The sequence below is a fragment of the Oncorhynchus clarkii genome, chromosome 22, assembly GCF_045791955.1.
Source record: "Oncorhynchus clarkii lewisi isolate Uvic-CL-2024 chromosome 22, UVic_Ocla_1.0, whole genome shotgun sequence".
Classification (NCBI taxonomy): domain Eukaryota; kingdom Metazoa; phylum Chordata; class Actinopteri; order Salmoniformes; family Salmonidae; genus Oncorhynchus; species Oncorhynchus clarkii.
In genome coordinates this window covers 15,337,913-15,482,091 of record NC_092168.1, presented here as the reverse complement: position 1 = coordinate 15,482,091, position 144,179 = coordinate 15,337,913, and the positions used below count along the sequence as shown (strand labels likewise).

General features: G+C 43.4%; 5 protein-coding genes across 9 annotated transcripts in view; 4 read left to right on the top strand and 1 right to left on the bottom strand.

Annotated features, from left to right (window-relative positions):
* Positions 1 to 33,295: 33,295 nt before the first annotated feature.
* LOC139380635 (general transcription factor IIE, polypeptide 1, alpha) lies at positions 33,296 to 78,014 on the bottom strand. The gene is made up of 5 exons (XM_071123525.1): positions 77,897 to 78,014; positions 76,801 to 77,448; positions 38,121 to 38,322; positions 37,361 to 37,608; positions 33,296 to 34,402 (listed from the first exon to the last, which is right to left on the bottom strand). Exons 2-5 carry the CDS (start codon positions 77,246 to 77,248, stop codon positions 33,936 to 33,938), a joined length of 1,365 nt encoding a protein of 454 aa, XP_070979626.1. The 5' UTR covers positions 77,249 to 77,448; positions 77,897 to 78,014; the 3' UTR covers positions 33,296 to 33,935.
* A 123-nt stretch (positions 78,015 to 78,137) lies between these two features.
* On the top strand, positions 78,138 to 84,485 carry LOC139380465 (RAB, member of RAS oncogene family-like 3). 2 transcript variants are annotated; one of them, XM_071123151.1, is made up of 9 exons: positions 78,138 to 78,244; positions 78,588 to 78,679; positions 78,885 to 79,014; positions 79,110 to 79,224; positions 79,381 to 79,531; positions 79,767 to 79,838; positions 81,334 to 81,372; positions 81,488 to 83,341; positions 84,281 to 84,485. In XM_071123151.1, the coding sequence occupies exons 1-8, from the start codon at positions 78,199 to 78,201 to the stop codon at positions 81,542 to 81,544; spliced, it is 702 nt and encodes a 233-aa protein (XP_070979252.1). In that variant the 5' UTR covers positions 78,138 to 78,198; the 3' UTR covers positions 81,545 to 83,341; positions 84,281 to 84,485. The 2 variants fall into 2 exon arrangements, with proteins under 2 accessions (XP_070979252.1, XP_070979253.1); XM_071123152.1 differs by lacking the exon at positions 84,281 to 84,485 and having other exon boundaries at positions 78,159 to 78,244; positions 78,588 to 78,673; positions 81,488 to 83,014.
* Positions 84,486 to 111,700: 27,215 nt separating this feature from the next.
* LOC139380245 (N-chimaerin-like) lies at positions 111,701 to 121,094 on the top strand. Its single transcript, XM_071122782.1, has 7 exons — positions 111,701 to 112,396; positions 114,387 to 114,471; positions 117,974 to 118,147; positions 118,776 to 118,853; positions 119,677 to 119,814; positions 120,358 to 120,463; positions 120,621 to 121,094. Exons 1-7 carry the CDS (start codon positions 112,142 to 112,144, stop codon positions 120,790 to 120,792), a joined length of 1,008 nt encoding a protein of 335 aa, XP_070978883.1. The 5' UTR covers positions 111,701 to 112,141; the 3' UTR covers positions 120,793 to 121,094.
* A 4,818-nt stretch (positions 121,095 to 125,912) lies between these two features.
* LOC139380464 (acetylcholine receptor subunit alpha-like) lies at positions 125,913 to 141,135 on the top strand. Its single transcript, XM_071123150.1, has 9 exons — positions 125,913 to 126,241; positions 127,075 to 127,217; positions 131,310 to 131,354; positions 131,677 to 131,786; positions 132,191 to 132,386; positions 132,594 to 132,831; positions 134,888 to 135,111; positions 137,875 to 138,114; positions 138,211 to 141,135. Exons 1-9 carry the CDS (start codon positions 126,196 to 126,198, stop codon positions 138,340 to 138,342), a joined length of 1,374 nt encoding a protein of 457 aa, XP_070979251.1. The 5' UTR covers positions 125,913 to 126,195; the 3' UTR covers positions 138,343 to 141,135.
* Positions 141,136 to 142,137: 1,002 nt separating this feature from the next.
* The window catches only part of LOC139380462 (G protein-coupled receptor 155a), a 20,140-nt gene continuing 18,098 nt past the window's right edge, over positions 142,138 to 144,179 (top strand). For 2 of the 4 annotated variants that reach the window (XM_071123146.1, XM_071123144.1), the window contains exon 1: positions 142,138 to 142,228. The gene's annotated coding sequence lies outside the window, so the exon portion shown is untranslated. The remainder of the gene's footprint in view (positions 142,229 to 144,179) is intronic. The other 2 variants (XM_071123147.1, XM_071123145.1) reach the window with 2 other exon arrangements.

The window sequence follows — 144,179 nt, the reverse complement described above, 5'->3', positions numbered from 1 at the left end:
TGATTGTTCCTGTCTTTGTGTTTGTAGCACCAGATAGGACTGTTTTGGTTTTTTCACGTTTCTTGTTTTGTAGATTGTTGTACTTTCATCTTTATTAAAGATGCACAAAACTAACCACGCTGCATTTTGGTCCGCCTCTCTTTCCCCAGAAGAAAACCGTTACACAGTGATTAATATTAACATATTTCATCGTCTGAATGTCACTCCCTAAAAACACACCACTATGGAACAATCCTTGCATAGCTTCTCAGAATTCACAGATATATTGGCTCACATAGAAATCTAAAGGAATTGAAACCGTAAATGGCTTTGTAATAGGAAATACAGTTATTTCCATGACTGAATTTAAAAGCAATTTTGGACTGACCATTGTAGACATTTTCAAATATATGCAACTTAAATTTTTAATATATCGAAATATCAATCTGAAATATTTTGGACATCAGAGCAATGTTGAGGGAATTCTATTTGAGACAGTAAAGGATACTCATATGATAGGCAAAATGCACAAAACCTTACAGAAAACCTATCCAACAAACAATCTCTTAGAAAAAAATATAAACTATTCGAACCAAGACTTAACTGATATTGGCACAAGATGGAAGGAGTGTTGGAATGTTTCACAGGGCGGGATTAGACCCAGAGCCCTGAGCTTAATGATGACCTTGGAGGGTACTATGGTGTTGAATGCTGAGCTATAGTCAATGAACAGCACTCTTACATAGGTGTTCCTCTTGTACAGATGGGTGGAGCAGTGCAATGCGATTACATCCTCTGTGAATCTATTGGGGCGGCATGGAAATTGAAATGGGTCTAGGGTGTCAGGTAAGGTGGAGGTGATATGATCCTTGACTAGTCTCTCAAAGCACTTCATGCTGACAGAATTGAGTGCTACGGGGTGGTAGTCATTAAGTTAAGTTACCTTTGTAACAATGGTAGATATCTTGAAGCATGTGGGAACAGCAGACTGGGATAGGGAGAGATTGAATATGTCCATAAACACACCAGCCAGCTGGTCTGCGCAATGCCCTGAGCACGCGGCTAGGGATGCCGTCTGAGCCAGCAGCCTTGCGAGGGTTAACACGTTTAAATGTTTTACTCACGTCAGCCACGGAGAACGAGAGCAGCCCGTGTCTGTGGCACTGTGTTATCCTCAAAGCGTGCGAAGAAGGTGTTTAGCTTGTCTGGGAGCAAGACATCGGTGTCGGCGACATGGCAGGTTTTCCCTTTGTAATCTGTGATTGTCTGGAGTCCCTGCTACATACACAGTAGAACAACATCCCCTATACACTTCCTGATGAACTCGTGTCATTGTATGCGTCACTGTTATTCGCAGAGGCAACGCAGAACAATGGCCTCTAATCAACAGTGGCATTTATTTTCAATTAACTCTGCAACTCTTACAACTATTGACTTCTTTTCACAACTGCCAAACAAAGACATAGTAAAATATATAAAAGTGAATTAAAAAATATGTATAAAAGGGCATTTCATGCTGAAACCCTCATATTAAACACAAATGGTATTCACTGCATTGCTTTATATTTATGATAGTGTTTTACAACTTTGTTGTTACATTTTTTATGTTATATATTTGAAATGTCATAAGGCTGAAGTAATCTGAAGTACCCAAAAGGGCCACTAGACGTCTTGTGATAAATTACATACAATTATTGTAGTTTACTGGTAAACTTTGACGGTTCCCAGTAATTTACCCTCCCGTTGCAACCGTATCTGTGCCTAAGGGGGGAATTCAGACAATCATCTATTTCCATTCTTGTGCAAAAAGCAGCTAAAAAGCATATTCTCAAATCACTAGAGGTCGACGCTACAGACTTCCTAAGAACATGAGCCAAACCATAGATCCCGTGATCGATGAATAGAGAGAGCTGTCCTCATGGCTCAAGTCACTAACAGCTTCTGGTACCAATGCCAGTCAGGGAATTCCTCTCTAAACCGAGGATTTACAGGCGCAAAAGAGGAGAGAAAGAGAGAGAAAAGAGAAGAGGCCAAAGGGCAATGAGTGTAAAGATTCTGTGGGAGTCGTTGGTGAGAGATCAGAAAATACATTACCTTTGACCTAGCGGCCCTTGACCTTGACTGTGAAGACGAGAGGTGTTACTCCAAGAGCGCACGCACACACACACACCCCACACACACTCCGTGTGTTCTTCAATCGGTCATTACATCCATGGCCAACCTATAAAATCAAATAGCTCGTTGTGAGGTTTCCTGTTTTGTGACTCCATCTCAACTCATTTCCCATGTGTTTCCCTCAGACACAAGGGAAGAGTCAAGCCTATAAATCTACCGGACATGAGGCTTCTCACTGCTCAGCAGGGGTGTAGAAATGCTTTAAAGTTAAAACTTAAGTATTTTTGGGGGGTATCTATACTTTATTGGACTATTTTTTTTTTTACCACTTTTACGTCACCCAAAAGTACTCGTTATGTTTGGAATTCTTAACAGGACAGGAAATTCACACACATCCCTCGTCATCTCTACTGACTCTGATCTGGCGGACAAGGAGACGAGGAAGATGGTGTGTGTGTGTGTGTGTGTGTGTGTGTGTGTGTGTGTGTGTGTGTGTGTGTGTGTGTGTGTGTGAGAGAGAGAGAGAGAGTTAGAACAGTGTCTTACCTTACATTAGCCAGTAGAATAGAGTTGACAGTGAGGTGATGGGAGTCAGTAGACAGACCAGCAGTACAGATATATTTATACACTCATTAGAGCCTCTTCACTGGTCTGAGAACAGACACTGTATAACACCCTGCCCACTGCAATACCTCCACAGCTAACATCTGTCAAAGTCTCCACTTAGTATAATATAAGACTAGTAGGGGGTGAAAAATACCTTCTCAGTCTAGATAGATATTGTATTACAGTAATATCTGGACACGTAGAGATGTTTTCCAGAAAGCACAGTATGCAATAACAGTTGGGATGTTGTTGTGACAATCGATAGGCTGTATACAGTGGGGCAAAAAAGTATTTAGTCAGCCACCAATTGTGCAAGTTCTCCCACTTAAAAAGATGAGGCCTGTAATTTTCATCATAGGTGAACGTCAACTATGACAGACTATGACAGAAAAAATCCAGAAAATCACATTGTAGGATTTTTAATGAATTTATTTGCAAATTATGGTGGAAAATAAGTATTTGGTCACCTACAAACAAGCAATATTTCTGGGTCTCACAGACCTGTAACTTCTTCTTTAAGAGGCTCCTCTGTCCTCCACTCGTTACCTGTATTAATGGCACCTGTTTGAACTTGTTATCAGTATAAAAGACACCTGTCCACAACCTCAAACAGTCACACTCCAAACTCCACTATGGCCAAGACCAAAGAGCTGTCAAAGGACACCAGAAACAAAATTGTAGACCTGCACCAGGCTGGGAAGACTGAATCTGCAATAGGTAAGCAGTTTGGATTGAAGAAATCAACTGTGGGAGCAATTATTAGGAAATGGAAAATATACAAGACCACTGATAATCTCCCTCGATCTGGGGATCCATGCAAGATCTCACCCCGTGGGGCCAAAATGATCACAAGAACGGTGAGCAAAAATCCCAGAACCACACGGGGGGACCTAGTGAATGACCTGCAGAGAGCTGGGACCAAAGTAACAAAGCCTACCATCAGTAACACACTATGCCGCCAGGGACTCAAATCCTGCAGTGCCAGACGTGTCCCCCTGCTTAAGCCAGTACATGTCCAGGCTCGTCTGAAAATTGCTAGAGAGCATTTGGATGATCCAGAAGTAGATTGGGAGAATGTCATATGGTCAGATGAAACCAAAATATAACTTTTTGGTAAAAACTCAACTTGTCGTGTTTGGAGGACAAAGAATGCTGAGTTCCATCCAAAGAACACCATACCTACTGTGATGCATGGGGGTGGAAACATCATGCTTTGGGGCTGTTTTTCTGAAAAGGGACCAGGACGACTGATCCGTGTAAAGGGAAGAATGAATGGGGCCATGTATCGTGTGATTTTGAGTGAAAACCTCCTTCCATCAGCAAGGGCATTGAAAATGAAACATGGCTGGGTCTTTCAGCATGACAATGATCCCAAACACACCGCCCGGGCAACGAAGGAGTGGCTTCGTAAGAAGCATTTCAAGGTCCTGGAGTGGCCTAGCCAGTCTCCAGATCTCAACCCCATAGAAAATCTTTGGAGGGAGTTGAAAGTCTGTGTTGCCTAGCAACAGTCCCAAAACATCACTACTCTAGAGGAGATCTGCATGGAGGAATGGGCCAAAATACCAGCAACAGTGTGTGAAAACCTTGTGAAGACTTACAGAAAACGTTTGACCTCTGTCATTGCCAACAATGGGTATATAACAAAGTATTGAGATAAACTTTTGTTATTGACCAAATACTTATTTTCCACCATAATTTGCAAATAAATTCATTAAAAATCCTACAATGTGATTTTCTGGATTATTTTTCTCATTTTGTCTGTCATAGTTGAAGTGTACCTATGATGAAAATTACAGGCCTCTCTCATCTTTTTAAGTGGGAGAACTTGCACAATTGGTGGCTGACTAAATACTTCCCCCCCCCCCTGTAGGTTCTTTCTGTATTATGTAAAACATGTCTACTGATATTTGAAGGATGATCATTACACCCAACATGAGACTGTAAAACCAGCTGAGACGTAATGTCTTTGCTCACTACAATGCATCAAATGAAATCCCACCCAATGTTCAGAGACTAGGCTACAACAGGGAAAAGCCAAGTTTGACAACCCGCTGTTAAGCAATGTCTTGAATCATCACAGTCACCGGCTATTCACACTGAGGTCGGACCGACTGGGTTCGATCCCAGGTATCCAGCATGCCACAAGCCTGTATAAGCCCGCTGAGCTAAGGCCTAGTCATCAGCTACGGGAGCCAATGCAAGTTAGAGGTCTCAGTCAAGGTGACTCGTCAAGTTAGCATGGTTTGTCGAACCACCTCTGCTTCTCTCCCTCCCTGCACTTCAACGGCGGTCAGGATTCATGAGCCAAGGTGCTTGGCTACAGTAAGAGAGGACGTAGTCACTGTCACAACGGAATTGGTCTCGCTTTCTCACCCAACGTCTGCCAGGCACAGCAGTGACTCACCGCTCAGGATAATGATACGTGGCGCCACAGCGCAGTTCCACACTGCGACGCTCCAGTGGAAAAGTGCTCGCTCCTCCTGACTCCCCACTACGTGTGGAAAAAGTGCAATTAAGTTGCTGTGGTTTGTTTTTGGAGGAGAATGGCCTGGACTGCCCTCTGATGCCTGTAAAAGTCAACACCACAGAGGAAATAGGTTCATATCCCTGTGGATGGAGGAAGCAGTGGTGTATTAGGACAATTGAATATGTGAGGAGACTTCAAGCGTGAAAAGACAGACAGAGAAGGAACGAGTGGAACACCTTACAGCTTTCCGTGCCATCAGCAGGATGCGCTTGGTGAGTCTGACCTCATCGTTTGATCCCACCTCTCCCTCGGTCACACACATTGTCAGCTCCATGTTTAGCATCTTTAATCACCTCTGCTTGTGCATGTTTAATTAACAGCACACCCCTACTGGGTTGATCACCATTGACCGGGACCATTCTTCTCATCTCTTCAGTCACTTTGGGCCATTTGGCACCGTCGAGATTTGATAAAGATGCACACGAGCCTGAGTTAGAGGCAGGTTACAACCACAAAGGAAAGAGTTTTAATCAGTTTCAGATTCAGATTGGGGCCGCGAGACCCGCACTAATTGAGTATCAGTGGCGGGAGTGCGTGGTTGGTGACAATGGGGGCCGTGGGAGAGGGAGGTGGGCACATCCGTTGGGGATAGCAAATTTACATATAAATGGGCTGGTAAATACGCTCCTGCACATACAGCGCTGTACGTTATTGGCTGAAAGTCGAGTACGATGAATATCTTCCTTCGATCAGAAGAATCGCAAGAGCAGGTTCTCTCATTTTGTGAACGAAAAACAACCAATCATGGGGGATAGTTTAGATGCTACGTTTTCAATTACCAAGGTCCATGCACAACACAGGGTTAGTCATTACCCCTGAGCAGCAATTCTGTTCTAAGGGGTCTTCTGGATGAGAGGAGGGCGGCTTCGGGTCGTCTGAGAGGGAAATCAATCAGAGTGGGTATTATGTCATTTCCTCCAGAACAACCCCTCGAAACAACGTGTCAATACCACTAGAGCAAGAGGATCATATGCGTTCACAATACATCCCCAGCGCAACCTCTTATAGGGGTTTTCACCGTGAATTAACTGAGGAACGGCCTATTTGAATATAAATTGAAAGATGGGCTATTAAAAAGAAATGTTATTTTATATTACTTGGGTGAAAAGGTGGTTGCATTCGGTATTAATATATTCCTGGAGAATGAAGGCTAATTGGATTAGTATTGTTTTAATGGTCTAAAGGAGATTTGGTCATACGAGGTTTCTGATATCACCCGCTATCTCATTCACTTCCAGATCACAGAGGTAAAGCTCATACATGCCATAAACCCCCACACATAGGGGCTAAAAGTAGAGTGCAGAGCGCACCTACTGTCCAATAAAGAGGCAGATTTACGCTCTCTCGTTGATCCACTGAGGTTTATTGGCAGTAGCCTAGTCTCTCTCTCTCTCTCTCTCTATCTGGTCTCTCTCTCTGGTCTCTCTCTCTGGTCTCTCTCTCTCTCTGGTCTCTCTCTGGTCTCTCTCTCTCTGGTCTCTCTCTCTCTCTCTCTGGTCTCTCTCTCTGGTCTCTCTGTGTGTGTGTGTGTGTGTGTGTGAGGTGAGCAGCTGGAACCAGTTCCAGCTCGACATAAGTGAAAGATTTTATTGAGTTGCAATTGGCTGACACAGATAACAAGCTTGCACAGTTCTTCTCAACCACACATTAAACTAACTGAGAACGGGTCCAATAGGACACAACCTGTTAAGATATTGTAATTGCACATTCCCGAGAAACATGGAAATTGTGTCCGCCACGACCAAGATCAGAGACAAAAGTCTGAATTTTGAACCCAGACCCTCTCTGGTCAAAGGTTGTATCTTGGAATTTCGGTTATTTTGGACCTGCGAAGCCCTCTACATTGCAGCCACCATATGTTCATCAACGAAAACATGTTATCATAACCATATTATGTTGTATTGATTATTAATTGTATTTATTACCCATCTTATGCAGGTACTGTTGTGAGATGACAAGTTCAGATTGTGTTACTGTTCTGACGCGACTCATTTGGTACGCAGCCGGGAGAGAGAGAGAGCAGTGACACATTGGTTATGACAAGATTCTGTTGTAAATGCAGCATTAGCGCAGCAAGGGGCTAAGTTTTGATTGGTTCTCTGAACATTTTGTTTTCTTTCCAGGGGGGTTGAGACCTCACGTTGTTTGTATTGGAAGTGGGCGGCGCTCAGGGGCTGTGTGTCGTTGTCCACGTGGGTGTTTAAGTGAGAAAGACAAAGAGCAGAACCAAATCAGTAAAAAAAGCCCCCTTCATTATCAACGCCTCGTGCCGAGAACATCTAAAGAGCCTTTCCAGATTGGGAAATCGGGAGGACGTCGAGTTAGGTGTTAGCCAGACTATCATCCTCCACCCTCAGTTTAAAAACAACACTGTATTGCACGCCTGAATCACATCGTTCTGTTATGTAACCCACATCAGGCTCTGGATGTAACACCTCATGCAATTTGTTCTTCTTCCTCCTTCCAAACATGTGATTTTAGAATTAGCTGACAACGGCAATCAGCATGACAGTAAATAGTGAAATCGGGCCACGCGGCCCCGAATCTCTCCATTCCTCCCTCCTTCTCTCGCTCCCTTGACTCTTTCTCTCCTGTGAAGAACATCCCTGTTTGTTCTCCTAATCCTGCAGGGCTCCATTGTCTGCTAAGCCCGGTGTGAAACAGGATAAGGCTGATAGACAGACAGCATCAGTCCCACAGAGGAGAGGAATAGGAGACACAGCTCTGAGTATTCAGGCCTAAGACTTAACGCTATAGTACTGAGCGCACCTCTGCACTGAATCCTGTGTGTGTGCTGCACTGAAATGTGCACCGGCGTAAGTGAGTGAGTGAGTGCGTGCGCTCTGGACAAGGTCCTAGATCTTCAACTCTGTTCCTGTTTAGTAATGGAGACAGGATGAGAGGGGAGGCAGTGTGTGTGTGTGTTTGCACTATTGTGCCTGTGTGTCATGATCAGTAGCTGTCCTGTCATCCAAACCCCTCAACACCCCTAAGGAGACGTGACCCATGATTGAGCGGACAAAGGCACACGGCTTTGCCCTGTTGGCCCTGTTGCTGATAGCCTGTCCATTCAGCTTAATACAGGTCAGTCTGTCCATTCATGGGAATAAAAGTCTGCTCCTCTCCTCTGAGCTGAGACCCTTAGCTCTGTTCTCCTCTGCTGCTTGGCCATCACATCACACCAGCCAGTTTGACAACAGCCAGATGTTCACCTTGGTCTATATCATATCACACGCCGCACCGCTGGTTGCTCAGCATCAAGGTTACAGCATTATATGAGCGATGGCCTTGTTAGGATCACGACTAAAAATGGACTGACCGAATCTGGGCAGGGGTGAAGCCATGGGTGGACCTGGGAGTGCATAGGCCAACCCACTGGGGAGCCAAGCCCAGCAAATCAGAATGAGTTTTTCCCCACAAAAGGGCTTTATGACAGACAGAAATACTCTTTAGTTTCATCAACTGTCCGGGTGGCCGGTCTCAAATGATCCCGCAGGTGAAGAAGCCGGATGTGGATGTCCTGGGCTAGCGTGGTTACACGTGGTCTGCGGTTGTAAAGCCGGTTGGACGTACTGCCAAATTCTCTAAAATGACGTTGAAATTAAATTCTTTGGTGCACATTTCTGCAGTTAGTCAGCATGCAAATTGCACACACCCTCATAACTTGAGACATCTGTGGCATTGTGTTGTGTGACAAAACTGCTAATTTTAGAGTGGCCTTTTATTGTCCCCAGCAGAAAGTGCACCTGTGTAATGACCATGCTGTTTAATCAACTTGCTGATATGCCACCCCTGTCAGGTAGATGGATTATCTTGGCAAGGGAGAAACGCTCACTAACAGGAATGTAAACAAATGTGTGCACAAATTTGAAAGAAATAAGCTTTTTGTGCATATGGACAATTTCTGCCATCTTTTATTTTCCATGAAACATGGGGCCAACAATTTACATTTATATTTTTGTTCAGTATAATTCCAGTCTGAATGGCCATTGATTTCTACTGTGGCAGACTCAAAGTGACGGGCTTCAGTGCACTCAGAGCAGACTGGTGCTTTGTTTCTTTTGCTCAAGCTATTCTCATCACATAAGAGCCAGTGGAAAATTTAAAATCTTTTTTTTGTTGTTTTTAAAGAGCACAATGTGTGACTAGTTTCAGGAAACATGCGAGCCATTTGAATGTAACGTTTTTTTAAATGTTTTTTTTGTTTCAGAAATGCCTTCTGGAAAATGTGAACTTTCATGTGCCTTAATAACAAACTTGCATGCCATCTGTAAATACGAATAAAATTATTAAATGACGAGCCTAGTTGGTTTAGCCACAGAAAAAGTCAGCAACCTTCCCGCTAGCCATGAACGTCTGAGATAATGAGTGGGCTGGACATGCCGAGAGATGGTTTCGGATTGGTCTGCCATGTAGCACGCTTCTGTCTATTTGAGCTGGTCAGTATGTGTAGGGAATCCTGTCTAACATGGCTTTAAAATATTTATTAACCACGTAGTAGAACTACATAAGTGTTACTCTCCACTTTCTGGAGGACCGAGTTTTGAAATCAGTGGAATTAGATTCTGATAGCTAAGAAGATGGAGAAACCATCGGTCTCCGGATTACATCTTCAAACTAAGTAAGGGCAACCATGGCATCCATGACAGGGAGAAGCAACCATTCCATGTATATGGGTAAGATAGTCTAGTTAACTACATTTTCACATTTTACACATTTCTAATGTTGACAGAAAGTCATTTTCATTTCAAGTTAAAGTGTACTGTTAGTTAGCTAGCTAACATTAGCTGGCTGGCTTGCTAGCTAGCATTATGTGTATGATCTGTGTAGTAATATTATTTGTATCTCAGAGCCATTTGCTTAGCTAATTATAGCCTAATGTTAGCTAGCTAACATTGAACCTGATTGGTTAGCTACCTGCAGTTTCATGTAGTAATGTCATGAGTTGGAATTATTGTTCATTGTTTACCTAGCTAACTAGCTATGTGTCTTAACAACATATTCCAGTATGCAAGAAACCATTTCAATAGAATGTCACTATAACACTGCTGATAGACGTAGCTAGTAAATTGCCAAATTTATGAACGCTCAACACCCGTTGAAACTGGGTCGGTGTCAGTAAACGTTGGCAAAAAAAGTGTAAATTGTTGCCAGTAGCACGGTTGCAGTCACCAACGGTAACATAAAAACAGCCAAACCAGCTCTGGCAGGGCCAGTAAAATGGTCAGTGAACTGTTCTCTCATTTGTGTCTGGAAGTAGCTAGTAAGCTAGCCAATGTTAGCCAGTTAACTTGTGTGCTTGACTTCTGTTGTTAGGACAGAACACTAAAGGACAGGACGCTAAAGTTTAAGAGATGGTGTCAATTATGCTGAATGGGTGTAGGTACCAAAACATTCAAAGGCCATTTTCTCAAAAATGAGGATACAAGTTGATCAACTTTCAAAGCAGAATTACTTTCCATTTGTCCCTGTAGTGTATGATATACAATTGTCTAGCTATGAGTCTCTACTTTTATCCAATGTAAAAAACACAATTTCAAATTTTGCTACATTAGACCGAGTCAAGCCGGTCGGTCACATTTTTTTGAAGTCACTTGTGATGCTTGACAGACACATCTTTTCTTTTCTGTTGGTCTCTGATTCATATCCTTTCACGCACCTGGGGCGGCAGGTAGCCTAGAAGTTAGAGCGTTGGGCCAAAAACCCGAAAGGTTGCTAGATCAAATCCCCGAGCTGCCAAAGTAAAAATCTCTTGTTCTTCCCCTGAACAAGGCAGTTAACCCACTGTTCCTAGGCCATCATTGAAAATAAGAATTTGTTCTGAACTGACTTGTGTAGTTAAAATAAAAAATCCCCATATACAATTGTGTACAAAACATGACAGATTATCCAGGTGAAAGCTATGATCCCTTACTGATGTTACTTGTTCAATCAGTGTAGGAAAGAGAAGGCTAAAGAAGGATTTTTGAGACATGGATTGTGTATGTGTGCCATCCAGAAGGTGGATGGGCAAGACAAAAGATTGAAGTGCCTTTGAACAGGGTATGGTAGTAGGTGCCAAATGCACGGGTTTGAGTGTGTCAAGAACTGCAACGCTGCTGGGTTTTTCACACAACAGTTTCCCGTGTGTATCAAGAATGGTCCACCACCCAAAGGACATGTCCTACCCCATCAGAACCCAACATATATTGTTTTACTCCAGTGTTTATTAAACATCATTGGAAATAAACACATAGGCTTCAAACATGGCTAAAACTATAATTTTGATATCACGGATGGTCAGTCCTTGAATCCATAGCGCTGTCTATGAATTTGAGAGTGGTTACCCACTGTGCACATAGTTCATTTCAACACTGATTCAAACAGATTTTGTCCAGTGGGTACATTTCCAGCCCCATCCCTCAGCTTTTTTATCAAAACAGTGGCGGAGTCAGCTTTGTTATTGTGTGAACTGCATATAGCCCCTATAAGACCAATGTACTGTAGCAGTCCCTGTTCTCTATATTTACATTTTGTCGTGTTTGACATAATCATCTGTCTGTATTACATCAACCCTCGTTCTTTCCTTCATGCTTTTTATTCACTAAAAGATGGGATACTCCCACTCCTGTTTATCTTCCCTCTGCCTAGAGGTATACTGTATGTCTCATGGTATGACTGATTTTCATGGAGAAAAATATATTTAGCAATCAAAATACATCGGTTTAACCCTTCTGGCTGAGTTACCATCCTGGTCTCATAGACCAGATGTAACATAGTAAACTAAAATCCAGGACACTCAAATGAGTATGACATGTAACATTTGGTACATAAGACAGAACGTTACATTAAGGCAAAATGGAAAGGAGGGTGTAATGTAATCTCCCACAGGTTGTGTTCGAATCTCATCACGGACAACTTTTGCATTTTAGAAAACATGCATCTACTTACTACTTTTTAGCTACTTTGAAACTACTTAGCATGTTAGCTAACCCTTGCCCTAACATTAACACTTTAAGCTAACTCCTAACCTTAACCAAAACCCATTGCCTAGCAAACATTAGTGTTAGCCACCTAGCCAACGTTAGTGTTAGCCACCTAGCCAACGTTAGTGTTAGCCACTTAGCTAACGTTAGTGTTAGCCACTTAGCTAACGTTAGTGTTAGCCACCTAGCTAACATTAGCCACAACAAATTGCACATTCATAACATATAAAGATTGTAATTCGTAACATATAATACGGATTGTAATTCATAACATATGTCACGAACCGGCTCAAAGCCAGTAACAAAAGGGAGACAACGTGGAGATAAGAGTAACAAGAGATATATTTATTAACTAAAGCAACTAAGGAAAATATACAATGGTGTGTGTAATCAGTAATCAGTAGTGTAAGTGAGTGTTTTGCATGCATGAATGTGATAATGCAGGGTTTTGAAAGGTGCTAAAGCAAACAACCAAAAACCACCAAGAAACACAACAAAAAAAAACTATCAAAGTGTCTGCATGGAGAGTCTCCATGAATGGGGAAGTGGTGTATTTATCCTGGGAAACACCTGGGCCCAAGTGTTTCCCATGTAGCTGACGACCCTCCCAACACCGCCCATCAGCATCCTAATAAGGGAACAACAAAGAGAGAATACGGCAGACAGAGTGGGAGGGTCGTCACATTCACCCCCATAAAACCGGGGACCAACAAGGACCCCGGAACAAAATACCAACCTCTGAGTTCCAAATTGACACAGCCTCTGCGCCACAAATTGATGAGGTGTTCACACTTACAATTTGCCCCAGCCAACCTCCTCCCCAAACCTCAGCAACCTTCGCACAGGAAGCAACATTTAAGAGGAAAGAAGAAAACAAGACCAGGAGGGAACAGACAAGACAGAGAGAACATGACAATACGAAACAATGGTCAGTCACGTAAACATTTAGGAACAGGGCGCACGAGAGAGCGCATCAGCAATCACGTTTTCAGTCCCCCGGATGTGCCGCACATCGAGATGGAATGATTGTAAAAATAAACACCATCGCATTATCCTCTGGTTTGGACACATCATGGACCTCAAAAAAGTGAGGGGGTCATGGTCGGTGTAGACCACAATAGGTACTACCCCCAACCCAACATACACTTCGAAGTGTTGTAGCGCCCAAATGAGTGCTAGCGCTTCCTTTTCAATAACCGAATAGTTCAACTGATAATCGTTGAACTTTAAGAAAAGAAACTAACAGGCCTCTCAACCCCAGACACATCTGCTTGCAGCAAAACTGCACCTGCCCCCACATGACTAGCATCCACCTGCAAGGTAAATTACAAATCCATGCGAGGAGCAGCCAGCACCGGAGTTGAGGTAAGCCACCTCTTTGCATCTTCAAAAGCGTGTTGACAACGAGTAGACCAAATGTAAACAGCCTTAGCTTTCAGCATATCGGTCAAGGGAGCGACCACAGTAGAGAAGTTACTACAAAAACTACGGTAATAACCAATCATGCCCAAGAAACGCATCAGTTCCTTTTTAGTAGTTGGTGATGGAAAAGCACTTTAGCCCGAACAGGACGCACTTCACCCTGCCCAACCACTTTCGAACTGCAGCCAGACGTTGGAACAAGGCTTGAATACGGGACAGATGTTCTTCCCAAGTATCTGCATATATCACTACATCGTCCAAATAAACAGCGCACCCGGTCAGACCGGTGACAACCCTGTTCATAAGTCGCTGAAAAGTCGCAGGTGCATTACGCAGACCGAAACTCATAACCGAATACGAGTACAGACCAAAGGGTGTAATAAAGGCAGAGATTTCACGGGCCCTAGTTGTCAGTGGCACCTGCCAATAGCCTTTTAACAGGTCAAATTTGCTCACAAACTTAGCTGCACTGACTTGATCAACACAGTCCTCCGTCCGAGGAAATTAATCTGGCTTTGTGACACTGTTTACCTTACGGTAGTCCGTACAAAATTGGTTTGTTCCATCCGGTTTACTGACCAAGATACAGGGAGAAGCCCAACTGGAGAAAGAAGGCTCTGCTATGTTACTCTCCAGCATGTACTTGACCTCACCATCCAGACAACGTAGTTTCTCTGAAGAAACTATAGAACCGCTGACGAATGGGGTCAGCATCTCCAATGTCAATATCATGTTCTATTAAGTTTGTACGTGTAGGTGTATCAGAAAATAAACCTGGAAATCTCTGAAGCAGACCAACCATCTCTTTCCGCCCATCAACAGTTAGGTGAGTGAGAAGACTGTCTAAGATATCCAGTGTTTCTGAATTTTTCAATCTACCCTGCAATATACAATCGTCAGGACCAGGAACATCTTCCTCCTCATGCACAGATCTAGCACGACAAGAACCCAAGGAAACAACGGTATCAGCCAAAATAACAGGTTTAGCGTCCTCTGTAGAATCCCACTGTTCAGTCTCAGAGGAACGTGCATAATAGGGTTTACATGGCACAGCTGGTGTGCTTTCCTCCGTTCTGGAGTGGCCACTAGATAATTTTGCTCAGTGTGCTGGCGCAACACTGTATATGGACCTTGAAACTTGGCTTGAAAAGGAGAACCAACAATTGGCAGCAGAGCAAGAACCTGGTCACCCGGACTAAAGTGACGAGGCTCAGTTCGGCGATCAAATATGCCCTTCATCCTCTCCTGTGAAGATGATAACTTCTCTTTAGCCATTTCACCAGCGGCATACAGCCGTCGCCGGAAATCTCACACATACGATAACAGGGACTGAGGCGGCTCGGGACACTTCCAGTCATCCTGGAGAACAGATAAAAGTCCACGCACCCTATGTCCAAGCACAAGGTCATTTGGACTGAAACCCGCGCTCTCCTGTGAAACCTCCCTAGCGTCTAACAGTAACCAAGGCAACCCCTCCTCCCAATCCTTATCCATCTCAGTACAATAAGCTCTCAAAGACTTAAGAGTTTGATGGAAACGTTCCAGTGCTCCTTGACTGCGCATGATAGGCGCTAGACAAATAATGTTTAATATGGAGCTGTTGAAGAACCTGACTAAACAGATTAGAGGTGAAATTAGATCCTTGATCACTCTGAATGACCTTAGGGATTCCAAACAATGAGAGAAACTGAGTCAAAGCTTTTAACACAGATTTAATTGTGATAGATCGGAGAGGATAGGCAGCAGGAAACCTAGTGGTCTGACATCACAGTGAACAGGTAACTGCTACCCTTTTTAGAACGAGGCAGGGGACCCACACAGTCAATAATCAGATACTCAAAAGGTTGGCTGAGTACAGGAATAGGAAACAATGGTACCGGTTTAATAGCTTGATTAGGCTTACCAGTTAATTGACAGGTGTGACAAGTTGATAAAATCAGAAACATCCATCTTTAATCTAGGCCAAAAGAAATGTCTTAAAATGCGATTGTAGGTTTTCCTCACCCCCATATGTCCAGCAACGTCGCTGTGGGAAGTTTCCAACACCAACTCACGAAGCTTAACTGGTACAACAACCTGACTAATTGCCTCCCCCAGAAAACAACTATCATGAGACACCCACTTTCTCATCAGGACATCCTCTTGGAGAAAATAGCCATGGGCGACATCTCCCAACTGTTCTACAGGCACAATTTGGTCACGCAACTCTTCTAACGTGGGGTCATCCCATTGCGCATTAATTAGATCTGAGCGGGTTACAGATAACGGAATAACAGGGAAAACAGTGACATACTTTGTATTATTATCATTAGTCGGCGCAGTGACCAGTTCGTGTCACTGCACACGCAGAGAACACCTCTGGGAAACTCTGCACACTCATCAGGAATCCCAACAAATGACGGCTTAGTGGAAACCACTAGAGATGGAAACACGACAGGCCATACACGCTCACCAGCCAAGTTATTCCCAAGGATAACGTCGATAACCTCAAAAGGCAACGAAGGACGCACCCCCAAAACAACTTCACCCTTCACCAGCCCACAATCCAACATCAGTTTATGCAATGGAACTGACAGAGTGTTCAAACCTATTCCCCTAATTAGAACACTATTCCCCGAATCAGTCTTACCCTTTTCTGCTAACACAGATTCCAACAAATGATTCAGAGGCACCTGTGTCTCTCAGGATCTTCACTGGCACTAGGTCTTTACTTCCTAACATAGACACAAAACCTTCCGTAATGAAAGGTAAATAGTCTGGATCAATATGGACTTTCACATTCTCCTGGGCCTGAGGAAATGAGTCATGAGTGAACTGATGTGGAACAGGTGCAGCTAACGCGGTAGGCTTGGATTTAGCGTAAGCTCCCTTTGACCTGGACATTCGTTTTTCCAATGACCTGAACCTTGACAGTAGTGACACTCCCGCCCAAAGTCAGCTTTACCATGGGAAGTCAGGCTCAACCCTAGTTGAATAGAACTCTGCCAGTGAAGCCCCCACTCTTTCCGAATACGGTGCTCTGCAAAGACACTTTTGTGAGTCAACACATACTCGTCTGCCAAAACCGCAGCTTCAGCGACATTCTTTACTTTCTGTTCGTTAATATACGTGGCAATGCGATCAGGAATTGTGTCCTTAAATTGCTCTAACATTGTCAGATCACACAGCCCTTGGAAAGTCACAACTGCAGAGGCGGAACACCAGCGATTAAACTGTAAAGATAATTGTCGCGCAAACTCAGCATGAGTCTGCTTATCATCCCTTTTTAAAGGAATGAATCGTTGGCGGTAAGCCTCAGGGACCAATTCATAAATCTGTAACACAGCTGTTTTGACTTTATCATAACTGGCACTGTAGGTGACACTAAGAGCTGAATATGCTTCCTGCGCTTTACCAGTCAGCACACACTGCAACAAAGTGCGGTCAGAATCAGGCCAACTCCTAGCGTCAGCAACACGCTCAAACAACGAAATGAATGTCTCGGGATCCCTTTCATTAAACTGAGGCAATAACCGTAAGTTCCCAACAATATCAAATGTCTCTGGGGCACGACCAGAAGAGGAACTACCCCTAGGTAAATCTGGATCACCTTCCCAAAACAAACTCTCCCCTGAGATCTTTCCTTCCCTAACCAACTCTATACGTTCTTGTTGCAACTTGATTTTAGCACGCTCCATATCTTGTTTAAATGCCAATTCCTTTTCATACTTTACACGATCATTCTCTAGCTTCTCACGATCATGCTCTAGCTTCTCACGATCATTTTGCCGATCATGCTCCCTCTTCTCACGATCATGCTCCAGCTGTAACAGAATCAGTTCTTTCTGCTGTTCAAAATGAAGGCTACTAGGACTAACCGATGGAATGGCCATTGTAACGTTATGGGGAGACGACAAATTCTCAGCAGTGGCTGGCCCAGTGGTAACTTCAAGAATACCACTCCATCAGATTGGCCTTCAATATCAACCTAATAGAGTTCTTTAGACGTTTATCACTAATATCAACCTTGTAGTGTTCAGCGACCTTCAACAGCTGTTCTTTAGTACCTAAATCTAACAATTCCTCCGATGGAAAGCGAATGAATTCATCTACATAAGACGCCATAGTTACAAACAAAAAAAATCTTGCTCTTCCCCTCTGCTGAGCACACCAGACCACAACCCGAGAATTGACAATCACCCTGAGCACCACAGAAGAGAGATGAGATACGGAGCTTCCCCAAAACCTACAATAACTCAACCCTAGTCTTCGTGCGGATTTGCGGTGGGAATTTACGCTCTGTAGCCCGCTGGCAAGGAAAAACTCCCCAGCATGCTGGCAAATTCCACCAAGCCACGGATGTGCCCCCGAGACAACTGCTCAGTCCACAGACACCACACAAAAATAACAAACATTAACCATGCCCAACATATTCCAAAAAAAAAAAAATGTCGCTAAGCCTATCAGGGGAAAAGGCTATAGCTCCAGGTAGCAAGTTCCACTACCCTACCCAAATCTCCCACCGAGGTACACAGCCGATTACTCACCTCAGACTGATGTCCCAACAGAAAGTAGAACAAATGTTTCCAGGCTAGGCAGGGCCTGGAAACTAACCACTATACTCTCTCCAACGCAGCTCACAACCCAAACAAAGGCAACCAATACTGGGCCAAACAAAAAATATGCAAACCAAACAAGTACCTCCACGGTCTCCCAACAGTTCAAATATCCCGGATGAGCCCCCACTTGTCATGAACCGGCTCAAAGCCCGTAACAAAAGGGAGACAACGTGAAGATAAGGAGTAACAAAATATATATTTATTAACTAAAGCAACTAAGGAAAATATACAATGGTGTGTGTAATCAGTAATCAGTAGTGTAAGTGAGTGTTTTGCATGCATGAATGTGATAATGCAGGGTTTTGAAAGGTGCTAAAGCAAGCAACCAAAAACCACCAAGAAACACAACCAAAAAAACTATCAAAGTGTCTGCATGGAGAGTCTCCTCCATGAATGGGGAAGTGGTGTATTTATCCTGGGCCCAGGTGTTTCCCATGTAGCTGACGACCCTCCCAACTCCGCCCATCAGCATCCTAATAAGGGAACAACAAAGAGAGAATACGGCAGACAGAGTGGGAGGGTCGTCACACATATCATACAAGATGGATTATCGGCGTCCACAAATTAATACATACCATACCAACCATATCATCCAGGATTTTAATTTACTATGTTACATCTACTTTTGAGTCCAGGTTGGAGTTAGGCATACAGCATGTAATCACCATAGTCCACAATCACAAGCTAATATAATAAAACACACGGTATATCCTGCCAGAGGAATGGAGGTTTTATGAAACATGCTCACATGATGAGTAGGGTTGCAAAATTCTGGTATCTTTCCCCCAAATTCCCAAGTCATCCATAAGTGCTTTGGGAAAATTACCAGAATTTTGAAACCTAGTGATGAGTAACCCTGCCTGAGAACAGAAGAATTGCATCATTTCCCTGATCTTAGCTCAGCGGGCCAACACAGTTTTGTGGCTATATTTGGTTTGAGGCAGTTGGTTACGTCCGTCTATGTCACTTCATTCTCTAGCGCTTTATCAACTTCAGCAGCCTGCACACTAATGTGTCCTATTTTCAACCTGTATGTCAACATGCTATCAGCATATTTTAACCCCTGTTGTGCTCTGACTACTCACTTCCCAAGAAAAAGAAAACACTTTAGACATTTAAAGAGTCATTCATCATAATGCCATGAGCCACACATGGGACCCCACATAATTTAATGTTTGACCCCAGCAAACGATCCCCTCCCAGGCATGTAATCTGTTCAGCTAACAAACTGTCCAGGTAGTATCAGCTCACCCATGATGAGTAATACCCTCTTAGTATACTTATCCAACCATGCTTGATCACCTCTAGGGGAGAGCGGGGTGAGTTGAGCCATTTGTTTTACAATCAGCATCCTTCTGTCAAGGGAAATGTAGTATTCTTTCTAACAAAGACATCTACATATATCTCAGAATCTTGTCCCTGAAAATAATCAGAATTCATCTAAACATTACAATGTTGAAAACATAACTTTGTCTCTTGACACAACTTACCCCGGGTATGGGTGCTGGTGTCCTGTGACAGTGGGTGCTGGTGCTGGTAGGTCAAAGTTAAATTCATGGAACGGGGGTGTAGTATATTGTATATCTTAAATGTATGCCAACATTTACATATAGATCTCTGTTCAATATCACTTACCCTTCAACTTCATGACCAGTTGTCTGAGGCAGGGATGTTGATTCAATGTGCCAATTCATAGGCTAGTTCTCTGCATTTGAAGCTACTAAGTCCATGAGACTGGTCAGAAAGATTATTGATATGTTTAGTGAGCTCAGACTCCTCCATGTCATCAGATAGAGACACACAAGGTCCTGCTACTCCATCATAGCCTCTCTTTCTCACAGGTACAAGTCGGAAGTTTACATACATTTAGGTTGGAGTCATTCAAACTCGTTTTTCAACCATTCCACAAATTTCTTGTTAACAAACTATAGTTTTGGCAAGTCGGTTAGGACATCTACTTTGTGCATGACACAAGTCATTTTTCCAACAATTGTTAAAAGACAGATTATTTCACTTATAATTCACTGTATCACAATTCCAGTGGGTCAGAAGTTGACGTACATTAAGTTGACCGTGCCTTTAAACAGCTTGGAAAATTCCAGAAAATGATGTCATGGCTTTAGAAGCTTCTGATAAATGATGTTAATTAGCCTGAGTCAATTGGAGGTGTACCTGTGGATGTATTTCAAGGCCTACCTTCAAACTCAGTGCCTCTTTGCTTGACATCATGGGGAAATCAAAAGAAATCAGCCAAGATCTCAGAAGAAAATATTGTAGACCTCCACAAGTCTGGTTCATCCTTGGGAGCGATTTCCAAATGACTGAAGGTACCACATTCATCTGTACAAACAATAGTACGCAAGTATAAACACCATGGGACCACTCAGCCGTCATACCGCTCAGGAAGGAGATGCATTCTGTCTCCTAGAGATGAACGTACTTTGGTGCGAAAAGTGCAAATCAATCTCAGAACAACAGCAAAGGACCTTGTGAAGATGCTGGAGGAAACAGGTACAAAAGTATCTATATCCACAGTAAAACGAGCCCTATATCAACATAACCTGAAAGGCCGCTCAGCAAGGAAGAAGCCACTGCTCCAAAACCACCATAAAAAAGCCTGACTACGGTTTGCAACTGCACATGGGGACAAAGATCATACTTTTTAGAGAAATGTCCTCTGGTCTGATGACACAAAAATAGAATTGTTTGGCCATAATGACCATTGGTATGTTTGGAGTAAAAAAATAAAGTGGTGATCCTAACTGACCTAAAACAGGGAATTTTTACTAAGATTAAATGTCAGGAATTGTGAAAAACTGAGTTTAAATGTATTTGGCTAAGGTGTATGTAAACTTCCGACTTCAACTGTACATGCTCCTTTTCTATTTCATGACCTCTTCAGTGTCATTCAGTACATTTTTTCATCCCTTCTCTCACTTACTTGGCTGCTCTCTCAAGAAGTTCAAGGGGGGCTCCGTTTGTATCCACGGGGCATGATGATGTCTGGAGTTCATATGCATGGCACATTGCAAAAATACTGTGCATAAAACAGACATAATTGCATAAAACAATCTTAACACTATTTACTTTGGTCTAGATACATAATAAAACCAATAACGCTATAAATTAATTTGACTTGCTTACCACTTTTTTCCATGTGGTATCTTCCTTCACAGACCTCTTCCTAAATATTTAGTCACATGATTCATTTTGTGTATTGTTTCCTAGAAATAAGGGGTGTCTCAACTAACCTTTTGGCTCAATTTACCAAACTCTACCCTACTGGTCCTGTGTGGCTCAGTCTGTAGCGCATGGCACTTGCAATAGCAAATGTTGTGGGTTCAATTCCTGCTAGGGCCACCCACATGTAAAAAGAATGACTACATTTCTTTTCAATAGACATACCTGCAAAATGGTGTATTATACAGTATATTATAACACCTACCACTATTAACACGAGTCAACATTCAACTTCCTTGTCCTCTTTGAGCTAACCAAGTATCCACATCATAATGATATTCGAGTGGGATGAAACCACTACCCTTACCACAACATGGGCTGTCCTTTACCTCATGTCAACTGGAGGTCAGTGACAAAAGGTCATATCCAGCCGTGACCGTTCAGCCATGATGTATGATGACCGTGTCATCACACACACGCATGTCATAAATCAGGATACAGTCTATCCTCAGCGCGCATGTCAACATGCACATACGTTTCATAAATCTGATGTGACGTGATACACACGCATGTGATGGAGGTGATCAGTGACGAGGGGTAGAGAGAGAGACCCTGACTTGTCCGTTTGGTATTGCCTGTCCCCCGTCGGTCCTGGACTGACATCATTTAACTACGGTTTAACCTCGAAACTTTCAACCTCACTCTTAATCAACGTCTGCTCACCACTGGATCCCACTAGTCCCTTCAGGTTAGAATGGTGTGATAAAGGACCTCCCGAGTGGCGCAGCGGTCTAAGGCAGTGCTCGCTGTGCCACTAGAGATTCTGGGTTCGAGTCCAGGCTCTGTCGCAGCTGGCCGTGACCAGGAGACCCACGGGGCGGCGCACAACTGGCCCAGCGTCGTCCGGGTTAGGGGAACGCTTGGCCGGCAGGGATGTACTTGTTCCATCGCGCACTAACAATTCCTGTGGTGGACTGGGCGCAGTGCATGCTGACACGGTCGCCAGGTGCACAGTGTTTCCTCTGACCCATTGGTGCGGCTGGTTTCCAGGTTAAGTGGCCATTGTGTCAAGAAGCAGTGCAAGCTTGGTTGTGTTTCGGAGGATGTACGCCTCTCCAGTCTGTACAGGAGTTGCAGCGATGAGGCAAGACTGTAACTACCAATTGGATACCACAGAAAAGGGCTCAAAATAAATAAATAAATAATAATAATAAAGATTTTTTTGGGGGGGTGAGATAAGATCTAAATAGTTGAATGTCTTCTGTTTCTCAAACACACAGTTACTTCATAGTACAAGGACATTATTTATCTTGTTTGATGTTGATACAGGGTCTTGATTCATTGATCTTTTCATTGATTGTTCTGGATGGGCAGCTGGTGATTTAATTGATTGATTACATACTACACCTGTCCAATCAAATCCAATACTCCTAATTTCCACATCTAATTCATCGTAACCTTATTGGCTGTTTAGCTACTCAGACCTCAATCACTCACATTGTATATCGAACCAAACAAATGTAATCATTTATATCATTTATTTTAATGTGCTAGTTAGCGTTGAAACTGCTTTTTAACAAAGTGTTGTTTTTTTCCACCTCAGTTTTACATACTGAACCTTGACCCTACATTACTACTCCTGGTAATGATGATGAGATCTGCTAATAGCCATGTCTGCCTTCGTAGTGGGCGGATGGTGGTGTTCCTGCCAGCAGTGTTCTGTCCCTGGGGTCCCAGGGAGCAGCCATGTGGCAGAGCCCCTTAGAAGGGTCTCCAGACGGTCTCCTGTCATTTCCCACCAGTCTGACTTTGGCTCTAGTCATCCACAGATAAGCAGGGAGGAGCTGCGCAGCCCTCGCCCAGAGGAGGGGACCTGTAGAGGGGATAGGAGAAGGGAGAAGCATGGTATAGGTGAATGTGTTTATGGGTTCATGTGAATGTCAGCCCTAACTGTGTATGGATTCATTGCTATTGCTATAAAGATAAGGGTGTGCGGTTCAAATAAAATCAAAAGAAATATGTCACATGCGTCGAATACAACAGGTGTAAACCTTAATGTGAAATGCTTACTTTTACAAGCCCTTAACCAACAATGCAGTTTTAAGAAAAATAAGTGTTAAGAAAATATTTACTAAATAAACTAAAGTAAAAAAGAAAGTAACACAAAATAACGAGGCTATATACAGGGGGTACCGGTGCAGATTCAATGTGCGGGGTTACAGGTTAGCGAGTAACAGCAGCGGAAGAAACAAAAGGGGGGGTTCCGGGTATCCATTTGATTAACTGGTCAACAGTCTTATGGCTTGGGTGTAGAAGCTGTTAAGGAGCCTTTTGGACTTAGACTCCGGTGCAACGCAAGCTACAAGACTTCATGTTAGAAGTAGCTGTTTGGATGCATGGTGCATCATAAAGTATACAGGAACTTGTAGAGACTGAGATTCAGTCAAACTTCAAAACTAATTACGTGTTACTTTTTTCTAGCCACAAACCCCTAATTGACATCACCAGGACATCGATTTAGCTTAACGAGGAAGGAATGATAAAAGCTCACACCTTCAAAACAAGACTTCATCAGAGAGGACCATGCCGAGGACATGCTCAAACACTAACCTCTTATATTGTTTAGGCTGTGAAGATGAAACTGTGTTCACAGCGCAATCATACAACGATTGGTCTTTGACTATAACCAGCCAGAAACAAAATACCCTGTGGCTAATGCAACAAAGCTATATGGATGCGTTCACACAATTCCGATATTTTTACACTAATTGGTCTATTGACCAATCACATCAGATCTTTCACATCAGCTCTTTTTCAGACCTGATCTGATTGGTCAAAAGACCAATTAGGGGAAGAAAAAAAAACAATTGGGCCGCCTGTGTAAATGCAGCCATCGAGATATCTGCTATCCTAATGAGAAACACTAGGAGAATGACTGAGTCAGACACAAATTAATTGTTCGTTTTCTGATGAGGCCCTGTGCTCATTTGGCCAGGAGACAGTGGCGGGCAGGCTCCTCGTTGCGTGTCTGGCAAGGTACAAACAAACAAGACCCTACGTCAACCACACAGACTCATTGGAAATTTCAAGATTAGCTGTCAAAGTATTTTTGTTGGTGGAAGAAGTTTAAATTGTTAAGCCCAGTACAGATAAAACAAACATCACAGAGATAGAGGCTTGTAGATTATTACACCTTGACGACAATGGCGGTCAGTGCCGTTTAAAACGAGGGATAATGTTTATTTTTTATGAGCATAGTCTTATTTCTATTATAGCATATTGGATGACTATACCCATCATGAGGTTGCTACAACCTAGCCTATGAATGTAAATTTACAACGTAGGTGCACAGGTAGAGAGAATTTTGAGTAATCAAGGTGACAGACTGACACATTCAATACCGCCTTGCCTGCATCTAGCTGATCTAGGGTGTAATCACTAGTCCAACACATTTTGTGTGAGCCAGCTGTAGCTTATGCTTTCAGTACTAGATTAATTCTCTGATCCTTTGATTGGTGGGACAACATGTCAGTTCATGCTGCAAGAGCTCTGATAGGTTGGAGGACATCCACCGGAAGTTGTCATAATTACTGTGTAAGTCTATGGAAGGGGGTGAGAACCACGAGCCTCCTGGGTTTTATATTGAAGTCAATGTACCCAGAAGAAGGCTACACCATGGTTCTACCCTACAGAGTGCTGTTGAGGCTACTGTAGACCTTCATTGCAAATCAGTGTGTTTTAATCAATTATTTGGTGACGTGAATATAATATATTTAGTAGTTTTGTCTAAAAAGGATAACTTTTTAAATGTTTCACTATTTTTATTTTTCTGACATTCACTGAGGTGGATGGTCCTCCCCTTCCTCCTCTGAGGAGCCTCCACTGCTTGGCAATACCATCTCTCTCCTCCATCATTACCTATCTATCCATCCATCATCTTATCCTGGAATTGCATGGCTCTCTTTTCTCCCCTATACTTTTGTTCTTTTTCGTCTGAGAGTTGAATTCGCCATGCCTTGTAACATATCAAGGCAGGCTGTCAAAGAAGAACTCGACTGTGAGATAAATATAGCGTCTCTCTCTCTGTCAAGGTTCAAGGCAGGCAGAGGTCCTGAGACAAGTTCAGACAGACAGACACAGGGAGGGTTAGAGATCCTAGCTTCAGTTTCATTAACAGGTGTAGACAGAAGTCTGTCTGGTGATTCATGGACATAGACCGTCTAGATTTATTTCAGTCTTTCATTAGGATAGGCTTTTTAATGATGGCATTTTACATTGTTTCATGATGAAATGAGAAAGGGCTAAGCTTGACCTGATTTGAGCACTTTGTTGCATACCTTATTGGGATATGGAGAGTTAATTAACAAAGCATTTCCTTCCCTTGCGCTCTGATCCAACGGGGGACCGCTTTCAGGATGGCGTGACCTTCTGAACGTTGCAGATAAAACTGTCTTGTATAGAGCTGACCTGATTGTATCCCTCCGATAGAACGTGACCTGGAAATCCAATGCCTGGAAGAGTATCACTTGGCAGCTCATCTGTCATGTCGGAAATCTACCGACACCCCAATTCCTAGCGGGATAGGATGGATATAGTAATCAAAGGTTAACCCTCTACGAGGGCGGGTGTTAGGCCAGTAACTAAAAGATCGCTGGTTTGAATCCCCGATCTGACTAGGTGAAATCTGTCAATGCGCCCTTGAGCAAGGCACTTAACCCTAGTTGCTCTGGATAAGAGAGTCAGCCAAATGACTAAATGTAAAACCGTAGGTCACCTCTAGTCTACAGCCTTCATGTCAATACCTCTCTCCCTCGTGTTTCCACTTGAGGGGCAGCAGCTGTGAGTGACTCCAAGTCAAGTAACATATGAAGGACTGGTGAAAAAGTACAAATAAGACATTAAATTCAAGAGACACATTTGAGTCACCATGGAATTCTGAAAGAATGTCAGCCAAAATACTACTTTTGGCTCAACTTTTTCAAAACATTTTGAAAAATTCTGCAATGCTTCACTAGTAGGAGAATACCAACTTATCCTTGGTTGACTAATGAAAAAGAAAAACAGAAGGGGAAAGCAAGAACATCTACAAATACCTGTAGATGCCTGGTTTCTTCCTAGGTTCCTGCTTTACAAGGAGTTTTGCCTAGCCACTGTGCATCTGCATGTCTTGCTCTTTGATGTTTTAGGATGGGTATCTGTAAAGCACTTTGTGACAACTTCTGGTGTAAAATAAATGTGATTGATTGATTGAATGCTTTAGCCATTCACTTCTGTACAACAATTATCTGTCAACACATCCGTCTTGTATCAGTTCGAGGCTGGATCTTACTCTAAAGACCGTAAGCATTCACCCTGGTGTCCATCCCAGTGACAGACTCACCTGCTGGGGGTGTGGATACTTCTGGATTCATCATGCATCCTAATCCCCCTTCCACAGGACAGGAGGGTATGGTAGGGAGGACAGGAGGGTATGGTGGGGAGGGCATAGGCCGGTGGTCAGGTAGTCCTGACATCCAGGTACCCTACTAGAGTTTAGATGAGGTAGTAGAGTGGGTCTTCAAAACCACTAACCTCCACTGGCATATATATATATATAGAAGACATTTAAATGATAGACACATTGTGTATGAACCTGTGGCTAATATCACACATCTGCACAGTGGGTCTACTGGACTTTGTATCCTTAGGTTAAGGCTGATGTAACTTGCTCCCTGGACTAAAATGATCCCCAGTTAATCATATATGGATGTCTGTAGCATCCATATAAGCAGACAGCCTCCTCGCCATGTGTGTCAGTCCGCAGAGAGGCCATGATTCACCAGCACAACAGCAGTGTACTTCAGACAGCCAGGCAGTAACATGGACTTGCAGAGAAAGGAAGGAAGATGAGGGGGAACGGAGAGGAGGGGACAAGATGCTGCCACCGTGTCACTGTGACCGCCAGAGAAGATCCAGGCTCGACACACACGTAGACATGTGTAACACAACATACACACAGTTTACACCCTCGAAAGTACACACACACGCACACACTTTAAATACTCACAATCTATTAACTTGTACTATACACCATAAGAGGTGTGAAACAGTGCTTCTGTGGTTACATAGAGAGAAACACACACACAAACTGGGATCACACACACGTAAACACACACCCACATGCACAAACACACACTTATACATCAAACGCTTGAAAGTGAGCTATCAATACCAGTGAAAGAGTTAAGGAAGGCAGCACTGTCATCTCCACTGGAGCTCCCTTCATTTCAGCAGCTGCATCCCATCTCTCCTTCAAAACAAAGTGAGGCAGGAGATACACACACAATCTCTATGGTGTGTGTGCGTATTTTCAAGTACACTGAACAAAAATATAAACGCAACAAGTGTTGGTCCTATGTTTCATGAGCTGAAATAAAAGATCCCAGAAAATGTGCACAAATCTGTTTATATCCCTGATAGTGAACATTTCTCATTTACCAAGATAATCCATCCACCTGACAGGTGTGGCATATCAAGAAGCTGATTTAACAGCATGGTCATTACACAGGTGCGCACCTTGTGTTGGGGACAATAAAAGGCCACTAAAATGAGCAGTTTTGTCACACAACACAATGCCACAGATGTCTCAGGTTTTGAGGCAGCGTGCAATTGGCATGCTGACTGCAGGAATGTCCACCAGAGCTGTTGCCAGAGAATGTAATGTTCATTTCTCTACCATAAGCCTCCTCCAACGTTGTTTAAGACAATTTGTCTGTACGTCCAAACGGTCTCACAACAGCAGACCACATGTAACCACTCCAGCCCAGGACCTCCACATCCGGGCTTCTTCACCTGAGGGAAAACATCTCAGGTAAGCTTATCTGCATGCTCGTCGTCCAGGGTCTTGACCGGACTGCAGTTCGGCGTTATAACTGACTTCAGTGGGCAAATGGTCACTTTCAATGGCCACTTGCACGCTGGAAAAGTGTGCTCTTCACGGACGAATCCCGGAGTGCAGAGTGCCCCATGGTGGCAGTGGGGTTAAAGTATGGGCAGGCATGAGCTACGGACGACGAACACAATTGCATTTTATCGATGGCAATTTGAATTCACAGAGATAACGTGACCAGATCCTGAGGTCCATTGCCGTTCCATTCATCCACTGCCATCACCTCATGTTGTTTCAGCATGATAATGCAAGGCTCAATATCGCAAGGATCTGTACTCAATTCCTGGAAGCTGAAAATGTCTCAGTTCTTCCATAGCCTGCATACTCACCAGACATGTCACACATTGAGCATGTTTGGGATGCTCTGGATCGGCGTGTTCCAGTGTCCGCCAATATCTAGCAACTTCGCACAGCCATTGAAGAGGAGTGGGACAACATACCCCAGGCCATAATCAACAGCCTGATCAATTATATGCAAAGGAGAAGTGTTGAGCTGCATTAGGGAAATGGCGGTTACACCAGATACTGACTGGTTTTCTGATCTACGCCCCTACTTAAAAAAAAAAAATAAAAAAAAAATGTTTTTAAAGGAATCAGTGACTAACAAGATGCATATCTGTATTCCCAGTCATGTGATATTAACAGATTAGGGCCTGCTTAATTGATTTACATTTCCTGATTTCCTGATATGAACTGCACCTCAGTAAAATCTTTGACATTTTTGCTCATTGCAATTCATTTGCAGGTAATAAAAGTAACACAAACATCTTGGTCAGAGCTCTCTCACATAGGACACATAGTCAGGGGGGGAAAAAAAAATCACCCAAAATAACAGAAATTTAAAAAAGGTGCTAAGTGGTAAGATCATGAAAAGAAAACAGTACAGTCGTGATAAAAGCCAAAAAACAGCTCAGGTTGCTTCGTTTGAAAAGGTGGCCTACACTGGGATAGAAGCGAGTGCGCCCGTGTGAATCGGAGGTGAAAGGCTTCACTGTGCAAACATACGTAATCAGGGGTGACCTTTGTTGTCTCGCCAAGGAGCAGCAGCAGTCTTTACAATTGCCTTTTACAGAAAATGATCCCTGGGAGGGACAAAGTGCCTTTGTTACCCCTGAGTTAAGGAGATCCATCTCTAACCTTTGTCCACGTCAACCGAAATAGAGATCAATCTCCCCAGCGGTGTGTGTGTGTGTGTGTGTGCGTGCGTGTCCAGGGGTCCACATCCTGAGAAGGTTAATGGTTTTGAAATGAGGACAGATGTTATGTGTGGAACGTCTTGATTGGAGATAGCGTGTGTTTGTTGGGACAGGTATAGACCACATCATTGCTTCTGGTACAAAAACAAATATGGGAGGGTCACAATTGATATCGAGTGCCCCCATCGTAGCAGGTTCTCCTCCCTCTCTCTCTGTACTCGTTTTCCCAAACAGTCTCTCTCTCTGCCGAGAGGTCTTGAGGAGTCGATTGGCACAATGGCATGCTGGGGGCGGGGGAGGGGCTATGAAGGTCAAACGTTGAAATCTGACATTTGATTGGCAGTCAGGGATCGTGCCCTGTGGGAAAGTTGAGCTCTGCCGTGAAAGAGAGGCGAGGAGAAAAGAGAGAGAGATGCTGGCACTAAAAGTAGAGAAAGATGCACGATGACACTGTTGATAGGAGGATGCAGAAAAAAGTGAAGGCATATGAAAAGAGGGAAAGAGTGACACGAAGAGAGGAAGAAGACAGGATAATGGGAGGCAATGATGAAGGGACAAACAAGCAAACAGTATTATTTATAAAAAGGTAAATGAATGAGGGATCAGGGGAAAAAGGAAATAGGTGGTCCACATCTGTGTTGCTCTCCCCTCCCATTACCTGTGCCTAAGTGAGAGGCCCGCTGCATCTGCTAGTTTGGATGGAGATCTGAGAGGAGAAAACGATCTCATTCACACAGCCCCGTTCTCATTATGACCAACATCTGCCATGAGATAGATGAGCTCTCAGAGAAGGAGAGAAGGAGATGAGAAATTAGTGGGTAGAGAGTGGATAGAGGAGTGCAGCTGCTCTCACTCAAACCTCCCTCCATCTGCTTTCTCTCACCGCAAACCCTCTGTCAATCAGAGAAAAGGAAGAGAGAGGGAGGGAGGAAGAGGGAAGGGTACGATTGAGCGAGATGGAGAAGGCAACAGGAGATGAGTGAGTGGAAAGGTAACAGATCAGAATAGAAAATATGCACAGAAGTCAATTTAAGATTAAAACATGTTGATCGGATTTCAGAAATTGAATTGCTATACAGCCTGTACTCATTTCAAATGTCAGGGCTTTGTATTCCAACTACTCAATGTATTTAGTCACTGTCGAATGAGCCCGCATCTGACTGAATGTCAGACTAGATTCAGAAAGGAACCGCTAAGGTTCATTCACTCGCCTCAATAAACGCGGTACGCTACCTGCTATGCTTCCCTGCATTGTCACACATTGCATCAAAGCCAACACTGAACTTCCTCAGAACATTCAGAGAACTTCCTCATTGACTATTTCAATATGTATGCGAGGCTTCTGTTGCCATATAGCCTACTGACATGCATAAGCATGCAATAAAATAGGAACTTTGGCTGTTTCGCTATTGCATCTTGGCTCCGCACTTCAGAATTGACTAATTCACTGGCCACTAACTGACTGGAAAGCCGATCTGCAGTGCAACCAATCTCCAGCGTCCCATGGGGTTGAGACACTGCTAGGTCTTACCAGACTACAGTACTTACCAGGCTGATGAGCCATAAGAAGAAGATGGAGGGCAAAGGAGGCAGACAGACAGACTGTTCGGTACGCAGAGACAGACAGACAGGCACAGACAGGGTTGAACATGAATCTTCTTCGAGACCAGATCATCAGATAAATGATGACAGAACCTTCAAATCAATCACTATGTAATCTGCAGGTTAGCGTTATTCGTCATGAATCTTGTTCTGGAGGCAGCTCTACAGAGAGGTCACTAGCTGGCACAGCCACCAAGTCAGAAAAACTGGAGTTTAAGCCTAACCACACTGCTTAACCCATATCCTAACTGTAACCTTAAATCAAGGCCAAAAAGCTATTTGATTTTTTACAATATAGCCCCAAAGGGAAATCATTCAGCTCTGTCTCCAGGACAAGACTCACGACGATAAACGTCAACTTGCATGTAATCTCCCCCGGCATCCATCCTGAGCATCAATCATTACGAACCACACCAGAGACACTCTACACCCCCACCATAACCCCATGAGCTTCCTCCCCAGTCAACCAGGGGTGCCAACCTCAATCCCTTACCTGTTCAATAATTCCCTCTCTACTGCACCAACAGGGACCCCCAGCTCCAGACCAAGCCCCCCCACAATACACTGGGATGTGGCAGATCTGAGAAGAGACCCTGTAAAGGGGCTGGTTTGCCCCTCACCCCACCCCTCTCCACGACAGCCACACTCCCCAACCCACCCCCCTCCATGACAGATCAATGGTCTGTGTGTGGCTATGCCGTTGGTTTTAATTGAGACTTCCAAAGGGCTGCATGGAGGCCAGGTGAGTTTAATGAGCTAGGGGTCGTGTTTCATCCTGACCTTTGAGGCGGTGCACTGCGGGTGGCCATCCTCTCATCTCCCTCTTTACCCAGAGGCCTCTCTACCGTAGGTTTATGTAAAAAGTCAACAGTAAGGTATGGCACGGTTGTGCAAATATACATTCATCCTTACTCTGCTCTTCTGAAGGTCTGAGAAGGTTGGATACATACATTCCTGTAGGTAAGGTTGGATACAGTTTATCTAGATGAAACATATTTCTCTAAAGCATTTCAGGAGTTAGCATGAGCAATTAGCAGCATGACAAACAGAATGTGCCCTTTTAAATAGCTTCTTCTCCTGGCCTGCTTCAGGACCACAGATCTGATAGGACAGGTTAAAGCTACGCTGCTATACGATATGGAAGCCCCTGAGAAGCTCCGCTTGTTTTTCTACTAATTTAATTGGCCTGAAGATGCAAGGGAAGTGTGTGTGTGTGTGTGTGTGTGTGTGTGTGCCCATCTCTTCGCCAGTCCTCGGGGATAGCACTTCACCTTGTCTAAACTCCACTGTCGACATTTGAACTAATGCAAACTGGCAGGTTCTCCCTAAGCCATTTGGCCAGGTTCGACAGCCCCATAAGCAAGCTCACTTTTGAAAGCTGAAGAGAAACTACTCTGTTGATGAGGTAGCGTCAATGTCTCTACGAGGAGAAATAAGAACCAAACCTGTAATGGAATGTATCCAAGCAAGATCAAATGGACCAATAATGACAAAGAAATACTTCACTGTAATCCTCAAAAGTATCATCTGCTTTAATGTTGTACCTTTACAAATCAATGAACTTAAAACGTTACGCAAGTGGCTCTTCATTGACAGGCTTAACTAAAGATGTGGCGGAGCCTAGTGGTGGGGAGGTAGTACAACTCAAAAGGGCAAAGGTCAAAACCATAGTAAAGAAAAGCAAAGAGAAATTTAACATAGTCCATGTTCATGTTTAGCCAAAAAATGTAAATTAGACACTCTTGGCCCCTTTGCCAGCATAGAATTCAATAAGGATACCCTCTCTTTAAAAGAAAACATTGAATTACCATTGTTTTCTTCTCAATCTCTTTACACAGTATATGGTAGTTCTTCCCTAACAGGTAAATACTGCTCTGTTAAAAAATAAAACAGTGAAAAATTCATCAGAAGCAGAGAGTTGAAGGTTGGAGTGGTACTGTGTCTCACACAGCGACAGAGACACTGTCATATACGGTCACATTTTGGAGGGAAAAAGCCACATGCTCTGCAAATGTCATCCCCACGCCACCGCTAAAGGCCTCGCTATGGGGGGTGCCTCCGCGTTTGAGCAGGTCACCCCATCCCGGGGGTTACCGCGGTAACATCAAAGCCAGTATTATTCGCTCCAGAGTTGTCTCTTTCCATGTGGAGGGAGCCCCCCCCCCCCCCATCTCAATCGGATGAAAATAAAGAGGGTGTGTGGGTAGACGGAAAACGAGAGAGAGGGGCGAGGAGAAGAGAAATGAATAATAAACAGCTCGCCCTGAGAACAGTAAAGAATTCACAGAGTGTGGAGACCGAGAGCCATAAGGTTGGAGGAGCACTGGGAGAGAAGAGGAGCGGCGTGGTCTACTGTGGTCTAATGAACTGGTTGGCAACTGTGTGTGCGTGAGTGCGTGTGACTTGTTTTCCTGGACAGGTTCCCAGATCTTCAACTCTGTTCCTGTTTAGTAATGGGTACAGGAGGTAGAGACAGGATGAGAGGGGAGGCAGTGTGTGTGTCTTCACTAGGCATCATGCTGTGGTTACAGAGCAACACTAGAGGAGTGTGCTGTAACATTCAGCTTCTGTAATACTGGGAGGAAACACTGACTGGTGGAGCCGAGTCTGACTGACTTGCCAGACGAACACACCGCTAATACACCTGTCATGGCAATAGGCAGTCTGGTCTCTAGAACAGAATTGGAACTAGAGTGACATCTTGTTTTCCCTCTTCGAGGGGAGAAGACGAGAGGGTGAAGGAGACACGACAGAGAGCGAGAGAGAGAGAGAGAGAGAGAGAGGCTGTGTACGTGAGTGTCTGTGTGTTTTCAGTCAGAAGTACATCTCCTGGAAGATGTTCTGTCCCATCTCAATGTAGGCCTCTTTCTCCTGAGAGCTCATCTTCTCCACTAGCTCTGGCCTCTGGCTCACCTCCCGATAGGAGAACGACCGCCCCCCCACCATCACCATGGACTCATCGGCCCCCACCTCCTCAAACTCGTCATCATCCTCTTCCTCCTCCTCCATCTCCATGCCCGTCGGCCGCCGCTGGGCCGCTGCCACAGGCGGCGGAGCCGTGGGAGAGTCCTCGTCTGATTCGCTGGTGTCGCTCTCCGAGTCGCTGCCCCTGGCTGCCGCTATGGCTCCGCCTCCTGTCGCTACGGCTCCGCCTCCTGCCGGCCCGGCACCGCTCCTCTTCTCATGGATGAGCAGGGCGCGCATCACTTCCTCGTTCTCGTCCGATTGGCCGCCGCCGAGCCCGACCACGCCCACCTGGGCTCCTCCCGCGTCGTCTCCGGCTGCAGAGAGAACATCACAAGTCAATCAGAAACAGCTGATAATAAATCATTAGAAAAACAACAGTACATACGGCTATGCAAATACAAGTAAACTAAAAGACTAGATGTGCAAATTCATCACAGAGATTAAATGTCTTCTTTTAAAGTGACTTGGTCCAATGGTCAAGGAGGTCATTACAAAGACAAATGCCTCCAATAAAGGACTGAAAGGTCATGAATCAGACAGGTTTTTCTTAAAGGGATAAGTGCACGGTTTTATCGGTCTACTTCCCCAGAGTCCGATGAACTCATTAATACCATTTGAATGTCTCTGATTCCAGTATGGAGGAAGTTACCAGGTAGATTCGCGAGCCAATGAAAATGGTATCCATGAGATCTGACTCTGGGTAAGTAGATAAAGGGCTTCAATGCCAAAATCCTGCACTCGGCCTTTAATGAGCAGTCTAACCTCAGCCACACACACACACTGATTACTCCCATTCAGACATCAGCCTTTAGTGGGAGATGGTAAAAAAAATCTAGAACCTAATGTCTTAAGGCCTTAACAGAGGGACTTCCGTGCCAACCGAAATTGTATTCACATTTCATAATTTTGAATTAGGATATAGAATTTGTTTTTTTTATTTGCAAATTGTATCGTTGAATTCATAAATCAAAGTTGTATTCCATGATTTAATTGAATATTCAAGTTCAATATGTACATATTCAGTTTCAATACAGGGATAAGTTCAGGAAGTTCCCGTAAAAGGACGACACGCTGCTGCTTGCTTAATGAGTACCGCTTCCCCCTGATTCAGCTCATCCAGAGACTCCAACTCGGAACCTTTGCCTCGCAAACACACATGACCGCTGACACCTGAAGCATTCCAGCCCACTCCACTATTGAGAAGGGAAAAAAAGCCTTTTTCAAATTGCGCGAGGAGCAACGCTTCACGCTGATGAGTGAGTTTCAAAAAAAGAGCTTCATCTGCTTCATTCACCCCCCTTCAAAATCACTCCACAGTGACCCCGGCAGTTGAACCGGAGCAACTGTAGGTCCAGTGGAACCGCTTTAAAAGAAGTCACGCTGCCTGCTTAGCGAGTTACGCTTCCCCTGATCCAGCTCATATGGAGACTCGAACGCGTGTCTTAACACGAACCCATCGTGCTATTTAAAAAATAATGCTGCAACAACACAAGTCTTCGAAGATCCAGCAAAGTTACTCGCCTGGTTTGGTGATCCATGATTACGTGATGAGAACCTTGCCTGAGACCTGTTTAGACATTTCTTTTAAGCAGGGGCTGACTGGTTATCTGGCATTTCGAGCTAATGCCAGATGGGCTCGTCCATTTTAAACTTTGGTTTTCTTGCTCAAAATGATCAGTCTCTGGCTAATAATGGGGGCCTCTAGGAAAATAATGGGCTATTGTGGGTGCCTCAGGGGAAAGAAGGGGCCGGTGTGTTAGAAATGCCAGGGCCGGTTTTCGGTCCTAGTCCGCTCCTTGTTTTCAAGTCTCCGGCAAGGGCAGTCGTTACAAGGTTAACGTGACTGACTGGGTTAAGACTGTGTTAGCCTGTTGAGCTAAAGCCCAGGCATCGGTCCCGTGTCTTGGACGGGTCTCTTCAAGGAGGAGGTCAAAGGGGAATGAAGTGTAACACAGGTGGTTCGGTGACCAGGCTTGTTTGAGAGAAACTTGTCTGAGACCTGAAAAGCGGCATTGTCTGGTGCACAAGAGACCTAGGTTAGAGCCCCATCAGTTAAATGAACACATCTGCAGCCAAGGTTGTCCATCACATAGCCTCCTCGCACCTGGTCCTGACCCCGCGAGCTTACATGAAGGGTTCGCTACAAGCGGGAATCAGTCAGTAATTGCAAGACGACTCATCACATGGATGGATCACCAATCCACCTTTCATTAAATGGGGTGCACAGAGCTTTCCGTTTGCCACAGAGAGTGTTGTTGTTGTTGAGCGGCAAGGCCTGATTTTGAACCCAGTCAGTTAGATTCGTGCCGTGATCTCGGAGTACGAGGTCAAAGGGGGTGTGAAATGTGAACCGAGGAGGTTTCGATGAAACTTGCTGGAGACTTGCGTCAGCTTCCTGAACTCATCTCTGTGGGCTTTCTCCAAGTGGGCTAACACAGGATTGTGACATGCAGGAGACCCGGTTCGAACCCAGTCAGTCACAAGAGCAAGAGGAAACAGGGAGTGGAAAGACTATCCCTTAGAAGGGCCCTGACATGGCTATTTAGCTAAATTCTGTTTGGGGTAGTCTTGCGGTTTGAGTGACGCTCCCTTCTAACGCCGCCTGTGATCATCATAAAGTGGAACAGAAGGCACGTCCACGCTCCAGAGTCTTAGCATTCATAAGAGCTCGTAGCCAAATTGGTTCAAATGCTAGAGCCAAATTCCATGGGAAAGAAAATAAATTCAACATGCCACATTGGATTCAGAAACTGTTCTCCTCGGTCTTTCCTCTCTGGCAAAGTACCAGGATGTTGTCTCTGACATCTGAATCCAGTGGGGAAGTTGAATACGAAACATTGATCAACTTGAAATGGCAGGTTTTCTAAACTTGATAGACAATGAATGCAATAGTTACCATATTGAAACTGAATATATACATATTGAATAATACATTGTGATATTCATTCAATTTCAAATCATGAAATACAAGTTTGATTCATGAATTCAATGATCACAATTGTGCATTACAAATGCAAAAATATTAAATTCAATATCCTAATACAAATGAAAACACTGTTGGCACTGAAGTTGCTTCAATAAACGATTTGGAGAACAAGTACACAGAGGAAAGCCTAGACAGACAAAGAGAGAAAGACACAAACAGACAAGACAGAGGGAGAGGGAGAGACACAAACAGACAAGACAGAGAGAGAGAGACAGAGAGACAGAGACAGAGAGAGAGAGAAACATCAGAGTCTGTACTTGCGCCACAGCAGCACTCGGTAACTCACAGTTCTTGAGTGGGTCTGGCTCGCTGTACGTTCCTCCATGCACAGTGCTCTCCGTCAGCCACACGGGTCTCTCCCTGGGTGCCTTCCCCTCGCTGGCCTGCCGGCGCTGCTGCTGCTCCTCCTGCTCCCCCATGCTGATCTCCACGTTCTGGGTGTACAGGTCGGTGTAGGACGAGCCCTTGGTGGACCAGGCCTCGCGGTGGGGACCGCCGGCAGCTGCACCCGCTGCCGCCGCCGCACGGTCCCGGCTACAGGGCGGGACAGAGAGGAGAGAGCGCGACAACTTAGCACCGTCGCACGGGACAGTAGTTCACGGTGTGATCTGTTCATGAGAAGCCCGAGAGCCTTAAACGACATTGCATTCCACTAATAACAGACACAGGGACTTCCTCGGTGAATACGTCACAGATTGCAGGTTAAGCAGAGATGTCACAGGTCAGTTTCCAGGAGAGCCACATGTTTAAGAAGTTGGGCCAACTTTTTGCATTTTAAATACCGTTCTAATTCTAGACATTGTGACATAGCATTCTTTAAATACCGCCCATGTAATGTTAATGTGGTGATGACATGGCTGCCATAGAACGTTGTAGTGTCATGTAAAATGTATCATAAAGGCAGAAACCTCAATGTCCTCACTAAATATAACGCTCTGGTGTACAGGACTAGCCGAGCGGTGACAGGAACACATTGACAGCGGGACTCGGGAAAAAAAACGTGAACACTGATTGGATGTTGGAGGTGAAAAGGGGTGGGGGCCGACCTCTGTTTGAGGGCGGGGATCTCGGCAGGTTCGGGCTCCAGCAGGTCGTTTGATAGGTGGACGTCCTCGGTCTCACGCAGCAGCACGTATATGGGCTCGATTTGTTCGTTGAAACGGGCCACCAGGGTCCTGGCATCCTTCTTGGGCACCGCAGACTCGTCCTCCTCTACCTCCGTCTGACAGAACGTACAGCGAAACGTCCCTGAGAGAGAGAGAGGAGAGAGAGAGAGGAGAGAGAGAGATGGAGAGAAAGAGGAGAGAGAGGAGAGAAAGAGAGGAGAGAGAGGAGAGAGAGATATATAGAGAGAGGAGAGATAGGGAGGAGAGAGAGAGGAGAGATAGGGAGGAGAGAGAGAGGAGAGATAGAGGAGAGAGGAGAGAGGAGAGATAGAGAGAGATAGAGAGGAGAGAGAGAGATAGAGAGAGAAAGAGAGGAGAGAGAGTGCAGCATGAGTTCTAGGTCTCCAGGGCTGGTGCAGTTTAAGACTTGCATGAACATGGTTGATGAATAATGCATGGCGGCGGTGGTGGTGTAGCTCCAGAGAACAGATAAAACTTGAAAATGTGCATTTCTCTTGCTCTCCCCCTCCCTCTTTCTCACCCCCGCTGGCTAGCTGATTACACACACACACACACACACACACACACACCCCCCCCCCCACCCCCACCCCTACCACAGAAAAAAAACGAACTAAGGCAACCTACGGTAGCTTAGTAGGTATCGAACGCCGTTTTGGTCAGTACTCGTCATCTGATGCGTCAAATAAGAGTAATTGACCAATCTGGACTTGAATAGCACTGCACTTCACTTAATAATTGAACACGTACATAATTTTTCTACGATGTGATTACACTACCACTCGTAAATCATATATCACAGAGATTTCACTGGTATATTTACGATTAAAAACTGGATGGTTCGAGCACTGAATGCTGATTGGCTGACAGCCGTGGTACATCAGAACGTATACCACATGCAATTAGTAAAACAAAAAAAATGTTTTGTCATACGTTGGTAACCAGTTTATAACAGCAATAAGGCACCTTGGGGGTTTGTGGTATATGGCCAATATACCACGGCTAAGGGCTGTATCCAGGCACTCCGTGTTGCGTCGTGCTTAAGAACAGCCCTTAGCTGTGGTATATTGGCCATATACCACACCTCCTAAGGCCTTATTGCTTAAGTGTGACGCTGGTAAAGTTGGTTGGGTTAGACGGTTCAGACCACAGGCAGGAGCAATGCAGTGACGGAGCAGATAGGCCAGAAAAATGAACACGGATGTGGAGGTGACTGTCTGTCTCGTTCCTCTATAGTTACTCAATCCCCCTGGAGGAGACCGGCTGTGTGACGGAAACCCACCCGAGTGTGTGTCATCATACACAGACTTCTCCCCTCTGGTCCTCTGAGGGGGACAGTTACAGTATCTCATCCCACACACCATGGGAGACCCAATGTGGCCCATGGAACGCACAAACAAACACACAGATACACACATGCAGTCATTTACGCCATCAAACAAACATGGTGCCCCCTGCTAAGAGGTCCTGATTAGAGCATTGGAACATGATGGACACACACACACACACACACACACACACACACACACACACACACACACAGTACGTTCATTTTTGTCAGCTATATTACATGTCTTTTTCTCTTATATACAGAACAAAAATATAAATGCAACATGTAAAGTGTTGGTCCCATGATTCATGAGCTGAAATAAAAGATCCCAGAAATGTTCCATACACACAAAAAGCTTATTTCTCTCCAATTTGTGCACAAATTTGTTTACATCCCTGTTAGTGAGCATTTCTCCTTTGCCAAGATAATCCATCCACCTGACATAAGCAACGGACAACAAACAAAAATAGAATTTTATCGATGGCTATTTGAATGCACAGAGACACCGTGATGAGATCCTGAGGCCCATTGTCGTTCCATTCATCCGATGCCATCACCTCATGTTTCAGCATGATAATGGACAGTCCCATGTCGCAAGGATCTGTACACAGTTCCTGGAAGCTGGAAATGTCCCAGTTCTTCCATAGCCTGCGTACTCAGACATGTCACCCATTGAGCATGTTTGGGATGCTCTAGATCAGGCCTGGGCAATTCCAGTTCTCGGGGGGGGTGGGGGGGGGGTTGATTGGTGTCACACTCCCCCCCCATCCCTAGCAAACACAGCTGGGTTGATTGGTGTCACACTCCCCCCCCCCATCCCTAGCAAACACAGCTGATTTAAACTAATTGCATTCTAAACTGAAGATCATGATTAGTTGATTATTGGAGTCAGGTGTGTTAGCTGGGACTGGGGCAAAAGTGTGACACCAAATCAGGGCCCCGAGGACTGGAGTTACCCAGGCCTGCTCTAGATCGACGTGTACGACAGCGTGTTTCAGTTCCCGCCAATATAAAGCAACTTCGCACAGCCATCGTAGAGGAGCGGGAGAACATTCCACAGGCTGCAATCAACTCTATGAGGAAGGAGATGTGTCACGCTGCATGAGGCAAACGGTGGTCACACCAGATACTGACTGGCTTTCTTTTAATAAAAGGTATGTGTAGATTAGGGTCAAATGTATTTATTTAAATTGACTATTTAGTTCATGTAAATGAACTAAATCTTTGACATTTGATGGTTGCGTTGATATTTTTGTTCAGTGTATTTAATATTATTTACCTCTAACTAGCCTGGTTCAACTAGACCTACTATCGCTTCATATAGCTGACACATTGCTATTGCGGCATATTGTGACCAATGCCAGCCATGATTTACCATGTTGGCTACAAAGCCTTGGCTACAGGTTAAACAGTTTAGGTATACCGCTCTTTTCTCCCAATCACAACCCTGGGATGCGATAGATAAGTTATTCCCTTAAAAAGGGGGGGGATAATCTGAGCTTGACAACACTGCCCGAAATATTACTGTGCTTCTAATATCAAGCAATTGCTAATAGCATAAATATTTTCCCACATCGGGGAGAAAAGAAAATGCACTCGCATTTGCCGACCACGAGAGCGGCAACACAGATGAATAACAGCGCACAAACAAACAAAATTCTGATGTGAACACAACAAAATAGCCTAGCGACATGAAAGTACAAGAGAGTATACGTCATTTTCTTTTGAGGTTAGTTACAATCGAAGTGTCCTGGCTCGCTGGCTACGAATCAGTTCAAAACTGAGCCATCTGCTCCATAGGCTATTTTCAGTCCCTTCGATGGGAGCGGCACCCACATGACTACAGACCCTCAACCACCCGCCCTGTGTGTGTGTGTGTGTGTGTGTGTGTGTGTGTGTGTGTGTGTGTGTGTGTGTGTGTGTGTGTGTGTGTGTGTGTCTCTCTCTCTCTCTCAAATGAACGCCTGTCAACAGTTTGAAAGATCCACTGGCTCGTCGACAACAACTCAAAATAACAAGAAACAAAAATCACACAGTCCGTTTCTGTCTGCTTTTCCTGTTTCCAATGTGACAGACTAAAACAAGGAAAAAATTTGAATCTGACAAACGAAGATAAGAAAAATAGCTACGGGTGAAATCATAGCAATACATGTATTTTTTGTCCCTTGACAGGGGAATGTATAGACAAGCAAGAAGAGTGTGATATCTCTCTCTCTCTCTGTGCTTCTGGCCACCACAATGCACAGGAGCTAGTACCGGCTGCACCAGGTGAACAGAGAGGACCAACAGCCGATTCGCACTGTGTATGTGTGTGTGATAGAAAATGGCCTCCGGCTTTCTGATTGGTGACAAGGTGGAAAGTGAGGGCACGCTTGTCGAGAGTGACACCTCTCCACAGAGGAATAGCGACTGACATGGACTGAGGTGTCATTACCGCCGCAGGAGAGAGGGAGGTGACATGACTCAACTCTGGCTGACGAACTGAAGAACAAAATACTCCCTGCAACAAGAAAATCTATATTGAAAAGCTTAAAATAACTCCTTAGCACAAACTGCAATGAGGAAAAGTCAGATTCCACAGATGAGCCTTCAAAAGCCAGCCAGACAGTTATAGAAAATAGAGTGGTACAACACTGCCCAGTGGACCCCCAAACGTTTCACAAGTTTGTTGTAGCCCTGAACTAGCTAATTAATTTACCTAATCGAGGGCTTGATAATTCATTTAAAAAGTAGAAACATATGTACTAGTTCAAATACATGGAACCTCCCCATTAATGCCAAGGACAATGGGGGGAGCTCAGACCCAGGCAGCGAGAGCAAGCCTCAGAGGGAGCCCATGCTAGTCTGTAACAGAAGGGAGACGAGAGACCTGAGAGAAACCAGACAAAGATTGTAGCGAGTGACCATAGAGAGAGAGAGAGACCAGAGAGAGAGACCAGAGAGAGAGACCAGAGAGAGAGACCAGAGAGAGAGACCAGAGAGAGAGAGACCAGAGAGAGAGAGACCAGAGAGAGACCAGAGAGAGACCAGAGAGAGACCAGAGAGAGAGAGACCACCGTAGAGACCAGAGAGAGATCAGAGAGACCAGAGAGAGACCAAAGAGAGAGAGAGACCATAGACAGAGACCATATAGAAAGAGAGAGACTGTAGAGACCATAGAGAGAGAGCATAGAAAGACCAGAGTGAGCCCATAGAGACAGAAAACAGACATATAGAGAGAGTAGAGGTCGACCGATTAATTAGGGCTGATTTCAAGTTTATAACAATCGGTAATCTGCCATTTTGGACACCGATTATGGCCGATTACATTGCAATCCATGAGGAGACTGCGTGGCAGGCTGACCACCTGTTACGCGAGTGCAACATCAAAAGGACCTTGTGGCTGCAAGGAGCCAAGGTAAGTTGCTAGCTAGCATTACATGTATCTTATAAAAACAATAAATCTTAACATAATCACTAGTTAAACTAGTAATATCATCAACCATGTGTAGTTATCTAGCTTGTCCTGCGTTGCATATAATCAAAGCGGTGCCTGTTAATTTATCAACGAATCACAGCCTACTTCAACTTCGCCAAACGGGCGCTTAACTAACAAAAGCACATGCGTGGGAAAAAAGCCCAATCGTTGCAATAATGTACCTAACCATAAACATCAATGTCTTTCTTAAAATCAATACACAAGTACACTGCTCAAAAAAAGAAAGGGAACACTAACACATCCTAGACCTGAATGAATGAAATATTCTTATTAAATAATTTTTTCTTTACATAGTTGAATGTGCTGACAACAAAACCACACAAAAATTATCAATGGAAATCAAATGTATCAACCCATGGAGGTCTGGATTTGGAGTCACACTCAAAATTAAAGTGGAAAACCACACTACAGGCTGATCCAACTTTGATGTAATGTCCTTAAAACAAGTCAAAATGAGGCTGAGTAGTGTGTGTGGCCTCCACGTGCCTGTATGACCTCCCTACAATGCCTGGGCATGTTCCTGATGAGGTGGCGGATGGTCTCCTGAGGGATCTCCTCCCAGACTAGTCTGTGGAGTACAGTCTGTGGTAGTCCAGACTACAGTCTGTGGTGCAACGTGGCGTTGGTGGATGGAGCGAGACATGATGTCCCAGATGTACTCAATTGGATTCAGGTCTGGGGAACGGGCGGGCCAGTCCATAGCATCAATGCCTTCCTCTTGCAGGAACTGCTGACACACTCCAGCCACATGAGGTCTAGCATCGTCTTGCATTAGGAGGAACCCAGGGCCAACCGCACCAGCATATGGTCTCACAAGGGGTCTGAGGATCTCATCTCGGTACCTAATGGCAGTCAGGCTACCTCTGGCGAGCACATGGAGGGCTGTGCGCCCCCCCAAAGAAATGCCACCCGGCGTCTCCAGACTGTCACGTCTGTCACATGTACTCAGTGTGAACCTGTTTTCATCTGTGAAGAGCACAGGGTGCCAGTGGCGAATTTGCCAATCTTGGTGTTCTCTGGCAAATGCCAAACGTCCTGCACGGTGTTGGGTTGGAAGCACAACCCCCACCCGTGGACGTCGGGCCCTCATACCACCCTCATGGAGTCTGTTTCTGACCGTTTGAGCAGACACATGCACATTTGTGGCCTGCTGGAGGTCATTTTGCAGGGCTCTGGCAGTGCTCCTCCTGCTCCTCCTTGCACAAAGGCGGCGGTAGCGGTCCTGCTGCTGGGTTGTTACCCTTCTACGGCCTCCTCCACGTCTCCTGATGTACTGGCCTGTCTCCTGGTAGCGCCTCCATGTTCTGGACACTACACTGACAGACACAGCAAACCTTCTTGCCACAGCTCGCATTGATGTTCCATCCTGGATGAGCTGCACTACCTGAGCCACTTGTGTGGGTTGTAGACTGTACCACTAGAGTGAAAGCACCGCCAGCATTCAAAAATGACCACAACATCAGCCAGGAAGCATAGGATCTGAGAAGTGGTCTGTGGTCACCACCTGCAGAACCACTCCTTTATTGGGGGTGTCTTGCTAATTGCCTATAATTTCCACCGGTTGTCTATTCCATTTGCACAAATTTATTGTCAATCAGTGTTGCTTCCTAAGTGGACAGTTTAATTTCACAGAAGTGTGATTGACTTGGAGTTACACTGTGTTGTTTAAGTGTTCCCTTTATTTTTTTGAGCAGTGTATATATTTTTTAACCTCCATATATAGTTTAAAGAAATTCATGTTAGCAGGCAATAGGGAAATTGTGTCACTTCTCTTGCGTTCAGTGCAAGCAGACTAGAGTCAGGGTACATGCAGCAGTTTGAGCCGCCTGGCTCGTTGCGAACTGTTGAAAGGCCATTTATTCCTAACAATTTGCCAGAATTGCACATAATTATGACATAACATTGAAGATTGTGCAATGTAACAGCAATATTTAGACTTAGTGTTGCTACCAGTTAGATCAAATACGGAACGGTTCCGTATTACACTGAAAGAATAAACGTGTGTTTGAAATTATAGTTTCCGGATTTGACCATATTAATGACCAAAGGCTCGTATTTCTATGTGTTTATTATATTATTAAGTATAGGATTTGATATTTGATAGAGCAGTCTGACTGAGCGATGGTAGGCAGCAGCAGGCTCGTAAGCATTCATTCAAACAGCAGCTCGTAGCAATACTTGATTCACAGCGTTGTTTATGACTTCACGCCTATCAACTCCCGAGATTAGGCTGGCAATACTAAAATGCCTATAAGAACATCCAATAGTCAAAGGTATATGAAATATAAAATGGTATAGAGAGAAATAGTCCTATAATTCCTATAACTACAACCTAAAACTTCTTACCTGGGAATATTGAAGACTCATGTTAAAAGGAACCACCAGCTTTCATATGTTCTCATGTTCTGAGCAAGAAACGTAAATGTTAGCTTTATTACATGGCACATATTGCACTTTTCTATGTGGTCCCTGCACGACACGGGAGGAAGAGACAGAGATGCACTTTTTCCTTCACTATGAGGAAAAACTTCCAAATAAGATCATTTTTCAAGGAAATATCTCAATCAATTCCCAACTTTTGTGCATTTACTAACAACATAAAGCTGGGAATTATTCTGGGTGAGGGAGAAACCGCAAATATTACTGCCAGATATGTATATGATTGTCAGAGCCTGGGGGACATCCCATGACCATTCATTCCTTGAAGTATTTACATTGTATATAACTAACAAGAAATACATAGTGTAACCATCATCCATGTACATTTTTGTTGTTTATCTTTTAGCCATTTCTTTTTATTTAATTCAATGTATCGACCAAAGATTACACAATACAACAGCTGTGTTCTACCTGTATACATGATCACACACCAAATATAGTATCAGTCAAATGTTTGGACACACCTAATCATTCAAGGGTTTTTCTTTTTTACTATTTTCTACATTGTAGAATAATCGTGAAGACATCAAAACGAAGAAATAACACAAATGGAATCATGTAGTAACCAAAAAAAAAAACTGTTCAACAAATCAAAATACATTTAATATACATTTGAGATTCTTCAAAGTAGCTACCTGTTGCCTTGATGACAGCTTTAGACACTCTTGGCATTCTCTCAACCAGCTTCGCCTGGAATGCTTTTCCAACAGTCTTGAAGGAGTTCCCACATTTGCTGAGCACTTGTTGGCTGCTTTTCCTTCACTCTGCGGTCCAACACCACCACACCTCCTCCTCCATGCTTCACGGTGGGACCTACACATGCAAAAATCTTCCGTTCACCTACCCTACGTCTCACAAAGACAATGGTTGGAACCAAAAAGCTTCAATTTGGACTAATCATTTCCTAATGTCTATTGCTCGTGTTTCTTGTCCCAAGTAAGTCTCTGCCTGTAATTGGTGTCCTTTGGTAGTGGTTTCTTTGCAGCAATTCGACCATGAAGGTCTGATTCACACAGTCTCCTCTGAACAGTTGATGTTGAGATGCGTCTTACTTGAACTCTGAAGCATTTATTTGGGCTGCAATTTCTGAGGCTGGTAACTAATGAACTTATCCTCTGCAGCAGAGGTAACTCTGGGTCTTCTTTTCCTGTGGCGTTCCTCATGAGAGACAGTTTCATCATAGCGCTTGATGATTTTTGCAACTTCACTTTCAAAGTTCTTGACATTTTCCGGATTGACTGACCTTCATGTCAGACCTTCATGTCTGTAATTTCTCTTTGCTTATTTGAGCCGTTCTTGCCATAATATAGTCTTTTTTTAAATTTTATTTTTAAATAGGGCTATCATCTGTATACCACCCCTACCTTGTCTCAACACAACTGATTGGATTAAACATATTAAGAAGGAAAGAAATCCACAAATGAACTTAAGGCACACCTGTTAATTGAAATGCATTCCAGGTGACTACCTCATGAAGCTGGTTGAGAGAATACCAAGTGTGCACAAAGCTGTCATCAAGGCAAAGGGTGGCTACTTTATAAAATATATTTTTATTTGTTTAACACTTTTTTTTGGTTACTACATGATTCCATACGTGTTATTTCATAGTTTGTCTTCACTATTATTCTACAATGTAAAGATAGTAAAAATAAAAATAAAAACATGAGTAGGTGTGTCCAGACTTTTGACGGATACTATAAATACAAAAGTATGTGGACACCCATTCAAGTTAGTGGATTCAGCTATTTTCGCCACACCCGTTGCTGACAGGTATATCAAATTGAACACACAGTCATGCAATCTCCATAGACAAACATTGGCAGTAGAATGGCCTTACTGAAGAGCCCAGTGACTTCCAACGCGGCTCCGCCATAGTACGGCACCTTTCCAACAAGTCAGTTCTATACATTTCTGCCCTGCTACAGCTTCCCCGGTCAACTGTAAGTGCTGTTATTGTGAAGCGGAAACATCTAGGAGCAACAAAGGCTCAGCCACAAGCTCAGGCCACGTCTATCCTCGGTTGCAACCCTCACTACTGAGTTTCAAACTGCGCCTGGAAGCAACGTCAACACAAGAACAGTTCGTTGGGAGCTTCATGAAATGGGTTTCCATGGCCGAACAGCCGCACACAAGCCTAAGATCACCATGCGCATTGCCAAACGTCGGCTGGAGTGGTGTAAAGTTTGCCGCCATTGGACTCTGGAGCAGTTGAAACACGTTCACTGGAGTGATTAATCACCCTTCACCATCTGGCAGTCCGGGGGACAAATCTGGGTTTGGCGGATGCCAGGAAAAATGCTACCTGCCCTAATGCATAGCACACAATGTAAAGTTTGGTGGAGGAGGAATAATGTAGAGTATTATTATTATTACTACTGAAATTAACTGTATTTCATTATCCTCGTTGCATTGTACTGTATATACTGAAATGGTGGACCACTACGCTGCTTTAGCCATATCTAAAAATTGGATTTCATGCCAATATAGAAATCTTTTTTAACATTTTTTTTTTTAAGAGGGACCAGAGAGCGAGGCTGTTAATGGTAATCCCATTTCCATTACTACTATTATTATTGCCGTTGGTCCCGCCATTTTTTTGTTATAAGTATTCTTTGCCAATGTACGTAATTTAGTCTACTGAATTGAATTGAGAGACCAGTGAGTGAGGCCAGAGATTAAGTGTACGTTGCTATGTGAGTAGGACATCCCTCCAGAATACACTGCTGTGTTCCTGACAGTGAAGGCCGACTCGCCAGAAAATAACCACTCCAACACTCCATCCCCTCTCGGAAAGAAAATAGAGAAAAAAAAGGAAATCACAGTCTTTGATTTGACTAAAGACAGGCCTTTGCAATTTACACGTAATCACAGGCTAAAAACAGAGTGCTGGCTGGCGAGCCTAGACAACGTTAGCGGGCCCTTTTTCTATCTCATCAAAGCCCGTGACAATTAGCCGGGTGACAGAGACAATGAGGCTTGGGGAGGCTTTTGTCTCAAACTGAGAACAGAATGTATCTGGAAGTGGGATCCTAATTACAGTTCTGCTCACAGCTTATTTGGGTGGGGAAAAAGTTGGCATGCAGATTCCCCTTCAATGCTTATCAAATATTAATACGTTGGGCAAAAAATGATAAGGACTCCGCCGTAGAGAGTTGGGTGGTGATACGTCTTTAGTAGAGAACAAGACTCGAGGTCTGTAGTGGAGAAGGTGGTTTAAATTGGGAGGCTGGTGACTAAAAAAATGTGTTGAAGGGGAGTTGGAGCTCGGTTGACCCATGGGTTGAGTTCAAAGTTAATCATAAAGACTTGAAGGAAGTGAATTCAGTCTTACCAGGAAAAAGGAAAGTCTACAGTATTACCATTTGGTTACCTAGTTGCTAGTACTGTACAGTCGGAGTGGCTTGTTATTTCACATCTCATTAATGGAACAGTGTTCAGAATAACCTACAGTTGGACGAATTGGTGCCATTCGGGCAATTCAGAGTGTTGGTTGAAGACCCCTTTACTGTGGAATGTGTTTTTTTTAATGATCGTTCCCCCCCTCCCTATTTATTGATTGCACTTCGTATTTGATGAGTCTATTTCTGTATTCTACAGTCAGAGGTCTCATTTGTACAAAAGAGAACTGGGTCGCAATGTTAAAATAGGTTAAATTAAATAAACCGCAAATTTAGAAAATGCACTGCAGCCTACAGTCAGAGATGCCGGAAGGATTTTCTGACAGGGGGGGGGCAGTGTTATTATTACTATTTGCCCAATTTAGATAAGCAGAAACATTTGTCTATAATCAACAACATTTTGGTGGGCTATTTCTTGGTCAACTTGTCTATAATTAGATACATGCAGCTTCTCGTGCCATCACTTGTTGCCCTGGAAGACTAAATAAAACCTTTCTTACCAGAAATTGTCATAAAATCAATAGAATGAATGCTACACTGAACAAAAATATAAAACACAACATGTAAAGTGTTGGTCCCATGTTTTGTGAGCTGAAATACAAGATCCCAGCTCATTTCTTTAAAATGTTGTGCACAAATTTCTTTAAAATACTTTTAGTGAGCATTTCTCCTTTGCCAAGATAATCCATCTACCTGACAGGTGTGGCATATCAAGAAGGAGAGTAAACGGCATGATCACTACACAGGTGCACCTTGTGCTGGGGACAATAAAAGGCTACTAAAATGTGCAGTATCATCACACAACACAATGCCACAAATGTCTCAAGTTGGGGGAGCGTGCAATTGGCAGGCTGAATGCAGGAATGTCCACCAGAGCTGTTGCAGAGAAATTGTCAATTTCTCTACCATAAGCCGCCTCCAACTTTGTTTTATAGAATTTGTCAGTATGTCCTACCGGCCTCACAACAGCACGTAACCACGCCAGCCCAGGACCTCCACATACGGCTTCTTCACCTTCGGGATCGTCTGAGACCAGCCACCCGGACAGCTGATGAAACAGAGTTTGCACAACGGTCTCAGGGAAGCTCTTCTGTGTGCTCGTCGTCCACCCCAGGGTCTTAACCTGACTGCAGTTAGGTGTCGTAACTGACTTCAGCGGGAAAATGCTCACCTTTGATGGCCACTGGCAATCTGGAGAAGTGTGCTCCTCATGGATGAATCCACGTTTCCACTGTATCAGGTAGATGGCAGACAGCGTGGTGTGGGTGAGCGGTTTGCTAATGTCAACGTTGTGAACAGAGTGCCTGCTTGGTGGCGGTGGGGTTATGGTATGGGCAGGCATGAGCTACGAACGATGGCAATTAGAATGCAGAGATATCGTTACGAGATCCTGAGGCCCATCGTTGTGCCATTTATCTGCTGCCGTCACCTAACGCTTCAACATAATGCAAGGTCCATGGCACAAGGATCTGTACACAATTCCTGGAAGCTGAAAAATGTCCCAGTTCTTCAAAATGGACTGCATACCCACCAAACATGTCACCCATCGAGCATGTTTGGGGTGTTCTGGATCGACATGTACGACAGGGTGTTCCAGTTCCCACCAATACCCAGCAACTTCACACAGCGATTGAAGGGGAGTGGGAAAAATTCCACAGGCCACAATCAACAGCCTGATCAACTCTTTGCGAAGGAGATATACACCATATACTTACTGGTCTTATCAGTACATATTTTTTTTTAAGTAGGGGTCCACACCCCTACTTAAAAAAAAATATGTATCTGTGACCAACAGATGCATATCTGTATTCCCAGTCATGTGAAATCTATAGATTAGGGCTTAATTCATTTATTTAAATTGATGGATTTTCTTATATGAACTGTAACTCAGTAAAATCTTTGACATTTTTTACATGTTGTGTTTATAGTTGTGTAGTTGACGTCGGTAAAGTAATCTTTAATCTCGGCTTCTCTCACACACATAGCAAAGACGTTTAGGGACCGGGGAGATAATGTAATAACAAAAACATACCAAATAGATTTTCTGGGCAAAATTTACAAACAACATCAGCTTGACCGGTTTTAAGGGAATTAAAAGACGTGAAATCGACCCAACATGTACCTGATAAGATTTCAGTTCGGCTTGGATGCATATTTTGTGTGTTTGAAATACTATTAGCTTTTATGATGCTGATAAAGATATAGAACCTTTACAGACGGTCCCTAACCGCACATCCATTCTCCCTGTAACATGCACACTAAAAAACGTGAAGCAAGAACAGGGAGTGAATTTAATAAATAAATGAAACAAAACAAGAAACACGAGTAGCGTACAGACATGAGATAGGAACAGAAACAATGCCTGATGAAAGAACCAAAAGGGAGTTACGGTTATAGGGAAGGTAATCAGGAGGGTGATGGAGTCCAGGTGAGCCTGATGAGGCGCTGGTGCGCTTAACGACGGTGACAGGTGTGCGTAATAATGAGCAGACTGCCGACCTCGAGCGCCGGAGAGAGAGCATACGTGACACTCTCAAGATGCTGAGAGAAATAAATCACATTTCTCCACTCCTGTTCCAGTCAAAATGTAAACTTGATGAATAGTTTTACTGTAAAAGATGCTTACTTCTGCAGGAGTTAATATATGACTCCGATCTATTCTGATGGTAAATAAGTAGCCTTTCAAGAGCCTTGCCTTATGCAGGCCCAAACGGCTCAATGCAGCAGGAGCCCATCTCCTGTTTCTGTAGCACGAGGCAGCTTGTTGTACAAGTACACCCCCTCTATCACATTCCAATGGTAGCTGTGAAAGTCCAGAGCTGTGCTTTAGGGAGGGTGGAAACACTTCCATTGTCATCTGTTATTCCCTGTGATGTGGTGTTGAGTGTTGCTGGGCCAGCAGAAACAGCTAAACAGATTGGTAACAGTGAACCCCGTGCTCTCTCCCTGTCAATCTCCGCAGGCAGGCCTAGCTGTCTCTCTGGTATGGGGTACTGTTACTGCCACAGCGGCACCATTCGATATGGACGACAGGAAAACAGGTGCTCAGTGCTCTGGAGAGATGGACGGTGAAGTAGCCCTTTACACTCATACCCGTATACGGGTTGAAAATGGCAGATTTGGGCACTAAAATTGGAACATAGTGGCTGTACAGTAACATACTATACATGACGTCAGAGCTCTGGCTCTGCGCTCACAGTGCTGTGTGGGTTTTGACTGACATCCGTTCTGAACCGGAGCACAGCACACGACAAGTTGCCCCCATTACTCCCGGTAATTGGGCAACTTTTGCTCATTTTCCGTTGTCTGAGTGAGGGAAATGCTGTGAATTAAGAGGACTTTATGTATTTTGAAAGATGAGACATTGAGGATTATAATAAATACTACTTAATGTCATACAAGAGTCCAAATGTGCTCTGCACATAAAACCCGTGTCATATACAGTATCAACATGATCACTATGAACATGGTGTCATACTCTTGGGTTGTTCTGAACAGAATGAGCTTGTTTTTGTATTGTGAAGAAACTTTGCCCGCGGAACACTCACCTGAATGCACTCACGACTTATGATCAGTTTGTCTGAGACGGGTTGTGTTGCAAGCAAAGCAACTACAAGTGGGATTGCTCTAGTTCCTCAACGGCACAGCTAGGAGAGCAAAAAAAATAGTTGACTCTTCTTTGAGTCCTAAAAAAGCATTGAAATTACATAGGATGTGTGCACTTTGGAGGTGTGTCCAGTTAGTCCTCTCAATCAAACCCTTTTATTTGTCTTATGTTCTACCTTCCCCCAAAATATCATGTTACTGAATGTATCCAGAGTATTTTCAGATTTCGTTATCAACAAATGCAGCGAAAAGTACAGTAAAATGCACATAAAATCAACAGTGTAAGGTTTGGATTCAGGCTTGTGTCATGTGTAAAAGGTTAATGGTGAGGGAAACAATTGAGAGACGTAAGCAATTTGGCAACAGCACTGGTAACCCGTCATTCAGAGCAAGTGGGGCAGAGCCTCACCTAATTTAGCTATTTAAAAAAATATATATATACTTTTTTTGTTGCCTGTTTTGCATGTTATGTTGGCATTAATTTGTGTCACATATCAGTTTGCAAACAATGGGGGGAAAAAATAATCATTGAGTTAATAAAGTCACACACAAACATGGTCTCCTTTTTGCCTTCTTGAGGAAGGCAGCTCCAAAATGCAGGTGTTTCAGCCTAGCTCAGTGCTTTCTGTGGTGGTGGGGCAGCTAGCGGAAAATACGAAGTGTAGGGGTTGGTAATATTCTCTAGTTGCGCCGGGATTGGCTCAGTGTTCTGTCACTCATGGGACCACTACGTCACCGCAAAATCTACGGGTAGAGCTCGAAAATTCCCTTGGGTGCTGCCATAGTGTTACATTAGAAGTGCCTATCCAAGAAGGCTCAAGGTCATTGGCCACATATAAAATTATGTCAAATCATGTTATATCTACCATAGCTTTGATTGGACATGGCAACATTATTCTTTCGAAATCTTAGCTAGCAGTCATCATCATGAATCAAGCCGACAATCTACTTGCAAATCTTTTTCAATCGTTGTCATATGAAGAGAAATGATAGATAAAACGTATCGGTGCTCATCAGCCATTGGATAAACATTACACAACAAGTTTGAAATCACAAATTCAACAAATTAGTGGTTTGGAAGGAATCAGTGGATAACTGCAAGTGTTGCAAATAAATCCCTAGCCTGCCATTCAGTGGAGTGGGTGTGTGGTCCAAGTCTGGGTTTAAGGGTCTTTTTTCCAAGCTTAAAAGGATAAACATTCCAACACCATGGGTATTGGCCATGCTGTCAATCCAGCATGACTTCTGCCGCATTCAAAACAACTCGAAACTCTGAAATCTCAGACTTCAGTGCGTTCAAGACAACTGGGAACTCGTGTAAAAAAATAAATAAATACAAATTAAAAACTCTCCCCAACTGGGAACATACATTTTGAATGGTCATCCAATTTGGAATTCCAAGTCGGGAACTCGGGCCTCTTTCTAGAACTCTGATCTGAAGATCACTGATGTCATAATTCAACCTTGTTTTTTTTCCCCCCAGAGTTTCCTACTGTCTTGAAAGCACCTTAAATCCAAGGAATGGCAGACTTTGATGACAAAATTTGCCCACAAGGACCGCCGCACCACCTTCCTGTTCAAGTGAGCACAGCAGAACAAGGTGAGTTCAAACATGTATTGTATGCAGCTGAATAAATTATGTAATATGCCAGGGAGACATGTATGCTGTAGCTAAGAAAGTAATACTAAGTGTGTTAAGCTGTTAGTAGCCCATGTGCCTCACCCTAATAATTTGGTCCCTTTCCCCCTCATAATTTAGCCTACTGTTCGGACTTGGTAGTGCACATGTAGCCTATAGCCTGTTTTAGACTAAAGTAATTATTGAATATTGTAAGACCTTTCATTGTCTGCTTATATGCCCCCTTTATTTATCATACGGCTCTGACTTGGTGTACAGGGAGAATACTGTAAGAACGGCCCATGTTCTGAATTATGTCGCTGTACATTTCAAAAGTGCTGAACAAATAGTTATATTGACTACATCCATCCTAGCTCACTCATTGTCTTAATCAAAATTGTGGATTGCCTCATCCTCTTGTTGTCCCGTTATGCCATAGTTTGTACATCTCAATTGTCAGTAGAAACCACATTTGTTTACGCAAGTGAGCCATACCAACAATGTTTTTTTTAAAGGCAGTAAGTGAAGCTGTTATAATCTGTTTTGCTGCCAGACAAGGCTCTGCTGATAGCCAGGTCTAGCAGTGGTAAGGATTCACTCCATGGTGCTGAAAAGAAAGCTCTGCTATCGGGACAGCTTTATGTAGGCCCAGCCATTTATTCAGAAACTATAGGAGCCTCAGCTAAATTTTATGTTTGAATGCGACTTCAACAGCCAAAGAAGAAGATCTTATCTGCCTGAGACACAGCCAATCAAACCAAAGATCAGCTTATCTGCCTGGCACAAACAGCCATGATCATGATCTAGATCTTTCTTCTTCATGATAAAACACAGAGTAGCCCTAATAGCTGGAGAGTATCGTTTATCTACAAAAGGTTTGGATATTCCCTTCTCCAATCATAGACGATATGGGGCCGACGCAGAGGAAGAGTGATTCACGCGGTCCTTCAAGCTCTACAGTCTGTCTCCGGCTCTTCTCCTCAAACTGATGGAGATGACACCACTAACCTACTGTGACCAACTTCACATTTGGAAACAATGCTGGTTGAGGAACATTGTCCCTCTCTGCGCTTTCTTCCACGAGACTGATAGGAGTCTCACTGGAGCTAATCACTAGGCCTGGATGGTTTGGCAACACGAGTGGGTTAGAAGGCTCAAATGTATTTCACTCAACCTTTATTTTGACAGCGAGTCATGCTGAGACCAAGGTCTCGTTTAGTGACTCGACAGTGGGCTGAGTTGGGCATCACCGTCAACCACTCAATGGCTTTATGGTTTGTTGTGTTTAGCATCTAAAAAAGGTGCAAAGGATTCAAGACATTTAACATATTGACACTTGTAAGAAATGAAAACTTTCGGGTTGGTCTAGTTAGGCTCACTTTCACAAAGCTGACAGTCCTTCAGAGTGTGGAGTAGGCCTGGAGAGTATTGTTTAACTACACAAGTTTGGATATTCCCTTTTCCTGCATGACCAATGGTGTTCCTTCAACAAACAGCTCGGTTTTTAACAGGATTCGTACACAGGCTGACTTGTGTACTACCCCTTCACTGACTGTCGTGCGTATCCTAGCAACAGCTCCGGTTCTCTGATGTCTGTTTTGAGGCAGAGTGATATCATGGAGCCTCACCTTGACGAAGGAACAATCAAGACCGCTAAGGGAATGATGAATACATGTATTTAGCTATTATCCAACAGTAGAACAGAACTTTGGCGTAGTTCCAGACAAAGTTGTACGTAGACTATGCTGTCTGGATTCACAACGAGACATCTCCTGAAAAGCAGTGTACCAGTCATACCACACAGACATATGCACACACACCGAAGAGAGGGAGTGTGTAATGTGTAGCTCCCACTGCAGCAGCGGGAAGGCTGTGACGTCATCCATTTTGCAGCAGTGCACCCTGGACAGGTGCCAGTCCTCCAGGATAGTGTAGGAAAGAGAGAAGAGATGAATAAACATGGGACAGATGAATTAGCTGTCTCCCTCTCGCCCGTCACTGCACCTCAGTCAATGTGTCGGCACCGAGGATGACCTCAGGCCGTATGGACACAAAGGATTCAGCACGGGGTGTTGTGTAGGATTCTGCAGCATTAGGCTAAGCTTTCTGAGCCACGTTTCTCAATTAGGCTGTTAGCATGTTGTCGTTACACAAGTGGACTTTCTTGACAGCTGTGATTCGCACGGCGAGGAAATGGAGGAAAGAGTTACCCTCTTGCTGTTGACAAATGTGTGCCGTGCTTCCTGTTTTTCTAGCACTAACTATCAGAGCCCTGCCTTGTCAATGCTTTGCAACTGTGTTATATAAAGTGGTGCTGGGGACATGGCACGTTACAGTAGCTGTGTTCTGAAACAACTTAGTTATTCAGTAATCATAGATACGGGAGCAATTAGCTTAGTTCCTGCTTCACCTGGGAGGCAATTGTCATCAGCTAGGCCTAAGTGGAAATGAGGCCTTTGTGCACTTTACCAACCAACTCGGCTTCATTCAAATCGCCTAAAAGCGTACAAAAGGCAGCCAATTTCCTCAAATTAGCTCCCAATTTTCTATCCAGTGAGCGGAAAATTACAAAAACGAGAGAGCAGAGAGAATATAGGAAAGGTTTCCGAGCTTTAGGGTGTGCGTTTGCGCAGGTGCGCACGTGTCCAGAAAGTGTTCATACCCCTCGACTTACTCCACATTTTGTGTTACACCCTGAATTTTCTCACCCATCTACACAAAATACCCCATAATGACAAAGTGAAAACATGTTTTGGTACATTTTTTAAAATGAAATACAGAAATATAATTTACATAAGCATTCAGGGGACACCACCGAGTCAATACTTTGTGGAAGCACCTTTGGCAGCGATTACAGCTTTGAGTCTTTCTGGGTACGTCTCTAAGAGCTTTCCACACCTGGATTGTGCACCATTTGTCCATTATTCTTTTCAAATGTTGATCATTGCTAGACAACTATTTTCAGATCTTGACATAGATTTAAGGCAAAACTGTTACATTCACTGTCTTCTTGGTAAGCCCCAGTGTCTGGTGGAAAGCAGACTGAACCAGATTTACCTCTAGGATTTTGCCTGTGCTTTGCTCCATTCAGTTAATTTTTTATCCTGAAAAACGACCCAGTCCTGGAGAGTGGTACTGGTCTAAAAGTTCATTGCTTTGCCACATTTTTTGCAGTATTACTTTAGTTGCCGGTAGGTACACTTGATTCAAAAGTCCTGCGCACCAGGTGAGCAAAGTGTTCCCATGAGAAACTCCGCCCACCCGGCAGACCAGCAAATCTGTGACTAAATAGAGTGCACCTACTGGGCTGCCCAATCGGATAGCTAAAATCACCGTGGCTACAGAGCTTCCATGACCCTGGCCACAGTCAAGTTTAATAGGCTACTCGCCTGCTTAAGATTTAATAACTTTTAAAACCATGACCACAGAGGGACTGTTAACGAATACAGCAAAGAGCTGCTGTTTTGATGAGTGAGTTCATGTTGATATTCAGCACTGTCACTGTTTTTATTCAACACTTCTCCGTACTTCCGCTCGGGCTGCAGCTGCAATGAACGAGTAGCCAAGTATCAAAAACCCTGCGTTTCATTATTATTAGCTGCTCATCGTGTCGATTTTAATATGAAGGAATATTTCACTTTCTCTGGTCATAGGAACAACATGAATTTGTGCATGAGGCACATGCGGTGCGACTCGAGTTTTGCCATCAGGTGGAAGACTGTGTCCCCTCTCTCTGGTCAGTCTCAGCGGAGGAAAGGAAGGAGAGAGCAGGTGGAAGACGGTGTCCCCCCTCTCTGGTCAGTCTCAGCGGAAGAAAGGAAGGAGAGAGCAGAGACCGTGAGAGGCAGTTGGGAAAAATGGTTTTGAACGGTCATCCAACTTGAAATTCCAAGTCGGAAACTCGGGCATCTTTCTAGAGCTCCGACTTTGACGTCGTGATTTGACCTCGTTGAACATCAGATGCAGGTACCATCAGTCCAGTAAAATAAAAAAAGCTAATTATTTCAATTCATGCTCCACAGTGGCTCGCTCACAAGTGTTAAACCAACTGCTCTATTTTGTTATCAATGCTCGAGTTATGAAATATAACATGGTATACATATAACATGATTAACAATATTGGCAGGCCACTCATATAGCCAATATGCTGTAATAATCTATGAGGCCTACTGCCCAAACCTCATTCCTACACAACTGTTTGTGTGAGGTTAATGTAATATATATATATATATATATATATATCTGAGCAGTAGATCTCAGCTTTCTTTTTGACTGCGAAAGTGATCTTGACTCAGAAAAGGTTGGTGACCCCTGTACTATACGGCATTCTGCCCAAGCCTAATACAAACCATGCCACAATGACTCATACATTTTGTGCACTTGTATAGTGTAAATGCTTGTTGAATTATTCATTTTCTAATGACAATAGATATTGCGTTTTGAAAATGAAGGGTTATCTACATAAGCAATCAAGGTTTTCAATAGATGAGGATTTTCTTACCCTGGGATTTCTGTGACTGAAAAATCGTCTTTACGTGCTATGGAAGACTGTTTAAACAATTTGCTCAATTGTTATGGAAAAGAATAGACCCAATATGGAAAGGAGGGCGCTCTATCAGCGTTTTAACTTTGCTTAAATAAAATGAGTTTTTAGAGCGAGCTTCGAGCCCCCCCCCCCCCAACCCCCAACCCTCCAAAAAGGGTTGCACTGTGCAGTCAGCAGGATCTGTGCCTACCTCGGGGCAGGGCTCCCTGACTGTGCTGGTAGGCCTGGGCCCTGCTACAGCTATATCTCCAGCTGTCCTGTTGGAAAATGGATGCCCTAGAGAGAGCTAGGAGCAGGCAGCCAGACTTCATAGCTGATTTGTGTGCATTTGGGTTCGTGTGAAATACCCCGGAGTATTTAGACAGTCTTCAAATCTACGACAACATCCCCAGCTACCAACCAGCCAGGCAGGCTGAGTTATAACTCACGCTAAGGAGCTGTGGTGTGACTACCGCGCGTGTGGATTCGCCTTCAGTCGCTCTCTCTCTCTCTCTCTCATTCCTTTACTCCCCCTCTCCACTCTTAGTAAATAATTCTGGGGGAAATGGGGGGGGGGGGGGGGGGACGCAGTAGACGCAGTACTAAACTGCAGGTCGGATGAATTATACATGGCAGAGAGCGCTGAAAGGCAAACTGGAGCCTCACTGCACACAGTCAGGGTACCGTTATGGAAAAACCACGTGACAACATGAAACTGCACAAATGAAAACATTTGAACATGTGAAAACATGATCTCATGTGAAATACAACATGGGGATGCAACATTTCAACATGATACCACTAAACTACACACGTGAAACTGCAGATTTCACATATGAATCTGCAATTCACATGAGGTGAAAACATGTTATTCTCCTCACATGTGAAAAGGGTGTTAAGATGTGAACTGTAATACATGTGAACATATGGTTTCACATATGAACAACTGACCTCACGTGTCTCTTTCTTTCACGTGATCATTTCTGCTCATTGTTCAACATGTGAAAACAGCCAAAATGGGATTTCACATGTGAAAATGCAATTTCACATGTTTTTTTTGTAAGGGAAGTAAATAAATGGTTTGGGGGTTTTAAGGTAAGTGGTATGCTTTACAGTTAAAATAGTGTAAACATCTTTAATCAGTATGATTACATTTGACATGATCACTTAGTGATGACTTTCAATATGACCCCACTTGGGATTTGAACTCCACTGGATTCGGGAAACACTGATCTTTCTGCTGTGCCATGAAGTCTGTAGCATTCTCAGAAATCCCCTACAGATTCTGGACTGGAAAACCATGCCATCAGCACTGCTAATTTAGTTAATCTAACTATTCTCTCAGAATTGATTTCATTGACATATTTCAGCAATTTAAGGGCTTTGTGTAGTTTTCTAATGTTGGTGAGGCATATAATTCTGATTTAATGTTACTAGTGCTGTTGCTTTGACTATGTTACCGCTGCACCGGCAGTCATGTGGAATTTTACTGAGGTCATGACGCGTGTCCGTTTAGGCAAAGTCATCTCTTATTCACCCTGGAAATGCGTTGGTTCAACAACAGGTTGAAACTGAGTGGGAAAACATGGGCGTTGTGGATGTTGTTTCAAAGCCTAATACAAATGAAACGGACAGCGTTTCTAAAGGTGTTGATTGATTCTTGTGGCAAAGCAATTCCCTTTTTGTTCTGAATACAAAGTGTTATGTTTGGGGCAAATCCAATACAACACATTACTGAGTGCCACCGTCCATATTTTCAAGTATAGTGGTGGCTTCATCATGTTATGGGTATTCTTGTAATCGTTAAGGACAGTTTTTCAGAATATATTCAGCACATGCAAAATCCTAGAGGAAAACCTGGTTCCCCTTTCAGCAGGGCAACCTAAAAACACAAGGCCAAATCTACACTGGAGTTGCCTACCAAGATGTTCTAAGTGAGTGAAAATGAGTGAAAGTCTATGGCAAGACTTGAAAATGGTTGTCTAGCAATGATCAACGACCAATTTGACAGAGCTTGAAGAATTTTTAAAATATATATATATATATATATTTTTTTTTAATAAAAAATGGGCACAATCCAGGTGTGCAAATCTCTGAGACATACCCAGAAAGAGTCACACCTATTATCGCTGACAAAGTGATTTGAACATGTATCGACTCAGGTGTGAATACTTATGAAAATGAGATATTTCTGAATTTCATTTCCAATAATTAATTTTAAAATGTATTTAAATGAACTTTGTCATTGTGGGGTATTGTATGTAGATGGGTGGGGGAAAATGATTTAATCCATGTTGAATTAAGGCTGTAACAACATGTGGAATAAGTCCAGGGATGAACACTTTCTGAAGGCACTGTATTTGAGCCCAAGCTTGAAAAAGAAATGGGAAAAAATGAATTAAAATAATGATTGTGCCCTTTCACAGTACATACCCTACTGCATATTACGCACCAACTTGTCGATCACCAAACATTTTAAAAAAAAACAACAAATCCTTGCTTTCCGATTTTTTGGGGTTTAACGCTGTTGGCAGTAGGTGCACTTGATTCAGCAGGCCTAGCGCCGGGAAGGCAAATTGTTTCCATTTTGAACCATTTCATGTATCGGAAAGTAGACCGCCGCATACCAGGCAGGACCAAATAGCTACTCAAGTGCACCTATAGGCCTACCGCTGACCAATAAGATAGCTCAGATCACCGTGTCTGAACAGTTTCCTCGAGCCATAGAATGTAAAAACAAAAAAAATAAGCCTAGAGCGCACAACAAAGTTGATCAAATCAAAATCAAATCAAATGTTATGTCACATGCGCCAGATACAACAGGTGTAGGTAGACCTTACAGTGAAATGCTTACTTTACATGCCCTTAACCAACAATGCAGTCAAGAAAAATACCTAAAAATAATATAAATAAAGTAACAAATAATTCAAGAGAAGCAGTAAAATAACAATAGCGAGGCTATATACAGGGGGTACCGGTACAGGGTCAATGCGCGGGGGCACCAGTTAGTCGAGGTAATATATACATGTGGGCAGAGTTATTAAAGTGGCAGGTAGCCCAGTGGTTAGAGCGTTGGGCCAGTAACCCAAAGGTTTCTGGATTGAATCCCCGAGCTGACAAGGAACAAATCTGTCGTTCTGGCCCCGAATAAGGCAGTTAAACCCTCTGTTCCCCGGTAGGCCGTCATTGTAAATAAGAATTTGTTATTTAACCGACTTGCCTAGTTACATTTTTTTAAATGTAAAAAAAAACAAATAGATAAGAGTAGGACTCAGAAAGTGATCTTGACTCAGAAAAGGTTGGCGACATCTGGTCTAGCCTACACTCTAAAATTAATCAAATTATAGTAATCATCTTTAAAATGTGGACTGTATTATTATGCATACTGGATAGACTGGTTACCTCATGCTACTGCTCTAAACTTTTTTATCCATGAGTCTAGGAGAGAACGATATAGGTCTAGGCGATGCTGTTGGTTCATAGATTGTGCAGGGCGTCCTACAATTATAGTTAATTTGTATTTAAATAGTCTAGTAAAAGGGATTTTTTTTCTTTTCATTATTAATAGGCTGACATTACCTATAGCTACAGAATATCTCACCACTGTGTGTTTCCATCTCCTCTCTCTCCTTCATTCCTTTCTCGAGCGAGCAAAGATAGGGGTTGGCAACAGTTTAATTAAATATGTTTCTTTGTGAAAACATGTTACCATTGATGTTCCCGAACAGATTTCACTTGGTTTCCCAAATTAAGCATTGGGTAGCTGCAGAAACAGGGTTAGAGAGCCCATGGCATAGAGTTTAGGTGAAATATGACATGTCGCGCAGCAAGAGACTGCATGCTCCTCAAACAGTGGTTGATGTGTGAAGTGAAATAATCGGAGTAGCCTACCTGGCATGAGTGAAATACAACCTTAATTTGCTATTCGAGTGAATATGGATGACATGTTGTTATCCCTCTGCCCCTGTTCCTGCCCATTTGATAACGGGAAACTACACTGAACAATAATATAAAAACACAACATGTAAAGTGTTGGTCCCATATTTCATGAGCTTTTTTTTATACCAAAATCGCTGAACTTTACACACAAAAAGCTAATTTCTCTAAAATGTTGTGTACAAATTTCTTACATCCCTATTAGTGAGCATTTGTCATTTGCACAGATAATCCATCCACCTGACAGGTGTGGCATATCAAAAAGCTGATTAAAAAGCATGATCATTACACAGGTGCACCTTGTGCTGGGAAAAATAAAAGGCTACTAAAATGTGCAGTTTTGGCACACAGCACAATGCCACAGATGTCTCAAGTTGAGGTAGTGTGCGATTGGCATACTGACTGCAGGAATGTCCACCAGAGACGTTTCCAGATAATTGAATGTTAATTTCTCTACCATAAGCTGCCTCCAATGTCGTCATAGAAAATGTGGCGGTATGTCCAACCTCACAACCGCAAACAATGTGTAAGTAACCAGGCCAGCCCAGGACCTCCACATCCGCCTTCACCTGCGGGATCATCTAATAACGCCCTTTTGGGGGAGTGGGCTAATTCTGATTGGCTGGACCTGGATCCCCAGTGGGTGGCCCCATGCCCACCCATGGATGCACCCCCTGCACAATCATGTGAAATTAGGGCCTAATTAACATATTTACATTGACTGATTTTCTTATACGAACTGTAACTCAGTAAAATCTTTGACATGTTACGTTTATATTTTTGTTCAGTATAATTTGACATATTAGTAAAGACAAGATTGAATTGAGAACAGTCTGATGGGTAAAAATATCATCACATAATGAGAGAACAGCGTATGCAGCCTGAGGCAAGAAGCAGAGCGCAAGCTTTTTTACTGATAGCCTATAGTCGCATCATGCAGCCCACATATGTTTTGATTTCTAAGACATTCTAAGGTTTGTATCATTCACAACTAAAATGGACAAATAACTCAAAATCTAGCATATAGGACCCGTTTCAAAATGGTCACTTTTACACTCAACATAACCAATTATATTTTATTCAGCTAAGTTCTATTGTATTGTTCTTACTATAAAATCATATAACACAAAATAAATGGTACAGTACCTATAAGCACAGCTCGTCTGTTAAATTAACAAACCTACAGAATGGCGCACAACCAGATAACATACAGTAGACCAACTCGTAGTGTTCTTCTGAAATACATTTTCTCTATACATCATGTTTCTTTAAACCTGCCTAAAATAAATGGGATTAATTGCAGATGTTTTCCAAAGCCATCAGAGGCTTCGATGCGGCTTGTATGCGAGGAAGCCAGGAGATGCTAAACGTGTTTGTTAATTAGCTGTCAATTACTGTAAGACAGGCAGTCATTTGTATGACAATAACCGGCTGACAATATGTCATGACAGCCACAGTCCTAAATGTTACTCACGAATCACGATAATCCATTTTCTCAAGTGTATTTTTAACAAAGCTGAGATTTACTTTGAAGTCCAAAGCATAGGAATACAGATTAAATCAGTTACTGACACAGACGTGATGGCGTAGCGGGATAATCGGAATGCAATGAACCACGAGGTTGTGAGTTCAGATCCCAGGTCAGGACATGTTGAATAATAAATTAACGTGCACAATGTAGTCATGCATGTCAAAGTATTTTTCTAACATGTAAGTTGAAAACACTGACTGACGGGGACATCCTTACGACTCATTTTTGTTCGCAGGGATGCAATCTCGTGAAAATTATCCACATGTGAAACTTCATGTGAAAAATCACATTATTTAAAAATTTGATTTGACATGTAAAATGTGTTTTTTCCCCCCCGTCAGGGTAGCCTATTACACAGCGTACGTAGGGAGAAGACAGAGGGGAGTTTTTAATTTTTGGTCAGAAAAGACTGAAATGACCAGGAATATAAGCTAAAAATGAATTTAATTTAGGAAATCTGATCCCAAGTATTCCCACGAATAAAAAAAGAGATGTGATCGTGTCTCAATGTAATCAAGGTAAGAAATCATTGTTATATTCAAATACAAATGTATTTCTGGGCTTAGTTGTTATTTGCAGTGAACAAATTATTATAATTTTGTTCCAGTCCACTGACAATCCACTCCGACAAACATCGACTCGTGGCAGAATTGAGTTGCCTTCTCCTTTGCCTGGAAACACAAAGTATACATCGGGCAGAAATTAGTGTTTAAATCAGGAAAGTATCCTCTACATGCCAGAAGGTTGAATAAAATGATAATTTAACATACTTTACCGGTTGTCCATGCGGTTGGTCCTTTAGGCAGTAGGAATGTGAGACATATCCACAGGAAAGTAGAATTACATCAACTTTTCAAAGCTCTGGTAGTGCGTTCAGATTCCCATCACCTGAAGCATGCGCAGAACCATGTAAACATGCGCATGCGTCTCGCGCATATATTATCTTCTCTTTCTTTGGTTGTTTTTGTTCCCAGGCCTCAAAAGTGGTCTACTGACGTGGTTTAAGAATTGTTGTGTACATACATCCAATTTATTTTATATAAAAATATATTTTAAAAAGTTTGATTTTGAGCATGAAAACCTGAAGAAGAAAAAAAGATAAACTAAGAAACCTGGTAAAACACAATTTACCAAAAGATAACAGGTCCTTACAACTATAGAACATAGCTAACAAGAACAACCCCTTTCCCTTTCCTTTTTGGCAAAAGGTTTTATTTTTTCCCTCCAAACAATCCATGTAAATAATATTATCAAGTTAAAATGTAATTATTTGTGTATGGAGGATAGGTCATTATAGACTATAGGATACTTGCTCAGACCGCAAATTAAAAAGGTAACATTTAAATGATGGCTAGACATTATTAGCCTAGTTCTGTATGGAATGCAGGCACATTTTGGTCAGGTCACCAAAAATTGATGTCATCAACTGAAAAGGGGTTAGAGTTCGAAGTTAGTCTAGAACCCTGAGAAGAACATACTGGATTACATGCTGTGTAGAGGTCCAACTCTAGAGAAGGCCCAGACAGACAGTGGTGCATGGAGTGCAAACTGAGCGTGGAGCCAGAATATCCACATTTGATTAGCATTTACTGCCATCTAGTGGAAGAACCCATGAATGACCACATGTCCCTCAAATTAATATCGGGGACAATGGAATACACCGATCAGCAGAAGAAAAGCCTGGAAGGTTGGTGCACTATGCATGAATCGCTCCGCCATTTCCTGGTTGATAAAAATCTAATAGTTTGCCTATTTTTAGTTTGTTACAAAACAAGCATGTATAGTGTATAGAATCATTGTACCATCTAACCAAAACTATTGTATTTCAGCTGTTTGAAGCTAGTAAACAAAAATGAAAGCAAAAGATGCCTTCTTAAATTTAGTTTTTGCGAGGTATAGATTAGAGCACATAGAACAGATATACCACATAGACTTGCTTTCAATGAGAATGACAGATATTTCTATGTGAATTTGGTCAGATCGCCTAAAAAGTTACATATTGCAGCTATAACTGCCAAAATATCTCCCCCTCTCCCCAACCCCCCTCTCTGCAGGGGCAGATTTAGTGATTTGAAGGCCCCAGGCAGAGCCCAGTGTGAGAACCCCCTCCAAGCTAGCCTCATCAAAAACCAGGCATCCCTAATACGGGAAAGCCTGGAGAAGTTCATGGCAAGTTCATGCGATTACACTAACAAGTATTTTAGTTAACTGTAACAACATGTAACTGGTCGTAATTGAAGTATGTAATTACAGAGGTATAACAATTAATGCTTGTTACCATGCTGGTTACAAATGGGCATGTTTCCACTAAATTCACCAACTTAGTGTTTCGCTTCTACTCAGCTGCATACAGTTACAGCTGTCACAAAAGGTTGTGATCCCTCGTGGATATGCTGGGTGTCTATGCTAAATAGGCTCTAATTACTTACCCTCGAATGTGCACTGTTCAAACTAGGTCTCCACTCAGTGATGTTGCTAGCAATGGCCCCCAAAATAAAATAGTGTACCATTTGGGTTAACTTGGTTGAGCTGGTAAAAAAAAGAAGATCTGTAGCTCAACCTCACTGACTGGGATCTAATATGGGTGGCATACCAGATGTGGAAAAATACACTATTTCAAAGCGTAGTACATGTCATTGTTGCCAAGTACAATGTAATAACTAGTTGTTACACAGGATTTAGCTCATTAAAATTAAGTATATCTTGAGGGGTACTTACTTGTAACTAAATGTGGGCTTAAATAGTACATTACCCATCATGACAACCTGGTCCTCGTTTTAAAGCTTCCGGAAGTTTCATTTCACAATAAGGTACTGAAATGAAGTGAAACTTCCAGAAGCTTTAAAAGGTGGGCCAGGTTGTCAGGATGGGTAATGAACTATATAAAGCACACTTTAAGTACAAGTAAGTACCCCTCAAGTTACACATCATTTTAACTATCTAAATCCTGTGTAACACCTAGTGATTACATGTACTACGCATTGAAACTGTGTTTTTCCCTCATCTGGGATGACCAACGATGAGACAGCCTATAGGGAGGTGGTCAAAGACCTGACCATGTGGTACAAGGACAACAACCTCTCCCTCAATGTGATCAAGACAAAAGGAGATGATTGTGGACTACAGGAAAAGGAGGACCGAACACGACAAAGCCTATTCCCCCTCAGGAGACTGAAAAGATTTGGCATGGGTCCTCAGATCCTCAAAAGGTTTTACAGCTGTACCACCGAGAGCATCCTGGTTGCATCAACGCCTGGTACGGCAACGGCTCGGCCTCCGACCGCAAGGCACTACAGAGTAGAGGTCGACCAGAATGGCCGATTAATTAGGGCTGATTTCAAGTTTTCATAACAATCGGAAATTTGTATTTTTTTTTAACCGATTTGGCAGATTAAAAAATAATAATGTAACACCTTTATTTAATCTTTATTTAACTAGGTAAGTAATTTAAGAACACATTCTTATTTTCAATGACGGCCTAGGGGGTTAACTGCCTTGTTCAGGGGCAGAACGCTGTCAGCTCGGGGATTCAATCTTACAACCTTACGGTTAACTAGACCAACGCTCTAACCACCTGCCTCTCATTGCACTCCACGAGGAGCCTGCCTGTTACGCGACTGCAGTAAGCCAAGGTAAATTGCTAGCTAGCATTAAACTTATCTTATAAAAAACAATCAATCAATCATAACCTTTTTTTTTCTTTTTTTTGCCCTTTTTCTCCCCAATTTCATGGTATCCAATTGTTGTAGTAGCTACTATCTTGTCTGATCGCTACAACTCCCGTACGGGCTCGGGAGAGACGAAGGTTGAAAGTCATGCGTCCTCCAAAACACAACCCAACCAAGCCGCACTGCTTCTTAACACAGTGCGCATCCAACCCGGAAGCCAGCCGCACCAATGTGTCGGAGGAAACACCGTGCACCTGGCAACCTTGGTTAGCGCACACTGTACCCGGCCCGCCACAGGAGTCGCTGGTGCGCGATGAGACAAGGATATCCCTACCAGCCAAGCCCTCCCTAACCCGGACAACGCTAGGCCAATTGTGCGTCGCCCCACGGACCTTATGACAGAGCCTGGGCGCGAACCCAGAGTCCCTGATGGCACAGCTGGCGCTGCAATACAGCGCCCTTAACCACTGCACCACCCAGGAGGCCAATCAATCATAATCACTAGTTAACTACACGGTTGATGATATTAATAGTTTATCTAACGTGTCCTGCGTTGCATACAATCGATGCGGTGCATATTCGCGAAAAAGTACTGTCCTTGCTCCAATCTGTACCTAACCATAAACATCAATGCCTTTCTTAAAATCAATACACAGAAGTATATATTTTTAAACCTGCATATTTAGCTAAAAGAAATCCAGGTTAGTAGGCAATATTAACCAGGTGAAATTATGTCACTTCTCTTGCGTTCATTTCACGCAGAGTCAGGGTATATGCAACAGTTTGGGCCACCTGGCTCGTTGCTAACTAATTTGCCAGAATTTTACGTAATTATGACATAACATTGAAGGTTGTGCAATGTAACAGGAATATTTAGACTTATGGATGCCATCCGTTAGAACAGGGGTGTCAAAGTCAAATGGACGGAGGGCCAAATAAAAAAATCAGCTACAAGACGAGGGCCGGACTGTTCGAATGTTCATTGAAAAATTTTTAAATGACGCATATAGTCTAGTGAACCTAATTGAACCTACTGAAAACCTAACAAATATATTACAATATGATCAGATAAATAAAGCAATATTTTCTTATGGCTCTGTCAGTAATCTTTAATTTTCAACAGACACAAAAGACAAATTTCCTTTATATAAATATCCCCATAACATGAACATTAAATGAAAGAAACCGGTATTCAAGGCACCATCAGTAGACTATATTTTCTATTTTAGCAAAAGTGGGCTAAATTTACTTCAAAGAAAAAACAATAATAGCAATTTTCTATCATCCACTCAACTGAAATATTTTTAAAATATAATTGGATTGAAATACAAAAAAATAAAGTGCAAAAATCTATTAATCAAAAACAACACTTTGTTTAAGGAGAAGTAACATGCAGTGAAAACAAATATTAAATTTTAACTTTTAAACTTGAACTGAGTAAAAACTCTAAATATGTGATTGCACAGTAATGTTCACTTGTTTGAGGTTGAGGGTGATACTTGGTGGTGTCCCATCTTTTCCACAAGTTCATCAATGTTCGGGGTAAGGCTCTGAGCTGAAGAAATCCTCAGAATTGAGTGGAGGTGTTCAGCAGTAAGTCGACTTCTGTGTGATGTTTTGTTCAGGTTCATCAAAGAAAACAGTTGTTCACACAGGTATGTGCTGCCAAACATAGACAACGTTTGAGCAGCCTGGATGCGCAGCTGGGGCATTGTGCCGGGGAGGAAACGGGCGAACTCCGCAGCACCCACTGCCGCATATTTTGCCCTCAGTGCATCATTGCATTGGAGGTCAATCAACTCCATTTGGAGGTTTGGTGGTGAGCTTTCCACGTCAACAGCAAATGGGTTACCGAGCAGTTCCAACCTGCTTTTTTGTGCTTCAAAGTCAGCAAATCGGCGTCGAAAGTCAGCGGCAAGCATACCTATTTTATCAGCCAACTGTGTGCTCGGGAACGCACTGGTAGAGAGCTTCTCTTTCATGGTCTGGCAGCTGGGAAAGTGGCTCAAATTTTCTTTCCGCATCTGCGTCTCCCACAGAGTCAGTTTGGTTTTAAATGCCTTCACTGTACTGTACATATCAGAGATGACACGATCCCGACCCTGCAGCTGCAAGTTTATTGCATTCAGATGACTCGTAATGTCACACAGAAAAGCCATTTCACACAGAAACATTTCGTCTCGGAGTTGTGTTGTGTCTTTCCCTTTGCTGTCCAAGAACAGACAAATCTCCTCACGAAGCTCGAAACATCTTTGAAGCACCTTTCCCTGGCTTAGCCATCGCACCTCTGTGTGATAAGGCAAATCACCATGCTCCGTTTCTAACTCCGTCAGAAATGCCTTGAACTGGCGGTGATTCAAACCTTTGGCTCTGATAAAGTTAACTGTGCGCGTGATGATGCTCATTACATGCTCCATTTTCAAGGCTTTACCGCACAACGCTTCCTGGTGTATGATACAATGATAAGCTGTCAGCTCACCTGTCGCGTTTTCCTCTTGCATCTTTTCCCGTATCTTCGCCACCAGTCCGCTCCTGTGTCCACACATCGCAGGTGCTCCGTCGGTTGTCAAACCCACGAGTTTTTCCCAAGGCAGCTCCATCTCATTTACACATCTTGACACCTCTTCATACAAATCATGCCCCGTAGTTGTGCCATGCATAGGACGTAAAGCCAAAAACTCCTCTGTCACGCTTAGGTTGGAGTCCACTCCGCGGATGAAAATTGACAACTGGGCAATGTCAGAAATGTCGGTGCTCTCATCCACAGCCAAGGAATATGCAATAAAATCTTTTCCCTTTTTCACAAGCTGCTCTTTTAGATTGATGGACAACTGGTCTACTCTCTCGGCAATGGTGTTTCTGCTCAGACTCACATTTAAAAAGAGTTGCCTTTTTTCTGGGCAAACTTCGTCACAAACTTTAATCATGCAGTTTTTGATGAAATCCCCCTCCGTAAATGGCCGGGCTGATTTAGCGATCTCTTCTGCCAAAATAAAACTGGCCTTGACAGCAGCCTGGCCTTGTGATTTGGCTTTTTTGAACAGAGCCTGTCGAGATTTGAGGCCTCGTTTTAATTCCTCTGCCTTTTGTAGCCTTTGTTCCATGTCCATATTCTTGTTTTTGTCCGCGTGTTTCGTTTCATAATGTCGTCTCAGATTATACTCTTTCAGTACCGCCACACTTTCTCCACACAGAAGACACACAGGTTTTCCAGCTACCTTCGTGAACATATACTCCGACTTCCACCTTGTTTGAAACCCCCGGTTCTCAGTATCCACCTTCCGTTTTGCCATTTTTGATGGGTATCTGAAAGTTAATTTTACTGTGATGCTGACGACTGCTGTGCCAATAAATATTGAAATGAAGCAGCCTACTGCTCGGTGCGTCACCTTTGCATTGTGGGAAATGTAGTATTGGTGCGTGTAAAAGATCTGCGGGCTGCCGGCTTGCTGCGGGCCGGTTCTAATAATAAATCAAGATCATCCCAGGGGCCGTAAAAAACCTTCTTGCGGGCCGGATGTGGCCCGCGGGCCTTGACTCTGACATATGTGCGTTAGAACATACAGAACGGTTCCGTATTTCACTGAAAGAATAAACGTCTTGTTTTCGAGATGATAGTTTCAAATTTGACCATATTAATGACCTAACGCTCGTATTTCTGTGTGTTATTATGTTATAATTAAGTCTATGATTTGATAGAGCAGTCTGACTGAGCGCTGGTAGGCAGCAGCAGGTTCGTAAGCATTCATTCAAACAGCACTTTCGTGCATTTTGCCAGCAGCTTTTCCCTGTGCTTCAAGCATTGCCCTGTTTTTGACTTCAAGCCCATCAACTCCCGAGATTTGGCTGGTGTAACCGATGTGAAATTGCTAGCTAGTTAGCGGGGTGCGCGCTAATAGCGTTTCAAAAGTCACTCGCTCTGAGACTTGGAGTAGTTATTCCCCTTGCTCTGCATGGGTAACGCAGCTTCGAGCCCAGGTAGGGGCGAGGAGAGGGATGGAAGCTATACTGTTACACTGGCAATACTAAAGTGCCTATAAGAACATCCAATAGTCAGAGGTATGTGAAATACAAATGGTATAGAGAGAAATAGTCCTATAATTCCTATAAATACTACAACCTAAAACTTATTACCTGGGAATATTGAAGACTCATGTTAAAAGGAACCACCAGCTTTCATATGTTCTCATGTTCTGAGCAAGGAACTGAAACATTAGCTTTCTTACATGGCACATATTGCACTTTTACTTTCTTCTCCAACACTTTGTTTTTACATTATTTAAACCAAATTGAACGTGTTTCATTATTTATTTGAGGCTAAATTGATTTTATTGATTTATTATATTAAGTTAAAATAAGTGTTCATTCAGTATTGTTGTAATTGTCATTATTACAAATAAAATAAAAATGTTTTAAATTGGCAGATTAATCGGTATCAGCTTTTTTGGTCCTCCAATAATCGGTATCAGCGTTGAAAAATCATAATCGGTCGACCTCTACTACAGAGAATAGTGCATACGGCTCATTATATCACTGGGGCCTGGCTTCCTGCAATCCAGTACCTCTATATCAGGCATCAGAGAAAAGGCCGTAAAATTGCCAAAGACTCCAGCCACTCTGGTCATAAACTGTTATCTCTGCTACCGCACTGCAAGCAGTACCAGAGTGCCAAGTCTAGGTCCAAAAGGATTCTTAACAGCTTCTACCCCCAAGCCATAAAACTCCAAAACAGCTAATCAAATGGCTACCGGTACAATTTGCATTGTCCCCCCCCACACACACACACACACTTTGATGCTGCTGTTACTCTCTATTATCTATGCATAGTCACTTTACCTCTACCTACATCGTTCCCCAGCACATTCACTCTGTACCGGTACCCCCTGTATAGCCTCGCTACTATTATTTTTACATTTTTATATAATCTTTATTTTTCTGTATTTTCTAGATTGTAGAATAGTGAAGACATCAAAACTATGAAATTACACTTATGGAATCATGTAGTAACCAAAAAAGTGTTAAAACAAATCAAAATATATTTTACATTCTTCAAAGTAGCCACCCTTTGCCTTGATGACACTCTTGGCATTCTCTCAACCAGCTTCATAAGGAATGCTTTTCTAACAGTCTTGTAAAAATTCACACATATGCTAAGCAGTCACAACTTCTACCGAGGGTAACTCTCCCTGTTTGGGCGGCGGTCGGCGTCGCCGGGCTACTAGCCGCCACCGATCCCGTTTTCCTGTTCTGTTTGTTTTGTCGGTTTTTTTTTCACACCTGGTTTCATTTGAGTTAATTTCTGTGTGTATAATATGGTAGGTAACCTGTTGTCTGCTTAGTTTGTGCGGGACTAGTCTTCTATTGTGAGGTGCTCGGTTCGGTATTCCCGTTATTTGTTTTCACGGGTTCTGAAGTTGAATTAGTGTCGGAACGTTGTTTGTTCCTCCGTGCGTTTGCACAGGTTCTCTGTGGTCGAGGGCGTTGTACCTTTTGATTGTGCCATTCCTGTGTTGGTGGACTTTCTATTAAAAAAACACGCTTCTCAGACATTCCCTGCTCTCCTGCGCCTGACTCCTACACCTACCACTTAGGCGCACATTGTCACACAAGCACTTGTTTCCTTCACTTTGTGGTCCAACGTATCCCAAACTATCTCAATTGCATTGAGGTCGGGTGATTGTTGAGGCCAGGTCATCTGACGCAGCACTCCATCACTCCCCTTCTTGGTCAAATGGCCCTTACACAGCCTGGAGGCGTGTTGGCTCATTGTCCTGTTGAAAAAAAAGATTATCGTCCCACTAAGATGGGATGGCATATCGCTGCAGAATGCTGTGGTAGCCATGCTGGTTAAGTGTGCCTTGAATTATAAATCACAGACAGTGTCACCAGCAAAGCACCCACTCACCACCTCCTCCATGCTTCATGGTGGGAACCACACATTCGGAGATCATCCATTCACCTACTCTGTATCTCACAACGATGTGGCGGTTGGAACCAAAAATCTCAAATTTGGACTCAGACTGAAGGACAGATTTCCACCGGTCTAATGTCCATTGCTCGTGTTTCTTGGCCTAAGCAAGTCTTCTTCTTATTGGTGTCCTTTAGTAGTGGTTTCTTTGCAGCAATTCGACCACAAAGGCCTGATTCACACAGTCCCCTCTGAACAGTTGATGTTAAGATGTGTCTGTTACTTGAACTCTGAAGCATTTATTTGGGCTGCAATTTCTGGGGCTGGTAACTAACTTATTCTCTGGGTCTTCTATTCCTGTGGCGGTCCTCATGAGAACCAGTTTCAGCATAGCATTTGATGGTTTTTACGACTGCACTTGAAGAAACATTCACGGTTCCTGAAATTTTCCAGATCGACTGACCATGTCTTAAAGTAATGATAGACTATTGTTTATTTCTGCTTATTTGAGCTGCTCTTGCCATAATATGGACTTCTTTAACAAAAATAGGGCTATCGTCTGTATACCACCCTTACATTGTCCCAACACAACTGATTGGCTGAAATAAATTCCAGAAATTAACTTTTAACAAGGCACACCTACCTGTTCATTGAAATGCATTTAAGGTGAGTACCTCATGAAGCTAGTAGAGAGAATTTCAAGAGTGTGGCAAAGCTTTCATCAAGGCAAAGGGTGGCTACTTTGAAGAATCTCAAATATAAAATATATTTTGATTTTTTTAACACTTTTTTGGTTACTACATGTTATTTCACAGTTTTGATGTCTTCACTATTATTCTACAATGTAGAAAATAGTACAAATAAAGAAAAGCCCTGGTACTTTTGACTGGTACTGTGTGTAATATATATTTATATATTTTAAGAAACAACATTCTTCTGTGGGAATTTCAGTACTTCAGCATAACGTTTTCTAGGGATGCATGATAATATCGGTGAACATATCGGAATCGGACGATATTAGCTAAAAATGCCAACATCGGTATCGGCCCGATGTGAAAAACCAATGTCAAAGCAAACGTGCATACCTATATAACGTATATGACGTAATGACGCCATGTAAAAATTTGTGCTACACCTGCATCACAGCATCCCTAAACTACCCCACAATGTCTGCTGTGTGGATCGAGCAGTCAACAAGTCAAGCAGTCATTTGAAATTTCAGCGAGACAACTCAAAGGAGGAATCCATTAAAGCCAAGATAAAGGAATTCAATGCCCTTGACAATCAACTGTTCTCTGTCATGGGTGATGTTGGCTTTCGCCGACTGGTCGAGCACTGGTACACACTACCAAGTGCGCCATTTGTCAGATGTTGCCCTACTGGAGTTACACAGTAATAGCGTCACTGCTAATATCTTCATGACATAAATTCGCTGGAACGCCGTTTGGGTCTTTGCGTGTCAAAAAAGATAGTCGCACTGTCAAAGTTGTACAAAAAAGTCTGCAAACAAGCAAACACTGACAACGAACAATGTTTCCAATACCGCGTTGGTAATAAAGCATAATTTGTTCGACCGCAACTTCTGGGGTAGCTAGCTTTAGCTTGGTACCTAGCTAACAGCAATACAACCAGCCTGAAAACATTGACTAGTAGAAACTGCAGTCATTTTCATTATTCTTAGCAATGATTTAGGAGTCCTTGTGAGTAAGTATTAACTAGGTTGACAATTGTTGTTCGCCTATTGAAATTGAACTTCAGTTCATGAAAATAAATAACTAGCCAGATACTTAACCCTGTTGCCCAAAGCGAACGTTAAAAGCTGCCAGCTACCTTCATCATGCTAGTGAGGCTCGACCGAACTGGGTTGTTTTGTGAAGCTAGCCACAATAAGGATTAGGCACAATAGTGGAATTTGCGGTTTGCCTTCAAAATAAAAGTATGTCATTTACAATGATGCAAATGAATACAAACATTAGAATTATGCCATATTTTTATTTTGAAGGCCAACTTCAAAGTCCACTACTGTAGCTAGCTTCACATAGATGGGTCCAACCACCATTAATGAAATAAGAACGTCTTATAAATTAGGGTTAGTTTAGATGGATGACACCTGGTTAGCTAGCTAACTACAGCTCCTGAAACAGATTGTCATTTTGCTATGTTTTTGGGGAAGAACATTGTTTGCATCCATGAGCTAGCTAGCCTTTTTTATGACCAGCAATGTAGGTGTGCGAGACAACTTCACCAGCATCACAGCATACGTATCGATGAATCGTTGTGACATATGAAATACAAGTGATTGTGTAATCAATGTGTAATAACTACATTTAAAAAAATGTATGAACGCGTTAAATCATTATGTGACATGCAGTCATATTCAGATCCTGATTGGTCAACAAGCTTATTTGACACGTCAAATAGTGTATCTTTTTTGACACGCAAAGACCCAAACGGCTTTCCATAGAAATCCAGGTTGAGAATGAAACAACTGAAGAAATTAACAACAAAACAGCAAGTAAGTGAAATAAATAGGTTTTAATTATGTTTTACTGGTAATGGGGACATACGTAAATGCCAACAAAATATTTTTGGGGTCAGTGTGGTGTGTGTGTGTGTGTGTATGTAACCTTTATTTAACTCGGCAAGTCAGTTAAGAACAAATTCTTATTTACAATGACGGCCTTCAAACCCAGATGACGCTGGGCCAATTGTGCGCCGCCCTATGGGACTCCAAATCACGGCCAGATGTGATAGAGTCTGGATTCGAACAAGGAACTGTAGTGTCTTAGACCGCTGCGTCCATGTCTGTGTTAACTATTTAACTGTACTAGAATGCTTAAAAGGCCACAAAAATGTTAAATATCGATTATCTGTATCGTTTTTTGGGGGGGGGGCAAGAAAAACATCGGATATCGGCCAAAAACGTCATATCAGTGCATCACTAAAGTTTTCTGCAGGTTTATATTTTATGCCTAGCTCATGCAGCCCCTTGATGATGTGACGCCTGAGGCAAATGCCTCTTCTGCCTAATGGGAAGTCCGCCAGTGCCTCTCTACACGTCTCATGCTTCTGCAAAACTCTCCCTCTTTCTCTCACTTCCTCCTCTCCTCCCTCAACCCTATTATCCCGCCTACTCCCCCCCCCCCCCACCCTCTCTCTCCTCACCTGTCATGGGGTCAAACAGCTGATTGGCCTCCAGGTCAGTGAAGGTGCTGAAGCAGCAGGGGCAGCGGAACGACGCCCGGTTGGTGGAGTCCCTTTCATCCGTCTCGATGCGCCGCCGCATGTGATCCAGCTTGTACTTGACCACATTGACCAGCAGGCGGTAGTTGATGAAGTAGTAGTTGTGACGCGTGGTCTTGCCGTCGGGAGCCGTCTCCACCCGCATGCGGCACTTGACGAACTTGTCGCCCTTGAGCGTATTGAGCACCGAGCGCAGCTGCTTTCGGTCAAACTTGAGCAGCTCCAGCATGTCCTCCTCGCGGACGCAGGGGTTGCGGATAAGAACATCCAGAGCCAGGGCATGCTCCACCCCGTAGAAGCCCCGCACTACCTGCTTGGCCAGGCGCTTCAGCGAAGCAGGGACCTCTGTTAATAATTCTGGCTCTGACATCTTCTATATGGCTGTCCTATGGGGTAGCAGACTGGTAGAGAGAGTGGCTTACACAATAAGTAAAGGCTACAATAGATAGCCTGAAAAGTGTCTGTGGGTGGTTGGATAGGAGGGTGTGTAAACTTCAGGCAGAAAGGAGAGGATCTTGAGGGGGAGAAACCCCAGCAAGGGGTCAAGGGGGTCCTTCTCTGTGGTGGGATCTGCAACAAAGGAGCACTGTTTATACAATCTGGTATTGAAACTTAGACATCACCATCCATCAGTAGGATTACTATATAACTAAGGAACTCTTTGTTAAAAACATGTGTTCATCCAACGTGGACGGGGTGGCAATGTGGTTAGCTAGCTTGTAAGTCATAACAGTTACAGTCAAACATATCTAAATGAGAGATGAACCGGCTGTAATGCAGAACCTATATGGTTAGCCAAAATATTATTTAGCAAACGATACTTTTTGTTGTTAGCTAATACTCGCGAATGGAAACGGAATGAATAGAAGCTAGCTAGCAACTATGCTAACAGTAGCTAGCTCAGTTTACAGCTAGCTACATCACGGGTTAGCGTAATACAATTGATCTATGTGAGAATAAACGAGCTAGCTAGCTTAACTACAACACATGTATGAAATACAGAAAATCCGACACTCACTCAATTGCATGTGTTCTCTTGCAATAACTTGAAAGCTTGTGGATGATCTGCTTCGTACTTTTCTCTACATTTTTTCGCCGTGGAACTCTGGAAAAATGTTTTCTATTCCGATTGGCTGTACGTCATGCTGTACTTTAACAGCCAATCAACGCAACACTATTTTGATTGACGTTCACAATTTCCAATGTTGTTGTTATAAATGTGGATAGTTAGAAATGGAAACTGTTCTCCTACACCAATCAGAGAACAAGTGTTATTCTTTGGGCTGGAACTTGACTGTTTACTTCCAGGACAAAAATTAAATGGCGTCTCTTGACAGAGTGAAGGTGCTAGTTTTGGGTGATTCAGGTTGGTATCCTATTAATTTATGTCTCACTAATCGTATTGGCTTTTGTAAATGTTGTCTTTCGACATGGTTTGGTTAAATATAATGCTTATCTAAAACATGTCCCCCTTGTCCCTATCCGTGGTAACTAACGTTAGCTGGTTAAGCTAGACATATAGCTAATGTTTGCTAACTACATATAGTAGTTATTTAGAAAACCTAAGTCTAATCTTATTTTCTAATCTCTGCTGATGGCTTCCCTTGATGCACTTAAAAATATACCTAGATATGAGAAGTGAACTTAACTATGTGCTTGAAAAAAATACTGGATTTGTCTCACTAGCTATAATTATTTTGTCATGACAGGTGTTGGGAAGTCTTCACTCGTTCATCTGCTGTGTCAGAACCAAGTGTTGGGAAATCCATCATGGACTGTAGGCTGCTCCGTGGATGTACGGGTAGGAAAGGACTGCGGTAGAAAATTAGCCAACTGGCTAAAACCGGCACTTTTACTGAAATGTTGATTAATGTGCACTGTCCCCTCTAAAGAATAAACTCAAACTCAACTCTGGTTGCTTTTTCTTTGTTACTTTAGTCCATTAATTGACTCAGTCACATTGACTCAGTCACATTCTAAGGTTATTCTAAGAGTTGGTTTTACAGGTCCACGACTACAAGGAGGGCACTCCAGAGGAGAAGACCTATTACATTGAATTATGGGATGTTGGCGGCTCTGTGGGCTGTACCAGCAGTCTGAAAAGCACCAGAGCCGTTTTCTACAACTCTGTCAATGGTAAAGCTGCAGCACTGACTGGCTCTGTCAGTCACCACATGAGAAAAATGATAACCTGTATAGATCTGTAATGACACATAATTGTATCCTTACAGGTATTGTGTTAGTTCACGACCTAACGAACAAAAAATCCTCCCAGAATCTGTATCGCTGGTCCCTAGAAGCCTTGAACAAAGACTCCTCCCCAACGGGGGTAATCGTCTCAAATGGGCAAGTATCTTCTACTGCTGGAATCAAATAGCTTACCTCAATTTAATACATTTTAAATCTTGTTAAATAGAAGTTGCTATCCTGCATAGGCACTTGGAGAAAGTGTATGTACTTCCTGAAAGTCTTATCTTGAATGTCTTGCCTGAATACTTCCAGTGACTATGACAGAGAACAGTTTGCTGACAGCTCTGTGCCTTTGCTCCTGATCGGCACCAAGTTTGACCAGATCCCAGAGAACAAGAGGAATGATGTTCTCACCAGGACAGCTTTCCTGTCTGAAGACTTCAACGCGGAGGAGATCAACCTGGTAGGTGAAGCCTCACCTCAACTATCCTTCTAGGCCTCTATAGATTCTGAGCTACCCATCACTCGGTCAAAAATAACCTTATTTGCTGCAGCAATGTGCTTTTGCTAACAATAAAAGCCCAATGTATGGGCAGTAGGCACACATCATTAATATCGTAACAGCTATTGAATAGGCTACAGGTAGTGCCTTGAGGCTTGGGGTTTAGGTCATGTTTTTTCCTCGATTCTCATGACAGGATTGCACCAACCAAAGATACTTTGCTGCAGGCACGTCCAACGCTGTGAAGTTGAGCAGATTCTTTGACAAGGTGAAATGTTCAGAAGCAGATGCTTCTTCTTACATATTTTAACCCCCTTAATACAGTGCCTTCAGAAAGTATTCAGATCCCTTGACTTTTTCCACATTTTGTTACGTTACAGCCTTATTCTAAAATTGATTAAATGAATTAATCTACACAATAGACTGTAATGACAGAGTAAACAGGTTTTTATAAATTTTTGTAAATTTATAACAAAAAAAAACAAATACCTTATTTACGTAAATATTCAGACCCTTTGCTATGAGACTCAAAATTGAACTCCGGTGCATCCTGTTTCCATTGATCATCCTTGAGATGTTTCTATAACATTGGAGTCCACCTGTGGTAAATTAAATTGATTGGACATGATTTGAAAAGGCAAACACCTGTCTAAATAATAAAATCAAGCCATGAGGTTGAAGGAATTCTCCGTAGAGCTCCGAGACAGGATTGTGTCGAGGCACAGATCTGGGGAAGGGTACCAAAAATGACTGCAGCATTGAAGGTCCCTAAGAACACCGTGTCCTCCATTCTTAAATGGAAGAAGTTTGGAACCACCAAGACGCTTAGAGCTGGCTGCCTGGCCAAACTGAGCAACCGGGGGAGAAGGGCCTTGGTCAAGGAGGTGACCCAATGGTCACTCTGACAGAGCTCCAGAGTTCCTCTGTGAAGATGGGAGAACCTTCCAGAAGGACAATCAGGCCTTTATGGTAGTGGCCAGACGGAAGCCACTCGGTAAAAGGCACATGACAAAGGACTCGCAGACCATGAGAAACAAGATTCTCTGATTCCCAAATTGAACTCTTTGGCCTGAATGCCAAGCATCCCGTCTGGAGGAAACCTGGCACCATCTCTATGGTCAAGCATGGTGATGGCAGCATCATGCTGTGAGGATGTTTTTCAGATGCAGGGACTGGGAGACTAGTCCGGATCGAGGCAAAGATGAATGGTGCTAAGTACAGAGAATCCTTGATGAAAACCTGCTCCAGAGCACTCAGGACTAGGGCGAAGTTTCACCTTCCGACAGGACAACATCTCTGGAGAGACCTGAAAGTAGCTGTGCAGCGACGCTCCGCTCCCCATCCAGCCTGACAGAGCTTGAGAGGATCTGCAAAGAAAAATGGGACAAACTCCCCAAATACAGGTGTGCCAAGCTTGTAGCGTCATACCCTAGAAGACTTGAGGCATTCATATCTACCACAAAGGCGCTAAAACAAAGTACTGAGTAAATGGTATGAATAGTTATGTAAATGTGATATTTCTGTTTTTTATTTTTAATAATTTTGCAAAATATTCTGAACTTGTTTTTGCTTTGTCCATTATGGGATATTCTGTGTAGATTGAGGGGGGGGGGAAACAATTTAATTAATTTTAGAATTAGGCTGTAACCTAATAATGTGAAAAGTCAAGGGGTCTGAATACTTTCCGAAGGCACTGGATACTGTTCTTTATACAAGAGTGCATGAGCATGTACAACAAAAACATAACTTGTCTTTTATTTTAGGTTGTAGAGAAGAGATACTTCACCAGAGACCCTAGTCAAGTAAGTGATGGTCTATGTATCCATAATGAACATGAAACACTGCTCTGGTTTTTCCCATTTTGAAACCATTACTTTATCAGCTCTGAAACATAAAACCATCTCTCCTCCACTCCAGATGACAGGTTTCACAGAGAGGAAACGCTTCAACTTCAAAAGCGTTCACTACGACTGAGAGGTGGACAGCGCTGGGGCCTCTGGTTTCAACCTGATTCAGTGCAGTCTCTCACTCAACAAGTGAACCTTGTCTTGTCTTTTTTTCTTTCTTTAAAAAAAATCTCGGTTAAAGGCCCAGTGCAGTCAAAAATGTGAATGTTCTGGGTTTTATATATATATTTTTCACACTGAGGTTGAAATAATGTTGTGATAATTTCCTTTTAGTGTAAGAGCTGTTTGAAAACACTGAGTGAAATCTCAGCTTGTTGTGGTGGGATGTTTTGGCCTGGTGACATATACATTAGTTAATAAACCAATAAGAACGCTCCAAACCTCTCTGCCAATAATAGCTAGTTTTCTCCTCCCCAATCAGACCACTCCCAGACAGTCCTAGCACAATTCTTGATTTAGAAATAGCTTCTTAACCTCTGCAATAGTAAGAGCCGTATCTATTAGGCTAGAGGACAGTATTCCGCACTTGGCCCTGTCCTGTGTGTTTGTGTGTATAGTACAGGAGAAGGCAAAGTGTGGAATGCTGTTCACTGGCCTAATGGATATGGTCCTACTAGAAAAGCTACTGTTCCAGAGGTTGCCAATTTCAAACAATCACATTTGTTACCCAGAAATAATTGAGAGAAACTGCTGCAGTGGACCTATAACACTGTGGTCAAACCCACTTGGCACTTATTGCTAGAGTAGGGGTCTTAACCCCATTGTCCTGGATAAATTCTCAACCTGGCCCCATTTCCATCATGGCCACCTAATCGTCCCCCTCGTTCCTCATTGGCATATACAGTGAGCTCGATAGGTATTGGGACGGTGACACTTGTTGTTTTGGTTCTACTCCAGTACTTTGGATGTGAAAAGGATACAATGACTGAGGTTAAAATCCAGACTGTCAGCTTCAATTTGAGGGTATTTTCATCCATATTGGGTGAACCTTTTAGATATTATAGCACTTTTTCGACTGTCCCTCCATTTTAGGGAACCAAGTCATTGGGACAAATTCACTTGTGTATTAAAGTAGTAAAAAGTGTAGTATTTGGTCCCATATTCATAGCACGCAATGACGACATCAAGTGTGTGTGACTATAAATTTGTTGGATGCATTTGCTGTTTGTTTGGATTGTTTAAGATTATTTTTGTGCCTAATAGAAATGAATGGTGAATCATGTATTGTCATTTGAGTCACTTATTGTAAATAAGAATATAATATGTTTCTAAACACTTATACATTAATGTGGATGCTAACATGATTACGGATAGTCCTGGATGAATCCTGAGTAATGATGAGCGTGAAAGTCTTGGTTAGCATGTCTTGGGGTTCTGATAGTTGTGCATCTAACTTTCTCACTCATTATTCACGATTAATTCAGGATTACCCATATTATGACATAGTAAGTATGGGTTTCAATTTATTTTCCAATATTAATTGTTATAAGAAGAACATAGAATTCTGAATACAAATGTAACACGTTGACAAAATGAATCCAGGACTGAAGGTATTTTCTGGGTGTAAGCATGGGATGCTTCGTGTAGTATCTTGTATGGGTCATAACACCTAGTCTTATACCTTTTTGGCTAGGACACCATCCTTAGTGCTTGTTGATATTCTGTCTAGGAGTTTGGCCACTGGGGAAATCATAGTCTATAAGAAAACAACTGAGGGTAAGAGCACAAGGTGCGTTTGCAACCCTGCTGTAAACTATGGCCGTGTGCTATGAATCACCATTTCAAATGTGCAGGAACAGATATTAGATTACATCACCTTTTATTCATTTTGTTCAAGTCACTCGGCACCAAAAAAAAAAAAACGGTTTACATAATTCTGTCAGGTACAGTTAACTGGCTCATATTCAGTCGAGCAACAATGTACACAATCATAGGTGTCTCTGGGTAAAAGCCATGATTTTAAAGTGTAGAGAATGTGTCCTAGGAACCGATAGGCAGATGGTCAGTCCATTGATGTGCCCGCCCACTGGGCATAGACGTCAGTTCAACGTCAAGATTTGATTTACATTTGAGTCTTGCATTTTCCCCAATTACGCTTAAGGTTAGGATTTGGGGAGAGGAACTTCACCCTGGAGCGGAGGATGTATTCTATGATTTCCTGCTTCGCTAGCAACCACCCAAGACACCAATCTTAGCCGGTTGCAAAGCCTTCGTAGGCGGCTTGTTGGTGGCCTCGCATTTGCGGCTTGCAGTCTTGTCATGGCAAGCCACCTATTGAAAATGGTTGTGTGTTGATCCTTTGATGGCATGTTGCTGATTTATTTGCCTACCCCTGCTGTAGGGGTGTCATTCTTTTAGAGGGGACACAAAGTTAGGGTCAGTGATGGAAAAAGTACTCAATTGTTATACTTGAGTAAAAGTATAGATGCATTAATAGAAAATGATAAAGTGAAAGTCTCCTAGTAAAATACTACTTGAGTAAAAATATTTGGTTTTAAATATATTTAAGTATCAAAAGTAAATGTAATTGCTAAAAGATACTTAAGTATCAAAAGTATAAATCATTTCACATTCCTTATATTAAGCAAACCAGACAGAACAATTTTCTTGTTTTTTTTAAATTGATGGATAGCCAGGGGAACACTTAGGCAATACTTTACAAATGAAGCATTTGTGTTTAGTGAGTCTGCCAGATCAGATGCAGTAGGGATGTTCTCTGTTTAGTGAGTCCCCCAGATCAGATGCAGTACGGATGACCAGGGATGTTCTCTGTTTAGCGAGTCTGCCAGATCAGATGCAGTAGGGATGACCAGGGATGTTCTCTGTTTAGTGAGTATGCCAGATCAGAATCAGTAGGGATGACCAGGGATGTTCTCTTGATCAGTGCTAGAATTAGACCATTTTCCTTACGAAATGTGACGAGTACTTTTGGGTGTCAGGGAAAATGTAGGGATTAAAAGTACACTTATTTAGGAATGTAGTGGAGTATAAGTAAATGTTGTCAAAAATATAAATAGTAAAGTAATGATACCCAAAAAACTACTTAAGTAGTACTTTAAAGTATTTTTACTATGCAAACACGCACCCATTATTTTAGAGGGTGGTCTGAAGCGGTGTTGTGGAATTTTGCATTTTTTTTAACTTTTATTTATATTTGTTATTTTACCAGGTAAGTTGACTGAGAACACATTCTCATTTGCCGCAACAACCTGGGGAATAGTTACAGGGGAGAGGAGGGATTAATGAGCCAATTGTAAACTGGAGATTATTAGGTGACCGTGATGGTTTGAGGGCCAGATTGGGAATTTAGCCAGGACACCGGAGTTAACAGCCCTACGATAAGTGCCATAGGATCTTTAATGACCTCAGAGTCAGGACACCCGTTTAACGTCCCATCCGAAAGACGGCACCCTACACAGGGCAGTGTCTAATCACTGCCCTGGGGCATTGGAATATTTTTTTAGACCAGAGCCTCCTACTGGCCCTCCAACACCACTTCCAGCAGCATCTGGTCTCCCATCCAGGAACTGACCAGGACCAACCCTGCTTAGCTTCAGAAGCAAGCCAGCAGTGGTATGCAGGGTGGTAATGCTGCTGGTAAACACCTGAAGCCTTTTCCTGCAATCTAGATACATAATCGGTATTCCTAATTCTATGTCAAAATGTCTATTTTTCTGCATTGGTTATCTAAGCATACCTCTTTACCTGTTCAGTTGTAATTTTAATGAGGGTGTCATTCTGTTGTAAATCACACATCTCAATATACTGCACTAACATGCCTAGGATGTTACATCCAAATTTCATCACAGTACATGGGATCATAACACATCAATACAGGCACATATCATGGCATCATAATTAATACACAAATATGCCATATTACATGTAAACCAAGTATATTTCTGCATATCTAAACATACTTCTTGAACTGTCTGTATCCTCCTGACTGGTAGTTCGTACGTGAGTGATATTCAGTGCATTTAGTAATCGCTTGTTTTTCTAAAGTCTAGCAACCTTGCCATCAGTCATGCCAGCTAAGATAGACAAGCTACTCTAACTTGATTGATACCCTGAAATGGCTTGGTAGATGGTTAGGTTCTCAATCTCCCAACTTCCTATCTAGAGTATCTGGCTAGCTAAAGCCAACTTCATAAAATTGCTAGGTGGCTAGTATTACAGAGAAACAAAACATTTGTTTTATTTATTAATCAGGAAGGGATCAATGGACTACATAGCTTTATCAAATTCATTTACAAACATACCTTCGGCGAGTCCTGCCCATCACCGATAGCTAAAATCACATCAAACACTTTGCTGCTCTACATTCTCTCTCTCCTCCACTGACGATAATGTTTGCATGCACTAGACTAGAGTGTGTTCTTCTTTACGATTTGGGTGGCGAATCTTATCCAACTTTTAGAGATGCATACACTGCCACCTACTGTACTGGTGTGTGTGAGACCATTCACGGCCTACCAACATTAAATTCAGTGACACAAAATCTCAATTGAATCCATTATAAATGTAGGTTGCAATACAACAAAATGTGGGAAAGGTCAATGGCTGTGAGTACTTTCTGAAGGCACTGTAGCTTTATTCTCATTATGAATTATTTATATTCAGGGAAAAATATATATATTTTTTCCAAAATTTTTGCCGTATTACTTTAGTGCCTTATTGCAAACAGGATGCATGTTTTGGAATATTTGTATTCTGTACAGGCTTCCTTCTTTTCAAAAATTAGGTCATTTAGGTTAGTATTGTAGAGTAACTACAATGTTGTTGATCCTTCCTCAGTTCTATTCTATCACAGCCATTAAACTCTACAACTGTTTTAAAGTCACCATTGGCCTCATTTTGAAATCCCTGAGTGGTTTCTTTCCTCTCTAGCAACTGAGTTATGAAAGACACCTGTATCTTTTTATTGACTGGGTGTATTGATACACCATCCAAAGTGTCATTAACAAATTCACCATGCTCAAAGGAATATTTCATGTCAGCTTTTTAACTATCTACCAATAGGTGCCCTTCTTTGCAAGGCATTGGACAACCTCTGTGGTCTTTGTGGTTGAATCTGTGTTTGAAATTCCCTGCTCAACTGATGAACCTTACAGATATGTGTGGGGTACAGAGATGAGGTAGAGATTCAAAAATCGTATTAAACACTATTTTTGCACACAGGGTGAGTCCATTCAACTTATGTGAATTGTTAAACACATTTTTACTCCTGAACTTATTTAAGCTCGCCAATACAAAATGTCTTATCGACTCAAGACATTTCAGCTTTTCATTTTTAACTTATTAGTAAAAATATCTACAAATATAATTCCACTTTGACATTAGGGGGTATTGTGTGTAAATCAGTGACACACAATCAAAATGTTATGAATTTTAAATTCAGGCTGTACACAACAAAATGTGGACTTTGTAAAGGAGTGTGAATACTTTCTGAAGGCACTGTAACTTTCTCACTATTTCTCAACTTTCTCAATTCATTCAGGACTATTAGTAATCATGATAAAATCCAAGCGTTTAGAAACATGTTCTATTCCTATTAACAATGAAAGTGACTCCAAAATGACACAATACATGATTTACTATTCATTTCTATTGGGTACAAAATAATCTGAAACACAACCAAAACACACAGCAAATTCATCCAATAAGTCTGTAGAGTCACAAGCTTGAAGTAATCATTGCGTGCTAGGAATGTGGGACAAAATACTATTCGTCTTGACTACTTTATAAGTAAATTTGTCCCAATACTTTTGGTCCCTTAAAATTTGGCAATTAAGTTCAAAAGTGCTGTAATTTCTAAACGGTTTACCCGATATGGGTCACCATACCCTCAAATGAAAGCTGACAGTCTGCACCTCATATTGTATCTTGTATCTTTTCAAATTGTTTCTATCTTTTATCTTTTCAAATCCAAAGTGCTGGAGTACAGAGCCAAAACAACAAAATTGTCACTACCTCAATACTTTTGGAACAGTCAATAATAATAATAATAATTATTAGGCTATAGTTGCTATTAGGCTATAGTTGCCGCTCCTGATTGTGTTAACTCCAGGCCAGGATTAGAGTGCAGTCAGCCATGATGCAAATACGATCCAGGTCTTTCTGCAACACACACGCAGGGAGAGAGGGGATGAGGGAGAGTGGGCTTTTAGGCAAAGCTGCAATGTGATGTGTATCACTCAACATGCAAAACAGTATCAGTATAACGTACACTGAGTATACCAGACATGAGGAACACATTTCTAATATTTAGTTGAACCCCCCCCCCCCCCCCCCAAAAAAAAAAAAAAAAAAAATTGAAGGGGGTTAATATGAGAACCTCTTCCATTACAACAAACTTGACCAGCAGGTTACACCATAAAGTTTGATCCAGAGAAGTCTTTGCATAGCAACAGAGATCACGTGGCTCTGTTGCTTTGAGGTCCTGTCCATTTCTGAGAAGGTGTAGGTTTACAGAACAACAACAGGAAAAGCACACAGGTGGTTAGCGGTTTCTCACTAGCTAGGTGACAGGTGGTGTAGTGCTAGGTAACAGGTGGTGTAGTGCTAGGTAACAGGTGGTGTAGTGCTAGTTAACAGGTGGTTTAGTGCTAGGTAATAGGTGGTGTAGTGCTAGGTGACAGGTGGTGTAGTGCTAGGTGACAGGTGGTGTAGTGCTAGGTGACAGGTGGTGTAGTGCTAGGTGACAGGTGGTGTAGTGCTATGTGACAGGTGGTGTAGTGCTAGGTAACAGGTGGTGTAGTGCTAGGTAACAGGTGGTGTAGTGCTAGGTAACAGGTGGTGTAGTGCTAGTTAACAGGTGGTTTAGTGCTAGGTAATAGGTGGTGTAGTGCTAGGTGACAGGTGGTGTAGTGCTAGGTGACAGGTGGTGTAGTGCTAGGTGACAGGTGGTGTAGTGCTATGTGACAGGTGGTGTAGTGCTATGTGACAGGTGGTGTAGTGCTAGGTAACAGGTGGTGTAGTGCTAGGTAAACAGGTGGGGTAGTGCTAGGTAAACAGGTGGGGTAGTGCTAGGTGACAGGTGGTGTAGTGCTAGGTAAACAGGTGGTGTAGTGCTAGGCAGTGATGTAAAGTACATAACATACGTAAGGGGCCTCCTGGGTGGCACAGTGGTTAAGGGCGCTGTACTGCAGCACCAGCTGTGCCACCAGAGACTCTGGGTTCACGCCCAGGCTCTGTCGTAACCGGCCGCGACTGGGAGGTCTGTGGGGCGCACCAGCGACTCCTGTGGCGGGCCGGGTGCAGTGCACGCTAACCAAGGTTGCCAGGTGCACAGTGGTGCGACACATTGGTGCGACACATTGGTGCGGCTGGCTTCCGGGTTGGATGCGCACTGTGTTAAGAAGCATGGGTTGTTGGGTTGTGTATCGGAGGACGCATGACTTTCAACCTTCATCTCTCCCGAGCCCGTACGGGAGTTGTAGCGATGAGACAAGATAGTAGCTACTAAACAATTGAAAAAGGGGTACAAATAATAACGTTTTTTAAAAAAGGAAATATTGTACTTTTTTTTCATACATTTTCCCTGACACCCAAAAGTTAAATTTGGAATGCTTAGCAGTACAGGAAAATGGTCTAATTCACACACGTATCAAGAGAACATCCCTGGTCATCCCTACTGCATCTGATCTGGTGGACTCACTAAACACAAATGCTTCATTTGTAAATTACGTCTGATGGTTGGAGTGTGCCCCTGGCTATCCGTAAATACATTTAAAAAACAAGAAAATGGTGCCATCTGGTTTGCTTAATATAAGGAATTTGAAATGATTTATACTTTTACTTTCGATCCTTAAGTATGTTTTAGCAATAACATTTACCTTTGATACTTAAGTATATTTAAAACCAAATACTTTTAGACTTTTACTCAAGTAGGATTGTACTGGGTGACTTTCACTTTTACTTGAGTCTTTTATTAAGGTATCTTTACTTTTACTCAAGTATGACATTTGGGGACTTTTTCCACCGCTGCTGCTAAGTACAGGAGTGTAATACTCGGTAACAGAAGTGTAGTGCTAGGTGACAGGAGTGTAATGCTAGGTGACAGGAGTGTAATGCTAGGTAACAGGAGTGTAGTGCTAGGTGACAGGAGTGTAAGGCTAGGTAACAGGAGTGTAGTGCTAGGTGACAGGAGTGTAGTGCTAGGTGACAGGAGTGTAAGGCTAGGTAACAGGAGTGTAGTGCTAGGTGACAGGGGTGTAGTGCTAGGTGACAGGAGTGTAAGGCTAGGTAACAGGAGTGTAGTGCTAGGCGACAGGAGTGTAGTGCTAGGTGATAGGTGGGCACGTACGATATGACAGTTTCAGTGGAGCAGAAGAAGTCACACCACACACAACAATTAAACACACACATTTAGCACTAACACACAGGGTCAAACGTCCATATACATGTAGCCAACTATGGTCATGCATGCACACACCATGCGCAAACACACACACACACTGACACACACAGACCTGAGGATGAGAGCACAGGTAGTCTGTCCCAGGACATATTCAGGAGCCACTTCTCCAAACTCTCATGGCACACAGCTCACAAACTTCAGAGTAGGATTTCTTCTCTGCAAAGGATGTAACAGCAAGGATATGAAGACATTAGTAACACAACAATGCTGAGGTTGCTTACACTATTTATTTTACTTTTTATTTTATTAAACTAGGCAGGTCAGCTAAGAACAAATTCTTATTTATAATGGCAGCCTACCCCGGCCAAACCCGGACGACGCTGGGCCAATTGTGCTCCGCCCTATGGAACTCCCAATCACGGTCAGATGTGATACAGCCAGTCATAGAACCAGGGACTGTAGTGACGCCTCTTGCACTGAGATGCAGTGCCTTAGATCGCTGCGCCACTCGGGAACCCAAAATATTAGTTTAAGTCTTCCTGAACACAGACTTTCAATTCAATGATTTAGTTGGTAAGAATGCTACTAAGGCATAACGTGTAAATGCCAATCATGTAGCTAGCTAGACACATGACATTTTGGGGCTGTCTGGGGCTGACTATGATACTGTTTCCTGAGCCCACTGGTTTAGGATGACCCAGGATGTTGATGCCTTCTGACCTTTGACCCTCTGCTCCGGTTGCTACGATGTCGTTAGTCATTTGTTGCAATGTTATGTATTTAAGGTTGCCTATTCGTACTGGCCATTTTTGCACTAGCAAAACAAGTCCGTCCATTCAGCCAAGGTATAGCTAGCTGCCTGTTACCTCAGCATGTGGTTGCAAAGATCAACTTAATAGGCAGTATGCTACATCACGGTAGAGAGCAGATCTTCCTCCAGAGACAACTGTAACAATGTAGCTAACATTGGGATGGAGTTTTTTTTTTGTTGTGTCATAGTATTTATCCCTGTAGTTGAATTTCATACAGTGTTTAATTTTCCACTTAAGCCGATCACAAGTAGCCTACAGGCTTCCATTCACTCTGTGCCTGACAAAAAATATGTATAGCCATGTATTTTTCATCCAGACAGTCCATGCAATGAAACCTCTAGTGCAAACCTTTCTTTTGATCACTTTTGTTCATTTACCATGCTTTCCATGCTGTCTATTCTGCACTAGTGTAGCAGCCCCAGCAGGAGGCAGCACATCCATACCCCAGAGCCAGGCAGGCAGAGGTGTATTGAAGAACCTTCTCCTGAATGAGGACATGCTCAACTTTTGCACTAGATAACTACAGGGACACCAAATGTGTCAATAAGTCAGATTTGACAGTTGCATTACACAATTCTGGATGGATGTATCAACGTACTGGTCACATTTCATTGAAATGACATGGAAAGACTTGATTCAACCAGTGTGTGTCCAGTGGGAAATGCCATATTGCTCTCACAGCACAACAATCTGTCCTAACAGTGGCATCACAGCAGTTCTGATTTTAGCTACAGTGAGGTCCTAAAGTATTGTGACAGTGACACATGTTTTGTTGTTTTGACTCTGTTCTCCACCACTTTGGATTTTAAATAATACAATGACTGACTGTCAGCTTTAATTTGAGGTTTGAACCGTTTAGAAATTACATCACTTTTTGTACAAAGTCGCCCCATTTTAGGGGACCAAAAGGACTGGAACAAATTCACTTATATGTGTATTAAAGTAGTCAAAAGTGTAATATTTGGTCCCATATTCCTAGCACTCAATGATTACATCAAGCTTGAACAGTATACCCCCAAAACATTCTAACCTCTCACCATTACAATAACAGTGTCACGGTCGTTTAAAGATGGATTGGACCAAGGTGCAGCGTGGTGTGTGTGTGTGTACATTAAAACTTAAAATGACACTGGGGGAAAAACGAAACGAAAAGTAACGTAACAAAAGCAACTACACACAAACAAGATCCCACAATCTAAGGTGGGAAAAAAGGCTGCCTAAATATGATCCCCAATCAGAGACAACGATAAACAGCTGCCTCTGATTGGGAACCATAGTAGGCCAACAAAGAAATAGAAACATAGATTTCCCCACCCAAGTCACACCCTGACCTAACCAAATAGAGAATAAACAAGGCTCTCTAAGGTCAGGGCGTGACAAACAGGGGAGGTCAGCATTTTTGGGGGGGAGCATGATATTTATGCCTCTGTCACTTTCTCACTCATCATTATTCACAATTCATTCAGGATTATCCATAGTCATGGTAGCATTCACATTAATGTAGAAATGTTAAGAAACATATTGTATTCTTATTTACAATAAAAGTGACTCCAAAATGACACAATACATTGTTTACAGTTAATTGCTATTGGGCAGAACATAGCTTTGATAAGCTGATGATCACGGAGGGTTGAATTGTAAATGTTAAGATGTAGGTCACACAACGCTGATGAATAACAATGACCCCCTTTGCCATTCTGTGGCTATTTAAAGTCTGAGACTGGCTAGCTTATTTAGCGCTCAGCATGGTTTATTTGATTTGCAATTATAAACTATATCAACCGAATCAACAAAAAAGCACTAGTATATCAATAAAATATGCTTCATCACCAACCTTCCCTCCCCCCCAAATGCAGATGATTAATTCTGATTGTTGCATTAATTAAAAACCTTTAGGTAATGGTTGTGCATTATTCATCTAATGATGTTAATGTTAATTTGCTGGAGACTGAATTTATGAGCGCTGAAAGCATCCATGCCGTCGGTTTTCTTGTCAGGTTCTCGTTGTGTTAGGAGGAAGCCTCTGCCTTAGACACAGACAGATGTGTCTGCTGTGGGGATGATGGAGAGAAGCACTCAGTCATTCGTTCTGTCAGAAAGACCACAACCCAGGAGCAGTGGTTTGATTGTTTGTCGAGACCCTAAAAGCAAAGGGGGCTGCACAAAGTGTATATACATGTAGAGTTGAAGTCGGAAGTTTACATATACCTTAGCCAAATACATTTAAACTCACTTTTCACAATTCCTGACATATAATCCGAGTAAAAACTCCCTGTTTTAGCTCAGTTTGGATCACCACTTTATTGTAAGAATGTGAAAGGTCAGAATAATACTAGAGAGAATGATTTATTTCAGCTTTTATTTCTTTCATCACATTCCCAGTGGGTCAGAAGTTTACATACACTCAATTATTATTTGGCAGCATTGCCTTTAAATTTCTTAATTTGGGTCAAACATTTCGGGTAGTCTTTCACAAGCTTCCCACAATAAGTTGGGTGAATTTTGGCCCATTCCTCCTGACAGAGCTGGTGTAGCTGAGTCAGGTTTGTAGGCATCCTTGCTCGCACACGCTTTTTCAGTTCTGCCCACAAATGTTCTATAGGATGGAGGTCGGGCTTTGTGAAAGCCACTCCAATACCTTGACTTTCTTGTCCATAAGCCATTTTGCCACAACTTCGGAAGTATGATTGGGGTCATTGTCCATTTGGAAGACCCATTTGCGACCAAGCTTGATGTTTTGAGATATTGCTTCAATACATCCACATCATTTTTCTTCCACATGATGCCATCTATTTTGTGAAGTGCACCAGTCCCTCCTGCAGAAAAGCACCTTCACAACATAATGCTGCCACCCCTGTGCATCACGGTCGGGATGGTGTTTTTTGGCTTGCAAGCCTCCCCCTTTTTCCTCCAAACATAACGATGGTCATTATGGCTGAACAGTCCTATTTTTGTTTCATCAGACCAGAGGACATTTCTCCAAAAAGTACGATCTTTGTCCCCATGTGCAGTTGCAAACCACAGTCTGGCTTTTTTATGGCGGTTTTGGAGCAGTGGCTTCTTCCTTGCTGAGTGGCCTTTCAGGTTATGTCGATATAGGACTTGTTTTACTGTGGATAGAGATACCCGTTTTGTAACGATCGTCTGTGGTGGAAGAAGGTGAGGACCAAAGCGCAGCGTGGTAAGTGTTCATGTTTTTTAATAAAGTAATGAACACTGAATAAAACAATAAACGTGAAGTCATCAAACCGAAACAGTACCGTGTGGCACAAACACTAACATGGAAAATAAACACTTACAACTCAAAAGTGAAACCAGGCTACCTAAGTATGATTCTCAATCAGGGACAACGATTGACAGCTTCCTCTGATTGAGAACCATACCAGGCCGAACACAGAAAATCCCAAATTATAGAAAAAAAAACATAGACAACCCACCCAACTCACGCCCTGACCATACTAAAACAAAGACATAACAAAGGAACTAAGGTCAGAACGTGACACGTTTCCTCCAGCGTCTCCACAACGCTGTTGTTCTGGGATTGATTTGCACTTTTCACACCAAAGTGCGTTCATCTCTAGGAGACAGAACGCGTCTCCTTCCTGAGCGGTATGATGGCTGCGTGGTCACATGGTGTTTATACTTGCATACTATTGTTTGTACAGATGAACGTGGTACCTTCAGGCATTTGGAAATTGCTTCCCAAGGATGAACCAGACTTGTGGAGGTCTACAATTTGTTTTCTGAGGTCTTGGCTGATTTATTTAGATTTTCCCATGATGTCAAGCAAAGAGGCTCTAAATTTGAAGGTAGACCTTGAAATACATCCACAAGTACACCTCCAATTGACTCAAATGATCAGAAGCTTCTAAAGCCAAGACATCATTTTCTGGAATTGTCCATGTTGTTTAACTTAGTGTATGTTAACTTCTGACCCACTGGGACTGTGATAGAGTGGATTATAAGTGAAATAATGTGTATGTAAACAAATGTTGGAAAAATTACTTGTATCATGTACAAAGTAGATGTCCTAACCGACTTGCCAAAACTACAGTTTGTTAACAAGACATTTGTGGAGTGGTTGAAAAACGAGTTTTAATGACTCTGGGCATGAGTCTAAGTGGTTGTAAACTTCCGACTTCAACTGTATGTATATGTTTACGCATAGCATTCAATTATCTGTAGCTGTGTAGAAGTCAAAAAGCACTGGTGAAAGAATGGCCAGAAGCACAGAAATAATCTAGACCGACGTTAGTGTGGAAACAAAACCAGATCTCTCTGCAGTCTCACTTTGCTAGCTGAGTGAAATTTTAATAAAGAATCATTAATAATGACGGCCTACCAAAAGGCAAAAGGCCTCCTGCCTTTTATAGGACAAAAAACAACGCTACATATAGAGAGACCTGAGACAACATCATAGCAAGGCAGAAACACATGACAACAGAGCATGGTAGCAACAGAACATAACAACAACATGGTAGCAACGCAACATAACAACATGGTAGCAACACAACATGGTAGTTGTACAAAACATGGTTCAAACATTATTTGGCACAGACAACAGCACAAAGGGCAAGAAGCCACAACTGTCAGTACAAGTGTCCAGATATTGAGATACAACTGTCCAGTTTGAGTGTTTATTGCAGCTCGTTCCAGTCGTTAGCTGCAGCGAACTGAAAAGAGTAGCGACCCAGGGATGTGTGTGCTTTGGGGACCTTTAACAGAATGTGACTGGCAGAACGGGTGTTGTATGTGGAGGATGAAGGCTGCAGTAGATATCTCAGATAGGGGGGAGTGAGGCCTAAGAGGGTTTTACAAATAAGTATCGACCACTGGGTTTTGCGACAGGTATACAGAGATGACCAGTTTACAGAGGAGTATAGAGTATGCAGTGATGTGTCCTATAAGGAGTATTGGTGGCAAATCTGATGGCCGAATGGTGAAGAACATCTAGCCGCTCGAGAGCACCCTTACCTGCCAATCTGTAAATTATGTCTCCGTAATCTAGAATGGGATGGATGGTCATCTGAATCAGGGTTAGTTTGGCAGCCGGGGTGAAAGAGAAGTGATTACGATAGAGGAAACCAAGTGTAGATTTAACTCTAGCCTGCAGCTTTGATATGTGCTGAGAGAAGGACAGCCATACTCCCAAGTACTTGTATGAGGTGACTACCTCAAGCTCTAAACCCTCAGAGGTAGTAATCACACCTGTGGGGAGAGGGGCATTCTTCTTACCAAACCACATTACCTTTGTTTTGGAGGTGTTAAGAACAAAGTTAAGGGCAGAGAAAGCTTGTTGGACACAAAATTTAACACAAAATCCGTAGTCTGTCCCAACTGATCTGCTGACAGGGAGAAGGCTGCTCCTGCTGTTCCAGTGATAAGACAGGTATTGCACCATGGCTCTCAGTAGTCTGCCTCAGCAGATTGGGTGCTCACTTAATTAGGCAAGGATTGTTAAGGGCCAAACTCACTCATTTACATGAATTGTATCATAATACAAGCTGGCTGCCTGCTTTTGGAGGGAGCTTTAAGAGTATGTAATAAGAATCTCCGGGCTGCTTCATGGAAAAGACTTGCTGTAGGCTTCTGGCTTGAGGTTTCACACCAGAAAGCCCTATTCCCCTAGGAGGTGTGTGCTGTTTTTGTGGGCACAGACTTTACCCATGTTGAATCCAAAGAAACCAAGATGAAAGGGCTTGATTTACATTTAATTCAGAATATGCTAATGTTGTATGCTAGTAGTGTCCCAGTCCAAATGTTCAGTACAAGACACAATGCAACTCACAGCACACCCCAATGATAACCTGCATTGTCATTTAAATTAGTTGAATATAATTTTTCCCTTCGATTGTCCTCCCCCATCTAAAATCCATATATTAGTACTGGTACTGAAGTGTATTTTCGTTCCATATTACGTAAAACGATATCCAGTAGCCAGTAATTACTTTCAGTTGGTTACTACTAGGGCATAATGTCAGACTGGATCTCTTCCCCATAATCTTGATCAGAGAGGGATTGGGCATTGCGTCTGGCTTTATTACCCTGGACCTTTATTACCAGCAGTAGAGGCAATCCCCACTGGGCACGTACCCGGGCTGTGCTCATCCCTGCCAATCCATCCCCAGAGTGTACTATCCCTGGCTGGTGAATCTCCAGACATCACAAACAGCTAGCTACACAGCCCCCACACCATTTGCATAGATTTATTTTAATAGCCATGGGAATAGCACCTTTTGAGTTTTCATCCTCAACCTAGCCTAAGGTTAGGTTATCATTAGGTAATAACCTAATAGGAGCATTAAGGTATTTTTAAAAACTGTACTCTACTACCAACGTTGGCAGGAATAGGAAGAGGACAGAGGCTATTATGTGCGCTCTGGCCTTGTTTTGTCCAGACCCTACTTAGTAGGAGCCATTATTAGACGTAATTAGTCTAGGTGCCCATGTTCTTAAGGTCCTCAGTCAGAATCAAATAATTTCAGATTATGGTCAGAAAATGAATGCCAGACATTGTTTTTATATTTATTTTCAGAGAATAAGCTAGCCGATAATTTCATTTACACTCTGTTCTAACCTCAGACAGAAATGAAGTAATAGATGAATGTGTCACGCCTTGACCTTAGAGATCCTTTTTCCACCTTAGGTTGTGGGATCTTGTTTTTGTACTGTTGCTTTCCAGCCCTACAGAACTGTGCGTTGAGTTTTGTATTTGTTGTTTTTTCGGTGTCATCAATAAAATAAAGATGTTCGCCTACCACGCCGCACCTTGGTCCAATCCTTCCATCTGTAACAGAAGATCCCACCACAAACGGACCAAGCAGCGTGGCCAGGAGGAGCAGGGATACTGGGCAACGGAGAGAAAGGAGTGGAGGACTTCCTGGACGTGGGAGGAGATCATGGCAGGAGACAAGAGCCTGCCATGGAAGCAGGCGAAGGCAGCGAAGGAGGATCAACGACGACTCCGGGGTTCGCAACCACGACGGAAGCCCGAGAGGCAGCGCCCCAAAAATTGTTTGAAGGGGCACACGAGGTGGTTGGCGGAGCCAGGGATTAAACCAGAGCCAACTCCCCGTACTCACCATGGGGAGAGTGTGACCAGGCAGGCACCATGTTTTGCGGTGACACGCACTGTGTCTCCAGTGCGCATCCACAGCCCGGTGCGTGCTGTGCCAGCTCCCCGCACTTGCCGTGCGAAGGTGGTCCTTTGTCCAGGACGCGTTGTGCCAGCTCTACGCTCCAGACCTCCAGTGCACCTCCATGCCCAGTATATCCTGTGCCGGCTGTACGTACTGTGTCTCCAGTGAGCCTTCACAGCCCAGTGTGTCCTGTGCCCCGCACTTGCCGTGCGAAGGTGGTCCTTTGTCCAGGACGCGTTGTGCCATCTCTATGCTCCAGACCTCCAGTGCGCCTCCACGGTCCAGTATATCCTGTGCCAGCTCCATGCACCCGGCCTCCAGTGCGTGTCTCCAGCCTGGTACGTCCTGTGCCTGCTCCATGCACGAAGCCTCCAGTGACGATCCATGGCCCGAAGCCTCCAGTGAAGATCCATGGCCCGGAGCCTCCAGTGATGATCCATGGCCCGGAGCCTCCAGTGAAGATCCATGGCCCGGAGCCTCCAGTGACGATCCATGGCCCGGAGCCTCCAGTGGCGATCCATGGCCCGAAGCCTTCAGCGACAGTCTGCGGTCCAGAGCCTCCAGCGACGGTCTGCGGTCCAGAGCCTCCAACGACGGTCTGCGGTGCAGAGCCTCTAGCGACGGTCTGGGGTGCAGAGCCTCCAGCGATGGTCTGCGGTGCAGAGCCTCCAGCGATGGTCTGCGGTGCAGAGCCTCCAGCGATGGTCTGCGGTGCAGAGCTTCCAGCGATGGTCTGCGGTGCAGAGCCTCTAGCGACGGTCTGGGGTGCAGAGCCTCCAGTGACGGTTTCCGGTCCGGAGCCTCCAGCGACGGTTCCAGGTTGGGAGCCTCCAGCGACGGTTCCCGGTCCGGAGCCTCCAGCGCGGGTTCCCGGTCCGGAACCTCCAGCGGCAGTTCCTGGTCCGGAGCCTCCAGCGGGGGTTCCCAGTCCGGAGCCTTCTGCGACGATCTACGGTCCGGAGTCCCCGGCGACGATCTACGGTCCGGAGTCCCCGGCGATGATCTACGGTCCGATCCTTCCATCAACGAACGTAACAGAATGTGCATCGGTGGAATTATAATTTGCTTTCCTAACTGCAAGACGGCTGAATTTATACTGCGATAACATTTCATACCTTTGAGTTAATTAACCTTGCTTTAGTTCAAATGCTCAGAGTAGGGAATCTGGAGAAAAATGCTGTTGATTGCTGAGCCATGCCGATCGTTCAGATACTTCAGGAAACTCATGAGAATCTTAGCATCGATTTGTTATCACACCGCAACTGACAGAATTGTTGCAGGATGAAGTTTTCAATGGATTTAGTGGGGATCGTGTCATAGCCATGCAGTTTCAGGTTATTATGTGTCAAGCCTCCACATGGATTTGTCCTCCTGGTTCTTGGCTACAGTTAACCTTTATGGTGTTATTACCCTATCTCTTCCCTACATATCACTGTAATTGTTACACTCATTTCACCATTACCCTATCTCTTATTAATGTATACTGGAATAATTCTCATTGTTTGTATAGTATGACGTTGAGCTAGAAGATCTCTGATGTTATTGAAACATGTCCTGATTCTTGAGGACTGGGTTTTTATAGATTTTGTCAAACTCATTTTGTCAAACTCATTTGTTGAGCACGCACATTATGTCCTCATTTTATTCAGTCTATGTTGTTTAGTAGGACAGAGCCAGATGTATAGAAGATGCACATTTATTTGCTAAAGGAAATGCTCTCAAGTCTTCATTTGAGATAATATCATACAATAAACAATAAACAAGGCTTTGATTGTGCGCTAGATTCGAAGCCATAAACCACCAGCAAGGCCTTGACATTGACATGCATTATTGCGATGGCCCTTCTCCTCCCTCCTGGTCTATCCTGCTCCCTGCTCTGGCCATTGTTACAGATTGCTCCTATATCATTGCAGGCACCGTTGCTTTGATTTATTGGCACTGCAGCAGTCTTGATTCCCCTCATTAGCTTGTTCACTACCCTGTCGGTCATTTCATCACCTGCCATATTGTACGTCAAGGGCTCTTATCGAGCCAGTGGTGCTGGAGTGCTTGTGTGTGGCCACTGTGATAGATACCTCGTCTTCACATTTTTAATCGATTGGTTTTAGTTACTTGTGTAATATAGAACTGCGTTGATTTGACGGTTACACACTAACTGATAGATAGCGTGTTTGCAACTAGACAATGGTGTCTTCATTATTTGAGGTCTGTTGTTGTAGTAGGATACCGCAGGTTTGTCTTGTCTGCTGTTTACAAACTGCATCCCAGTTCAAATCCCCTCAATCCCATCAACCATAACCAGCTCAGGCAAACCCCCTCGATATTCATTTAGCTAATCGTTTACAGTGGGGCCTTGTATGGACTGGTGGGAGGGGTTGTGTGTCTGTTGTAAATGCAAAGCAAGAAGCTTTCAATACATCTTCAAATGACCTAATGCCTCTTTAATCTAACCCAGTTCTCGATTCATGGTGCTCACTGATTACCAACACCAACATCCAGTCAGCCATCTCAAGGTTAAATGCAAGGTCCTGCCTGCTTTGTTTTCGGCATTCTAACATACTAGTCTTCATCAAAATATTTATTGTACAAGGGCTTTTTCACAGTATTCTTTTTGTTTGTTCCTACACTGAGCCCTCTCTGTTGGCCAGCACCAAGTGGTGAAGCTCCGTTACATCATAATTGTGTGTGGTCCGTAGCTCATAAGAATAATGTGATCATTCACTTCTCTTGATGGCCTCATAGATAGGAGGACGTCAGTGTTATCTAAAATAAGACATGCAGTAGTCCTCTTGTGTTTGTTTCTCCAGATTGATCTTAGAACTGTCTTTTATTCTAATCAACAAAATACATGAATCTGTTCAATGTTTTTGTCTAGTGTTTCAGAGGCCTCTACCTTATTTAGATGGCCATTCGTCTCACATCAACACAGTTGCACAACCCTGTTGATGTGTGAAATGATGTGGGCCTGACAAATGTGCAGCTTTCAAAATGGAGTCAAGCGTTGTTATGCAGTGTGAGTCATGTGAGTGAGTCAGTATGTGAAAAGCATCATCCACCTCTCACTTCTATTTTAGGTGGTAATATGAGTTGAAAGTACCAGAGGATTTGGACAGACTGCTGGGTTATTTGCAAAAACATTTTTTTTAAGTATTCATGAGAATTGGTATTAAAAAAATGTTTTGAATTCTCAATTTTTTTATTTGTACACTACTTAAATCTGTTAATTTGAGGTTTCCGTCAATCTGCCAAGTGGGTTTATTAAAAGCAGAATTAGCCTGATTTTGTACATTTATTCAAGATGTACACAATTTGACGCACATAGAATTGGTTATGTCTGGGTGAATTGAGCTCTCAGTCCCAGACCCAATTTCTCCAACAATGAAGCTAAGGGTTCTGCTTGGAGGACTTAATGGGATTAGAGAAGGGGCTGCTAACCCAGAATTTAGGTATGAAGTGTTTAAGACCGGCCCTGAGTTAATGAGGGCTCCTCTCATACATGAGGGGAGCGGGACTTGTGTGTTCCCTATGGCGACGCTATTCTGAATGTACATCAATCGGACCCGGGCACAGTACTATTGCAACAATATTAGTTCTTAATGATATTGTCAATGCTTTAGATGCCAACATTAATTGTGCTGCCATGTTTGTGGACTTGTCAAAGGCTTTTGACACAGTTGAACAATCTATTTTATTGAGTAAGTTGTCCACAATAGGTCTGGGCACTGACGCCTGGACGTGGTTTCAAAACTATCTTGGCAATAGAACTCAGGCTATTGTGACAGAGGGGGTCAAATCTGAATACATAAAGGGGTACCCCATGGTTCAATTCTGGGGCCACTATTGTATATAAATAACATTGGAAATACTGTGAAAAATTGTAATATACATTTTTATGCTGACGATACATTGTACTCTCTTGCACCATCTGTAAACCAAGCCTGTTCACATTCACAGACTGATTTCCAAGCCCGACAGAAGTCACTCTTAGATATTTTTGTATTTTACCCCCTTTTTCTCCCCAATTGCGATCTTGTCTCATTGCTGCAACTCCCCTAAGGGCACGGGCGGCGAAGGTCGAGTCATGCGTCCCCCGAAACATGACCCGCCTAACTACGCTCCTTAATACCCGCTCACTTAACCCGGAAGCCAGCCTCACCATTGTGTCGGAGAAAACATTGTTCAACTGATGACCGACCCGCCACAAGGAGTCGCTAGAGCGCGATGAGCCAAGTAAAGCCTCTCCGGCCAAACAATCCCTTAACCCGGATGACGCTGGGCCAATTGTGCGCCACCCTATGGGACTCCCGATCATGGCCGGTTGTGACACAGCCCGGGATTGAACCCGCGTTTGTAGTGATGCTTCTAGCACTGCGATACAGTGCATTGGACTGCTGCACCACTTGGTAGGCCCTTAAGTTAGTACTTAATACAAACAAAACAAAATACATGCTATTTTCTAGGTCCCATAACTTAGACTTAAGTGAACTTGAAACGGAACAGAAATTGAATGAGTTCCCTCTTATAAATATCTTGGTATCTGGCTAGATGATAAATTGGCATTTAAAATGTATGTTACTCAGTTGGTAAAGAAATTGAAGATCAAAATGTGATTATTTTACAGAAATAGAGCATGTCTGTCGTTTGATACTAGAAAGGAAGTTGTCCAGGCCACTTTTATGTCTGTTTTAGATTATTTATTTATTTATTGAAACTTTATTAAACTAGGCAAACCAGTTAAGAACAAATTCTTATTTACAATGACGGCCTACCAGAAGGCAAAAGGCCGCCTGCGGGGACGGGGGATTAAAAATACACACACATCACAACAAGAGAGACACCACAACACTAAGTAAAGAGAGACCTAAGATGACAACATTACGGAGACGTAATCTGTATGTACGTAGCAGCTTCCACACATAAACCTCTAGATGCTTTTTTTCCATTGTGCCCTTAGATGATTTACTGGTGATCGTTTTAGAACTCACCATTGTGTATTGTATCAGAAGGTCTGTTGGGCCACTCTATGTAAGAGAGCAGCGTTCCCTTTTGTTTCTTTACAGAGCGCTGCTGCAGAAACTTCCAATGTATCTGACCACACTAGTCAAGGTCAAAACAATAGAATACTGTACAAGAGCACAATATTTGATATTGCTAGTGGTTCCAAGGGTGGCTTCCTATTTAGGGAGAGCTGCTTTAGGTTTTTGCTCTACAGATGTAGAATGTGTTGCAGGGGAGGCTTAGGCCTGAATGTGTTGCATGGGGAGGCTTGAATGTGTTGCAGGGGAGACTGAGGCTTGAGTGTGTTGCAGGGGAGACTCAGGCTTGAATGTGTTGCAGGGAGGGCACAGGCTTGAATGTGTTGCAGGGGAGGCTCAGGCTTGAATGTGTTGCAGGGGAGGTTTACGATTGAATGTGTTGCAGGGGAGGCTCAGGCTTGAATGTGTTGCATGGGAGGTTTACGATTGAATGTGTTGCAGGGAGGCTCAGGCTTGAATGTGTTGCATGGGAGGCTTAGCATAGAATGTGTTGCAGGGGAGGCTCAGGCTTGAATGTGTTGCACGGGAGGCTTAGGATTGAATGTGTTGCATGGAAGGCTCAGGCTTTAATGTGTTGCACGGGAGGCTTAGGATCGAATGTGTTGCGTGGGAGGCTTAGAATCGGAATGTTTTGCAGGGGAGGCTCAGGCTTGAATATGTTGCCAGGAAGGTTCAGGGTTGAATCTGTTGCATGGGAGGTTTACAATTGAATGTGTTGCAGGGGAGGCTCAGGCTTGAATGTGTTGCAGGGAATGCTCAGGCTTGAATGTGTTGCATGGGAGGCTTATCATAGAATGTGTTGCATGGGAGGCTTAACATTGAATGTGTTGCAGGGGAGGCTCAGGCTTAAATGTGTTGAAGGGGTGGCTTAGGATCGAATGTGCTGCAAGGTAGGCTTTCAATATGACACCCTGTTCAAATAAAGTGCCTCTTGTAAAGTCTGGGGTGTGTTTTTCCTGCTCCCAGACTGTGTTATAGGGTTCACACTAGAGCCCAGACATTAGATACAATACTATGAGGAAATGTACCACAGAAGTCTGAGATCCTAGCAGTGCTGTATGTCTCCACCAATGTCTCCACTACTGTCTTGATCCATGCTCCATGCCCTCATTCTTGTTGTCCCCCCCCCCCCCATTAACATGCTGTTCTACTGTACATGCTCCCTCTAACTTAACACTAATGAATTCAGGAATTTCTGGCCTTTAAATGTCCCTTTCCTGGTTCTAACATTTTAGCATCATAGCGTTTAGTGTTTATGCATACACCTATTTGTTGGACTAAATGTAGATTGCTTTAAATGTTATCTGTCGGCACTGAGTATAGGCTAGTTATTTATTGTATAATGTACACATGTCGACATGCAACAACAGAACTGACCTGTTCCCGCTGAGTTGGTTGCAGCGATGTGAACATTTACCGTGTTTTTGTCCCTAACGTGAGAATTTGGTCAATTTGCCCTGTGACAATCTGTCCTTTGAGTAGCTCTTTTGTCAAAAAAAGACTCCCAACACCCTATTCAGGTAGCCTCTCCTGGCACCGACTGACTCTGTGAGGTTAGGCTAGAAGATGGATGGACTTCTCATGGCAACAACAAGCAACAAGCAAACCAGTCACTCTGTGGTGGTTTCTCTTCTTCTATCAGAAAGTAGTCCGGTGTGTCTACCACTTCAAGATCTGAGGAGGTCAGGACATCACACATTATTTATAATATTTTCTAGCTTGCGTAACTGTTGCTTTTGTCTAAAGCTTCTCCTCTCTATGGGCCCTGCAACTCTATTCGTTTGTCATTTTATCAACGCCAAGTGGTATCGCTGTCTTTGCTTCACTTGCCTTCATTGCTGCGCACATTTCAGAATCAGTTTGGAATCCGTGTTGTTCATCTTAGCGATTGTTGCAATAATGTCTAGTTCATTGCAGCTGGTATTCAATTGTGTGCTTGGATGATGACTAATTGCTCGAGTGTATAGACGGCATCTGCGGAGCAGCGCCTCCTGGTATCGGCACACAGCGATCCCGATCGTGGCAAGTATCAATATGGTAAATAAGCGTTTACATTTTGCACACTGCAGACTCCTATGTTAATAAGGAAGAATTAATTGTAGCTAAAAACCGTAGTTTCACCGACAAGGACAGTAAGGGAGGTTAGTCCTTTTGTATAGGCTCGTAAATTAACCAGTTGTCTTCCCCAACTCCCGTCTGTGGTCAAGATTGTAATCTAGTGTGGATTGTTCCAATTGATGAGGAGACATGCGGCTGTTCATATTCACGTCTGGTGTCTGCCAACGAATGAATCAGGGAAACAAAGACACAGTAATCACTGTTTTAACATTGCCTCATTACATTAAGTGATGGGTAATTTGTGTTTGCTTCTAGAAATGATTAGACCTTTTAGAGACATGGAAATATCCCCCTGGTGTCATGTTCATTTTTAATCTTGAATGTAACCATTTAATAGCTAACTGGTGCCTAGATATTGCAAGTCACGGGGTACATTGCTTTTGATGTTTTCCATGGACTTGCCACCCCTCATAGCCTGGTTCCTCCTAGGTTTCTTCCTGGGGTTTGGCCTTTCTAGGGAGTTTTTCCTAGCCACCGTGCTTCTACACCTGCATTGCTTGCTGTTTGGTGTTTTAGGCTGGGTTTCTAAACAGCACTTTGAGATATCAGCTGATGTAAGAAGGGCTACATAAATACATTTTATTTGATTTGATTTGAATTCTTGTTGTGGGGCACAGATCATGTGAGGTGGTTGAAGGTAAGTGTGGGAGGATAGGGATGTTCTGTTGGAGCTTCTGTGCAAATGAAATGGCCTCTGTGGGTTTGCTCCCACAAGGTGGACTGGGTAGACCAGAAAGCTGTTATGTTTCTGGGAAGGTCTAACATCTTAAAGCCCTTGTAATTAGAAATGAAAATCCACATATCAAAGACGGTATCTTCTGACAGTCCTGTCAGGCCGGGACTGTGGCTCTGTAGTGTACACACTGACATTGTCACACGGTTATTAAAAATATAGCCTGTTGCAAACAAACCAACTGTCACCCTGTTCTGACCAGAAAAGCATTAACAGGGGATTAGGTGTGTCCACCCTAGTCTTTCTTACCACACGGACTAGATTTCTGTTTTTCTGCATAGCACAGCAGCAGAGGCTATTGTCTCTCATGGTTTTATATAAAGGAGGGGCTCCAGCCTGACCTCTCGTCATCAACTCTGACCCATGTTGGAATGTTAAGGCAGCTGTGTTGTACTCTCAGTAATGTGGGGGTCTGTGTTTGTGAGGTCAAAATCATAAAGGTACAAAGGCATGCTCTCCTGTGTGGCTCCACGCTGGTTTAACCACAGCACAGTCGCTCCCCAGGACTGAGAGAAATGGTATTCATTAGAAAGCCTTTCTCTTTACCCATAAACTGGAACCATGTTTAAGGAAATTGGAACAGTGAGAGAGCAGCATTGGTTTTATGGTCAGAATAAAAAAAAAGTGAATTTGTTCAATCCCTGTGCAGAATGAAACCAACAAAACCAGCAATTGTTATTTATCCCCATTAGATATGAAGCATGTTGTGATTCTTATATACCTCTGAAGTATTTCAATATAAGTTATGTGTGCTGTTGTTATGCAAAAACGACGAGGCATAAGGGATAACCATTTAGTTGTGCAATACAAGTCATTGTCTAAACTGTTACACATTAATACACGTTTTGCTAACTTTGAATCATGCAAGATTGCAATGACTACAGGCACTACTCTAAATCATACTGTGAGGCAGATCACAAAACTCCCAGGCCAAGCCAGTGTGTGTGTGAGTGGTTGTGTCACAGGGTTGTGTACCCCTCCAGTGGAGACGAGGACAGTAAATGAGCCCTGGCTCCCAATACGACAGTTTGAGGAAAATATCATCCTCTCACAATTATCGACTGTCAGCCCGGGGAAGAGCAGTTAAACTGAATTACTCAGTGGAGAGATAGTCCTTGTTAATCAGTGCAAATGTTGATTATGTCGTAACTGACAATTGCAAATGGCTCTGAATGCAATTGAGAGACAATAGTTTGGTTCAGGAAATTCCATACGGCTTATTTGCTGCTATCTATCGGCCACCATGGAGAAAGATGCTGTGAGATATTGCCTTTCCGTGCCATCTCTTTCCAACTCAACCCTCTATTCCCTTTACCAGATGTTCTTATGCCTCGATGCTCAATGCGTTTTCTTCAACACGTTGGTGTGTTTTCTTCTCCTTATGGTGTCTTAATGTAGCTGGTTGCTCTTCCGACCTTTGATATGCTAACAACCGGACAACATGGAGACGTCATCATCCTGAGACAAGAGATAACCAGATGTTCACCAGCCAGTCTGGTATTTGTCCAAATCTGAATTTGATATTCATGGCCTGGTGTCTGTTGGTTGGGGCACTGCCTCAAGCCAAACAACACATACAGGTCTCCCATGTACAGCAAAGGACAATGCTAGCTGTATGCTTATGGTGGATTGCTTATTTGTTGCATATCATAGTGATAACGGGGCTAGTATTTAATGTGCTGACGTTTTTGAATAGGTAATGATGCGAGGGACACTTGCACTGTAAAGATTCACTCAAGTGTTTCTCTCGGGTCAGGTTGTAATATCCATTCGGTGTATGGAATACACAGATTGAATTATTCAGACTTTAGCTCCAAAGCGTACATTAACTTTGTCCCCTCGCGGGACTGGCGGGCTTATTTCAGGCAACCAGATAAGGGCTGGTGTGTGGAGGAAGTGATGAAACACCAGTGCTGTTCCCTTGGAATGAGGGGAAGATGAAGATGAGGGGTTGCTACGGATGTTGTTACAGCCAACCAATGATAAACCACAACTTGGCCAGTACAGTACAGGTTTATGTCCTGCACTTTACAGACAAAGCAGTCAGAGAACATCTCAGCACAGGTTATGGCCATTTCAATAGGCCATTTTCTTCTTCATTTCATACATATTGAAAGGCATCTTTGTTTGAGCAATATCTAGAGAATGTGAACTCATAACCTAATGTATAATTGTAACAGCGATTTATCATGTCCCTTCCTAGCTTTGAGCTGGTGAGCTCTCTGATGTGCTCTATATTCTTTACAATTTAATGCACATCTTCTCTCTGTGTGGAAATGGCAAAGCCGCCTACGGAAGCACTATCAGCCCTATCGGTTATGAACGTTCATTTGAACTGAATGCGTTTCCTTGGAGGGAGCTGCTTTAAGGGCTTCTCTCTGGTCATGCGGGGGAGTGTTATACAGGCAGCAGCACAGTTGCATAACCGCAGAAGAGTGAGAGTGGCGGACAGAGTGGCCGCAGTGAATGCAGGTTAATAGAAGGCTAGTATGTACTGTATCGTGCAGTAATGTGTGCTCTGTGAGCGTCTCAAACCACGCCCTCAGTAATCCCTGTTATCCTTCATCGGTCATGAAGATTAATCCCAAGGCTGGAGAGGTTATCTGATGACTCTGATTGGATAAGTTCATATTTTTTAAACAATTGAATTGATGTCTTTTGATTGCTTGAGAAGATGAGCGTGGCTAGCGTATGCTGATCGTCATCAGCTGTTCAGAGACAGAGCACCAATGTTCCAAGGTTATGCTATTTCCGGATGAAGTTAGCATTTCATGCAGGACATAGTAGACTTTTGACCAGAGAATGGTCACTCTAAGTACACAGTTGTTGGTTATAAACTCCTCTCAATTATATACATTTAATGAAAGACTGGAATAGTTTATCTTATATGTGTTTCGAGTTGATGTGAGGTCATCATTTGTTCAGGAAAGAGATATCCCTCAACCCCACACACCAGTGCAATGTGGGTTAACACAATACCTATGCATCCCATCAGCCACATGGATGTGTCCTTGTATAACCTTGCTGTGCGGAATCCACTGTGGATGGCAAAGTGTGGTAGCAACATATCATGCATCACTGTCGAGGCGACAGCCACATTCACAGCCAGGTCATCTATTTGTCCTGGAAAAACACGCATGGCAAGCAGAAAATGCGGCGAATTTCCAGCCACAGTACCACACCTTGGGGGGGGAAGGTTCCCCAAGCCACAGCTGTAATGATATCAATACTGAACTGTAGTGTTCCCCTCTGTGGAAGCATGTGGGGGGGGGATGCAGACGCATAATGGCGATGCATACGCATAGGTACAGTAGGGATGGTTCCGTTGTATTGATCGGTGGATTGTTCTCTCGCACGGCTTGCATTGTCATGTGCCTCAGTCCATTAGCCATTAGGCCATAGTCGATTCCAGCCATCACAGTTCCTAATGAAGACATTCATTATTAAAACCATGAATGATCCCCCCCTCCATTGTTTCCATTTGCTTGGTGTTTTCCAACCCCCAGTTTGGAGGGGTGCAGCTCTGTTTGAAACCCCTGTATGGAGAACAGTAGACTCAGACATATGCTCTTTCCTTAGGGTTGTTAGGACCTGCTTTTTATGTTGAGCCTCCTCTTCTTTTTAATAATCTTGGATATTTGACCAGTTCTGGACAGCCCTAGTTATTCTGGGATCAATTTACTGACCTCTCAGAATCCACTATCATTCTGCCAAGGCTGAGGAGAGATGTACGAGTGTCCTCTCAGCTTCAGCCTCATGTCAGCCTTCCATTGTGCGTCCATCCTGCTGCTGCCCGCACCACTCCTCCTCATTTGCATGCCGTCATAGCTTTTAAAGAGCACACTTACGCACATTTAGAGTGTGATAGTGGCCCATTTGTGATGATGCTAGGTCAGAGAGGCGCATTAAGAGAACATTACCTTATGTACCAACCTCGCCGTCCGCCACAGACGACTGCCGTTACTTAACCTCTATCCCAACTCACAAATGGTTTTTGCCTGCCCTCGTTTTTTGAAGATACTATTATGAAAGATAACATTAGTAACATGTCTGTCTGTAAAATCGGTATTAGTGCAACAGAAATTCCAGCTGAATTGTAAATGCAACAGAAATAGATGGTTGCATTCGAGCGAAATGTACAGCATTTCTAGAGACTCCACACAACATTCTTGTTGTCGGATGGTTGTGAAGAAACCTTGTTTAGACCAGGTAGAAAACCTCATCAGAGACATGGAAACTGCAGACAGCGACAAAATGAACCCGCGCGCCTTAGACTTGTCCAGATGGACGCGTGTCTGGATGGAAAAGCAAACGGGATGAAGTGAACTGCTTTTGCATTCATCCATCCTTCAAGAGGCCCAGCTTGGGACATCTTTGAGAAACGAGTCCAATCAATCAGTGTCAATTAGAGGAGCGTTCAAAGTAAAGAAAGCCACATCCTGGGTATCAGATGCTCGCTCCGCACGTAACAGCAGGAAACACAATTACTCTGCACAGCTTCCTAAAGCACCCAGGGTCTGTGAGGGGTAGACGGAGGCATATGAAAGGCTTTGGCTACAACGTGTCTGCCTCTCACTGGCAGCTAGCTACCCCTCCTGAAGAGAGAGGGCTCTACAGCGTGGTAGAGGAGCTCTCCACTGGAACGCCTCTGTTTCATGTCTTTCATGTCCAGCCCAAATCCCTTTCAGTTATGGACACAGCAGTTATGGAATGCCATCATACCTGCAGGGGTCTTCAAAGCCAGTGTGTGTTTGTGGAGCGCGTCTCTAGCAGCTCTCCTTTTGCCCCATCTCTCTCTGCTGGGGGGCTACAGTAACCGCCAATAAGCTCTCCCCGTATTGATTGCATTGAGTGTTCATCTACGTGGACTCATACTGGGCTGCTCCACCTCCAGTCTCTGTTCAGATGGCTTTCTAACAGCTGAGCCCAAATCAGCCTCTGGGATGGGGGAGTATAATCACATTTGACTCGCTGTGTGGATTGTACCAGGTTTCAGATCATTCCCAACACAGCACTTTAACTGTGCTCTATATGTGATGCAGAATTAGCATACCATCCGTGCTGGCATCTGTAACAGAGAAAATGAGCACAATTTCAGACAGAATCCTACTGAGATGAGAGGCTCAATTAATGTTTATCTCTCTTCCATTTTAACTAGGATAATAATTTGAAAATGTCATGAAAGTCATCTGTGAATTTTGAAATTTTAAATGAATTACGGAATTATCTGTGAATTTAGGTATTCGGGAAATGTACATTTGTTCAGTATAATTCTGGGATTCTGTGCATTATGGTGTTTCTCCATTGCCCATATTGGAAAAATAAAACCAGATTGCTCTTCAATGGAATTTAGGTAGATCAAATTGTATTTTACATTTCTGTTGATTTGCATATTACTTTAATCTGTTTATGGATTTGAAGCCAGGAAAAAAAACAAAGCTCAAATGTACCCTAAGGCGCTTGTAATTGTGTGGAATGAGCACACCTGGGTTAACTCTCTCTGGGTTGTCTGCATGGTGACTGAAATGTAGGCTTACAGGCAGATTATTGCAAAGGACAAACCTGGCCTCGCATCAGTTCTCCCTTTTCATAGCGCATCCGACACAATGATTCATATTTTGTGACTTTCATTTTGAGAAAATAAATGTGGTTCAAACGTTTACTTTATGTTTTCCCTGTGGTCCCTGGAACAGTAAACGGTTGGTAACCAGATTTTGAAAATAGCACTTTCTTCAACGGCCCACCAGTGTCATTAGCTGTGGGCAGCAGTAGCCCAGTGATGATGCATGACTCATTCATTACTCATTATCAACCCACACTCACCCCGACTCTTCCTACACAAGCTCTCCTGCTTTGGATCTTAGAGGGGGGTTGTGGGGGCGGGGAAACGGCAATGATAAAGCGTGAGCAGGCTCCTGCCTCGCTCTGATTGGCCAGTGTGATCCATCTAATCCGTTGTGACTGGGTCCTTCCCCCGTCCTCTTCCCCCTCACTCTGGTAGTGCTGGCAGCATCCATCCACAGTACACACACTGTGCTGTCTGTGTTCCAGAGAGAATATATCAGCTCCACACAGGGAGGAGAGGATTAACTCAACATCAGCTCATCTGCATATTCCCAGGGAACACACAAGCACCCAAGGCTTCTTCTCTTCCCCATCCAACTCCAGCCATCACAGGACTTGACACTCTCATCGTTGGAGCACCGTTCATCCCAACTCTCTCTGCTGTGAGAGGATTTAAAGGAGGACACGTCTTTCTGCTTTTTGGATTTTGCCATTTTTGTGTTTCTTCGCTAAGTTTAGGCTTGTCAAATTGGAGCAATGCAATTCACATGACATAGTTTAGACTAGTTCTAAGCATCCCGTTTTTTCTTTTTTTCCTTCTCCAGAGGACCTCTGACTTTTTTAACTGCTCTATAAGGCTTGCTGCTTGTTCATCTGATTTGGTCAACTTGAGTGTCAGAATGCCATCCAGGGAGTCTTACGAGGTCCGGAAGGGAGAGAAGTCTTTGGTGCACAAGGCAAAGCAGGAGGCCAACCAGCAGGACATACTGGCTGCTGCTCTGGGGATGAGGATCTCAGGACCCCAGAAACCTCCAGCCACTATCTGGCAGCCTCTCAAACTGTTTGCCTATTCACAGCTCACCTCGCTGGTCCGCAAAGCCGCACTGAAGGATAACAGCCTGCCGCCCAAGTACGAGAAAGTCCACAACTTCAAGGTGAGACAACAAATTGCCACAGGAAGAGCAGTTGCATCTCTTCGTCATGCCGTTCCACTGTCAAATATTGCTTCTATTTCAGCATGTTGTGGACAGGTGGCGTTTTTGTGTATTAGGTTCCTACACTGGCAGTTGGCCACCAGAATGTCTGTTCAGGGGGTTATGGGGCGAGAGAAAGCATGAGCGAATAAGACTGTGTTGGGTCTTTCCACTGAGCCTTTTTTCTAAAGGAAATCTGTTGGGCGGTCTGTGGTCCACTGTTGTTGGTTTGAGTACCAGATGGGGAGATTAGGCGATGAAGGGGGGAAAACAGTGGATGAGTGCTATTCCCATTAGGCTCCAGTCATCAGACTTGCTCTGGTCTGCTCTGCTCTGCCTGTTTGGGTAAGTAAGTTAATGAAGTGGGGAGCTGGGGAAGAAACATTCCCTCAAAGGCTCTAGGACTGATGACACTCACAGGACTCATTCTTCTTGCTTCCCTCCTTCCTTATGTATGTATTACTATGCCAGCCAGTCCATGCTGAATGCTCCATTTGGCCATTTTAAGGGTCTGTCACACATTTAGCTCAAATGTTTCAAGCTCCCTCCTCCACGGGAAGCAATCTGGGCTGTGTAATAGTTAATGACAGAGCATTTTCATTCCTAATGATCCTGAACCTTGTACACGCTAACCTGTACAGCCAAGATATCTCTTTGAAGATATGATGACAAAGTATGATGAAAAAAATGGAAATGTGAGAAAAAAATTCGCTGAGTAGCCAGAGACAACAACCGGTGCTAAATTGTATGAATTAATTCAAATGTTCATTGTTCCTACGTAAAGAGCGACTGCCTTTAAAAAGAAACGAATCTCTTTGACAATGTGACATCAATATGAGTCAGAAACAGTTATTTTAGTGTCAAAAAATTGACTACAAAGTGTAAATAGGATCATTTTGATCACAAAGTCTTATTTAAAACAGAGTTTATAGCATAATGTAACAACGGATAAATGACGGTTGGCTTTGATTTGACGATGTCCATTTTCCCACTAACATGGGGTGAACAGCTGTGGTGATTGCTCTCTGTCCAATAGCAAAGACAGTGAGACAGACCTGCCCAGCAGCCCGACTTTGTTTACACAAGACAACACATCACACATTTTTTTCACTTGAGAAATACTGAACTCAACCAATTGCACAACTAAAACACCCCCCGCAACAACAACAAAAACGCCAAAACAAAATGCCACATGGGTTATTTTCAAAGGGATTTGTTGATTTTTAAAGACAGCAGCTCTTTAAATACTCAAGTGAATAAGGTTTTATTTTCCTGTGAGGCCATGAATCAAAAATATATTCTAACCTTCCTGCCAGTAGTATAGTCTGATGAACTCACAATTCATCAGACTTCATACCATTTTACTGTGATTAATTGTTTTACTGCTAATCCTCTCATGCTGTCCCTGATCCCATAATGAGTTAACACACAGTATTGGTGATGGCCCTAGTATTTCTCACCTCACATAAAAGGGCCGTTATTGCCATTGTCGTGTAGGAAAACACCTCACAGGGAGCCCGCTCTGCCTCCTCCCAATAGGTCTGGATCAGGCACCCCTGATTGGCTGAGCTGTTGTTATGTTACCTGGCGGAGAGAGAGCTCCCTTCCTTGCCCTTGCTTGAGCAACCCGTTGCCGTAGCACATTTCCATGACAACATGCCCCCCTCACACTGGCACGGCGTCAACAGTGCCCACCCATCCTCCCCGCTCTCCACCACCACCCCTATTCAGCCTGGCCACTCATTAACAGTTTGAGTAGATTAGGCATCCTGTCAGATTTGACTGGGCTCTAAACGCCCCTCATCTCCAACACACACACAATCTGGCTAGTTTAAGACGCCAGCATTGTAGTGTCTCCAGGGCAACCTGGGGAAGGTGCGGTACCCATGTGGTACATAACTGCAGCATCTGACAACCATCCTCTCTCTTTGTCTCTCTTTCTATCCTCCAGGTCCACACGTTCCGGGGACCTCACTGGTGTGAATACTGTGCCAACTTCATGTGGGGGCTGACGGCTCAGGGAGTCAAATGTGCAGGTACGTACTGTACTGTTCTTTACAGTAGACAAGCCACTGTACAGCTGCTGCTGGTTTTACTTAACACCATGCTGTTCTTTATCTATGTAAAGGACTTTGATGTTTTTCTCACCCCGGTATGTGGGTAACCTGGTTTGTAATGTGAGCGTAAGTGGGGGTCATATTGCGTCCCTTAATCTAAACTCCCACCAATATTTGGGGAACAGATTAGAGGAGTTGGGCAACGGAGTAAAATGAGTACTCAATATTGAGGATTTACTGTAATAAGTACTTCTCACTCTACATGAATGCCTTGCTTTTAACAGAAAATGACGTGTTCCTGTACGAATGAATGAGAGGTCCAGTTGGTGAGTTTTGCTAATGGCGTTACTCTGCCACTGTTCAAACGACAAGCTTTAATGCGATTGTTTTATACTGATGCAGCTCCCATATTCCCACATAATGGACAAAGCAATTGTTCTCCACTCGACGGCAGATGTATATGCACTCTATATGCAATCTATATATTGATCAGCCCATTATCATAATGCACAGTGACGTCCAGACTCAGACTGGCTTCCTCTCTCTGTGCTCCAGTTGCAGCAGAAGTGGGGGGTTGAGAATGCCTCTGTGGATTCATGCTGAAATTCTCCCTTGATGGTCTCGGGAATAGATTCCCATTTTTAAACACGCGTACACCTATGCCTATCTATCCAATCAGGGCAGATGTTACTAGTTGAATGATTTTGCTGCACTGTGAACAATAACGATCTGATATTGTGTAGCTGCCATTTACATTGAATGTACAGTATGGTCATTAAATTATTTTGTCCCCATCTAAGGGGTCCTTTTTCAATTGACTTGAGGTTTTGAAAAGATTTTGCAGCATCTTTATCACAGGATATTAGGCAATCAGTGGTTTCATGATGCTAGGATAACAACAACAGAAAATGCAGCAGAAGTGGGGCACCCATGAATGCAGCATGCAAACGGCTTGCATGAGATCACATTGCTGCAGTGCTTGCACGCGTTGCGATATTATTGATCTGTAGAAATGATGAACTAATTCGCTTGAGAGCAAAACTAGTGCACTGCAATTTCAGGTATTGTTATTTAGGCACTTCGAACTGCAGATAGTGTTATCGTGGTTTTCTATAAAGCAGTAGTTTTCCGGTGTTCATCATTCCCGAATAAGGCCGTAACGTAGACTGATGTCTGTATTTAATGTATTATTAATGGGACAAAGTGACCTACACTTATATCTGTGGGAGCCGCGGCATGAATAATTGATGCGTTGCTTTAGAAAGCTGCTGACAATCGGATGAAACGTGTACACGTATTTTTTCATTCCTTTAGACTAACGCCATGGCGACCAGAATCTAGGACAGTGAAGTCTTATGCGATGTTTGAATTTGCGTTCCAAAAACGCCCTCCCCTTTTCTTTCTGCATGTGTGAAGTGTTTTTGGGCGAGCACCAGGAAGTCAGCCCCTGCCAGTGCTTGTTGTGCCACATTTCCTCATCAGAGGACGCCCCCCCCCCCCCCCAGCCTCATACCATCATGCCCGTGAAGAAAAACAAAGCTGGCATGTCTCTTTAATGAGGAGTGGGGCTCTGAGCGCTGGGAAGGAGCTCCATTTCCACCCGCATTAAAATTCAGCAGCCAGAACCAGAGAGCTAGGTCACAGAGCCTAGCTAGCACAGTCTCTATTCATCCCCATTCTACGCGTGGTGGAAAACAACATAGAATAACTAGCAACAGGACCATGTGTTTGTCTATATGCTGCTGCCAGTATAGATGGTAAAATAGAGAAGCATTGGAGATCTCAGGCACAGTAAAGGTTAGACAACATGATGATGTGTTGATTGGCCACCAGTGGGACCAGCCCCTCACCCCACTCCAGTGTCAGACCCTTTTAGCCAAATCAGGGCAGAGCTCATCCTCCGTGGAGTGTATTCTCCTCGCCATGGCGATAGAGCTGACAGTGCAGTAAAGCAGTGTCTGTCTGCAGGCTCCCTCTGGGCTTTCCCACCCCACCTGGAACCCAGGGGCCACGTGTGTGTGTGTGTGTGTGTGTGTGTGTGTGTGTGTGTGTGTGTGTGTGTGTGTGTGTGTGTGTGTGTGTGTGTGTGTGTGTGTGTGTGTGTGTGTGTGTGTGTGTGTGTGTGTGTGTGTGTGTGTGTGTGTGTGTCTGTGTCTGGTGGGAGGCTGCCCTCTATTACGCTGCCTGTCTCACACCCTTAATAGAATCATCTCTTAAAGGTAATTACGTCCCTGCATCAATGCATATGAGTAAAGCCTGCGGAAATTTCTCTGGGGCCAATTTTAATCAAAATATGTGTAGCTATTTCTCTACATCATAGTCTTTTTGTGACTTTAAAAAAAAATGTGTGTGATTTGATATTTGAGGAGCAACAATGATGACATATTTCCTCTGAAACACCATGTATTCATAGAAAAAAAACGCAGTGAACAAAATGCTTATTTCGAGATGTAGTTGGAATACTATAATGCACCATTTTTTTGTCAAAGGTTCCTCTTCCAAACTGGGAGAAGGCAGAGAACTGCTTAAAGCTTGAAGGAACTGGCCCATTTAAGTCTAGGAAACTAGGTCTCGTGTAGCCCGCAGCGGCTGAATCGCTGCCTGCACGGCCATTGTGTGCGAGCCCAGATTCTGGAGGAGAATGGAGCGTGCAGGCCCGAGTCTCCCTCCTCCAGGCCACATTGTTTTCAGTGCGCCTCTAATTCCCTCTAAAAGCCTCTGTTACAAAGCGAAGAAGGAGTCGCTGTGTCGGCTCTCTGCTGTGCTCCCTGCAAGGTGAAACCTGTTCTGAATCTGATGCAGGCAGCTGCGCCTCAGGCCCCACTCACTAGCACCGAAGACAAAAGCACTGGGGATGATCATTGAAACTACATATTCACTGCTTAGAAGAACACAAATAAGGTTCATGTTGTGCTACAAATCTCTGTGACAAGATACGTCTAGGAGGTTTGGGTCATTTTTATTTTTTATTTTCTTGTGCAGATTAAAAACAAACCAAGCCACATAGTAGAATCCAGAATAGATTTGGTAGATGTAAGATCAACCTTTGTTGAATTTGTTACGAATGGCTTTGATGCATGACTGGCACGCCGTCTGGATGAGGGATAGTTTGTGGACCTGTGTTCCATTCCAGTGCTCAAGGTGACTCCAATAACACCCCTGGCAGCTGACCAAAGGGTGAAGTCATCAGCCAGGACAGAATTCTCCAGTGGTCCAATGACATTCTGACTCCAAATATTGATCAAGAGCATTTAGGCCTTAGCGAGCAAAAACGAAACCAAGCCAGTCGACAAAAAATGAAATGAACAATCTGGGGGATGCAGACTATTCATGGTACACTTCAATGTCAATTCTGGTCTATTTTTTTCCTCTGGACGATGTCATTGGAAGATATCATTGGATGATATTATTGGAACATATCATTAGAAGACATCCCTCTCAGGTTGTCCATTCTGACTCTCCTCTTTCTCTTTTCTTTCAGATTGTGGCCTGAATGTCCACAAGCAGTGCTCCACTATGGTACCCTGCAACTGCGTGCCAGACCTGAAACACATCAAGAAAGTATACAGCTGTGAGCTAACAACCCTGGTGAAAGCTCACAACACCAAGCGGCCCATGGTGGTGGACATGTGCATACAGGAAATTGAATCGAGAGGTGAGAAGACGATAGATAGCCATGGCCCTATTGAAATAGTTGGAAATCCCACCCTTCTTGGAAATCGCCCTTTCAGGAAATGTTATATTTTGTGTGTTTCAGTAATGGATGGATGCATTTTTCAATCACCACATGTACACACACCCAATTAAGTGCAGGTAACAGGAAGGATGGATGATTCTAATGTTGGTCCTTTCCATTCATTTGATTTGGAGAGCCAATGGGAGGCCTGGCAATTGTACACAATGGAGGATTGTGTGGTGTTGCTGCTGCTGGTGTTTCAGTTGATTGCATTCCAGTTGAATCACTCAACGATGTAGAAGCCTCATTTCTACCTCATTGTCTAGCCCGGTAATCTACGTCTGTAACTCATGCTATATTTGATTTATGTTTTTATTTACGTTTTATTCAATAACGCAGAAAACTATTTGCATCTGCCCATGTTATTCCCTGTGTGCTATTGTAGATCTTTTTAATTTTTCTGTTGCCCAAGGTCACCGCTGAAGGTGAATTTGGCTGTATTTATTCTGCTCTTGAGTTGAATCCGTGTTGGATGCCCACTCCAGTCCTATGTTATGTTGTGTAAATGCAGCGTTTGTCATTAAACCTCTCTATCCCTCTGTCATAGGGCTGAAGTCTGAAGGGCTCTACAGAATATCTGGATTCAGCGATTCAGTCGAAGATGTCAAGTCGACATTTGACAGAGGTATGTCTTCTTTTGACGTCCTATGGTTCTGTCCGGGTGTTAACAACCCCCTCGGGTGCCTCTCGCGGCATGCTTATCGGTTCTTAGCGCCTCCGTGTGTGCTCAATGTGATGGTTTTAGGTCATGTTTGAGTTCAATGTTGTGTTTATAGAGGCAGTATTAATGGGAAGGTGACACATTTGAGGAGGGATTAGTCTCCATCTGGGAGAGCACGGCTTGTCCTGACACGGTCCAGTCACAGGATGTATAGCCAGGGCCAGGGGCCAGGGGCCAGCTCTGGGGATGGCAAATCATGCGACGAGTCCAACAACCGTAGCTGACCGAAATGTAATTTACCGTAGAAATGTAATTTACCTCCAACTTCATTTGCCTATCACAGTTAAAGAGGCAGTTAGAAATAGTCTGCCTCATTCTCTGCCCAGTACAGTGTGAGTTTAGAGATGGACAGGGGGGAACCCTGGAGCCATGGGCTAAATCCTAGCTAGACCCGTGTGTGGGAGATCACACATGACAGAGTGTCATTCCAACTCACAACACTGTGATATGTAGACCCTCGGCAGAATTAGGCCATGGCCTGCTCTGGATGTAGAACCGAGGGGAAAGTAGAACAGGCCAGGCCAGTCAAAACAGAGAAGAAGCCTAGATTTCATCCCCTACAGTGACACAAGCCCTTTATTCTTCACTTCGCACTACGCTGCCAGCACGCCATGCTGCTTGAACTCAATGTCCTTGAGTTCAATCAGCAAGACAATCGTAACAGTGCCTTGTGCACATCCAACCAGTCCTTTCCTCATGTCTAACAGTGTGTTATATCTCTTCACAGATGGTGAGAAGACAGACATCTCTGCCAATGCCTATGAAGATATCAACATCATCACGGGTGCACTTAAACTGTACCTCAGAGATTTACCCATTCCTGTCATCTCCTACGACGCCTACCCCAGGTTCATCGAGACTGCAAGTGAGTCCGACCTAAGCAGCTTTTTCCTCTTCTCTGCCAGTTAAAATGATGCATAATTGTTTCAGTCACCATGCAAGAAGAAATGCCATTGGTGTGCGTTTTCATATCTGTGGTTGAGTCATGTAAATCCCTCAACATTAAAGCCCTGACGCATGACGGCAGTGTTCAGTGAACATTTATCCTGCTTCCTTTAGCTTCTTGAGTTCTCAAAGACGATTCTGCAAAATAGAGACTTTTTCAAGTGTACTTTGCTGTGCTTTACCGCATTTCCACTGTTTATGTGTTGCTATTGCATGCAGTCCACATAAAATAAGCATCTGATCCTCCTTTACGTTTGAAGTTCTTATGGTTCCATTTTAGAAAATGACGATTGTTTGGTAGTCAGTTATATGGAGTTCAACAGCAGCTCACCTTGACTGTACTCTGATCGTTCATGCTAGTGTATAGTTCCAGTGAGAACCATTGAGCACGGATGTTTAGAGGTTCTGAGAGCCTGTCTTGTGGCCGCTCTGCTTTCACCTCCTTCATCTGTTTGCTTCTCAGAGCTGGAAGACCCAGAGAAGCGGCTAAAGGCCTTCCGTGAGGCTCTGGAACTGCTGCCTGCAGCACACAGTGAAACCCTGGGGTACCTCATGGCCCATTTAAAGAGGTGAGTTTCTCAACAAATGATTCGCTGCCCTGGTGATATGTAACATCCTGTTTGTGTAACTGAGACATGGTTGTAATTGAATGCTCAGATGTTCATTTTCAATGGATTTTCAACACACAGCTGTTAATTGTCTGTCCTTGATGTGTCTCTACTTCAGGGTGACGTTGAATGAGAAGGACAACCTGATGAATGCGGAGAACCTGGGCATTATTTTTGGGCCCACTCTCCTGCGTGCTCCCAACCTGGACGCCATGACGGCACTCAACGACATCCGCTACCAACCGCAGGTGGTGGAGTTCCTCATCAAAAATGAAGACATCCTCTTCTGAAAACAGACACATCCATCCTGCTAAGATAAGGAAGACATCCTCTTCTGAAAAACAGACACATCCATTCTGCTAAGATAAGGAAGACATCCTCTTCTGAAAAACAGACACATCCATTCTGCTAAGATAAGGAAGACATCCTCTTCTGAAAAACAAACACATCCATCCTTCTAAGATAAGGAAGACATCCTCTTCTGAAAAACAGACACATCCATTCTGCTAAGATAAGGAAGACATCCTCTTCTGAAAACAGACACATGCATTCTGCTAAGATAAGGAAGACATCCTCTTCTGAAAACAGACACATGCATTCTGCTAAGATAAGGAAGACATCCTCTTCTGAAAAACAAACACATCCATCCTTCTAAGATAAGACATCCTCTTCTGAAAAACAGACACATCCATTCTGCTAAGATAAGGAAGACATCCTCTTCTGAAAAACAGACACATCCATTCTGCTAAGATAAGGAAGACATCCTCTTCTGAAAAACAGACACATCCATTCTGCTAAGATAAGGAAGGAAAGAGACAGATTTTTTGTAAAACAGCTTGATGCTGTCTAAACACTTTTTTTGTGCAAAGACTTGAAGGAACTTTTCTATTGCATTTGTATTACATATGAATCTTTGTAATTACATTTGTGATACATCCGTTTCCACTCCCAGTTAAGCAGTCCTGAGCAGTCCTTTATTTTCCCCTGTAATGGGTGTGGATGGTGATGTACCTTAAACTTGCATGTCTGTCTCCCCATTTTTGTCGGGGCTTGTGTAGAACACTGATGGACCAGACTTGGCCATGTCTTTATTTTGTGTAGCTTTGTAGTGGTAACCTCGCATGCGATAAATATTGTGAAACGTTAACCAGGTTTCCATCCAACCTTTTAATGCGTGGAACGTACGTGTCGGATAAAACATTTAAAAACTTGCCAAATGTCAACAAAACAAAATACGCTAGACAAGGTGGGACCTTTTCGTGTCGGTAAAATTAATTATGTAAGAAATGTTGGTGGAAACAATTTTATGCGCAAATATTGATATAATAACCATCATATCGAAGTAAACTTGGAGTGGCTGTGTGGTCCTCCCACTAAAGTTGTGTGGTCCTCCCACTATGACTCATAGGGAAAGCATGCAGGTATCTTTATGTGCACTACATCACACACAGACTTTTATCCACAAGTCAATTTGATGGAAAAACATCTCTGGTGGGAAAATGCTCATATTGTTTTTATACGTATTTTAGCATATTCACATGAAAATCTGTCACCAGTTGGATGGAAACCTAGCTATAGTTACTCTGCTATTATTTGTCATATAGATTTACAGTATCTCCTGCCCGGTTGCCCAATGGGCAATTGTTTTTGTGAAGCATTGTATACCTGGATGTGAAATAGACTACTGTATCTTCTCTGAACCTTTGTAATTATCTTTGACTGATTCGGTCTTTTTTGCCTTTTCAGCTGTTTTCAAAGTTTTTTTTAGGGGAAATGCAAAGCCTCTTTCAATCAGAAAACAATCAGTGTACCTTTAAATGTTCTGTTACATTTGCCTGACAGTCAAAACTGTGTTGCATTCAAACTGTTACCTTTGTGCATTTAATGTTTGTTCTTTTAAAAAAATATTTTTATACTTAATTTGCGCATGTAAATTATAATTTATTAAACCTTGCTTGCTGAAAATGAACCTGTTTGCTCTGAGTCACCTAAATTGTTCCAGTAACAACGAAGCCAATGAATAAGCATTTCGTGCCATGTGTGTTCATTTTAGAATATGGTAAATGTGTCCAGAACACCAGTCATTGAGGTACATGGCATGCTACATTTGCGTGTACATGCAAAATGACCTTGATAAAAGGGGCTGTTCCTCTCAATCTGCATATTAAGAGTGACAGGCAGTGCTATAGACGGCCCAGGGCCCACGTGACCGTATGCAGCACCCCTCCAACTAGGCGTCAATCACACTGATTCGCTCTGGGATTAACACAAAACCCACAATACCTTTAGGCACGGCCCTGTCTGCATTCAGGAAAATTTTAATTGCTGGATACATATGCAAACATTGTCCCTTGGGGTTGATGCATTTTATGATTTTATGTTTAATTAACCCACGAGCAATTTCTTTCCACACAATTTCCAAAAACCTGTCATGCCTTATCTTCTTCACTCGCGACTCATTACGAGATCAAACTCTACCCTTGCATTTAAACTGGCAGGGAACAAAAACGGTTGTTATTTTGGTTCTTTTTGGTTCATGTTCTGATTGAGTTTCAGACACTTTCCACTGGAGGTTCTACTGGGCAGTGTTTACTGGCGGAGAACCACAGCCATCCTGAATGACAGCAGCTGGCCTCTCCTAATTGAATGTGAAATCCCATGAAATGCTCTGCCATTGTTCTCAGCAGTAACTGTGGAAACACTACGCTTTTAGGTTGGATTATTAAAAGCCGTAAAATCTGACCTGGCTGCCCCAATCTCTTCTGTGTTTAACACCTCATGCTTTCCCATTTTCTCGTCAGCCTTTTGTGGCTTCATGCTCTCTGGTATGGTTTATACCTGTTCAGGAATTCTTGACATCTTTATCACTGGGCTTTATCGTTTACATTAGGTTGAATTAATGGTGAATTAATTCCTATCTAGTTTTGGTTGATTGGTCAATAAAAGTGTAATTTATTCGAATTCATACAGCTTTTTCTGCTATTTATTATAAATCCATCGACATTAGCTGCAGCCGATAGACCAAGAAACTCGTCTAAACGGTCAGACTACTGCTGTGATAATGTCATGACAGTGTCACGTTCTGACCTTTATTTCCTTTGTTTTGTATTTATTTAGTATGGTCAGGACGTGAGTTGGGTGGGCAGTCTATGTTTGTTTTTCTATGATTTGGGTATTTCTATGTTTCGGCCTAGTATGGTTCTCAATCAGAGGCAGGTGTCATTAGTTGTCTCTGATTGAGAATCATACTTAGGTAGCCTGGGTTTCACTGTGTGTTTGCGGGTGATTGTTCCTGTCTCTGTGTTTTGCACCAGACAGGGCTGTTTTTGGTTTTCCACGTTTGTTGTTTTGTAGTGTTCGTGTTTATCCTTTTGTTATTAAATATGAATCAATATAATCACGCTGCTTTTTGGCCCGCCTCTACTTCACCACAGGAAAGACGTTACAGACAGACCTCTCTTCATGCACATCAAATAATATTTGCTACAATTACCATGGGATGGCTGATTCATACTCACATGAATTGATCTACATGTTTTTTTCCGTGAGATAACTGACCTTTCTTTGTTGATTGGACAAAGCTGTGTGGCATTTCCTCCTGCGGAGGCTGACCTACGTCTCCAATTGCAAAAGACACACTGAAACGTTCAACTCCGACATGTGAAGTGAACGTGTTGTACGTAGATGCAGCGCCTGTCCTGTGGATATTACTGCTTCTCTTCAGACTGTTGACGGCTAAAGTGGTAGCATGTTGATTTCTGAATGTGGGAATGTGCTATAGTTCCGCTATACATCATATTGTAGGAATTGAAGGGACAACGTTTAAGCTGCATAGGCCTAGATTGAATTCAATTGCATCGCCAAACACCAATATCCCATACTAAACAGCCATCCCATCCCTTCCCCCACCCATCATACCCAGAAAACAGATTGTATATGAGAAAAATGATCTACTGTAAAATACCGTCACATCAAAGAGCTCTTAGAAGAGCTTTAATTGACATTCATGTTAAGTAATAGAATGCAGTGATCATGAATATCATGTTTTTATCTTCAGAACATAAACAATACACGTAACACTAAGCTGATATTTTTTTGGGGGGGGCGCGAAATATTATGTACAAATATGCCAGTAACACACATAATCATCTCAGCCATGGAAAGTATAATCTACATAATCTGTCAGGGTGTATAAACATGCAGCGGGAGATGTTCAATGCTCTGCCATCCCCAGCAGATGTTCAATGCTCTGCCCTCCCCAGCAGATGTTCAATGCTCTGCCATCCCCAGCAGATGTTCAATGCTCTGCCATCCCCAGCAGATGTTCAATGCTCTGCCATCCCCAGCAGATGTTCAATGCTCTGCCATCCCCAGCAGATGTTCAATGCTCTGCCATCCCCAGCAGATGTTCAATGCTCTGCCATCCCCAGCAGATGTTCAATGCTCTGCCATCCCCAGCAGATGTTCAATGCTCTGCCATCCCCAGCAGATGTTCAATGCTCTGCCATCCCCAGCAGACTCCACATTGCTATTATTCAGATTCGGGTTTAGAGAGCATTTTAATCACATGTCGAATAGAGAGTAAACTAGGAGGTGTGATTGGGAGAGATTCCCCGCAGGGCTATAAGAACGGCTGACTCTTGCTGAAAGAAAGAACCGTGTCTCAACCGCAACGGCAGGAAGACACGTTCCCTCTGCCTGACCTTGATTGAGCTTGAATGAGCAGATTCAATGGGTTTCTCCAGGGTCACATGGGTTGGGTCCAGGCAGGAGGCACTTAGGCACTGTAGGATTCAGGTGGTCTGTGATTGGTATGGGGAGAAAAGTGGAGGGGGTTAAGAGACAGATCTCTCTTAATTCAGACATTGCCAAAATGGCAATTTCCCCCTAAATAAGATGAATGAGGCGGGTGGTTGAGTGACTGGCTGATTGAACGGGTTGAGTTGAGGCTGTAGGGAAATCGAGTTGCCTGGTCCCATCAATGCCTTGGTGGGGAGGGGCAGGTGTACAGGGATGGGGTGTTTGGGTTTCATGCCTGGCCATCTGGAAACTCATTGCGGTGGCTAGATGGGGTAGATGTTGTGGGTATGTTACAGTCCAACATTATCCTAAGAGGGATACCATCTCCATTAGGGGCAAGATCATCCAAGAGGACAACATTGGTGGCCGTTTGATGAATGTATTCGACATGTAATCAACTACTCATACAGAATTCCCAAATAATGATTATGGAAATGACATCTTAATGTAACAGAAGTTAACCAATGGGAACAGTATAACATTTCCAATGCTCTGTTCATGAGTAGCCTAATTGTACATATATCACAACAAATGCATTCGTTTTGGAAAGCAGACAGAGGCTATTGCATCTTTCAATATGGGAAGTATATTTCACTGTGAGATATTTTAGTGCTAGATTAGCCAGGCATGTAGCGCTTGTAACATGTGAGGGATGACAAAGAATGTGACCCTCTCAAATGACAGCTATTGGTGGTGGCTCAAAACATATGGTGTCAGGGAACAACAATACTGTTCCCCATTACAGTACTTGAAGCAGCAAGTCAGTGTTGCAATTATTTTGACCTGATTTTAAAGTAGACAGAAATAATGTTGTTACCTAACTAGCCGCTTACCCTCTATTCGAAGACTCAGGACATTGGATACCCCAGAGTTTATGGGAACCGAACACAAGAATGAATCGTCTACTTTTTGTTTCTCATCTCCTTATCATTCTAGCAGGTGAGCCATATTCTAAACATGTTGGCTGACTGATAAAATTTGTTTGCCATTTCTGTTCTTCTGTCGGTTATAACTTACCTTTTCCAGGATATTTTAGGTGATAGTCTATCCTAAACAAAGAATTTGAGCCCATTAGTCATGAGACATCAACATAATTGGATCATTTCACATTGATTCTTGGTAATGCTTTATCCATTAGTTAACTATAAGATTTCAAATGTTATATGAGGTATACTCTAGCTAAGCTAGTGCCTGTTGGAAATGTTGTAATTATTTTGAAAGCATCCAGCATTAGGCTCTCTTGATTGACAGGGGTGTGTGCACTTTGTTTTTTAACCTCCATCTATTTGTGCTTGACTTAATGAGCCAGTTGTTTCATATAGCATATAATATTTCCAGACAATTGTACTGTTTTCAATGTCTCAAAACGTCATTCGTGCTTTGCTTCATACTATGTTCTTGCACACACTAGGCTTCGTTTCAAGGTCAAGCGGAAAATGAAATGAGATACCGCTCTGGCATGGGTCAAATATGTAACGGAAATAGCAGATGTCGAGTCTGAAACACTGTCTGTATTGACTGAGCTCTCATCTCTATCACCTCCAGCATCCCATGATGATAGTATACCACTGGTATATAACAGTGTATGAAATAAGTAGTTAGCTAGTCAGGAAGGAAGGAAGGAAGGAAGGAAGGCCACTTAGTACATTTAATACTACTGTATTTGCACGTACATTAACCCCTACTTATCAGTCTGCTGGTGCTGTAAACCCACATTCTCTCCATCTCTGCCATGTGAGCCACGCATCAAGCTGTCCCTGTGTTTCTTGTAGGCTCTGCCTGGAGCTCTGAGGATGAAACCCGTCTGGTGAAAACCCTGTTCACTGGCTACAACAAGGTGGTGCGTCCTGTCGCTCACTTCAAGGACCCAGTGGTGGTTACAGTTGGCCTGCAGCTCATTCAACTCATCAGTGTGGTAAGAAAAACGTCACACCATCCCACATCAACCAATATTTATCATGCAATTCACATCACTGCCAACACTATGTAGCTAACTGTAACTTCTGTCAGTCGAAGAGTCGGTTCTGTTTGGCTCACTTATTTCGACTATGGGAGCATTTGAGCCAGCATGGTTTTGTGCTGAGGTTGGAGTTTTAGTTGAAGCTTTCTCAAGCTAACAAGGGATCAGTCACGTCAGGTGGCAAACATTTTGAAATAGCTGAGGAGTTGAACAAGTTAGATGTTGCAGTTCTGTTATGGGAACAGTGGAGTGAGTTCTTGCCACAAGCTCTAGTGGATAGCAGTCAGGAGGAGGAATATGTGTTGGAAATAGTGAGGCTGGAACAGGAAATGGCAGTTGACTGGAGGGCTGCATACAGGGGAGGAAGTTTGTCTTGCCAGTCAGTCAAAAGGCAGTTGTCTCAGGGGGCGAAGTCTTTCAAGGAGGGTTTTGAGGTATCCCCAGTTTGTGAAGCTAATCGGGTTCAGAAGGGTGCTGATGGCAAACCAGAGAGGGAGGATGATGATGATGTGTGTGGGGACGTAGAGGAAACATGATTTGCCAAAATAGACTGTGGCTCCCAGGAAATGGTTCTCCCTAGTGAGGAAGTTGATTATTGTGTCTCTAGCTGAGACCTTCTGGGTAGAGATATGTGATATAGTGTGCCCTCTGCAATTTGAGGATGAAGTTAATTCAGGTGTCAATTTAGGACGATGTTCTATGTTGAGTTGATGGACAATGAACAACTAGGTTCTCCTTGTGGGCTGACTAATGATTTGGTTCCCCAAGTGATCTGTTAGATTCAGAGGTTGTCAGCGACTCTTTATTTCCTTTAGCTGACGCATTCTTTCCCACAGTAGAGGAGGTTGTGTCACATCTGCTCCTGCAACGTCCTCTACTGCTCATCCTGTGTCTCCTTGACCTGCCGCCACTCCCCGGGTACTCTCTCCCTCCCTCCCTCTCCCTCTCTCTCTCTCTCTCTCTCTCTCTCTCTCTCTCTCTCTCTCTCTCTCTCTCTCTCTCTCTCTCTCTCTCTCTCTCTCTGTGTGTGTGTGTGTGTGTGTGTGTGTGTGTGTGTGTGTGTGTGTGTGTGTGTGTGTGTGTGTGTGTGTGTGTGTGTGTGTGTGTGTGTGTGTGTGTGTGTGTGTGTGTGTGTGTGTGTGTGTGTGTGTGTGTGTGTGTGTGTGTGTGTGTGTGTGTGTGTGTGAGAGACTGACTGTATGGGTGGAGACAGGTGTGCTGGAGTCAGAGCCGATCCCCACCAGCTGCAACCAGCTCCATAATCAAGACCTCTAAAAATACTCCGCCCTGCCACTTCCATACAGCAAGATTGTAATCTCTGCTCAGTCAGTCTACGTTTTGAGCCGTTTGTTGCTAGTCAGATCCTGTTATCCTCTTTTCCTTGCCTGATGCTGTCTTCCTCTCCGCTACAGTTCTGCCCGCTCTGACTCTGGTCCCTGTCTCCAGTCCCACGTCTCATAATTCTGCTACTCTGTCCTGGATTCCCCACTCTACGACTCCCTTTGATTCCCCTCCGGACCCGCTTACCCTGGCTCAACCCCTCTCATTCCAGCCTCAGCCTCCGCACCTGGTTTCCAGCAACCCACCCGAACTTCCCCTGACCTGCACTCCATCTTCCCCAAGTGTGTCAATAAATACCTTGATTACTTTGTCCAAGTCTCTTCGTCTGAGTCTGCTCTTGGGTTCCACTCTGCTTAACAGTATGAGCTGGCCAAAGAGATAAACCCAGCAGACTCTGCCACTTTCCACCAAACCCTCATCGGCCAAGGCGCCCTGCTCGAGCAACATGACCAAGCCCTGAAGACCATTCTGGCGCGCGTCAATGAGTTTCACAGAGCCTGTCTGACCTACAGGGCTGACCCTTGTTCCGACCTGAGCGTTAATATGGCAACCTCAAGGCTTGCAGAGCCCTTTAGTACAATGTTCACTATTATTTGAGCAACAGCCCTACTCTTATGCTCGCGAACGGGCCAAGATTTCCTTTCTGATTGGCTGCCACAGTGGAGCAGCGCTTTCCTGGGCCACGGCAATGTGGCAGAGACAGTCCCCCATCTGATTCTCCTGCTCCAGATTCACGGAGGAGATGAAAAAAGTCTGCGTTAAGGATGCTGCTAAACGACTCCTGTCCCTCCGTTAAGGCCCCCATAGTGTTGCTGAGATGTCATGTCAGTTTCACACCCTCGTCGCTGAGAGTGGCTGGAATGAGGAGGCCCTTCAGGGAGCATTCCGGAACGCGATCACTGAGACCCTCAAGGACGAGTTGGTGTCCAAGGATGAGCCTGATGGACTTGATGAACTCATCTCTCTCTCTATCCGCATCTACAACCGTCTCGCTCTCGCTCTCGCTCTCGCTCTCCATCTCCATCTCCGTCTCCGTCTCCGTCTCCCTCTCCCTCTCCCTCTCCATCTCCGTCTCTCTCTGTGTGTGTGTGTGTGTGGGTAGAGACAGGTGTGCTGGAGTCAGAGCAGATCCACACCAGCTGCAACCTGTTCCATAATCAAGACCTCTATAAATACTCAGCCCTGCCACTTACACGCTGCCAGATCGTAATCTCTGCTCAGTCAGTCTACGTTTCGAGCCATTTGTTACTAGTCAGATCCTGTTGTGCCTGTTTTCCTTGCCTGATGCTGCTTTCCTCTCCGCTACAGTTCTGCCCGCTCTGACTCTGGTCCCTGTCTCCAGTCCCACGTCTCCTCATCCTGCTACTCTGTCCTGGATTCCCCACACTACTACTCCCTTGAATTCCCCTTCGGACCTGCTTACGCTGTCTCAACCCGTCTCACCTCAGCCTCCACACCTGGTTTCCAGCAACCCGCCCGAGCTTCACCTGACCTGCACTATATCTTCCCCCTGTGTTTCAATAAATACCTTGGTTACTTCATCCCAGTCTCCTCATCTGAGTCTGCTCTTGGGTTCCCCTGTTCCACTCTGCATAACAGGTTGTGGTCCCTCTGCCGGTTGACCATGAGGTTGTTTGTCAGGGGTCGATGTTACTGACACTTTTTTAAACTACGCTGTGGGAGAGAGGAGATTCTTCCCGTTCATTTAGTGAGGATCTGGTCTGAGTTTTGCAGGGTGATACGGCTGTGCCTTGTAATGAGAATCAGGAGCTTGAAGAAGTGAGTTTGGTGGAAAAGCTAGATCCACCGTTTTTGTCACTTCCTGTTAAAGAGCGGTTGAAAGTTCCTACAGCATGTAGGCCTAGTGACTCCGGTGGGGAGGCTAACGGTTCCCCTTCAGTTCCCCTCCAGCACGGGAGCAAAGAGACATTGGGGAACGTGAATGGTGTTCCTAGTGAGTTTGCTGGAGTTGTGGTCAACGTTCACTTGTCCCTGGTGGTGGGTGCTCTAAGTCTCATATCAGATGGAGCTTAGTGCTTGTGATCATGGGCCTAGGGAATGGAATTGGTCTCTCCGTTTAGAACTATAGAGGTTACAGGTTGTCCCTTGGTTTGGTCAAGTCAGACTTTTGGAAGGAAGAAATTAGCTGAGTGCAGACCAGTGAATTTGATGGTTTTGGTTGGTCTGGTTTTCTAGAATGGCGTTATCTCAGAGGTGAGGTTTTCTGGAGCCAAGTTTCATAGTTTTGCAGCTCTGGTGTTTATAGTGTATATAGTTTGGTCTCTTCCGTTAAATAAGTTTTATGGAAAAGAGGGTGGGAAAGTATAGAAGTTTAGGACAATTGAGGAAAATATATACTGTTGACTGGATTTTTCTTTACATTTCTTGATGGGGGAGGTGTTATGCAGTAGGTAGTTTAGTGCTAACACACAGTTAGGCACACTCTACCAGGAGTCACTTTATTTTGTCACCATCTGAACAAATGGTAATCTGCTGGGATTGGCTGACCAAGATGTCAAGAAGGAGAGGTCTCCTGTGTACATACATTGCATATGCTGATTTCTCCCTTAGATGCACATCTTAAATCAGGTTACACACTAGTTGACTAGGCCTAAGACCCCTAGACTTAGCGAGTGCAACAACATCCGTAGGCTAATTATTGGTTTTGTAACAGTAGAAACTAAAATCAATTCCCTTTCTCTACAGGATGAGGTCAACCAGATTGTCAACAGCAATGTTCGACTGAAACAGGTTTGTTACTGCCGTTTCCTGTATCTGCATTGCAATATACAGTAAATATGAGATCAAAATGTTTTCTTTCTGGCTATTTTGTAAGAGTAATTACAAGGAAAATCTAAGTATGGGTAATTATCATACATTTCACCATAATTCTGAAGATAGTGTAAAATCCTTATAAGCCGTTGAATAATGTTCATTTTCACTAAACTGTAATGAAACATTCTCTGGAAAAATCCCTATTGAAATGATCCCTCTCCGAATCAGACTTCAAGTCAAATAATCTATCTGATATTTTCTATTCATGCTCTTTGTACTTTGTACCGTCATTTTCCAGCAATGGAAGGATGTGAACTTGCAATGGAATCCTGAGGATTATGGCGGAATCAAAAAGATAAGAGTGCCCTCCACTGACATTTGGCGTCCTGACCTCGTTCTCTATAACAAGTAAGTATCAGGCCATATTTGTATCAAATGTCTTTCTTTTTACCATTCTCTCACTGATACTTTCCTTGATAGAAGGCCACCAGACAGACCGACTGTGTGTGACTATGTTTTCAAACCACATTACTTCTCCCTCTCTTTTCCCTCTGTGCAGAGTGGGTGAGAGCTCAGGTTGCAGCAGGCTAAATCTGGCTTCTATATCACAGGTTCCACCCACACCATATGCTGCGTCTGACACACGGCTGTTTCTCCCTGACAACCAGCTCCTATGCCACAGCAACCTGTACCAGTCTCAGCTCTGGTTGGTTGGCCTGCGATGGCAGGGCCATGCCAAGCCCCAGGCAGTGATGCCCCTCTGCGTTAACATTATTTCCTGCGTTGATGCCCGTGTTTGTGTGTGCCCACAGTGCTGACGGTGACTTTGCCATCGTTCACGAGACCAAAGTGCTGCTGGAGCACACTGGCATGATCACGTGGAACCCCCCTGCCATCTTCAAGAGCTACTGTGAGATCATCGTGCTGCACTTCCCCTTCGACCTGCAGAACTGCAGCATGAAGCTGGGCACCTGGACCTACGATGGCAACTTGGTTGTCGTCAATCCCGTAACAATCATCAACATTTTGAAATTTTTCCCCGATTGATCCCCTGTGTAACTGTGTTACCCATACACATACAGTCCATTACTGATTTAACACATGATTCTAAAAGCATGACATAATACCACCAGTCCTGGGAAATACCAATTAGGTTGATCCCTTCCTGGTCTGTTGCCTCTTCGCGACATCTTCTTATTTACCCTTCTCCACCAGGACAGCGACCGCCCTGACCTGAGTAACTTCATGGAGAGTGGAGAGTGGGTGATGAAGGACTACCGCAGCTGGAAACACTGGGTGTACTATGCTTGCTGCCCAGACACGCCCTACTTGGACATCACCTACCACTTCCTGATGCTGCGGCTGCCCCTCTACTTCATCGTCAACGTCATCATCCCCTGCATGCTCTTCTCATTCCTCACTGGCCTCGTCTTCTATCTGCCCACTGACTCTGGTTGGTGGAGCGTCCCGTCAATCATTTCAGTTCTAAATCCTTTCTATTGGCTGAAGATTAGCGGAAATATATTTTGTCTCCCAATTTCCGCATCATAGCTGCAACGTTGCTCATGTAGTGGTTGTGTAGAACTGTACCTGCATTGGCTGGTACCTACAACAACACGCTTGTCCTTCTACAGATGTAGGATCTTAATTTGGCCACTCTTTTGTTACTGAGAATTCTCCTGCGCCGCAGGAAATTCAGATGAGCCTCGTGGTTTACATAAATTCACTGAAAACCTGGACTAACACGCTGTTATATTAACAGTACTGCACTTATCATGTAGCCTTCTTTTGTCCGGCTAATAGCCTAACCACCAATCAAGCAGCGTTATGAACTAAACATTCAAATCCTGTTGCTGCAGGATTATTTTTCTACGACAATACTGGTCAAATTAAGATCCTACACCTGTATCTGTCTCTGGGCCTCGGAAGTTACTAGGAGCCACATTAGCTGTACCAGTGCTGTGTCTCAGCTAGCGTTTGGTCATGTTGCCAGTGTGGAGGCCTACCTCATTACCCAGAGACCCTGTGTGCTGCCATGTCTGCGAACAGACCTTTCCTTTAATGTATAATGCATCACTGGCTGCCTTGCTCTGATGTGGCTGCTGCTACAGTATGATGCTATGGAGGAGCTGTGATGCCAAATGGAAGCCTTTTAGATTCACGGATTTGACTGAACAGCAACACAAAGTTGACAAACAACACATGGTTCACATTCTAGAATCTGTGTGAATGAGGTCTGGGTGTGAATGTGCTCAACTGAAAATAACACACACTTGAAATTCCATTGTCTGTGTGCCTGTGTGTATGTTTGCGTACGTGAGGTTGTTTGTGTATAGGCCTATGTGTATGGAAGGCTAAACAGGACAAAATAAATCACAGATTCCTTTGAGCTATCATGCTTTTTGCTGTGGTAGGGCAATATTGTTCAAGCACCAATTCACAGAGACTCAGCTTTGAGTTCTTTTTATAAGCAGAATTCTTGCCCAAGTTTCAAGTTTTAATATCAAAAGTACCGTGAAATGCCTTTCTTGACAGCTCTAAACCCAACAATGCAGTAATCAGTATCAATGTAGCACTAAAAATAACATAACGTAGAACAAAAACACATAATAAGAATACCAAGAGAAAGTAATAAGCTATGTACAGGGTCAGTTCCAATACCGTATTTACAATGTGCAGGGGTACTGGAGTGAGAGAGGTAGATATGTATAGGGGTAAGGTGACTAGGCAGCATGATCTTTCAGCCATCCGTTTAGCGAAGGGCTGAAAGGGAGGTCGGAGGAGCTCAATTGGATCAGAGGCTACTCCTCCCTGTGGTCAGAATGAGTTGGTGCCCTAAAGGGTGTGATGGCACTGACTATCCAGAGGAACAATGTCACTGCTACCCTCTAACATTATGACCCTCCCATGTCTCTGTGAGTCAGTGTTGCTTCATCACTGTGAATTATGGCACTGTGTGTCTCTCTCTCTCTCTCTCTCGCTATTAGTCTCTTTCTCTCTGATCAATTATCACAATGATCACTTCAAACCCTCTTGTAATTAATTAATAGTTGGGGACCAACCAGAGTGGGGATTAGGTGAAGGCAAGACTTGAGACCAAATTACCATCAAACCAGCTCACTTTGACGAGATATCGATTGAATTGGTTTAATTCAGTTGTTAAGGGTGTCACAGCTGAGTTGAACTGGGGCATTGGTGTAACTGTATTCTTTGTTTAAGCCCAGTTATTAACTGCTCTCACAGTGTTTAGCGTTGAATCCATTGTTATGAATCTCAGTGGCCTCCCTACGAGCACATGTTCAGTCTCTGTCATGAGCCTCGTTTTTCCACTGAACTGCTCCAATCCGTCTGTGTGCCGTATGACTGACAGATTATGAATTGTATGACACGTGATAATGGCAGATCATTTGCATGATTGCAAACTTCAATTGCGCCTTTCTCCATAGATTAATTCTGCAGTATGCGTCTGCTTTTGTTGACCTGGTTGTTGTGACCACGTGTGTCCTCAGGTGAGAAGATGACTCTGAGTATCTCTGTCCTGCTGTCTCTGACTGTGTTTCTGCTGGTCATCGTTGAGCTCATCCCCTCCACCTCCAGTGCTGTGCCGCTCATCGGGAAGTACATGCTCTTCACCATGGTCTTCGTCATTGCCTCCATTATCATCACTGTCATCGTCATCAACACCCACCACCGCTCCCCCAGCACTCACACCATGTCCCCATGGGTTCGCAAGGTGAGCAAAGCTGGCACATTTCTACCAGTGATTTTAGTTATTTTTATCTAAAAATAATTTAGTTAAAAGCTTTTTATAGCATAGGGCTTTACTTACAGAGCTCCCAAGTGGTGCAGCAGTCTAAGGCACTGCATCTCAGAGCATGCGGCGTCACTACAGTCCCTGGTTTGAATCCAGGCTGTATCACATCCAGCTGTGATTGGGAGTCCCATAGGGCGGCGCACAATTGTCCGGGTTTGGCCAGGGTAGGCCGTCATTGTAAATAAGAATTTGTTCTTAACTGACCTGCCTAGTTAAATAAAGGTTCAATAAAAACATATTTGGACTGTAAATGACATGGCATAGGATGACTTGTGCACTCTGGTTTGTGAATGTTATGAGTGTGTGACAGTTTAGAAATGTATGTATTTTTTATACGTTTTAACAAATTGTTCATGAAACAACATGACAGATCGTGTGGTATCAGTGGTGAACAGCTCATAATAATGGCCGGAACGGCACACATGGAATGGCATCAAACACCTGGAAACCACGTGTTTAGTGTATTTGATACCATTCCACTGATTCCACTTCAGTCATTACCACGAGCACATTCACAGTCAAGGACCATATCACCTCCACCCTACCTGACACCCTAGACCCACTCCAATTTGCTTACCGCCCAAATAGGTCCACAGACGATGCAATCTCAACCACACTGCACACTGCCCTAACCCATCTGGACAAGAGGAATACCTATGTGAGAATGCTGTTCATTGACTACAGCTCGGCATTCAACACCATAGTACCCTCCAAGCTCGTCATCAAGCTCGAGACCCTGGGTCTCGACCCCGCCCTGTGCAACTGGGTACTGGACTTCCTGACGGGCCGCCCCCAGGTGGTGAGGGTAGGCAACAACATCTCCTCCCCGCTGATCCTCAACACTGGGGCCCCACAAGGGTGCGTTCTGAGCCCTCTCCTGTACTCCCTGTTCACCCACGACTGCGTGGCCACGCACGCCTCCAACTCAATCATCAAGTTTGCGGACGACACAACAGTGGTAGGCTTGATTACCAACAACGACGAGACGGCCTACAGGGAGGAGGTGAGGGCCCTCAGAGTGTGGTGTCAGGAAAATAACCTCACACTCAACGTCAACAAAACTAAGGAGATGATTGTGGACTTCAGGAAACAGCAGAGGGAACACCCCCCTATCCACATCGATGGAACAGTAGTGGAGAGGGTAGCAAGTTTTAAGTTCCTCGGCATACACATCACAGACAAACTGAATTGGTCCACTCACACAGACAGCATTGTGAAGAAGGCGCAGCAGCGCCTCTTCAACCTCAGGAGGCTGAAGAAATTCGGCTTGTCACCAAAAGCACTCACAAACTTCTACAGATGCACAATCGAGAGCATCCTGGCGGGCTGTATCACCGCCTGGTACGGCAACTGCTCCGCCCTCAACCGTAAGGCTCTCCAGAGGGTAGTGAGGTCTGCACAACGCATCACCGGGGGCAAACTACCTGCCCTCCAGGACACCTACACCACCCGATGTCACAGGAAGGCCATAAAGATCATCAAGGACACCAACCACCCGAGCCACTGCCTGTTCACCCCGCTATCATCCAGAAGGCGAGGTCAGTACAGGTGCATCAAAGCTGGGACCGAGAGACTGAAAAACAGCTTCTATCTCAAGGCTATCAGACTGTTAAACAGCCACCACTAACATTGAGTGGCTGCTGCCAACACACTGACACTGACTCAACTCCAGCCACTTTAATAATGGGAATTGATGGGAAATTATGTAAATATATCACTAGCCACTTTAAACAATGCTACCTTATATAATGTTACTTACCCTACATTATTCATCTCATATGCATACGTATATACTGTACTCTATATCATCGACTGTATCCTTATGTAATACATGTATCACTAGCCACTTTAACTATGCCACTTTGTTTACATACTCATCTCATATGTATATACTGTACTCGATACCATCTACTGTATCTGCCTATGCTGCTCTGTACCATCACTCATTCATATATCCTTATGTACATATTCTTTATCCCCTCACACTGTGTACAAGACAGTAGTTTTGGAATTGTTAGTTAGATTACTTGTTGGTTATTACTGCATTGTCGGAACTAGAAGCACAAGCATTTCGCTACACTCGCATTAACATCTGCTAACCATGTGTATGTGACAAATAAAATTTGATTTGATTTGATTCTCCCCAATTAAGGTGCCACCAACCTCCTGTGAGTGATAGTAGAGGTCTCAACATTATTTTTGCCCTGTTAATAAGTGTTGCCCAGTACTGCCATCTAGTGACAGAAAATAGATGATTGCACTTGTTGACTGTAGTACTGCTTTTTAAGCCTACTTTTGTGATTCAGGAGCCAGAAAGTATCTGAATTAATATGTTCATCAATTAGCCTTTTATCTCATTGTATGCATTTTACCAGTCTATTTATTATTGTCTGTCATTACACAAAGTTGTAAAAGCTGCTGCTCTCTGTTATCATCTATGCACAGTCACTTTAATAAGTAACCAGTGCCCCTTCACATTGAGTCTGTACCGGTACCCCCCTGTATATAGTCTCGCTATTATTTTACTGCTGCTCTTTAATTACTTGTTACTTTTATTTATTATTCTTATCTGTCGTTTTTAAAACTGCATTGTTGGTTAGGGGCTCGTAAGTAAGCATTTCACGGAGCAGGCGACTAATAACATTTGATTCATTCATTCCTTTCACATTTTTTGCTTCCTAGATTTTCATTGACACCATTCCCAACCTCATGTTCTTCTCAACAATGAAGCGTCCTGCAAAAGAGAGACAGGATAAAAACATCTATGGTGCTGACTTCGACATCTCAGACATCTCAGGCAAGCCCACCCCTACTGCAGTCACCTACCAGTCCCCCATGACCAAGAACCCCGACGTACGCAGTGCTATTGAGGGGGTTAAATACATCGCTGAGACCATGAAGTCTGATGAGGAGTCCAACAGTGTAAGACTATGGAATTCATTGCCGTCCTTCCTACAGTTTGTTTCCTTATTAAAGATCTCCGTTTACGTGTTTCTTACTGCTCTTCTCTTTTCCCAGGCTGCTGAAGAGTGGAAGTTTGTAGCCATGGTGCTGGATCACATTCTGCTGTGTGTGTTCATGGCGGTGTGTATCATTGGCACCCTAGGAGTGTTCGCGGGCCGTCTCATTGAGCTGAGCATGACACCTTAGCGGTCTGCGGGGTGTCCTGAGTAGGTCCAGATGTTTTTTTATTGACCTTATGACCTGACCAGGAAACACTCGGGGCCCTAGTGACTCTTGGCCCTATGACCTTAAAGTCACATATTGCTGTATGAGGACTGTGCTTTTGACCCTCATACATTCAGATCGCTGGGTGCATGCATGTTTATCTACATTTTCACTTGTGTATTATAGAACAGTTGATCAACATTGACCATTCTAATCAAGTTTTTGTCACCAAAATGTTTGTTGTCTTTACTCAATATGTTTTGTTATATATTTTCATTCATCTTTAATACAGTATTTAAGTCAAATTGATAGGCCTATTTGACACTGGTTGTCTATTTTCTATGTGTCTTTTTTTCGTCTTTATTTAACCAGGTAGGCCGGTTGAGAACAAGCTCTCGTTTACAACTGCATCCTGGCCAAGATAAAGCAAAGCAGTGTGACACAAACAACAACACAGAGTTACACATGGAATAAACAAACGTACAGTCAACAACACAATAGAAAAAAGGTGCAGTGATCTGGGAGCTGCTCTGACAGCTGATGCTTAAAGTTAGTGAGGGAGATATGAGTCTCCAGCTTCAGTGATTTTGGCAATTCGTTCCAGTCATTGTCAGCAGAGAAGTGTAAGGAAAGGCGGCCAAAGAGGAATAAGCTTTGGGGGTGACCAGTGAAATATACCTGCTGGAGCGCGTGCTACGGGTGGGTGCTGCTACAGTGACCAGTGAGCTGAGATAAGACAGGGCTTTACCTAGCAAAGACTTATAGATGACCTGGAGCCAATGGGTTTGGCGACGAATATGAAGCGAGGGCCAGCCAACGAGAGCATACAGGTCGCAGTGGTAGGTAGTATATGGGGCTTTGGTGACAAAACGGATGGCACTGTGATAGACTGCATCAAATTTGCTGAGTAGAGTATTGGAGGCTATTTTATAAATGACATCGTTGAAGTCAAGGATCGGTAGGATAGTCAAATTTACGAGGGTATATTTGGCAGCATGAGTGAAGGAGGCTTTGTTGCGAAATAGGAAGCCGATTCTAGATTTGATTTTGGATTGGAGATGCTTAATGTGAGTCTGGAAGGAGAGTTTACAGTCTAACCAGACACGTAGGTATTTGTAATTGTCCACATATTCTAAGTCAGAACCGTGCAGAGTAATGATGCTGTACGGGCGGGCAGGTGCGGGCAGCGATCGGTTGAAGAGCATGCATTTAGTTTTACTTGCATTTAAGAGCAGTTGGAGGCCACGGAAGGAGAGTTGTATAGCATTGAAGCTCATCTGGAGGCTATTTAACACAGTGTCCAAAGAAGGGCCAGAAGTATACGGAATGGTGTCATCTGTGTAGATGTGGATCAGAGAATCACCAGCAGCAAGAGCGACATTGTTGATATATACAGAGAAAATAATCGTCCCGAGAATTGAACCCTGTGGCACCCCCATAGAGACTGCCAGAGGTCCGGACAACAGGCCCTCCGATTTGACACACTGAACTCTGTCTGATAAGTAGTTGGTGAACCAGGCGAGGAAGTAATTTGAGAAACCAAGGCTGTTGAGTCTGCCGATAAGAATGTGGTGATTGACAGAGTCGAAAGCCTTGGCCAGATCGATGGATACGGATGCACAATATTGTCTTTTATCGATGGCGGTTATGATATTGTTTTGTTTGGACCTTGAGCATGGCTGAGGTGCACCCATGACCAGCTCGGAAACCCGATTGCATAGCGGAGAAGGTACGGTGGGATTCGAAATGGTCGGTAATCTGTTTGTTAACTTGGCTTTCGAAGACCTTAGAAAGGGCAGGGTAGGATAGATATAGAGGTCTGTAACAGTTTGGGTCTAGAGTGTCTACCCCTTTGATGAGGAGGATGAGCGCGGCTGCTTTACAATCTTTGGGGATCTCAGATGATACGAAAGAGAGGTTGAACAGGCTAGTAATAGGGGTTGCAACAAGTGCGGTTCATTTTAGAAAGAGAGGGTCCAGATTGTCTAGCCCAGCTGATTTTTTTAGGGGCATGCTTATTCCTGGTTATTCCTGCTTATTCCTGTTCCTGGTTCTAAATTTCTGAACGGGGCATGCTTATTTAAGATGATGAGGAAAGCACGTTTAAAGAATAACCAGGCATCCTCTACTGACGGAATGAGTTCAATATCCTTCCAGGATACCCGGGCCAGGTCGATAGAAAAGCCTGCTCGTTGAAGTGTTTTAGGGAGTGTTTGACAGTCTATCAGCTAATAAGGATGTTGTGCAATCAAAGCAAATCATATTTGAACCCGTGAGATAATAATCAATGCCATAAATGGCAACATTTACTAAAAAGTACTGCATGTGAAACTTTGTGGAACGTTGAGGTCCTGAACACTACAATAGACTGAATTTTGACCATGTGAGAGGCCCATGTGCAACATACCTATAGAGATAGATAGAAGACTCTAGTACGCAAAGGTCGTTTTAGCATGGGCAGTCCCATTGAGGACTTTCACCACTTTAAAGTAGTCAACTGACACTTCATATGGTTAAGGAAGGATCACATAATTCCATCCAGGTCCCCGAGGGATCAGCCAATGCAGTCTAGGTGGCAGTGTGCACCCTTCCAGTTTGTTTGCCAACTCAAAGAAGTAGTAGAAGAAGAAGATGGACTACTTCAAAATCAGAGGCGTCTGTTGGGAGGAGCTATATTGGCTCATTGCAATAGCTGGAATGAAACATATGGAACTGAGTCAAGCATGTGGTTTCCATTTATTTTATGTGTTTGATACCATTCCATTGAGGAAACTTAATTTAAAAAAAAGATGCTATATAAAATGACCACCCATCTTGGGAGAGCAGCGATGATGAGCAATTCACTGCAAAGTGTCACTACAGTCCCCGGTTTTATCCCAGGCTGTATCACAACCGGCCGTGATCGGGAGTCCCATAGGTTGGAGCACAACTGGCCCAGCGTCGTCCGGCTTAGGGGAGGGTTTTGCCGGGGTAGGGAGTCATTGTAAATAAGAATTTGTTATTGACTGACTTGCCTAATTAAATAAAGGTTAAATAAAATTCATTAAAAAAAAAAATCTATTCCAGCCAATAAAATGAGCCCATCCTCCTATAGCTCCTCCCACCATTATTCTCTGTTCAAAATGGAGATGTCCGTAGTGGCGCTGCTCGTGCTCTAATAGACGTCTTTATAGGACAGATACAATGATGCGATGTCTATCTAAGTCTATGAACATTCGTACAGTAGGTAGCAGCAATACACTTTATAGGTTGCAGTCTGCCAATAAACCTCGAAGAAGAAGAACGTTTGCCAACAACAAGGGGTTTCGATTAATCTGGCCCGGGCGACCAAAGATAGCCATGTTTTTAATGGAGTGGAAATTGATTGCGTTTGTTTTTAAACCGGGCTAACTCCCGGGCGTGAGCCATGTGCCCCGTTCAAAGCCGACTGCGTAGTCGGCTCAAAAAAAACGTTAAGTGACGTAATTAAGCATGTGGAAATTAGTTGGATTCTGTGTTGTCACATGCGAAAGTGATTTGTTTTGATAAAAACGCTTTATCTGCCTTCCCAATGAAGACTAGTTTGAAAATGCTAAGAGATGTTGTATGATTCTGGACGAGCCACCGTGCTGCCTTGTGGACAACATGACCGAGTGGCGCAGATTACTGTTCTATTTGAAAAGTGCACTCCTCCCTCACCGCTTTTGCCCATTCATGTGACGGCCCAGAGACCGGATGCCCCACGGTTCAGCATAATCGAATCCACCCATTGGTCCCTTCCGCCCCATGTCATTTGATTGGTGAAGTAGTTTGCACTGCAGTCACCGCAAGGAGTGTAGCAACGTGAACTGTCAGACACAGACGGTGTACTTGACATGGAGAGGTATCCGTAAGTTGTCTTGTCTTTTTTTTGTTTTTGTTAGCAACTTGGAGGAGACTAGACAAAATAGCACCCGGTACATTCATTGCCTTTGGCAAGCTAGCATGTCACCTATGTATAAATAGCGCGCATACTATCTGGATAGAGCAAGGTTAATTGGGCTGTCTATAGCTAACGTTAGCTAATTTAGATAATGGGCATTTCCATGTATAACGCCCCATGATTCACGAGCACTAACGGGAAGTTCATTAGAGCACATTACATTTGGTGTCAAATGAAAGCTAAGAGTCTATATATATATATATATATATATTCTATGAAATGTCATTCTGTTACCAAATAGGTAACCGAATGACTGCAACTAAATTGTCTACTATGGGAACTCATAGTAGTCACAACTCCGTTGGGTCACCTTCTACTGTACTGTCATACAGTTATGCTCAGGTCATAACTGTTTTCTTTATCGGTCTGTCGTGTGGTGGTCAACGCAAACGTGTGAAACAAGTCTTAACAGTCTCTCGCTGTCTTCCTCTCGCGCTCTCTTCATTTTTGTCTCTTGTCTGTCTTCTCTCTCCAGTTAATGTCATCTCTCGCAGCTCTTATGGAGACCTACCCATGAGCCCCCTCTATCCATTAGCTGTAACCAGCACTCTCACCCTCTGAGAACTGACGGACACCCCGGGTGTCCATGGACGTTGGAATATAGTTGAAATTTGGTCAATCCAAATCTGAACCAATCATCAATGTCTGTTTCACAAGTTTGGACAGTATAGTGGATACAACCAGAGTAGAATGTAGGTCCGTATGTATATTACAGTAGAGCCCACTACAGTACAGTATAATTTACTGTAATGAACTACTGTGATGTCCGAACTTGTGAAACATAGATGTCTATGCTTGATCCAGACCACCCAAATTTGGTCTTGTTTTGGAGCGGAGCTCATTAGAAGTGGCAGTGTGCGAATCCTTATACTAACATACTTAATAGTATGCAAAACAAATGTTTTATAGTATGCAACATTTTTTAAATAGTACTCAATGCGTCATATAAAGTGAGATTATATGATATAATGTGAGTGCCATTCGTTAATTTTGGTACAGCGTGTCAAATCATCTGATTATCAGCTGTTGTCAAAGACCAGTGAATTCTACTAGATCAAACGTAGAAATGAGTGTGCAGTTTAAGTATGTAGTACGCTTGTATGGGTATTTTGACAGGGCTAGTGTGTAGAAAGGAGGATGTACACTAACGTTCAAAAGTTTGGGGTCACTTACAGACGCCTCACAAGTCCTCAACCGGCAGCGTCATTAAATAGTAGCCACAAAACACCAGTCTCAACGTCAACAGTGAAGAGGTGACTCCGGGATGCTGACCTTCTAGGCAGAGTTCCTCTGTCCAGTGTCTGTGTTCTTTTGCCCATCTTAATCTTTTCATTTTTATTGGCCAGTCTGAGATATGGCGTCTTTGCAACTCTGCCTAGAAGGCCAGCATCCCGGAGTCATCTCTTCATTGTTGACGTTGAGACTGGTGTTTTTCGGGTAATATTTAATGAAGCTGCCATTTCAGGACTTGTGAGGCGTCTGTTTCTCAAACTAGCCACTCTAATGTACTTGTCCTTTTGCTCAGTTGCGCACCGGGGCCACCCACTCTTTCTTGTCTGGTTAGAGCCAGTTTGCGCTGTTCTGTGAAGGAAGTAGTACACAACGTTGTACGAGATCTTCAGTTTCTTGGCAAATTCTCGCATGGAATAGCCTTCATCAGAACAAGAATAGACTGACGAGTTTCAGAAGAAAGTACTTTGTTTCTGGCTGTGCTGAGCCTATAATCAAACCTACAAATGCTGATGCTCCAGATACTCAACTAGTCTAAAGAAGGCCAATTTTATTGCTTCTTTAATCAGAACAACTGTTTTCAGCTGTGCTAACATAATTGCAAAAGGGTTTTCTGATGATAAATTAG

Bases quoted from the DNA above. Each gene is read 5' to 3' on its own strand.
- LOC139380635 (XM_071123525.1), bottom strand. From the start codon at position 77,248: ATGTCAGAGCCAGAATTATTAACAGAGGTCCCTGCTTCGCTGAAGCGC. The intron at 37,609-38,120 runs GTCGGCCCCCAC...CCCGCCCTGTAG, and splicing joins ATCCCCGCCCTCAAACAGAG to CCGGGACCGTGCGGCGGCGG. The intron at 34,403-37,360 runs GTGAGTTACCGA...TTCTCTCTGCAG, and splicing joins GCCAGACCCACTCAAGAACT to CCGGAGACGACGCGGGAGGA.
- LOC139380465 (XM_071123151.1), top strand. From the start codon at position 78,199: ATGGCGTCTCTTGACAGAGTGAAGGTGCTAGTTTTGGGTGATTCAG. The intron at 79,532-79,766 runs GTAGGTGAAGCC...TTCTCATGACAG, and splicing joins ACGCGGAGGAGATCAACCTG to GATTGCACCAACCAAAGATA. The intron at 79,839-81,333 runs GTGAAATGTTCA...CTTTTATTTTAG, and splicing joins TGAGCAGATTCTTTGACAAG to GTTGTAGAGAAGAGATACTT.
- LOC139380245 (XM_071122782.1), top strand. From the start codon at position 112,142: ATGCCATCCAGGGAGTCTTACGAGGTCCGGAAGGGAGAGAAGTCTTTG. The intron at 118,854-119,676 runs GTATGTCTTCTT...ATCTCTTCACAG, and splicing joins CAAGTCGACATTTGACAGAG to ATGGTGAGAAGACAGACATC. The intron at 119,815-120,357 runs GTGAGTCCGACC...TTTGCTTCTCAG, and splicing joins CAGGTTCATCGAGACTGCAA to AGCTGGAAGACCCAGAGAAG.
- LOC139380464 (XM_071123150.1), top strand. From the start codon at position 126,196: ATGAATCGTCTACTTTTTGTTTCTCATCTCCTTATCATTCTAGCAG. The intron at 131,787-132,190 runs GTAAGTATCAGG...GTGTGCCCACAG, and splicing joins GACCTCGTTCTCTATAACAA to TGCTGACGGTGACTTTGCCA. The intron at 138,115-138,210 runs GTAAGACTATGG...CTCTTTTCCCAG, and splicing joins CTGATGAGGAGTCCAACAGT to GCTGCTGAAGAGTGGAAGTT.